Source organism: Triticum aestivum, chromosome 4A (assembly GCF_018294505.1).
Source record: "Triticum aestivum cultivar Chinese Spring chromosome 4A, IWGSC CS RefSeq v2.1, whole genome shotgun sequence".
Taxonomy (NCBI): domain Eukaryota; kingdom Viridiplantae; phylum Streptophyta; class Magnoliopsida; order Poales; family Poaceae; genus Triticum; species Triticum aestivum.
In genome coordinates, this window is record NC_057803.1 from 601,732,877 (window position 1) to 601,874,356 (window position 141,480).

Sequence of the window (141,480 nt, forward strand, 5' to 3'; positions counted from 1 at the left end):
ATATGCCATTCATACCGAGGCTTCGTATCATTATGCCGTTGGATCAATTGTTACCTTGGTTGCGATTATGATCGCATTTGTTTTCGCATTGAAATGTTTTACATAGTTTCAATGTATGGTTTAATTAATTAGATGCTCTGGAGAGCTATATGTTATTAGATGAGAACTATGTATGCACTTTGGTTTTAATGTGATGATGAACTTCTATTAATTTGGACACTTAATTATATATAATGCACGCAGATGAACCGGCAATGGATGTACGGTGACAAACACACCCGTGAGTACATTAAGGGCGTGCATGAGTTTCTCGATGCGGCTGAGGCAAACAAGCAGAATGGTTTTATGTGTTGTCCATGCACTGAATGTGGGAATACGAGGTCTTACTCTAACCGGAAAATCCTTCACTCGCACCTGCTTTACAAGGGTTTCATGCCACACTATAATGTTTGGACGAGGCACGGAGAAATAGGGGTTATGATGGAAGACGACGAAGAAGAAGAGTACGATGACAACTATGTGCCCCCTGAATACGGTGATGCTGCAATGGGGGGAGCTGGTGAAGATCAAGAGGAACCAGACGATGTGCCCAATGATCCTGCCACGGGTGAAGCTGCTGAAGATCAAGAGGAACCAGACGATGTGCCCGATGATGATGATCTCCGCCGGGTCATTGTCGATGCAAGGACGCAATGCATTAGTCAAAAGGAGAAGCTGAAGTCCGATCGCATGTTAGAGGATCACAAAAAAGGGTTATACCCCAATTGCGAAGATGGCAACACAAAGCTCGGTACCATACTGGAATTGCTGCAGTGGAAGGTAGAGAATGCTGTGGCTGACAAAGGATTTGAGAAGCTACTGAAAATATTGAAGAAGAAGCTTCCAAAGGATAACAAATTGCCCGACAGTACATACGCAGCAAAGAAGGTCGTATGCCCTCTAGGATTGGAGGTGGAGAAGATACATGCATGCCCTAATAACTGCGTCCTCTACCGCGGTGCATACAAGGATCTGAACGCATGCCCGGTATGCGGTGCGTTGCGGTATAAGATCAGACGAGATGACCCTGGTGATGTTGACGGCGAGCCCCTCATGAAGAGGGTTCCTGCGAAGGTGATGTGGTATGCTCCTATAATACCACGGTTGAAACGTCTGTTCAGAAATGAAGAGCATGCCAAGTTGATGCGATGGCACAGTGAGAACCGAAAGAAAGATGGGAAGTTGAGAGCACCCGCTGACGGGTCGCAGTGGAGAAAAATCGAGAGATGAGCACAGACAGGAGGAATTTAACCTTAAGGCGTTGCTGTTCGTGACCATCAATGATTGGCCCGCTCTCAGTAACCTTTCAGGACAGACAAACAAAGGATACCACGCATGCACGCACTGTTTAGATGACACTGAAAGTATATACCTGGACAAATGTAGGAAGAATGTGTACCTGGGCCATCGTCGATTTCTTCCGACCAACTATCAATGTCGAAAGAAAGGCCACAATTTCAAAGGCGAGGCAGATCACCGGAAGAAGCCCGCCATGCGCACCGGTGATCACGTGCTTGCTATGGTCAATGATTTACACTACGTAATCTTTGGAAAGGGTCCCGGTGGACTAGCTGTTCCGAATGACGCTGAGGGACACACACCCATGTGGAAGAAGAAATCTATATTTTGGGACCTACCCTACTGGAAAGACCTAGAGGCCCGCTCCTCAATCGACGTGATGCACGTGATGAAGAACCTTTGCGTGAACCTGCTAGGCTTCTTGGGTGTGTATGGGAAGACAAAAGATACACCTGAGGCACGGGAGGACCTGCAACGTTTGCACGAAAAAGACGGCATGCCTCCGAAGCAGTATAAAGGTACTGCCAGCTACGCTCTTACGAAAGAAGAGAAAGAAATCTTCTTTGAATGCCTGCTCAGTATGAAGGTCACGACTGGCTTCTCATCGAATATAAAGGGAATAATAAATATGCCAGATAAAAAGTTTTAGAACCTAAAGTCTCATGACTGCCACGTGATTATGACGCAACTACTTCCGGTTGCATTGAGGGGGCTTCTACCGGAAAACGTCCGATTAGCCATTGTGAAGCTATGTGCATTCCTCAATGCAATCTCTCAGAAGGTGATCGATCCAGAAATCGTACCAAGGCTAAGGAGTGATGTGGCGCAATGTCTTGTCAGTTTCGAGCTAGTGTTCCCACCATCCTTCTTCAATATCATGACGCACGTCCTAGTTCATCTAGTCGACGAGATTGTCATCCTGGGGCCCGTATTTCTACACAATATGTTCCCCTTTGAGAGGTTCATGGGAGTCCTAAAGAAATATGTCCGTAACCGCGCTAGGCCAGAAGGAAGCATCTCCATGGGCCATCAAACTGAGGATCTAATCGGGTTTTGTGTTGACTTCATTCCTGGCCTTAACAAGATAGGTCTCCCTAAATCACGGTATGAGGGGAGACTGACTGGAAAAGGCACTCTTGGAAGAGACTCAATAATATGCAGGGACGGATATTCTTGGTCTCAAGCACACTACACAGTTCTACAGAACTCTACCTTGGTGACCCCGTATGTCGATGAACACAAGAACAGTCTGCACTCCAAACACCCGGAGCAATGCAACGACTGGATTACATGTGAACACATCAGGACTTTCAGCAGTTGGTTGGAAACACGTCTCAGAGGTGACAACACTGTTTGTGATGAGTTGTACTTGTTGTCTAGGGGACCATCTTTGACTGTATTGACTTACAAAGGATACGAGATAAATGGGAATACATTTTACACGATCGCCCAAGATCAAAAGAGCACCAACCAAAACAGCGGTGTCCGCTTTGATGCAGCAACCGAGAGCAGAAAGGACACATATTATGGTTACATAGTGCACATATGGGAACTTGACTACGGACCTGATTTTAAGGTCCCTTTGTTTAAGTGCAAATGGGTCAATCTGTTAGGCGGCGGGGTACAGGTAGACCCACAGTACGGAATGACAACAGTGGATCTGAAAAATCTTGGGTACACTGACGAACCGTTCGTCCTAGCCAATGATGTGGCACAGGTTATCTATGTGAAGGACATGTCTACCAAACCGAGAAAAAGAAAAGATAAGGAAGCGAATACATCATACGATGAGCCAAAGCGCCACATAGTTCTTTCAGGAAAAAGGGACATCCTGGGAGTGGACGGCAAGACAAACATGTCTGAAGATTATGAAAAGTTTCATGAAATTCCTCCCTTCAATGTCAAGGCTGACCCAAGCATCCTGATAAACAATGAAGATTATCCATGGTTACGGCGCAATAAGAAAATGACACAAGCGAAGAAAAAGTGAAGACTTTCTCCCGCAACTATTATGATGATACCATGCCAAATTTGTAACAGACGAACATGCTACCATTGTCCGTTTTGTACATGCACATGCTATGTGGGTGAAATTATGATACCATCCCAACTTTCAACTTTTTCAGAGTTTATTTGAAATGCTTTCATGTCTTATGGTTCGAAACTTTGATACTTCGAAAGTGATTGGCCATTTTGTACACGAAGTGCATCAAGTTTTTGTCGTAACCCTCTCTACTTTTTGGAACATGCTATGTGGGTGAAATGATGATACCATGCCAACTTTCAACCTTTTCAGAGTTCATTTTGAAATGCTTTCCAATTTCAGAGTCATTTAGCTCAAAGAATGAATTAATAGCAAACAGAATGAACTACAAAACTTTTATGAAAATAAAAACAATCAATTAAAATATTATGTTATTATCAACTAAAATAAAACTATAATATTCTTCAATAGCAAAAAGAATATAATTTTTGTGACCTAAAATCAAACTATAAGTATTTAATTGTAAGTATAAATAAAAAATAAATAACAAGGAAGAAAAAAAAATCTATTTTTATAGTAAAGTTATTCATAAACTAGTGATTCACACAAATTTTTTAAAATTCAAATTTAAACTATTCAAAATTTTAAAACTAATGGCACTAACAGAAAGTTTATAATTTTTGTGACCTAATATCAAAAAGAAATCACTAAAAAACTATAAGTATTTAGTTGTAAGTATAAATAAAAAATAAATAGAAAAAATTTCTATTTTTATAGTAAAGTTATTCATAAACTAGTGATTCACACAAATTTTTAAAAATTCAAATTTAAACTATTCAAAATTTTAAAACTAATGGCACTAATAGAAAGTTTATAATTTTTGTGACCTAAAATCAAAAATAAATCACTAAAAAACTATAAGTATTTAGTTGTAAGTATAAATAAAAAATAAATAGAAAAAAAATCTATTTTTATAGTAAAGTTATTCATAAACTAGTGATTCACACAAATTTTTAAAAATTCAAATTTAAACTATTCCAAATTTAAAACTAACGGCACTAACAGAAAGTTTATAATTTTTGTGACCTAAAAGCAAAAAAAATCACTAAAAAACTGTAAGTATTTAGTTTTAAGTAGAAATGAAAAAAATAAAAAACCAAAAAAATGTAGAAATAAAAAAGAAAAAACCAAAAAAAATGCCTCCTACTGGGCCTCCACGGCCTGAATACGACTAGAAACCCTACATGGGCCAGGATTCAGGCCCGCAGAAGGCCCAATAGGCCCAGAGGCAGTAGCAAGTTTAGGCCCGAAAGCCTGCATTAGAGAGGAGCTCGAATGGGGGGGGCACACCAGCGCTTATAAACCAGTGCCGGCGCCCTTCAGCTAGCGATGTGGGACTAAACTTTTGGGCGCGGGGCAGCACAACGCCATTGGTCCCGGTTGGTGCCACCAACCGAGACTAAAGGGGGCATTGGTCACGGTTCGTGGCACCAACCGTGACCAATTCCCCCCTTTAGTCCCGGTTGGTGCCACCAACCGAGACCAAAGGCCGCCGCTTCCCGCCCTTTGGGCTGCTGAAAAGAGGCCTTTGGTCTCGGTTGGTGGCACCAACCGGGACTAATGCCCACCTTTAGTCCCGGTTGCTGCCACGAACCGGGACTAAAGGCTCTGCTATATAAGCCCAAACTTTGGAAATTTTCGCCAACTGCTCCATTCCCCATCGCCGACGCCGCCAGGCTGCTCGTCCTCCTCATCGCCGTCGCTGCGCCCTGCCCTGTCGCCGTCGCTGCGCCCTGCCCCATCGCCGTCACTGCGCCCTGTCGCTGTCGTCGTCGTCGCGCCCTCCTGCCCGTCGCCGGCCGCCCTGCCCCGAGCTCACTGCCGTCCGCCCTGCCCCGAGCCCCGCCTCCTCGTCCCCGTCGCCGGCCGCCCTGCCCCGAGCTCGCTGCCGTCCGCCCTGCCCCGAGCCCCGCCTCCTCGTCCCCGTCGCCGTGTGCCGCCCCGAGCCCGCGGCCGTCCCCGTCACCACGTGCCGCCCCGCGCACGCCGTCCCCGTCGCCGGCATCCCCGAGCCCGCCGTCCTCCTTCCCGTCGCTGGCCTTCTCTCCCCGTCGCCGCCTGCCCCCAGTGCCCCCCTTTCCCATCCCCGTCGCCGACGATTCCACCCATTGCCGCCGCTGCTCTCTGTTCATATATGCAAAAGTTACATTTTTAGAAAATCATCTATATATGTTCAGGAAAGTTCTATATGAATGTGGCTATATATATATGTTCAGAAAAGTCCTATATGTATGTGGCTATGTATGTGTATGTGGCTATGTGAATATGCAAAGAAGAGGAGATGAAGAAGATGGTATTTTCTTATTCGTGGGTGTGTCGAGAGGGTCATCGATAACTTTAGTGAATTTTAGGTTATTTTCATTTTAGGTCATTTTAGGTCGTGGGTGTGTCGAGAAGGCGGCCAAGGGGTCGAGGGTCGTCGAACATGAGAGGGGGGATGATAGATGATGATGATGGGGGGGGGGGAGGGGGGACGTCGGACATTCATGAGAGAGACGGGGAAGAAGGGAAAGAAGAGGAAGAAGAAGAGGGGGTCGAGAGGGGGTCTAGGGTCGCCGAGGGGTCGAGGGTCGTCGAACATGAGGGGAGGAAGAGGATAAAAAAAGAAGAGGAACAAGAAAAGAAAAAAGAGGAGAAGAAAGAATAGAGGAGAAGATCTCCTCTATTCTTTCTTCTCCTCTTTTTTCTTCTTCTTCTTCCTCTTTTTTTATCAGGAACGAGGGTCGCCGAGCGGTAGAGGAAGAAGAGGATAAAAAAGAAGAGGAAGAAAAAAAAGAGAGGGGTCGATGGTCGCTAGGGGTCGAGGGTTGAGAGGGGGTCTAGGGTCGCCGAGAGGGGAGAGGAAGACGAGGAGAAATAAATAAGAAGAAGAAAAAAGAAGAAAAAGAAGAGGAGAAGAAGAAAGGAATAGAGGAGAAGAGAAAAATAGAATATATATTCTATTTTCTCTTTTCTCCTCTATTCCTTTCTTCTTCTCCTATTTTTTTTCTTTTTTTTTTCTTCGACACGTGGGGGGGGGTCGAGAACGTCGGACATTCATGAGAGAGGCGAGGAAGAAGGGGAAGAAGAGGGAGAAGAAGAGGAGAGGAAGAAGAGGAAGTCTTCTCCTCTATTCTTTCTTCTCTTCTTTTTTCGTCTTCTTCTTCCTCTTTATTTTATCGGGAACGAGGGTCGTCGAGGGTCGCCGAGCGGTAGAGGAGAAACCCGTAAATAGAAAGTATCGTCGGTGTGAGAGACATGTACCGTCGGTGTCGGACACTACATCCACATCCCACAAGTGGCGCGGGCTTCGACGCCCACGTCACTTGTGGGACGTGGATGTAGTGTCCGACACCGACTGCCACATGTATCTCACACCCACGATACTTGCTATTTAGGGTTTCCTCTACCGAAAAGAAGAGGACAAATAAATAAGAAGAAGAAAAAAGAAGACAAAGAAGAGGAGAAGAAGAAAGGAATAGTGGAGAAGAAGAGAAAATAGAATATATTCTATTTTCTCTTCTTCTCCACTATTCCTTTCTTCTTCTCCTCTTTTTTTTCTTTTTTTTTCTTCGATCTTCTCCTCTAGCTATTCATTTCTTCTTCTCCTAGTGTCAAAGTATTGAAGAAATCCATGCCTTCATCATTAGCCGGAAGTAACCAGGGCATGTTGGTACGAAGTTCTGCAAAATTGTTCTGGAATGGAGTCCCGGATAGAATAATCCGCCTTTTGGTACGAATTCAGCAAAGGCCTTCCAAATAGCGATTCTGAACTTTGTACCAAAAAGCGAATTATCCTATCTGGGACTCCGTTCCAGAACAACTTTGAAGAGCTTCGTACCATCATGCACATGTTACTTTCGCCTAATGATGAAGACATGGTTTTGTTGAATCCTTTGACACTAGGCAACCTCCCGACCCCTCGGCGATCCTCTCGAACATGAGAGGAAGAAGAGGGTCGTCTAGGGGTCGAGGGTTTCAGGGTCGTCGAGGGTTCGAGGGGTCGAGGATCGCCGAGGGGTCGAGAGAGGTTTCCTAGTGTCAAAGTAATGAAGAAATCCATGACTTCATCATTAGCCGGAAGTAACCAGGGCATGTTGGTACGAAGTTCTGCAAAATTGTTCTGGAATGGAGTCCCGGATAGAATAATCCGCCTTTTGGTACGAATTCAGCAAAGGCCTTCCAAATAGCGATTCTGAACTTTGTACCAAAAAGCGAATTATCCTATCTGGGACTCCGTTCCAGAACAACTTTGAAGAGCTTCGTACCATCATGCACATGCTACTTTCGCCTAATGATGAAGACATGGTTTTGTTGAATCCTTTGACACTAGGCAACCTCCCGACCCCTCGGCGATCCTCTCGAACATGAGAGGAAGAAGAGGGTCGTCTAGGGGTCGAGGGTTTCAGGGTCGTCGAGGGTTCGAGGGGTCGAGGATCGCCGAGGGGTCGAGAGAGGTTTCCTAGTGTCAAAGTAATGAAGAAATCCATGACTTCATCATTAGCCGGAAGTAACCAGGGCATGTTGGTACGAAGTTCTGCAAAATTGTTTTGGAATGGAGTCCCGTATAGAATAATCCACCTTTTGGTACGAATTCAGCAAAGGCCTTCCAAATAGCGATATTCGGAAGGCTCTTTCCAAACTTTATACCAAAAAGCGAATTATCATATCTGGGACTCCGTTCCAGAACAACTTTGAAGAGCTTCGTACCATCATGCACATGTTACTTTCGCCTAATGATGAAGACATGGTTTTGTTGAATCCTTTGACACTAGGCAACCTCCCGACCCCTCGGCGATCCTCTCGAACATGAGAGGAAGAAGAGGGTCGTCTAGGGGTCGAGGGTTTCAGGGTCGTCGAGGGTTCGAGGGGTCGAGGATCGCCGAGGGGTCGAGAGAGGTTTCCTAGTGTCAAAGTATTGAAGAAATCCATGCCTTCATCATTAGCCGGAAGTAACCAGGGCATATTGGTACGAAGTTCCGAAAAATTGTTCTGGAATGGAGTCCCGGATAGAATAATCCGCCTTTTGGTACGAATTCAGAAAAGGCCTTCCAAATAGCAATATTCGGAAGGCTCTTTCTGAACTTTGTACCAAAAAGCGAATTATCCTATCTGGGACTCTGTTCCAGAACAACTTTGAAAAGCTTCGTACCATCATGCACATGTTACTTTCGCCTAATGATGAAGACATGGTTTTGTGGAATCCTTTGACACTAGGCAACCTCCCGACCCCTCGGCGATCCTCTCGAACATGAGAGGAAGAAGAGGGTCATCTAGGGGTCGAGGGTTTCAGGGACGTCGAGGGTTCGAGGGGTCGAGGATCGCCGAGGGGTCGAGAGAGGTTTCCTAGTGTCAAAGTAATGAAGAAATCCATGACTTCATCATTAGCCGGAAGTAACCAGGGCATGTTGGTACGAAGTTCTGCAAAATTGTTCTGGAATGGAGTCCCGGATAGAATAATCCGCCTTTTGGTATGAATTCAGCAAAGGCCTTCCAAATAGCGATATTCGGAAGGCTCTTTCTAAACTTTGTACCAAAAAGCGAATTATCCTATCTGGGACTCTGTTCTAGAACAACTTTGAAGAGCTTCGTACCATCATGCACATGTTATTTTCGCCTAATGATGAAGACATGGTTTTGTTGAATCCTTTGACACTAGGCAACCTCCCGACCCCTCGGCGATCCTCTCGAACATGAGAGGAAGAAGAGGGTCGTCTAGGGGTCGAGGGTTTCAGGGTCGTCGAGGGTTCGAGGGGTCGAGGATCGCCGAGGGGTCGAGAGAGGTTTCCTTGTGTCAAAGTATTGAAGAAATCCATGCCTTCATCATTAGCCGGAAGTAACCAGGGCATGTTGGTACGAAGTTCTGCAAAATTGTTCTGGAATGGAGTCCCGGATAGAATTATCCGCCCTTTGGTACGAATTCAGCAAAGGCCTTCCAAATAGCGATATTCGGAAGGCTCTTTCTGAACTTTGTACCAAAAAGCGAATTATCCTATCTGGGACTCCGTTCTAGAACAACTTTGAAGAGCTTCGTACCATCATGCACATGTTACTTTCGCCTAATGATGAAGACATGGTTTTGTTGAATCCTTTGACACTAGGCAACCACCCGACCCCTCGGCGATCCTCTCGAACATGAGAGGAAGAAGAGGGTCGTCTAGGGGTCGAGGGTTTCAGGGTCGTCGAGGGTTCGAGGGGTCGAGGATCGCCGAGGGGTCGAGAGAGGTTTCCTAGTGTCAAAGTAATGAAGAAATCCATGACTTCATCATTAGCCGGAAGTAACCAGGGCATGTTGGTACGAAGTTCTGCAAAATTGTTCTGGAATGGAGTCCCGGATAGAATAATCCGCCTTTTGGTACGAATTCAGCAAAGGCCTTCCAAATAGCGATATTCGGAAGGCTCTTTCTGAACTTTGTACCAAAAAGCGAATTATCCTATCTGGGACTCCGTTCCAGAACAACTTTGAAGAGCTTCGTACCATCATGCACATGTTACTTTCGCCTAATGATGAAGACATGGGTTTGTTGAATCCTTTGACACTAGGCAACCTCCCGACCCCTCGACGATCCTCTCGAACATGAGAGGAAGAAGAGGGTCGTCTAGGGGTCGAGGGTTTCAGGGTCGTCGAGGGTTCGAGGGGTCGAGGATCGCCGAGGGGTCGAGAGAGGTTTCCTAGTGTCAAAGTATTGAAGAAATCCATGCCTTCATCATTAGCCGGAAGTAACCAGGGCATGTTGGTACGAAGTTCTGCAAAATTTTTCTGGAATGGAGTCCCGGATAGAATAATCCTCCTTTTGGTACGAATTCAGCAAAGGCCTTCCAAATAGCGATATTCGGAAGGCTCTTTCTAAACTTTGTACCAAAAAGCGAATTATCCTATCTAGGACTCCGTTCCAGAACAACTTTGAAGAGCTTCGTACCATCATGCACATGTTACTTTCGCCTAATGATGAACACATGGTTTTGTTGAATCCTTTGACACTAGGCAACCTCCTGACCCCTCGGCGATCCTCTCGAACATGAGAGGAAGAAGAGGGTCGTCAAGGGGTCGAGGGTTTCAGGGTCGTCGAGGGTTCGAGGGGTCGAGGATCGCCGAGGGGTCGAGAGAGGTTTCCTAGTGTCAAAGTATTGAAGAAATCCATGCCTTCATCATTAGCCGGAAGTAACCAGGGCATGTTGGTACGAAGTTCTGCAAAGTTGTTCTGGAATGGAGTCCCGGATAGAATAATCCGCCTTTTGGTACGAATTCAGCAAAGGCCTTCCAAATAGCGATATTCGGAAGGCTCGTTCTGAACTTTGTACCAAAAAGCGAATTATCCTATCTAGGACTCCATTCTAGAACAACTTTGAAGAGCTTCGTACCATCATGCACATGTTACTTTCGCCTAATGATGAAGACATGGTTTTGTTGAATCCTTTGACACTAGGCAACCTCCCGACCCCTCGGCGATCCTCTCGAACATGAGAGGAAGAAGAGGATAAAAAAAGAAGAGGAAGAAGAAAAAAAAGAGGAGAAGAAAGAATAGAGGAGTTCTTCTCCTCTATTCTTTGTTCTCCTCTTTTTTTTTCTTCTTCTTCCTCTTTTTTTATCGGGAACGAGGGTCGTCGAGGGACATAGATGTAGTGTCGTCGTTGTCGATATATACCCCCTCCCGATAGCTTCCTATGATTAGGTAGCTAGTTCTACGTTTGGCACTAATATATCCATCTGTCATGTTTGAATAATAATTGCCATGTTGTAAATATTTGTAGAAACTATGGACACCGCCCTAGACGAAGCAACAAAAGAAGCGTTGTTGAGGGAAATAATCGCAGAAGTAAGTGATGCCATCTCGTTGTTTCTCAACGAAACTGATGGTCTGGAAGGAGAGGGTGAACAAGCTGGCTACGGTGACCTAATGCCAGTGCAAGAAGAAGAACATGAGGACGGCTCCGGTGACCCAATGCCGGTGCAAGAAGGAGACCGTGATGACGGCTCCGGTGACCGAACCGAGTCCGGCCAGGTATATATATTAGTTAAGCCTATGCTGACTAGCTGATTGATGCATTCATTGTTTTGGTATGTACACATATTAATTAAGTCTTTGTTCTTTTTTTCTAGCCCTCCGGATCGAGCACAACTTCGATAAAGAGACGAGGCCCGAAGAAAAAGTTGAGCTCGGATGAAAAGTTTGAGATCATAGCAATCGCGCCCGACGGCCAACCTATTGAACCCCTCCGGACAAAGAGCGCATTTGTTGCTCAGTGCGGGGTTCTGGTTAGGGACAAGATCCCGATAAGCATCCAGCAATGGTTTAAGCCGGCTACAGAAGACCCTGAGGTGTCTTATGTCAATGATATGCAGAAAAATGATCTTTGGACTGAGCTGAAGTCAAATTTCACCCTACCGCCTGAGGATAATCCAGAGAACCTAGTTAAAGAGAAATTAATCAAGTATTTTGCTCTGAAGAGGATGGCAGAACTATTCAGGAGGTGGAAGAAAGAGCTGAATAAGTTTGTCGAAAATAATGAGACACCAGAATTCAAGGACAGATATGAGAAGATCAGAGATCACTGGCCCACATTTGTGGCCCACAAGACATCGGAAAAGAGTCAGAAGATGTCGGCGACAAACAAGCAAAATGCTGCGAAGAAGAAGCTTCACCATCGCACGGGGTCAGGTGGCTACCTCGTAGCCCGGCCTAAGTGGTCCAAGATTGAGAATGATCTCGTTCATAAAGGGATCGAACCAGAGACAATTAACTGGCCAGACCGTTGCTGGACTTGGTTCTTCGGGGATGGCGGAACCTTGGACCCTGTAATAGGGAAGTGCATTTGGACGAACGATCAAATGGACATACCAGTTAGTAAGCTTAAGCAGTATATCGAAGCAGCGCAGGAAGGGACATTCTTTCCAGACAGAGAGAACGACGAGCTCACAATGGCCCTCGGGAATCCTGAGCACCCTGGACAGAGACGAGGCACGCCAGGCTCCGTTCCGTGGAAGGTTGGGTTTCCGGACGCAGGCGGTTACAAATCCCATGAGAGGAGGAAAAAAGTGCAGCAGACCCAAATGCAGGAGCTGCAAGCAAGGGTAGACGCGATAGAGGAACGAGAAGCAAATCGCAGCAAACGTATTGTCGAAGCCTCCCCCGAAGCTACCCCGCCATCTCAGCGTAGAAGCAGCGTGGCTTCCACCGAGCTTCTTCAGCCGGAGCATGCCTTGATGGCTCCTGCCAGCTATCCCGTGGATGCTATAACGGAGTCTCAAAATTGCCATCTTATGACGCAATGGATGAATTTGAAGGTCAAGGCGGCTGTTGGCTCTGTTTATCCTACTGAACCCGGCGCAACTTTTCACTGCCAGCCGATTCCAGAAAGATATGCTAGGGTGATGGTGGATGAGATAACGGAGGGATTTGATGACCTCCAGCTTGACCACCCTACCGGTGAAGGGGAGACTCGGCTGGGGTCTGCTTTGAAGACTCCATGCCTATGGCAGAAGGAGCTCATCAACCTTCCGAACTAGACGCCTCCGCCTCCTCCTCCTCCTCCGGCGAGTCAGGGCACTCTGCCTCCTCCACCGCCTCCTCCTCCGGCGAGTGACAATCAGGGCCCTCGGCCGGATCCTTCTCCGGCGCGTGGCGGCACTCCGTCTCCTTCTCCGCCTGCGCCGACGCGCCCGAGCAGCCAGCCTCCTCCTTCTCCGCCTTGTCAGCAAGGGCGGAAGAGACCTGCCACCGCTCCAGCTGCTTCGGCGCGTCGTAGTCCTTCTCCTCCGCCTCTTAAGCAAGTTAAGAAGACAACCGCTCCGTCTGCTCGGTCGGCGTCTAGCAGTACAACCAGAGGCGGGAGGACATACAGATTTGGTCCTTCTCTGAAGGCTCCAGAGAAGTTACCATACGAGAGGACCCAGGAGGAGAACGCCGACATCGCGCGAGAAGAAGTGAGGAAATTCTTTGAAGGGGTGAAAGCAAAGAAACATCCACCTCCGGAGGAGAAGGTAGATCGGGTGAAAGTGAAGCACACTCTGGCTGCCCTGACAAAACCACCGAAGTCTGATCCGCCGAAAAGAAACTATGACCGCATTATTGGACAGGAATTTGCCGAAGCGGAGCGGTCGGGAAGTACTGTCAGTGATCAAAGGCTGATAGAACGACGAGCTGGGAAACAAATTGCCCAGCTCGGCGAACAAGCGAAGCAATCATGCCCCCCGCTCAAGGTGCCTAGCCACAACGTTGCTAATGATCCGAGGATGGTGCCCGGTTATAGCAATCTTGCAGATTACCTGCCCGACGAAGTACATTATGAACCCATGGACATACAGATACAAAGATACGAGTACGGGAAGCCTCTCTTCAAAGATGAAAGATCTCTATCAACGATGATGCGAAGATTGGATGATTGGTACTTGAAAATCTGCAGAGACTCTGGGGGGAGGAGTACTTTGTATGTGAAAGTTAAAAAGGAGCATGACCTCGTTGGAATTGATCTGTTGCCTGTTCCATTTGAGGAGTTCTATCAGTTTTTCAATCAATTGGCCCTCGATAAAACAACGGTCGCCTGCTACTGTCTGTAAGTAGTACAACTTCTGTCATTAAGTTTCTCTATATAGCTTAGCTCTTTCATTGCATGTATTTATAATCATCCTCACTATATTATGCAGATTGAAGATCGTCGAATTGAAGAAAAGACAAGTCGGTGATATTGGGTTCATTAACACATATCTCATAGATGCAACTCAGGTTAAATTTCATGCCGCAGAAACCGAGGCCAGCATGCTACGATCGTTGATAATAAATCAAAACAAAGATATAATACTCTTTCCTTACAACTTCAAGTGAGTGTTACTGTCTTGTGCGTATTCGGTTTCCCTTATATATTAGTCAAGGTTATAGTAATGTAATTGATGAGTTATGCATGCGTGTGCAGTTTCCACTATATTCTCCTACATATTAAGCTTGAGCAGGGACTAGTAACCGTCTTAGACTCAAGACGAAAAGGTCCCAAGGACTATGCAGACATGACATAAATACTCGAGAAGTAAGTTAAATCGATCATTATCCACCATATCAGCAACTTTGTTCATTTCCTGATATATCAAGTAATTGTTTTCTTTGTCCGGCAGGGTTTGGAGAAAATTCACCAGAAAAGCTCCGGGTCTGCCGAAGGAGCTGCAATTTAGACACCCGAAAGTAAGTACTAGCTATAGTAGCATTTTAAGCGCATCTACTAGTCATTCAAGCACTAGTTTCATCAATACCATTTGGCATTCTTGCTTATCAGTTTGATTAACCTCTATTTCTTGTAAAGTGGTTGTGGCAGGAACAAGGGAATGATTTCTGTGGATACTATGTTTGCGAGTCCATCCGCCACACGACCTGTGAGCGGGGCTACACTGACGAACAATATGAAGTACGTAAATAACAACATTCACAATTTTATTTTATTACCATCATTTGTGTTGAGTTTCATTCATTCATATATATATATATGTATTGACCCCCTTATTCAAATTAGATGTTTCGGAAGCAGGATGAACTCCTAGCACCAGCTCGCATGCGAGCAATTCAAGAGGAATTGGCGGCATTCTCTCTTGACCACGTGATCTCTGAAGACGGAGAATTCTATGTTGACCCTGAGTCCGTATGATTATATTTGTAAGAGATAATTATTGTATATATGTAGCCGGTAGTGTCAGATAGATATACGAGAACTTGTTGTTCGACCAATCTCTCGGAGAAGGAGAGGTGGTCGATATCACTTCTCTCTGTATGCATATATGTTCATGACGATCTTCTGTTTCCTTCGTTTGCTTACTAGCTAGCCAGCGTGTCTAGTCCTCTCTATACGTATGTATAGTACGTAGCGTCGACCAAGCACGAACATAAGAGAGGACACTTCTCTCTATTAATTATAGCTAGCTAACACAATATATGAAACACCTAAATTAACCCCCAAAACCCCCAACCCCCCCCCCCTCAAAAAAAAAAACTAAAACCCCAGCCACAGAAATGCTGACGCGTGGATGCCTATTGGTCCCGGTTGGTGCCACCAACCGGGACCAAAGGGTCTCCTGCCTGGGGTCTGCGCACTGCCCACGTGGAGGCCCATCAGTCCCGGTTCTGGATTGAACCGGGACTAAAGGGTCGGGGCATTAGTACCGACACTTTAGTCCCGGTTCAGGAACTGGGACTAAAGGCCCTTACGAACTGGGACTATAGGCCCTTTTTCTACCAGTGCTATAAAGTGTGGAGGATAGGAAAAATTCCTCCATAGAAATAGGATTCTATTCCTACAAATGGCTTAGTAAGTTGCAAACCGCTTTCCTGGTACACACCAAATCGAGAGGCCGGGATGATGGTTCCATGGCCCTGGATTAAAGCCAGTCATCCGGTCAGGGGGCATGGGTGTTTCCGGTTGGGACCGAGAGGGGGGCACCCCTTAGAGCGCGCGTATATAAATTTGATCCCATGCTATTCGAGATTGTGATCTCCCCGTCTCAAAGTTTTTCTTGAACACTGTCTAGGGTGATTCTTGGCATGGTGAGGTGGGATGGGTGTGTACTGGTTAGATGTGTTTTCTTCCGAAATACCGTAAACGGAACTAGTCCTTCGTGACTACGGAAATCTGTTGGCTGTGGGAAATTTAGTACAAACTCTGCAGAGTCAAAAATCCTTGAATCATCTCATCCATGTCCAATTACTAAGTTCAATTTATCTTGTCAAATGTCAGTCTCAGTGACAGAACTTCGGTGAACCACATGAGTGTTAAGTCCGGTTAAATGTTTATTCCTGTGGATGGACTAACCCGTTTATTATATCTTTGTGAGTTTAACAGATATGAATAATGAAATTTAAGCCCTTTCTGCAATGTCGCTTAGACGTCCGACTGTGGCACAATTGTCCTTTGCTTTTGATATAAGCCTTTCTGTGATGTCGCTCAGACGTCCGACTGTGGCACGCTTGTTATTTACTTTCAATATAAGCCCTTTCTGTGATGTCGCTCAGACGTCCGACTGTGGCATGCTTGTTATTTACTTTCAATATAAGCCCTTTCTGTGATGTCGCTCAGACGTCCGACTGTGGCACGCTTGTTATTTACTTGCGATATAAGCCCTTTCTGCGATGTCGCTCCGAGTCCGACTGTGGCACACATGTCATTTACTTTTCAACATAATCCCTTTACGTGGTGTCGCTTAGACGCCCGACTGCGGCATGATTATTTATTTGTTCACCCTTCGAGGCGTCGCTCCAGACACCCGATCGGTTTTCAGTTATTTTTGTTGGAATTTCGGGAAGACTACCGCCCGACTCCCTTTTTACTTACCACGTTGTGCAAATAGTTATTGATTTGAATGTGCATTAATAATTGCTCATGACGCACTCATGCATGCATTTGTTATATCTTATGTCCGAACTATCTTACGAGTACTTTCAAAGTACTCACCTGGCTTGTTGATTTGGCCAGATGTTGGCGAAGGCGATCTCATGGATGAAGAGTTCAATAGCGAGTCCGACGCCTAGAGGAGTCCTAGTCAGTCTCGAGTGATCCTGGATTTGGTTACTGTATTATATCCGCTTCCACTACCCGAATAAAATTCATCGAGCCTCACCTATGATATCCACTCCACTATGATATTCCACCACCACTTTTATCTCAAGTCAGTAGTATGCCACCACACCACTGTGACATATCCGCCATTATGTATAATTATTGGCGTGCTTGTAATAATTTGTTGAGCAGCCTTAGCTCGAGCTTGTAATATATTTTATGCTACTGGCTTACTGTATCAAGAATTTTGTCTACCAGTAAGGAGGATTTTCCTCATACTGGACTCAAAAGATCGGTTTCTCAATAGACATTTTTATTGGAAAACCAGTCGTGACATATTCCTTTCAAGTTTCGGTAGTTGTATGTTTGACCATATGGATTTCGTATAACAACTTATAGCTAGTAATCATATAATTTCATCACCAATTTTGTTACCTTTTGATCCATCACTATAGATTTTCATTTTGTTCAGAACTGAAAACTTATTAATTAAGCGTCATCGACATATTTCGAAATCGTTTCCACCATGTCATGCTTCGAGGGTAGTCCATGCATCTATATGCACCTCAGATAGAAGCTTACCTATAGAAATCTGATAATTTGGTACATTTTAACCGTTTTGATCCATCATGGTAGATTTTTCTTTTTTGCGAAACTGAAAACTTGTTAAATAGCATTATCGACAAGTGATAGAAGCCTTGCTTCGTTTTTTGTTTCGAAGTTGTCTATGCCGCCATTCAAAAATCCAACAACAACTTATATATGTAGGAGTCACATAACTTTTTAGTAATTTTTCATAACGTTTTGATTTATTACTTTACAATTTATCCTCCTTTCAAACTCAGAAATCATTTAAATAAGACATTCGACACATTATAACAGCTTTTCAATCATTCCATTCTTCGAGAGTCGTCTCGACCGCCATGTGGAAGTCATGGAACAGCTTAGCCACATAAATTATCCATGTTTAGCACCTTTACATAACCTTTTGATCCATTATCGATGATTTTTTATTCGCTAAACAGAAAACTTATTTAAATAGCATCATTTAGACATTCTACCAGCATTTCTTCCTTTCAAGCTTCGGTAGTTGTATGTTTGACCATATGGATCTCGTATATCAACTTATAGCTAGTAATCATATAATTTCATCAAGAATTTTGTTACCTTTTGATCCATCACTATAGATTTTTAGATTGTTCAGAACTGAAAACTTATTATTTATGCGTCATCGACATATTCCAAAATCATTTCCACCATTTCATACTTCGAGGGTAGTCCACGCATCTATTTGCACGTCAGATAGCAACTTACCTATAGAAATCTGATAATTTGGTACATTTTTAACCGTTTTGATCCATCATGGTAGATTTTCTATTTTTGCAAAACTGAAAACTTGTTTAAATAGCATTATCGACAAGTGATAGAAGCCTTGCTTCGTTTCTTGTTTCGAAGTTGTCTATGCCGCTATTTGAAAATCCTACAACAACTTATATATGTAGGAGTCACATAAATTTTTAGTAGTTTTTCATAACATTTTCATTTATTACTTTACGATTTCTCCTCCTTTGAAACATAGAAATCATTTAAATAGGACATTCGACACATTATAACAGCTTTTCCATCATTCCATTCTTCGAGAGTCGTCTCGACCGCCATGTGGAAATCATGGAACAGCTTATCCACATAAATTATTAATGTTTAGAACCTTTACATATACTTTTGATTAGTTACCGGTGATTTTTTATTCGCTAAACAGAAAACTTACTTAAATAGCACCATTTTGACATTCCACCAGCATTTCTTCCTTTCAAGCTTCGAAAGTTGTATATTTAACCATATGGATCTCGTATAACAACTTATAGCTACTAATCATATAATTTCATCACCAATTTTGTTACCTTTTGATCAATCACTATAGATTTTCAGTTCATTCAGAACTGAAAATTTACTAATTAAGCGTCATCGACATATTCCGAAATCGTTTCCACCATTTCATGCTTCATGGGTAGTCCAAGCATCTATATGCACCTCAGATAGCACCTTACCTATAGAAATCTGATAATTTGATACATTTTTAACCGTTTTGATCCATCATGGTAGATTTTATATTTTTTCCCAACTGAAAACTTGTTTAAATAGCATTATCGTCAAGTGATAGAAGCCTTGCTTCGTTTCTTGTTTCGAAGTTGTCTATGCCGCCATTCGAAAATCCTACAACAACTTATATATGTAGGAGTCACATAACTTTTAGTAGTTTTTCATAATCTTTTGATTTATTACTTTACATTTTCTCCTCCTTTGAAAACTCATAAATCATTCAAATAGGACATTAGACACATTATAACAGCCTTTCCATCATTCCATTCTTCGAGAGTAGTCTCGACCGCCATATGAAAGTCATAGAACACCTTATCCACATAAATTATTCATGTTTAGCACATTTACATAAACTTTTGATCCGTTACCGAGGATTTTTTATTCGCTAAACAGAAAACATACTTAAATAGCTTCATTTATAAATTCCACCAGCATTTCTTCCTTTCAAGCTTTAGAAGTAGTATGTTCGACCATATGGATCTCGTATAACAACTTATAATTAGCAATCATATAATTTCATCACCAATTTTGTTCCCGTTTCATCCATCACATTAGATTTTCACCTCGTTCAGAACTGAAAACTTATTAATTAAGCGTCATCGACATATTCCGAAATCGTTTCCACCATTTCATGCTTAGAGGGTAGTCGATGCATCTATATGCACCTCAGATAGCAACTTACCAATAGAAATATGATAATTTGGTACATTTTTAACCGTTTTGATCCAACGTGGTAGATTTTCCATTTTTGCGACACTGAAAACTTGTTTAAATAGCATTATGGACAAGTGATAGAAGACTTGCTTCGTTTCTTGTTTTGAAGTTGTCTATGCCGCCATTCGAAAATCCTACAACAACTTATATATGTAGGAGTCACATAACTTTTAGTAGTTTTTCATAATCTTTTGATTTATTACTATACATTTTCTCCTCCTTTGAAACTCAGAAATCATTTAAATAGGACATTAGACACATTATAAAAGCCTTTCCATCATTCCATTCTTCCAGAGTAGTCTCTACCGCCATGTGAAAGACATAGAACAACATATCCACAAAAATTATTCATGTTTAGCACATTCACATAAACTTTTGATCCGTTACCGACGATTTTTTATTCGCTAAATAGAAAACTTACTTAAATAGTATCATTTACACATTCCACCAGCATTTCTTCCTTTCAAGCTACAGAAGTATTATGTTCGACCATATGGATCTCGTATAACAACTTATAATTAGTAATCATATAATTTCATCACCAATTTTGTTCCCGTTTTATCTATCACTATAGATTTTCACTTCGTTCAGAACTGAAAACTTATTAATTAAGCGTCATCGACATATTCCGAAATTCTTTCCACCATTTCATGCTTAGAGGGTAGCCATGCATGTATATGCACCTCAGATAGCAACTTACCTATAGAAATCTGATAATTTGATACATTTTTAACCGTTTTGATCCATCATGGTAGATTTTCCATTTTTGCAAAACTGAAAACTTGTTTAAATAGCATTATCAACAAGTGATAGAAGCCTTGCTTCGTTTCTTGTTTTGAAGTTGTCTATGCCGCCATTCGAAAATCCTACAACAACTTATATATGTAGGAGTCACATAACTTTTAATAGTTTTTCATAATCTTTTGATTTATTACTTTACATTTTCTCCTCCTTTGAAACTCAGAAATCATTTAAATAGGACATTAGACACATTATAACAGCCTTTCCATCATTCCATTCTTCCAGAGTGGTCTCTACCGCCATGTGAAAGTCATAGAACAGCTTATCCACATAAATTATTCATGTTTAGCACATTCACATAAACTTTGATCCGTTACCGATGATTTTTTATTCGCTAAATAGAAAACTTACTTAAATAGTATCATTTAGACATTCCACCAGCATTTCTTCCTTTCAAGCTACAGAAGTAGTATGTTCGACCATATGGATCTCGTATAACAACTTATAATTAGTAATCATATAATTTCATCACCAATTTTGTTCCCGTTTTATCTATCACTATAGATTTTCACTTCGTTCAGAACTGAAAACTTATTAATTAAGCGTCATCGACATATTCCGAAATCGTTTCCACCATTTCATGCTTAGAGGGTAGCCATGCATGTATATGCACCTCAGATAGCAACTTACCTATAGAAATCTGATAATTTGGTACATTTTTAACCGTTTTGATCCATCATGGTATATTTTCTATTTTTGCAAAACTGAAACTTGTTTAAATAGCATTATCGACAAGTGATAGAAGTCTTGCTTCGTTTGTTGTTTCGAAGTTGTCTATGCCGCCATTCGAAAATCCTACAACAACTTATATATGTAGGAGTCACATAACTTTTTAGTAGTTTTTCATAACGTTTTGACTTATTACTTTACAATTTCTCCTCCTTTGAAACTCAGAAATCATTTAAATAAGACATTCGACACATTATAACAGCTTTTTCATCATTCCATTCTTGGAGAGTCATCTCGACCGCCATGTGGAAGTCATGGAATAGCTTATCCATATAAATTATTCATGTTTAGCACCTTTACATAAACTTTTCATCCGTTATCGATGATTTTTTGTCTGATAAACAGAAAACTTATTTAAATAGCATCATTTAGACATTTTACCAGCTTTTCTTCCTTTCAAGCTTCGGTAGTTGTATGTTTGACCATATGGATCTCGTACATCAACTTATAGCTAGTAATCATATAATTTCATCACAAATTTTGTTACCTTTTGATCCATCACTATAGATTTTCACTTTGTTCAGAACTGAAAACTTATTGATTATGCGTCATCGACATATTCCAAAATCATTTCCACCATTTCATGGTCCGAGGGTAGTCCACGCATCTATATGCACCTCAGATAACAACTTACCTGTAGAAATCAGATAATTTGGTACATTTTTAACCGTTTTGATCCAACATGGTAGATTTTCCATTTTTGCGAAACTGAAAACTTCTTTAAATAGCATTACCGACAAGTGATAGAAGGCTTGCTTCGTTTCTTGTTTTGAAGTTGTCTATGCCGCCATTTGAAAATCCTACAACAACTTATATATGTAGGAGTCACATACTTTTTAGTAGTTTTTCATAACCTTTTGATTTATTACTTTACAATTTCTCCTCCTTTGAAACTCAGAAATAATTTAAATAGGACATTCGACATATTATAACAGCTTTTCCATCATTCCATTCTTCGAGAGTCGTCTCGACCGCCATGTGGAAGTCATAGAACAGCTTATCCACATAAATTATTAATGTTTAGCACCTTTACATATACTTTTGATCAGTTACCGACGATTTTTTATTCGCTAAACAGAAAACTTACTTAAATAGCATCATTTTGACATTCCACCAGCATTTCTTCCTTTCAAGCTTCGGAAGTTGTATGTTTAACCATATGGATCTCATATAACAACTTATAGCTACTAATCATATAATTTGATCACCAATTTTGTTACCTTTTGATCCATCACTATAGATTTTCACTTCGTTCAGAATTGAAAATTTATTAATTAAGCGTCATCGACATATTTCGAAATTGTTTCCACCATTTCATGCTTTGAGGGTAGTCCAAGCATCTATATGCACCTCAGATAGCAGCTTACCTATAGAAATCTGATAATTTGATACATTTTTAATCGTTTTGATCCATCATGGTAGATTTTATATTTTTGCCAAACTGAAAACTTGTTTAAATAGCGTTATCGTCAAGTGATAGAAGCCTTGCTTCGTTTCTTGTTTCGAAGTTGTCTATGCCGCCATTCGAAAATCCTACAACAACTTTTATATGTAGGAGTCACATAACTTTAAGTAGTTTTTCATAATCTTTTGATTTATTACTTTACATTTTCTCCTCCTTTGAAACTCAGAAATCATTCAAATAGGACATTAGACACATTATAACAGCCTTTCCATCATTCCATTCTTCGAGAGTAGTCTCGACCGCCATGTGAAAGTCATAGAACAGCTTATCCACATAAATTATTCATGTTTAGCACATTTACATAAACATTTGATCCGTTACCGACGATTTTTTATTCGCTAAACAGAAAACTTAATGAAATAGCATCATTTATACATTCCACCAGCATTTCTTCCATTCAAGCTTCAGAACTAGTATGTTTGACCATATGGATCTCGTATAACAACTTATAAGGAGTAATCATATAATTTCATCACAAATTTTGTTCCCCTTTTGTCTATCACTATAGATTTCCACTTTGTTCAAAACTGAAACTTATTAATTATGCATCATCGACATATTCCGAAATCGTTTCCACCATTTCATGCTTAGAGGGTAGTCCATGCATCTATATGCACCTCAGATAGCAACTTATCTATAGAAATCTGATAATTTGGTACATTTTTCACCGTTTTGATCCAACATGGTAGACTTTCCATTTTTGCGAAACTGGAAACTTGTTTAAATAGCATTATCGACAAGTGATAGAAGCCTTGTGTCAGGACCCCGACTCGATGTCACATCGATCTAGCCGGTAACACCTCATATCACTTTGCGGCCTCACGCACGGTATCCCCACGGGTGTCGCCTTACCTTTGCCCGGGACCGTTTGCGCCTTTTGGCTCACGTATATGATAGTGTCGCTAGCATCCATATGATAAAGAGCCCGGGCTGACATGACTAGTCGTAAACCCAAAGTGGCACAGACTTACAGGGACAGGCATCCATGACCCAGCTTCGAACGTGTCGGTCATCAGCAAGTGGGTCCGGGCTGTAGCACTGGGCTAGCAGGACTCCGGTAAACCGGGCTGTAGCGGGCTAACAGGACTCCGGTACTCAAAGCGTGACATTTCCCCGAAGGGACAGACACAGGAACGAAGAAGGACACATGCCGGCCAGCCTAAGTGTTCCGGAGCAGTAGCAAGCTACCATGGCTCGGTGGAAACACTAGGAGACATTTCCCGGTAAGAGAGGCTACTAAAGATAAACAACTAGATAGTCAGATCCCACACATACCAAGCATTTCAATATCATACACACAATATGCTCGATATGTGCAATACAACATGGCATCACAAAATGACTCTACGACTCAAGTAGTTATTCAATAGGCTCCGGGGAGCGAGATATTACAAACATGGGTCTCATGACCCAACAATCAGAGCATACAAGTCAAAGCACAAGCGGAAGCTATCATGTCTGAGTACAGGCATCTATAAATGAAAAAGGCTGAGAAGCCTGACTATCTATCAGATCCTGCCGAGGGCACAAGATCGTAGCTGAGGTATCAAGCTAAACGTCGAAGTCCACGTGAAACTACTAGCGAGACCGAAGTCTCTCTGCAAAACATAAAATAGGCAAACGTGAGTACAAATGTACCCAGCAAGACTTACATCAGATCTATCTACATATGCCTCATTATCAATAAAGGGGATGGTGGAGTTTGACTGCAGCAAGCCAGCTTTGACTCAGTGGCTAACCTGAACTACGACTGCAAATAACTTTTGAGGTGGCGCACACAAGTCCACATATTCACCATATCAATACACCACTATGGATCCGCTCCCGTCTCCCTACGAGAACGCCATCCATAGCACTCACGCTTATCTTGCGTATTTTAGAGTATCCACTTTCACTTGTCTATGAACTGATATAAGCAACCCAGAAGTCCTTTTCCGTGGACACGGCTATTCGAATAGATTAGGTTAACCCTGCAGGGGTGTACTTCTTCACACACGCTCTCACCACTTACCGCCGTTTACACGACATGTACTCGGCAACCTTCAAGCGGAAGCCCAACGTGGGTGTCGGCCACGGCCTGCCTAAACACTCAAGTCTCTAGTCCAGGTTTATCGCCTATTCGGGTTCCATCCATGAGGAGATCCGGCCGGAGTTTCGCTCACAGCCCCAAACAATGTGAGCAGGGTTCCCGAGACACCAAACGGGCGCCCGGTACACCGTGCCACGTGCCTACCGCATCACAGCCCACCCCTACGGTCAGCGCTGCGCACGGCCTCCAGCATACTACAAACACCAAAAACTACTTGCAACTCCTGGACAGAGGACAAGGGTGATTAAGAAGCCGAGAGGGTCCATTGGTTTCGGGCCCAATGCGTGGTAGTAGCTGAATCATGGATCACAAACACAGAACTCAGTTCCTGAGGACGGCTGCAATGAGACAACCCACCATGTACTCCTACATGGCCTCTCACCGCTACCTTTACCAAATCGTGTTCACACACTTAGCTCACACACAGTAGGACATGTTCACACACCTCTGATTCATCCCCGATGAATCAGACCTGACTCAACTCTAAGCAGTAGCAGGCATGACAAACAAGCATGAATGAGTAGGCACATCAAGGCTCAAACAACTCCTACTCATGCTAGTGGGTTTCATCTAATTACTGTGGAATGACAGGTCATGCAGAGGATAAAGGGGTTCAGCTACCGCAGCAAGTAACAAATATGTCGTTGTTGTCCTAATGCAGTAAAAGAGAGCAGGAGCGAGAGAGTAGGATTGTATCGGAATGGACAAGGGGGTTTTGCTTGCCTGGCACTTCTGAAGATAACATTAAGTCTTCATCAGTGTCAACGATCACGTCATCGGTATCACGTCTATCGAGAGGGGACAAATACCGGCAACACAGAAAGGAACACAATTAATGCAATGCACAATATGATGCATGATCATGACATGGCAAAATGAATGTGTTTTGAGCTAATGCAACTAGCAACAGATTAAATGAAGTTGGTTTGAATACAAGATTCAAATTCAAACTCCATATGTGATTATTTAAATGCCCTTTATATGATTTGTGCTAAACAGCACCTATAAGTTGTTCTAACATGCATGAAAATGGTACAGATGGATTCCTTGAATTTTTCTGATAATTTTTCATATATAATTTATTTAATTTGGAGTTACGGTTAATTTTCTATGATTTATTGAAGTTTTAGGCATTTTCTGGAATTTCAGAATTAAATTAAATCCAGAAAATGAGTTATGACATCAGCACTGCGTCATGCTTGCGTCAGCAAGTCAACAGGGCTGGTCAGGGTCAAACCTGACTAGTGGGGCCCACTGGTCAGTGTCTCAGGTCTGGATTGAGTGAATGACAGGTGGGACCGGTCAACGATGACTGGGCCAGAGTCAAAGCTGACACGTGGGGTCCACAGCACTAACACTAATTTTAACAGGATAATTATATTAACCTAATTAAGCGCAGGGGCCCACATGGCAGTGGCTCTGGGGGTGTTTAGCGGGGTTATTAGTACTAATTAACCGGCGCCACGTCAGCAGGTGACGCCGGCGACCACAACAGCGGCGGGAACTCGCCGGAGTTGGTCGAGGCGGCGCTACAGGCTGCGGTTGGGCACCCTGAGGGCACCAGGAGGGAGCCCGTGCTCCCGTGCGTCTAGGGGCGCACGCAGCTGGGCACAAGGAGGCCGGGGTCGACGGCGGCGACCAGAACGGCGGCGGCCGGAGCTACGGTTTCGGGCGGCTTAGCGCTATGGTGCACAAGAGGACGAGCTGGTGGCGGCGTTAGCTTGCTGGCACTTGCGCGCATCCATTGGTAGCATCGGGAGGGTGAGACGTGGCCTGAGTCGAGCGCAGCGTCGATTTCGGCGGCGGCCGGAGTTCGGGCCAGCACGGCGCGGTGGCTGCAGCGCGTTAGCCAGAGAGCAGAGGAGCGCGTCGGGACCCTGCGAACCTGGAGAGCACGCGGAGCTACTGGAGCGAGCGGAAGAGCTCCGGGACGCGAGGTTCGCCGGCAATGGCGATGGCCGGAGCTCGGTGCTCGCGGGGAACGGCGCTACAGCACGGGGGCGAGCACAAGGAGTTAGGGGATAAGGTAAGTGGCTCACGGCGAGTCAGACGGTGCAGACGGCGGGGCCGGGGAGGCTCTGGACGCGGCGAATCAAGCGACGGAGATCGCCGGCACCGAGGTTGAAGAAGACGTCCGGGGCGGCGATGCAGCGCTCCCCTAGTTGCTTGGCTCGGGGTGGACGAGGAGGACGATGATGCGGAGCTCGGGGATACGACGAGGGAGCGAGGGAGTGGCTGTGGCTGCGGCGGTGACGAACGGCGGCGACGATGGCGTTCGGCCGTTCGTGGGAGAGGGAAACAGAGGAGGGGGAGGGGGGGTCCAGAGAGAGAGAGACGATCGAGGGGGGTCGAGGCCGTCTTCGTGGCGTCGCGAGGGGGTCGGGGAGGCTGCCACGGCGAAGCAGGAGGTGGCCGGCGTCGGCGCGCGTGCGTCCAGCATGCAGCTGCTTCGTGCGCTGGCACGGGAAGAAGACAGGAGGAGGGGGCCCGGTGGGCTGGGCTGCGGGAGGAGCTGGGCCGGCTGGGCTGCACGGTAAGTGGGCTTCTCTCTCTCTTTTTTTCTTATTTACTGTTCTGTTTTTCTATTATTTAATTCTTTTGCCATTGTTTTGAATTAAAATAATAATTCAAACAATGCCAAAGCTCCTCTGAATATTTTATATTGCTAGATGGACTTTTCCAAAAGCTTATAAAATATTTCACGGGGTATTTGAAATTATATTCTAATTATATGAATATAATTCAAATTCAAATAGCTAATGATTTAAATTCAAAGTCCCAAAAATAAATCCTTAAAAATGTTCAAAATTTTGGTTGGGACCAGAACCCTTACCAAAAATTATCAAACATTTTAGAAGAGCCATTTGGAGCAATGAATAAGATTTCTAGGGTTTTTGCCCCTCTTTTATTTAGGGTTTTGAGGCTTCCAATAATTCCCTCAGTTCAAATTTTCAGAATTTAAATATGATGCACACATGAGCTACCCTAGAGCACTACCAGCAGCTAGGGATGTGACAACTCACCCCCACTAAACAAGAATCTCGTCTCGAGATTCAAGCGTAGGGTAGGATGAAGGGGAAAACGCAAACTAGTACAATCTTCATGATCCAGGTTGCACTTCAAAGGAACGTTGATTCGATCACCATCATCGTCTTGTCGTCTTGCTCTGAGAAATCCTGTCAACATGACATGGAGGGAAGAAGGAGGCTCTAGAAGGGTCGATCTTCTCGAAGATCGAACAACTCACGGAATGAGACATAACAATATCTCTCGAGCTGAGAGACGAAGCACACCTCTAGAGGGATGGAGTGGAACAGATGACGAGGGTTCATTAGGTAGACAACAATTTCACGCTTAAGAAGGTGGTAAACAATTGTCAACGTAGCGAGGAGTTGAGTTGCCATGATACCACGATGAAACATCCTGGAGGAGGGTGATCGTAGGGTATTATCTTAAGTGGCAAAAAGAATTACCTTTGATTTAAAGATCATTGAAACTCTTCATACCAGCATAAGACAATTCACAACGATCGTTTGGAGGGAGTCGGTAGAATGGCATACTCGGACTTGGATAATGTGGATTACCTTGTTGAAGATAATGTAATGGATGAATCTGCTTATCACCGGAGGTGGAAGAGACCCATGGTAGAATGGCACATTGGCGGTGCAAGCTAGGAACAAAATGCAAATGCTGGGAATGATTCTGGTAACTGGGGAAGAACCCAACAATAGAGAGTGAATTCACTGTTTGAGAAGATCATAGCATTGCCAAGGAAACTGAGAGCAATCTCGGTTAGTGCCGATGATAACACGTAGCGCTTGTGCGTGCTCTCAAGAACTTGAGCACTTCCATATTCATCAAAGTTTTACCAACATCCGTGTCAAGGATCCTGGCAACACAACTTGCTACCATGATGAATGATGATGGATGATGCAGATGCAAAGGAAGATAACACTTTCTCAGATTTCACCCTTGGCGAGGCCAAGGAAAATAAAATCTGGATGATCGACCGAGAGACATTTAGCACCCCGCTTCTAATGTTCTCCTTGACGTGCTAGTGTAACCCATTCATAGATATGGTTTGATAACTAGAACATCAAGTAAAGGTCGGACTTCGGGAGCAATAGAATCCATAAGAAACAGTTACGGAGGTAAATCCTACGAAATCCTTATGGGGAGGTGGCCAACTTCCTCAACCAGGGTACTACAATAATAGGTCTTCCGGCTGGGTGTGTTGGCCACGACATCCACTTTACCGGTTATCGAGGGACCAATATTATAGTTCTTGGGAAATATTCCAACCATCATATCTGCCTGAGACCCAGATCTGGTTGGTGTCAGGATATTCCAGACTCATCGAGTCTAGGAAGAAAAATGAAAGTTTGTAACACAAATCGACGAGATGACGTTGCGAGATTCTTGGGAAATGAACTACGATAGCAAGCTCCAAAACATGAGCTGGTTCTGCTACAAACATGTGAACACGTTGTTCCAGACAAGCATGCCCACATGGTAGTCTTACAATAAAACACTACCGAGTTCTGGTTGGGAGCCATCATCGAGGATATCGAAGTCTTTACGCAAGTCCATGGATTAGATCCCAAGCATAGACTTCTTTTCCTTGAACAAGTCAATCAGTGGCTTGGTGTGCTAGGATATACCTATGGAATGAAGATGATCAGTCTAACAGACCACAGAATTCTTCGCACGTGCATGACTGACTTGGGACGATTCCAAAGGAGGTAAAAACATGCTTTCTCGAATTCACGGCGGCAACTTACATCAAAATGCACGTGAATCAAAGGAAGTCACTCCTTTCATCAAACAAGTACTTCATGAGCTAGCATGAAGAAAATGCTTTCAAAGGTTTCCAACACTAACTTAATGTTCAACAACATCATGGAGGAGATAAGGATGTTGTCAATGGGCTCAACAACAACTCATCGGAATTTCCATATCACTGGACTTCCACCATCGTGTGAACACGGTGATAGCATTGGTCAGCCCCAAAGATATAATGGTGTATGCTCGAGGGATCAACCACGAGTAAGACAACATTACGAACATCGTTGGTTCTGACTTGATTTGACGATAGCCCACACTCAAATCAAAGGATTGATAAGACAATAGTTCCAGCAACTGATCACAAGGACCAATCGATGAAGATATCATCTTTCTTCAACACACACTACACAAGAATATCCCTTTGGAACGAACTAAGCCAGACAAGCTTTTATCTTCCAACTCTCCAAGTTGTTGTCTAACTTAACCAACTAGCTCAGGGATATCCAACACAGATTCTTGGAGAAGGATGGTTCACAAAAAACCAACTTGATCACGAGCTCAACATAGCGGTCAGGTGACAACCTGGTAATACTTCTGAGAAGATATTCAGAAAATCACGAGCCACCGGTATGTTACTAAGCTCGAGAACAATCTTGCTTTTCAGGGCAAGACGATATGATCAATGGAGCAAGAATTTGAAATAATCCCAACTCATCGATCGAGGAGTGAACCAGGAGAATGGACTAGGTAGCACGATCAATCTTAGAATGATGATTCAATAACCAACACACTAAGAATAAAATTATTGTCTTTTAACTACCCAGCAACGAGGTTGCTAGGCGTATTGATTTCACGCATCACAATTCATTTGTCGGTATTCCGGTTGCATCAACACGAAGACCGAGGAATGACTAATGACGACAAGAAGTATCACTGTACCAGGAGTTCATAGGATGGTGTGCAATTCCTATAACAATCCCGATTTAAAGATGGTAATACTCCAGGGTAGAACAGAACAAAAGCTGGATTAGCAATTTGATCTGCGGAGCACAACTTCTTTGACCCAATCCTGGATATGGAAGAGGTACTGGAGTTTGTTTCTCCTAGTCATCCCGGAATAGAATGGCTTGACAGACCACAAGAGTCATAGGCATCGATGAACGAACGCACGCATACTCTTGACTATCAATTGATAGACGAGGGTCAGAATGCAACTAAAGAGAACAGCTCAAAGGAACATATAACTTTCTGAGTTGTGGATGCATAGATTAGTATGTCAAACCAAGTTCAACATATTTCTTCCGGATAACCCATGCAGAAAGGTAGAACTGGCAGAGTCACGATTTATGAATGGAGAACTCCTCAAGAGTACTCTAATTGTGATCTTTTGATCCAATAAACATCTGCCATAAGCGGTTCATAGTATTTGGAAGAAGGAAATACCACGGACCTCGAGGACTATCGCAAAGTTACTAATATCCTGAAGGAACTAGCAAACACTATCAACATGAAGTAAGTAGAGTGAATCTCGGGTTCAAAACCCAGAAACAGAATACCTATTACTAAGTAGCATCACGGGATGCTTTCGAGAATAAAAGCCAGAATCATCACACTGGGAACACAAATCATGGCTAAATTACTAGATGATCCCCTAAGACACCTAGGGTCATAATAATATCTCCAACATAAAGGTTGAGGCAGTAGAGTACCTCAACTCAACAATTTGTGTGATTAATCTGACCAAAGGCACATCGGAAATAGGAGGAAGGGATTTGCAAATGCATCAGACTGTTTGGAAACCTGGGATGACTCGGATAGCATAACGGCTGTAAATGCTCAGAAAAGATTTGAGACATTCACAAAAATGGTGGCATAACCACTCAGAAGCACAATATCAAGGTTTCGAGATCAACAGTTAATATACGGAAGTAGTAGGAGCTGAACTGAGGCTTGAATCAACAATCTTATAAGTCTACGGATTAGTAACACGTGATCCTAATGGAAAGAAGAGATAGCCTAGTTCTTAATCCCCGTAGAAGATAAGATGATGACTCAGATCAGAAGGGCATAAGGTATAAGGAGTAAAAAGAGCCTTACGTTCCATCCCACAATCAATTCCCTTATATAACTAAGAATTTCTAGACTCAACTTCGACCAGTTTGGCTTGGTAATCCTACAGGCAGTCAAGCTCTGATACCAACGCTGTCAGGACCCCGACTCGATGTCACATCGATCTAGCCGGTAACACCTCATATCACTTTGCGGCCTCACGCACGGTATCCCCACGGGTGTCGCCTTACCTTTGCCCGGGACCGTTTGCGCCTTTTGGCTCACGTATATGATAGTGTCGCTAGCATCCATATGATAAAGAGCCCGGGCTGACATGACTAGTCGTAAACCCAAAGTGGCACAGACTTACAGGGACAGGCATCCATGACCCAGCTTCGAACGTGTCGGTCATCAGCAAGTGGGTCCGGGCTGTAGCACTGGGCTAGCAGGACTCCGGTAAACCGGGCTGTAGCGGGCTAACAGGACTCCGGTACTCAAAGCGTGACATTTCCCCGAAGGGACAGACACAGGAACGAAGAAGGACACATGCCGGCCAGCCTAAGTGTTCCGGAGCAGTAGCAAGCTACCATGGCTCGGTGGAAACACTAGGAGACATTTTTCGGTAAGAGAGGCTACTAAAGATAAACAACTAGATAGTCAGATCCCACACATACCAAGCATTTCAATACATACACACAATATGCTCGATATGTGCAATACAACATGGCATCACAAAATGACTCTACGACTCAAGTAGTTTATTCAATAGGCTCCGAGGAGCGAGATATTACAAACATGGGTCTCATGACCCAACAATCAGAGCATACAAGTCAAAGCACAAGCGGAAGCTATCATGTCTGAGTACAGACATCTATAAATGAAAAGGCTGAGAAGCCTGACTATCTATCAGATCCTGCCGAGGGCACAAGATCGTAGCTGAGGTATCAAGCTAAACGTCGAAGTCCACGTGAAACTACTAGCGAGACCGAAGTCTCTCTGCAAAACATAAAATAGGCAAACGTGAGTACAAATGTACCCAGCAAGACTTACATCAGATCTATCTACATATGCCTCATTATCAATAAAGGGGATGGTGGAGTTTGACTGCAGCAAGCCAGCTTTGACTCAGTGGCTAACCTGAACTACGACTGCAAATAACTTTTGAGGTGGCGCACACGAGTCCACATATTCACCATATCAATACACCACTATGGATCCGCTCCCGTCTCCCTACGAGAACGCCATCCATAGCACTCACGCTTATCTTGCGTATTTTAGAGTATCCACTTTCACTTGTCTATGAACTGATATAAGCAACCCAGAAGTCCTTTTCCGTGGACACGGCTATTCGAATAGATTAGGTTAACCCTGCAGGGGTGTACTTCTTCACACACGCTCTCACCACTTACCGCCGTTTACACGACATGTACTCGGCAACCTTCAAGCGGAAGCCCAACGTGGGTGTCGGCCACGGCCTGCCTAAACACTCAAGTCTCTAGTCCAGGTTTATCGCCTATTCGGGTTCCATCCATGAGGAGATCCGGCCGGAGTTTCGCTCACAACCCCAAACGATGTGAACAGGGTTCCCGAGACACCAAACGGGCGCCCGGTACACCGTGCCACGTGCCTACCGCATCACAGCCCACCCCTACGGTCAGCGCTGCGCACGGCCTCCAGCATACTACAAACACCAAAAACTACTTGCAACTCCTGGACAGAGGACAAGGGTGATTAAGAAGCCGAGAGGGTCCATTGGTTTCGGGCCCAATGCGTGGTAGTAGCTGAATCATGGATCACAAACACAGAACTCAGTTCCTGAGGACGGCTGCAATGAGACAACCCACCATGTACTCCTACATGGCCTCTCACCGCTACCTTTACCAAATCGTGTTCACACACTTAGCTCACACACAGTAGGACATGTTCACACACCTCTGATTCATCCCCGATGAATCAGACCTGACTCAACTCTAAGCAGTAGCAGGCATGACAAACAAGCATGAATGAGTAGGCACATCAAGGCTCAAACAACTCCTACTCATGCTAGTGGGTTTCATCTAATTACTGTGGCAATGACAGGTCATGCAGAGGATAAAGGTGTTCAGCTACCGCAGCAAGTAACAAATATGTCGTTGTTGTCCTAATGCAGTAAAAGAGAGTAGGAGCGAGAGAGTAGGATTGTATCGGAATGGACAAGGGGGTTTTGCTTGCCTGGCACTTCTGAAGATAACATTAAGTCTTCATCAGTGTCAACGATCACGTCATCGGTATCACGTCTATCGAGAGGGGACAAATACCGGCAACACAGAAAGGAACACAATTAATGCAATGCACAATATGATGCATGATCATGACATGGCAAAATGAATGTGTTTTGAGCTAATGCAACTAGCAACAGATTAAATGAAGTTGGTTTGAATACAAGATTCAAATTCAAACTCCATATGTGATTATTTAAATGCCCTTTATATGATTTGTGCTAAACAGCACCTATAAGTTGTTCTAACATGCATGAAAATGGTACAGATGGATTCCTTGAATTTTTCTGATAATTTTTCATATATAATTTATTTAATTTGGAGTTACGGTTAATTTTCTATGATTTATTGAAGTTTTAGGCATTTTCTGGAATTTCAGAATTAAATTAAATCCAGAAAATGAGTTATGACATCAGCACTGCGTCATGCTTGCGTCAGCAAGTCAACAGGGCTGGTCAGGGTCAAACCTGACCAGTGGGGCCCACTGGTCAGTGTCTCAGGTCTGGATTGAGTGAATGACAGGTGGGACCGGTCAACGATGACTGGGCCAGAGTCAAAGCTGACACGTGGGGTCCACGGCACTAACACTAATTTTAACAGGATAATTATATTAACCTAATTAAGCGCAGGGGCCCACATGGCAGTGGCTCTGGGGGGTGTTTAGCGGGGTTATTAGTACTAATTAACCGACGCCACGTCAGCAGGTGACGCCGGCGACCACAACAGCGGCGGGAACTCGCCGGAGTTGGTCGAGGCGGCGCTACAGGCTGCGGTTGGGCACCCTGAGGGCACCAGGAGGGAGCCCGTGCTCTCGTGCGTCTAGGGGCGCACGCAGCTGGGCACAGGGAGGCCGGGGTCGACGGCAGCGACCAGAACGGCGGCGGCCGGAGCTACGGTTTCGGGCGGCTTAGCGCTATGGTGCACAAGAGGACGAGCTGGTGGCGGCGTTAGCTTGCTGGCACTTGCGCGCATCCATTGGTAGCATCGGGAGGGTGAGACGTGGCCTGAGTCGAGCGCAGCGTCGACTTCGGCGGCGGCCGGAGTTCGGGCCAGCACGGCGCGGTGGCTGCAGCGCGTTAGCCAGAGAGCAGAGGAGCGCGTCGGGACCCTGCGAACCTGGAGAGCACGCGGAGCTACTGGAGCGAGCGGAAGAGCTCCGGGACGCGAGGTTCGCCGGCAATGGCGATGGCCGGAGCTCGGTGCTCGCGGGGAACGGTGCTACAGCACGGGGGCGAGCACAAGGAGTTAGGGGATAAGGTAAGTGGCTCACGGCGAGTCAGACGGTGCAGACGGCGGGGCCGGGGAGGCTCTGGACGCGGCGAATCAAGCGACGGAGATCGCCGGCACCGAGGTTGAAGAAGACGTCCGGGGCGGCGATGCAGCGCTCCCCTGGTTGCTTGGCTCGGGGTGGACGAGGAGGACGATGATGCGGAGCTCGGGGATACGACGAGGGAGCGAGGGAGTGGCTGTGGCTGCGGCGGTGACGAACGGCGGCGACGATGGCGTTCGGCCGTTCGTGGGAGAGGGAAACAGAGGAGGGGGAGGGGGGGTCCAGAGAGAGAGAGACGATCGAGGGGGGTCGAGGCCTCTTCGTGGCGTCGCGAGGGGGTCGGGGAGGCTGCCACGGCGAAGCAGGAGGTGGCCGGCGTCGGCGCGCGTGCGTCCAGCACGCAGCTGCTTCGTGCGCTGGCACGGGAAGAAGACAGGAGGAGGGGGCCCGGTGGGCTGGGCTGCGGGAGGAGCTGGGCCGGCTGGGCTGCACGGTAAGTGGGCTTCTCTCTCTCTTTTTTTCTTATTTACTGTTCTGTTTTTCTATTATTTAATTCTTTTGCCATTGTTTTGAATTAAAATAATAATTCAAACAATGCCAAAGCTCCTCTGAATATTTTATATTGCTAGATGGACTTTTCCAAAAGCTTATAAAATATTTCACGGGGTATTTGAAATTATATTCTAATTATATGAATATAATTCAAATTCAAATAGCTAATGATTTAAATTCAAAGTCCCAAAAATAAATCCTTAAAAATGTTCAAAATTTTGGTTGGGACCAGAACCCTTACCAAAAATTATCAAACATTTTAGAAGAGCCATTCGGAGCAATGAATAAGATTTCTAGGGTTTTTGCCCCTCTTTTATTTAGGGTTTTGAGGCTTCCAATAATTCCCTCAGTTCAAATTTTCAGAATTTAAATATGATGCACACATGAGCTAGCCTAGAGCACTACCAGCAGCTAGGGATGTGACACCTTGCTTCGTTTCTTGTTTTGAAGTTGTCTATGCCCCCATTTGAAAATCCTACAACAACTTATATATGTAGGAGTCACATACTTTTTAGTAGTTTTTCATAACCTTTTGATTTATTACTTTACAATTTCTCCTCTTTTGAAACTTAGAAATCATTTAATTAGGACATTCGACACATTATAACAGCTTTTCCATCATTCCATTCTTCGAGAGTCGTCTCAACCGCCATGTGGAAGTCATGGAACAGGTTATACACATAAATTATTAATGTTTAGCACCTTTACATATACTTTTGATCAGTTACCGACGATTTTTTATTCGCTAAACAGAAAACTTACTTAAATAGCATCATTTTGACATTCCACCAGCATTTCTTCATTTCAAGCTTCGGAAGTTGTATGTTTAACCATATGGATCTAGTATAACAACTTATAGCTACTAATTATATAAATACATCACCAATTTTGTTACCTTTTGATCCATCACTATAGATTTTCACTTTGTTCAGAACTGAAAATTTATTAATTAAGCGTCATCGACATATTCCGTAATCGTTTCCACCATTTCATGCTTCGAGGGTAGTCCAAGCATCTATATGCACCTCAGATAGCAGCTTACCTATAGAAATCTGATAATTTGATACATTTTTAACCGATTTGATCAATCATGGTAGATTTTATATTTTTGCCAAACTGAAAACTTGTTTAAATAGCATTATCGTCAAGTGATAGAAGCCTTGCTTCGTTTCTTGTTTCGAAGTTGTCTATGCCGCCATTTAAATCCTACAACAACTTTTATATGTAGGAGTCACATAACTTTTATAGTTTTTCATAATCTTTTAATTTATTACTTTACATTTTCTCCTCCTTTGAAACTCAGAAATCATTTAAATAGGACATTAGACACATTATAACAGCCTTTCCTTCATTCCATTCTTCCAGAGTAGTCTCGACCGCCATGTGAAATTCATAGAACAGCTTATCCACATAAATTATTCATGTTTGGCACATTTACATAAACTTTTGATCCATTACCGATGATTTTTTATTTGCTAAACAGAAAACTTACTTAAATAACATCATTTAGATATTCCACCAGCATTTCTTCCTTTCAAGCTTTAGAAGTAGTATGTTCGACCATATGGATCTCGTATAACAAGTTATAATTAGTAATCACATAATTTCATCACCAATTTTGTTCCCTATTTATCCATCACTATAGATTCTCACTTCGTTCAAAACTGAAAACTTATTAATTATGTGTCGGTGTACAAAAAGAGGGGTACACTTTTTATACCCCTATAACTGTGCACGGGCAGTCTGAGCCACGAGCATCACCACACCAAGCACGGCAAGGGAGGTGAGCCAAGGTAAGACCGAAGCTCAAGAGAAGCAGAACGACGCCAAGACCAAGACCACAAAGAGCAAAGGGGACGAAGCAGACTCCCCCGGCAAGATCCTTGCCGGGAGGCAGTTTTAGCAAACCCGGCAAGACCCTTGCCGTGGCAACTCGCCCCACACCTACGGAGCGAATCACCCTTGAGTTCATTGCCCCCACGGGGCAAGGATTCGGGAGACATCCCCGTGCTGGCATGCAGATCTTTGTGAAGACATTCAAGACCAGATACACACTAAGAAGATGGCGACCCTTGGCGGGATCCCAGCCAAGGAGGACCACAAGGCCCCCGGCAAGCGCCTTGCCGACGATGACAGCAGGTGCCTCGGCAAGACCCCTTGCCGGGGCCCCGGCAAGGCCCTTACCGAGGGCGTCTACAGGCCACCATCGGGCCCACGCCAACCAAACCTCCACCGCCGTTCGCATGCAGCTACCGACCCAACCAGCTGGGCAGGCACCTGTGTGGCGGCATGCAGATCTTCATGGAGACCCACCACTGCGCCACCTCAGCTGCCATCCTGCCTACATGGCATCGCAGGCACCGCTGGCCAGGGCGCGTGTCGACGCAAGAGGGAGCGGCGATGGACGAGACAGGCTTCGGCCCCGCCCCCGATAAAGTAAGGACACCTAAGCAAGACGCATTAAATGGGACTTCTCATGTAATGCGGGGGATAACCTTGCATCACTGTACCCTTTCCACCTCCTGTGTGCCACTGTGGCAACCCCTTTTCCTATAAAAGGAGGCCCGAGGCGACCAGGAGAAGGATTCGGCTTTTTGGAGCTCCTCACGCCCCATAGCTAGCTCAAGAACATAGATAAACAATCCACCAAAGCAGGAGTAGGGGTTTGCGCATCCTCGCGGCCCGAACCTGGGTAAACAAACCGTGTGCTATCTGTTTGATCCGCTCTTCTCACAATCCCGCGCCCCGCAACCGTAGTAGGGATTCTTGTGATCCCATAGGTGTCGTTCCCACCGACATCTTTGGCGCGCCAGGTAGGGGGCCGCAGTTGTGAGAATCGGCTCTAGCAGTTAGTCCAGCGCCTCTTCATCATCATGGCGCCCAAGAAGAAGACGACGGTGGCGGTTGGCCAGTCGGAGGCCGGACAGCCCGTCCCGGTGCGGGCGAGCAGCGGACCGGTCGCAGAAAGGACCCGTGGCGCTGCTCGTGAACACCAACACCGTCCCAGCAGCCGGAGTTTGGGAGGTGGCGATGTTTGTGCGCCTGGTAACGGGCCACACATCGCCAAATCCAAAGACGGAGCCAGGCCCTCCACGGGTGGAGCGGCACCTTCCAAGGTCACCAGCGCCCCGCCCGAAGGCGACGCAAGGGCCTCCAAGACTCCCACGCCAGCTCCAACAGCGCGCTCCTCCTAGGCGGCGTGCAACGAACGGCGTAATCACGCCGAAGATCCCGGGCGTCGCCGCGGGAAGAGCCCCGAGCGCCACTCCCGGGATGTACAAGACCTGCCCGCTCGCCGAAGCGCTGGTGAAAATGGCATGCGACCGCGGGACCGTGATAGAGTTCCTTCTGACATGGTCAGAAGTCGCAACGCATCGTGATCCGTGCAGGTTTTGCTGCCACCGACGCCAGTAGAGGCTCTGGCGCGCGCGCAGTTGCTCCTCGACTTTCCTCCCACTACGGGGAAACTCGACGAATGGAGAGCCACTATCCGAAGCCTTGTTGCGGTGGCCAACAAAGACGAACCGAGTCCGATGGAGCCCCCGGGTCGATGCTCCGATGGAGTCCCACGCACCGGTGGTAGGAAAGCTGGCGGCGCCGCGACCACGGTGCACTCGCCTCCTCCTCGCCCGGTACCACGGACGCCAGCCCATCGTGACGTTACGGGCGACGAATTTAGGCCCACAAGCCTGCTATATAGAGGAGTTCGAAGAGGTAGCCGCTGCTGGGTTTATAAACCAGTGCGGCTGCCCTTCGCCCTGCGAGGTGGGACTAAACTTTGGGGTGGCAGCGCGAGGCCTTTAGTACCGGTTGGTGGCTCCAACCGGTACTAAAGACCACCCTTTAGTACCGGTTGGAGCCACCAACCGGTACTAAAGGCCTGCTCTTCTCGCCTCTTGGCCTGGCCTTTAGTACCGGTTGGTGGCTCCAACCGGTACTAAAGGCTCACCCTATATATACAACATTTACGAAATTTCAGTTACATCTCCCCACTTCTTTCATCAACCTCTCGCGCGCCGCTCCCGTCGTTGCCGCCCGTCGCCCGTCGTCGTCGTCGTCGTCCCCGCCGCCGCCCCGAACGCCACGCGCCGCCGTCCGTCGTCGTCCCGCGCCGCGGTCCCGTCGTCGTCCCGCGCCGCCGTCCGTACGTATCTCGCTCTCTCCTCGCGCGTACCCGGCCGCCGCCGCCGTCCGCCCCGAACGCCGCGCGCCGCCGCCCCGAACACCGGCGCCCCCGCCCCGTACGCCGCCGCCCCCACCCCGTACGCCGGCGACCCGCTCGTACGTACGGGGCGGCGGCATACGGGCCGGGCCGCACACACACACACACACACATACCACACACGCATATACACACACATACACACATACGTACTAGATTAATGTCGAATGTTAGATTAATATCGAATGTTAGATGAATTAGCTAGCTAGATAGAAAAATTGTCGAACTAGAGATTAGAACTAGTTCAATAATTAATATAAATAGTTTATTTTTAGTAAGAAAATTTAGGTACATGAGATTAGAACTAGTTCAATAATTAATATAACTAGTTTATTTTTAGTAAGAAAATTTAGGTATCTGAGATTTGATGATCTAATTAAAATATTATTTGTTAATGAGTTTTTTGTTTATTTAATTTTTTATATATTTTGAGTTTATATAAATGTTAGATTAATGTCGAATGTTAGATGAATTAGATAGAAAAGTTAAATATATAGTAATGTCAATTGAATATATAGTTAGATATATTAATGTTAAATGTTAGATGAATATATATTTGGCTAGATATAGGTGTTTAATGTTTTACCTATATGAACATAGGAAATGTCATCTGACGACTAAAAAGATTTCATTAGTACTACTTAGAAAGTGTTTAATGGACTTAGTTAGAACTAGGGAAACTTGTTTATTTTTAGTAAGTACTACATTATTCTATTTATAGTAAGTGCTTAGTAGTTGAACTAGTTGATTTAATAAAACTGGTTCATTTTACTATAGATGTAGTTTATTTTTAGAAAGAAAATTAATAGAACTAGTTTATTTTTTTAGTTAAAGCAATTATTCCCGCATCGACATGGACGATGCCTATCCCGCATCCTTGTCGTCGAGTCGGCGGAGGACGACACCTGCTTGACCAGACGGGCCATGTCCGCGACTGGGCTCCGCCGGGGTGGTACTGGGAGGCGCTACCTTCCGGGGGGCGTAGCTTGGTGAGGAGCCAGCCCGTCGTTGACCCGATCCTTGTTTGGTGGCGGTCGCGTGGGCCAGGGAAGGTGCCGAGGCTTCCGGACACCGCGGAGGTGGTACGTCACCGTGTCAGCGAGGAGGACGAGCACGTCCGTCGCTACATGGTTGCGTTGGAGGGCAGTTTCGAGAATACCTGGCAGGTTCTTCAGGGATCTCACTGGAGCTATGATCCTGTGATGGTTCCTTCCCTTTGGGTGTCCACCGCCCGTGCCGATACCCGTCGGGCGCTACGGTTCTAGCTGTACTGGCGATATGTATGATATATAGTATTCGACGTGTATTAGTGATAATATTCGATGTACGGACACATGGAGATGATGTAGTTTTTCTTATAATTGAAGGCATCCTAATTTGAATACTACTTTATTTTGCGATTTGATTTTTCTTATTGAATGCTCAAATTGAAGAGCACTATGCAAGGCATATGCATATGATTAGTTGAATAATAATGATCTAATTTAGTCTTTGAATTATGAACGTATAGGAAATGTCATCATCGGAGGACGAAAGTCTCCCGGGGGAGTGCGACTGGTGCCACGACGATCGAGGTGAGTGCGACAGGCCTCACCTGGACGATGGTCGGCGCTTCAGCATTAAGCTCGAGGAGACCTTCAAAGTTGAAACGGTACGCAACGACGACAAGTGTTTTTTTTTCATAATTAAGCATGACTTCAACTATTTCAACATGTAATTTTCATCTTTTACAATTCGAGTATAGTTTATCCCATGCCATGCAAGACGCTATGTCTTGGAGAGGATGGATTTTGAAGACCATGAAAATTTTGAAACGAAGAAAATTCACCTAAGGACCCATCATGATGTGGATTTTGAAGTAAAGTTGTATAATGCTGTGAGCGTAACCCATTTTGGTTGCAAAATTGGGAAGCATTTTGCAAATTGTATGGTTTTGATGAGGGTATGCTTGTCACCATGGATCTTGGTGATCCTGAAATCAAGCAAGACAATATGGACATTTGGGTCCTTGTTGATACTCCTACAGTTCTACCGCTATGTGAGTTTCTCAAACATAGTTAATTATTAATAGAACTTATATTGTTCATTTCAAAATAGTTGACAACTTATTTCCATTGACAGCTTATTTTGAAGTATCAAAGAATGTGCAGAAGATGGTAGATAGAACTTACTACACCGATGGCTCTGAGTTAACTTACAAGGAGAAAACTCATCTGGTTGGATTTTGTAATGATATTGAGAATTACAATATCTACAATCGAACTCCTCAACATTATGATCAATACGTGCCACTAGTGCACGTGTTGAACTACGGTAACTACCATGGAGATACCCTGGTAAGTTTTTTTACTATTACGACATCCGTGCATCTTTTTGCATACTTCTAAAACTAGTACATCATTGCTAACTATGAAGTTATTAATATGTTTTTCAACAGCTTATCCCAGAGGATTGTGTGCCTCATTTGATGTATCAGAATGGCGGCAGCCTTCGTGTTTTGAACATATATCCAGGTCATCGTATGAATCTCAACTGTCCATACTGGATTTCTAAAACAAGTGGAGACATGACAATCAAAGGATGGAAAAAATGTATGGGCAGTCGTAAGGAGCTTCTTGGAAGCAAAAGGAAGCGAGGCGCAAGAATTGAAGACAGGATGATCTCCATTCTTCATAATGGAGAGTCAGGGTCTATATTGTTTTATGCTATTTTACCTTAAGTGTGTTTAGGTCCGATCCTACCTGATACTGATGATCATGTGCTAAGAACAATTATGTAGGGTTGGGTTCGATGACTATGAGGATGATGATCGTATGACTTATTATTAATAACGAGTAGAAGTTGTATGATGATGCTTGATTAATTAGCTAGTAGGACTTGTTATTATATATGATGATGTATGATGCAAGCATGCATGATTTATTATATATATCTGCGGGTGAAACGAAAAAGAATTAAAATGAAAAACACAAAATTAAATGAAAAAGAAATCATAAAACCAAAAAAAACCCCAAACATTTTAGTACCGGTTGGTGTTACCAACCGGTACTAAAGGGCTCCCGGCCCCCGGAGCTGGCTCGTGCCACGTGGTTGCCCTTTAGCACCAGTTCGTGCTGAACCGGTACTAAAGGGGGGGGGGGCTTTAGTGCCCACACTTTAGTGTCGGTTCCAAAACCGGCACTAAAGGGCCTTACGAACCAGTGCTATTGCCCGGTTCTGCACTAGTGTATCCACATAAATTATTCATGTTTAACACCTTTACATATACTTTTGATCAGTTACCGACGATTTTTTATTCGCTAAACAGAAAACTTACTTAAATAGCATCATTTTGACATTCCACCAGCATTTCTTCCTTTCAAGTTTCGGAAGTTGTATGTTTGACCATACGGATCACGTATAACAACTTATAGTTAGTAATCATATAATTTCATCACCAATTTTGTTACCTTTTGATCCATCACTATGGATTTTCACTTTGTTTAGAACTGAAAACTTATTAATTAAGTGTCATCGACATATTCCGAAATCATTTCCACCATTTCATGCTTCGAGGGTAGTCCATGCATCTATATGCACCTCAGATAGCAGCTTACCTATAGAAATCTAACAATTTGATACATTTTTAACCGTTTTGATCCATCATGGTAGATTTTCTATTTTTTCCAAACTGAAACTTGTTTAAATACCATTATCGACAAGTGATAGAAGCCTTGATTCGTTTCTTGTTTCGAAGTTGTCTATGCCGCCATTTGAAAATCCTACAACAACTTATATATGTAGGAGTCACATAACTTTTAGTAGTTTTTCATAATCTTTTGATTTATTACTTTACATTTTCTCCTCGTTTGAAACTCAGAAATCATTTAAATAGGACATTAGACACATTATAACAACCTTTCCATCATTCCATTCTTCGAGAGTAGTCTCGACCACCATGTGAAAGTCATAGAACAGCATATCCACATAAAGTATTCATGTTTAGCACAGTTACATAAACTTTTGATGTGTTACCGACGATTTTTTATTCGCTAAATAGAAAACTTACTTAAATAGCATCATTTAGACATTTCACCAGCATTTCTTCCTTTCAAGCTTCAGAAGTAGTATGTTCGACCATATGGATCACGGATAACAACTTACAATTAGTAATCACATAATTTCATCACCAATTTTGTTCCCTTTTTATCCATTGCTATAGATTTTCACTTCGTTCAAAACAGAAAACTTTAATTATGCGTCATCGAAATATTCCGAAATCGTTTCCACTATTTCATGCTTCGAGGGTAGTCCATGCATCTATATGCACCTCAGTTGGCAACTTACCTATAGAAATCTGCTAAATTTGGTATATTTTTAACCGTTTTGATCCATCATGGTAGATTTTCCATTTTTGCGCAACAGAAAACTTGTTTAAATAGCATTATCGACAAGTGATAGAAGCCTTGCTTCGTTTCTTGTTTCGAAGTTGTCTATGCCGCTATTTGAAAATCCTACAACAACTTATATATGTAGGAGTCACATAACTTTTTAGTAGTTTTTCATAACCTTTTGATTTATTACTTTACAATTTCTCCTCCTTTGAAAATCAGAAATCATTTAAATAGGACATTAGACACATTATAACAGCTTTTCCATCATTCCATTCTTCGAGAGTCGTCTCGACCTCCATGTGGAAGTCATGGAACATCATATCCACATAAATTATTCATGTTTAGCACCTTTACATATACTTTTGATCAGTTACCGATGATTTTTTATTCGCTAAACAGAAACTTACTTAAATAGCATCATTTTGACATTCCACCAGCATTTCTTCCTTTCAAGCTTCGGAAGTTGTATGTTTGACCATACGGATCTCGTATAACAACTTATAGTTAGTAATCATATAATTTCATCACCAATTTTGTTACCTTTTGATCCATCACTTTGGATTTTCACTTTGTTTAGAACTGAAAACTTATTAATTAAGGGTCATCGACATATTCCGAAATCATTTCCACCATTTCATGCTTCGAGGGTAGTCCATGCATCTATATGCACCTCAGATAGCAGCTTACCTATAGAAATCTGATAATTTAATATGTTTTTAACCGTTTTTATCCATTATGGTAGATTTTCTATTTTTGCCAAACTGAAAACTTGTTTAAATAAAATTATCGACAAGTGATAGAAGCCTTGCTTCGTTTCTTGTTTCGAAGTTGTCTATGCCGCCATTCGAAAATCCTACAACAACTTATATATGTAGGTGTCACATAAGTTTTAGTAGTTTTCGTAATCTTTTTATTTATTACTTTACATTTTCTCCTCCTTTGAAACTCAAAATCATTTAAATAGGACATTAGACATATTATAACAGCCTTTCCATCATTCCTTTCTCGAGAGTAGTCTCGACCGCCATGTGAAAGTCATGGAACAGCTTATCCACATAAATTATTCATGTTTAGCACATTTACATAAACTTTTGATCCGTTACCCACAATTTTTTAGTCGCTAAACAGAACACTTACTTAAATAACATCATTTAGTCATTCCGCCAGCATTTCTTCCTTTCAAGCTTCAGAAGTAGTATGTTCGACCATATGGATCTCGTATAACAACTTATAATTAGTAATCATATAATTTCATCATCAATTTTGTTCCCTTTTTATCTATCAATATATATTTTCACTTCATTCAAAATTAAAAATTTATTAATTATGCGTCATCGACATATTCCGAAATCGTTTCCACCATTTCATGCTTAGAGGGTAGTCCATGCATCTATATGCACCTCAGATAGAAACTAACCAATAGAAATATGATAATTTGGTACATTTTGACCGTTTTGATCTATCATGGTAGATTTTCCATTTTTGCAAAACTGAAAACTTGTTTAAATAGCATTATCGACAAGTGATAGAAGCCTTGCTTCGTTTCTTGTTTCGAAGTTTTCTATTCTGCCATTTGAAAATCCCATAACAACTTATATATGTAGGAGTCACATACTTTTTAGTAGTTTTTCATAACCTTTTGATTTATTAATTTACAATTTATCCAACTTTGAAACTCAGAAATCATTTAATAGGACATTCGACACATTATAAAAGCTTTTCCATCATTCCATTCTTTGAGAGTCGTCTCGACCGCCATGTGGAAGTCATGGAACAGCTTATCGACATAAATTATTCATGTTTAGCACCTTTACATATACTTTTGATCAGTTACCGATGATTTTTTATTCGCTAAACAAAAAACTTACTTAAATAGCATCATTTTGACATTCCACCAGCATTTCTTCCTTTCAAGCTTCGGAAGTTGTATGTTTCACCATATGGATCTCGTATAACAACTTATAGCTAGTAATCATATAATTTCATCACCAACTTTTTTACCTTTTGATCCATCACTATAGATTTTCACTTTGTTCAAAACTGAAAACTTATTACTTAAGCGTCATCAACATATTCCGAAATCGTTTCCACCACTTCATGCTTCGAGGGTAGTACATGCATCTGTATGCACCTCAGATAGCAGCTTACCTATAGAAATATGATAATTTCATACATTTTTAACCGTTTGGATCCATCGTGGTAGATTTTCTATTTTTGCGAAACTGAAAACTTGTTTAAATAGTATTATCAACAAGTGATAGAAGCCTTGCGTCATTTCTTGTTTCGAAGTTGTCAGTGCCGCCATTTGAAAATCCTACTACAACTTATATATGTATGAGTCACATAATTTTTAGTAGTTTTTCATAACCTTTTGATTTATTACTTTACAATTTGTCTTCCTTTGAAACTCAAAAATCATTTAAATAGGACATTCGACACATTATAACAACTTTTCCATCATTCCATTCTTCAAGAGTCATCTCGACCGCCATGTGGAAGTCATGGAACAGCTTATCCACATAAATTATTCATGTTTAGCACCTTTACATAAACTTTTGATCCGTTACTGATGATTTTTTATTCGCTAAACAAAAAACTTACTTAAATAGCATCATTTAGACAATCCAACAACATTTCTTCCTTTCAAGCATCGGGAGTTGTATGTTTGACTATATGGATCTCGTACAACAACTTATAACTAGTAATCATATATGTTTATCACCAATTTTGTTACGTTTTGATCCATCACTATAGATTTTCACTTCGTTCAAAACTGAAAACTTATTAAGTAAGCGTCATCGACATATTCCGAAATCGTTTCCACCATTTCATGCTTCGAAGGTAGTCCATGCATCTATATGCACCTCAGATAGGAACTTACCTATAGAAATCTGATAATTTGATACATTTTTAACCGTTTTGATCCATCATGGTAGATTTTATATTTTTACCAAACCGAAAACTTGTTTAAATAGCATTATCGACAAGTGATAGAAACCTTGCTTCGTTTCTTGTTTTGAAGTTGTCTATGCCGCCATTCGAAAATCCTACAACCACTTATATATATAGGAGTCACATAACTTTTAGTAGTTTTTCATAATCTTTTGATTTATTACTTTACATGTTCTCCTCCTTTGAAACTCAGAAATTATTTAAATAGGACATTAGACACATTATAACAGCCTTTCCATCATTCCATTTTTCGAGAGTAGTCTCGACCGCCATGTGAAAGTCATAGAACAGCTTATCCACATAAATTATTCATGTTTAGCACTTTTACATAAACTTTTGGTCCGTTACCGATGATTTTTTATTGGCTAAATAGAAAACTAACTTAAATAGCATCATTTAGACATTCCACCGGCATTTCTTATTTTCAAGCTTCAGAGGTAGTATGTTCGACCGTATGGATCTCGTATAACAACTAATAACTAGTAATCATATAATTTCATCACCAATTTTGTTCCCTTTTTGTCCATCACTATAGATTTTCACTTCGTTCAAAACTGAAAACTTATAAATTAAGCGTCATCGACATATTCTGAAATCGTTTTCACCATTTCATGCTTCGAGGGTAGTCCATGCATCTATATGCACCTCAGATAGCAGCTTACCCATAGAAATCTGATACTTTGATACATTTTTAACCGTTTTGATCCATCATGGTAGATTTTCTATTTTTGCGAAACTGAAAACTTGTTTAAATAGTATTATCGACCAGTGATAGAAGCCGCTTCATTTCTTGTTTCGAAGTTGTCTATGCCGCCATTTGATAATCCTACAACAACATGTATATGTATGAGTCACATAATTTTTATTTGTTTTTCATAACCTTTTGATTTATTAATTTACATTTTCTCCTCCTTTGAAACTCAGAAATCATTTAAATAGGACATTCGACATATTATAACAACTTTTCCATCATTCCATTCTTCAAGAGTAGTCTCGACCGCCTTGTGGAAGTCATCGAACAGCTTATCGACATAAATTATTCATGTTTAGCACATTTACATAAACTTTTGATCAGTTACCGATGATTACTCCCACCGCTGGTCAGGCCATCTGCCTCTACTTACCCACACCCCCTGTTCTTCTGCGGCGACGGCAGCCTCACACCGCAGCCGAACCAGTGAACCCTCGTACTGCCTGATGTCTACTACACAACCTTCTTCTTGTAGACGTTGTTGGGCCTGCAAGTGCAGAGGTTTGTAGGACAGTAGAAAATTTCCCTCAAGTGGATGACCTAAGATTTATCAATCCGCGAGAGGCGTAGGAGGAAGATGGTCTCTCTCAAACAACCCTGCAACCAAATAACAAAAAGTTTCTTGTGTCCCCAACACACCCAATACAATGGTAAATTGTATAGGTGCACTAGTTCGGTGAAGAGATGGTGATACAAGTGAAAAATAGATAGTAGATATAGGTGTTTGTAAACTGAAAATATAAAAACAGCAAGATAGCGAGTGGTAAAAGTGAGCGTAAACGGTATTGCAATGATAGGAAACAAGGCCTAGGGTTCATACTTTCACTAGTGCAAGTTCTCTCAACAATAATAACATAGATAGATCATATAACGAGCCCTCAACATGCAACAAAGAGTCACTCTAAAGCCACTAATAGCGGAGAACAAACGTAGAGATTATGGTAGGGTACGAAACCACCTCAAAGTTATTCTTTCAAATCAATCCGTTGGGCTATTCCTATAAGTGTCACAAACAACCCCGGAGTTTTTACTAGAATAACACCTTAAGATACAAATCAACCAAAACCCTAATGTCACCTAGATACTCCATTGTCACCTCAAGTATCCGTGGGCATGATTATACGATATGCATCACACAATCTCAGATTTATCCAACCAACATAAAAGTACTTCAAAGAGCGCCCCAAAGTTTCTATCGGAGAATCAAGAACGTGTGCCAACCCCTATGCATAGGTTCCCAATGTCACGGAATCCGCAAGTTGATCACCAAGACATACATCAAGTGTTCTCATAAAGACTCAATCCGATAAGATAACTTCAAAAGGGGAAACTCAATTCATCACAAAGGAGTAGAGGGGGAGAAACATCATAAGATCCAACTACAATAGCAAAGCTCGTGATACATCAAGATCGTGCCATAGAGGAACACGAGAGAGAACACGAGAGAGAGAGAGAGAGAGAGAGAGATCAAACACATAGCTGCTGGTACATACCCTCAGCCCCGAGGGAAAACTGCTCCCTCCTCGTCATGGAGAGCGCCGGGATCATGAAGAGGGCCGCCGGAGATGGATCCCCCGTCCAACAGGGTACCGTAAAGGGGTCCCGATTGGTTTTTGGTGGCTCTGGAGGCTTGCGGCGGCGGAACTCCCGATCTATCTTCTGTTCTGGAAGTTTTAGGGTACAACGGTATATATGGGTGAAAGGAGAACGTCGATGGAGCTACGGGGGCCCCACGAGGGAGGGCGGCGCGCCCAGGGGGGAGGGCGCACCCTCCACCCTCGTGACCGCCTCGTGGCTCTTCTGACGTGGGGTCCAAGTCCATCAGGTGGGTTTCCTTCCAAAAATAACTTCTCCAGTTGATTTCGTTCCGTTTTGACTCCGTCTGATATTCCTTTTCCTCGAAATACTGAAATAGGCATAAAACAGCAAATCTGGGCTGGGCCTCCGGTTAATAGGTTAGTCCCAAAAATAATATAAAAGTGGATAATAAAGCCCAATACTGCCTAAAACAGTAGATAAAGTAGCATGGAGCAATGAAAAATTATAGATACGTTGGAGACGTATCAAGCATCCCCAAGCTTAATTCCTGCTCGTCCTCGAGTAGGTAAATGATAAAAAAGATAATTTTTGATGCGGAGTGATACTTTGGTATAATTTCAATGTAATTCTACTTACTTGTGATATGAATATTCAGATCCGAAAGATTTAAGACAAAAGTTCGTATTGACACAAAAATAATAATACTTCAAGTATGCTAAATAAGCAATTATATCATCTCAAAATAGCATGGCCAAAGAAAGTTCATCCCTACAAAATCATATAGTTAGGCTATGCTTCATTTTCGTCACACAAAGATGTTCCCAACTTCTATACCCCCGATGACAAGCCAAGCAATTGTTTCATACTTTTTAACGCGCTTCAGCTTTTTCAACCCTCCAATACATGAGAGCAAGCCATGGATATAACACTATAGGTGGAATAGAATATAATGATGGAGGTTATGTGGAGAAGACAAAAAAGGAGAAAGTCTCACATCGACGCGGCTAATCAACGGGCTATGGAGATGCCCATCAATTGATGTCAATGCGAGGAGTAGGGATTGCCATGCAACGGATGCACTAGAGCTATAAGTATATGAAAGCTCTACAAAACAAAACTACTGGGTGTGCATCCAACTTGCTTGCTCATGAAGACCTAGGGCATTTGAGGAAGCCCATCGTAGGAATATACAAGCCAAGTTCTATAATGAAAAATTCCCACTAGTATATGAAAGTGAAAAAAATGAGAGACTCTCTATCATGAAGATCTTAGTGCTACTTTGAAGCACAATATATGAGACTCACTACATGAAGCACAAGGTGCTACTTTGAAGCAAAAGTGTGGTAAAAGGATAGTAGCATTGTCCCTTCTCTCTTTTTCTCTCATTTTTTTGGGCCTTTCTTTTTTTTGGCCTTTCTCTTTTTTTATTATTATTTTTCTGTCCGGAGTCTCATCCCGACTTATGGGGGAATCATAGTCTCCATCCTTTCCTCACTTGGGACAATGCTCTAATAATGATGATCATCACACTTTTATTTTTCTTACAACTCAACAATTACAACTTGAAACTTAGAACAAAATATGACTCTATATGAATGCCTCCGGCGGTGTACCGAGATGGTGCAATGAATCAAGAGTGACATGTATGGAAAATAATGCATGGTGGCTTTGCCACAAATACGATGTCAACTACATGATCATGCAATGGCAATATGACAAAAGTAATGTATGTCATAATAATGATGATGGAAGTTGCATGGCAATATATCTCGGAATGGCTATGGAAATGCCATGATAGGTAGGTGTGGTGGCTGTTTTGAGGCAGATATAAGGAGGTTTATGTGTGATAGAGCGTATCGTATCACGGGGTTTGGATGCATCGGCGAAGTTTGCACCAACTCTTAAGGTGAGAAAGGGCAATGCACGGTACCGAAGAGGCTAGCAAATGCGGAAAGGTAAAAGTGCGTATAATCCATGGACTCACATTAGTCATAAAGAACTCATATACTTATTGCAAAAGTTTATTAGCCCTCGAAGCAAAGTACTACTACGCATGCTCCTAGGGGGATAGATTGGTAGGAAAAGACCATCGCTCGTCCCCGACCGCCACTCATAAGGATGCACAAGCCAGGTACACTTCATGTTTCAAATTTGTTACACAACTTTACCCATACGTGCATGCTACGGGACTTGCAAACTTCAACACAAGTATTTCTCAAATTCACAATTATCAACTAGCACGACTTTGATATTATTACCTCCATATCTCAAAACAATTATCAATCATCAAACTTCTCTTAGTATTCAACACACTCATAAGAATTCTTACAAATCTTTTATGCTTAGCATATTAGGATTTTTAAGCACATTACCATGATATTTAAGACTCTCAAAATTATATAAGTGAAGCATGATAGTACAACTATTTCTTCAAAATAAAACTACCACCATGCTCTAAAAGATATAAGTGAAGCACTAGAGCAAACAACAAACTACTTCGAAAGATAAAAGTGAAGATCAATGAGTAGCCGAATAATTATGCAACTATGTGAAGACTCTCCCATTTAAGAATTTCAGATCTTGGTACTTTATTCAAACAGCAAGCAAAGCTAAAGAAAATAAAATGACGCTCCAAGCAAAACACATATCATGTGATGAATAAAAATATAGCTCCAAGTAAAGTTACCGATGAACGAAGACGAAAGAGGGGATGCCATCCGGGGCATCCCCAAGCTTAGGCTCTTGGTTGTCCTTGAATATTACCTTGGGGTGCCTTGGGCATCCCCAAGATTAGGCTCTTGCCACTCCTTATTCCATAGTCCATCGAAGCCTTACCCAAAACTTGAAAACTTCACAACACAAAACTTAACAGAAAACTCGTGAGCTCCGTTAGCAAAAGAAAACAAAACACCACTTCAAGATACTCTAATGAACTCATTATTTATTTATATTGGTGTTAAACCTACTTTATTCCAACTTCTCTATGGTTTATAAACTATTTTACTAGCCATAGATTCATCAAAATAAGCAAACAACACAATGAAAACAGAATCTGTCAAAAACTGAACAGTCTGTAGTAATCTGTAACTAACGCAAACTTCTGGAACTCCAAAAATTCTAAAATAAATTGGTGGATCTGAGGAATTTGTCTAGTAATCATATGCAAAAAGAATCAACTAAATAGCACTCTCCAGTAAAAAGTTATAGCTAATCTCGTGAGCGCTAAAGTTTCTGTTTTTTACAGCATGATCATAAAGACTTCACCCAAGTCTTCCCAAAGGTTCTACTTGGCACAAAAACTAATTAAAACATAAAACCACATCTAAACAGAAGCTAGATGGATTATTTATTCCTAAACAGAACCAAAAATCAAGAAACTAAAATAAAATTGGGTTGCCTCCCAACAAGCGCTATCGTTTAACGCCCCTAGCTAGGCATGATGATTTCATTGATGCTCACATAAAAGATAAGAATTGAAACATAAAGAGAGCATCATGCAGAATATGACTAGCACATTAAATTCTAACCCACTTCCTATGCATAGGGATTTTGTGAGCAAACAACTTATGGTAACAATAATCAACTTGCATAGGAAGGTAAAACAAGCATAACTTCCAAACTTTAAGCATATAGAGAGGAAACTTGATATTATTGCAATTCCTACAAGCATATATTCCTCCCTCATAATAGTTTTCAGTAGCATTATGAATGAATTCAACAATATAACCAGCACCTAAATCATTCTTTTCATGATCTACTAGCATAGAAATTTTATTACTCTCCATATAAGCAAAATTCTTCTCATTCGGAATAGTGGGAGTATCATAAGAGACATGAATACTATAAATTGCTTCCACATTAAAAGAGTAATGTTCAGGGAAAGGGTACTCATAATCATGTCAAGTTTTATAAATATGATCATCACTACTTTTTATAGCATAAGTTTTATCACAATAATCATCATAAGTAGCAACTTTGTTCTTATCATAATCACTTTGCATATCAAAACATGGAAGGCTAAAAATATCATCATTATTAAACATAGCATCCCCAAGCTTGGGACAAACATTAATTGTAGCAAATATATTCTCAAATATGTCATCCTCATCAAACTTAGCTTCCCCAAGCTTGGGCCTTTTCGCATCATAAGCATAATCACTCTCATCATTAATAGTATGGATAGCACCAATAGTATAGCAAACATTATTATCATATTCTTCCAAGCAAGTGCCAAAAAGATTTTCAAGATCATAAGTAGTATCATTATCTTCCCAATCATAATCATCACAACAAGCAATAGGCATAAGAAGATCATCATCAAGTGTATCATCTTCATTTTCATGAGGCAAAGCAATAATAGGAGCAACTTTATTTGGGAGAGATACCTTTTTACCTCTCTTCCTTTTTCTTTTCTTATTCTTTACCACATCATGTGTGGGTTTAATCCTCTTTTTGGAGCTCCTTATTAATGAGATTGGTTGAATAGAAGGCTCCTCCTCGTTACCTGATTCATCATAAGAAATAATAGGAGGATATTGGGAAGTCTCTTCCCTTTCATTAGTAGTCTCTTCATCCTCTATTTGTTTTCTTTTCTTTATGTAGTTGGCAATATAAGGATTTTCAACGCAATTCACCGCACAATACATATAAATTTCTTCTAGATCAATATCGAGGAATTTCTCAAGGTTATATTCTGGAATATGCCTAGTTTGACGTTTCAATTCTTCATAACCCAAAAGCAAACTCAGTTCATTGTAATGCGCAAGGGAAATCAAGTCATCACAATTTTTGGACACGATTCGGTCATGAAACAATTTGTATTTGATATTTAAATGACCATGTTCGTTGCAAAGTTCACAAGTACGGCTAAGATATCTTAAATTTTTAGCACTAACTTCTAGCCTTTTTTGCAACCATTTAGTTTCTAAATGCTTATGCCTCTTGCAATATCTATGTTCTCTATTTGGTGTGTCCTTGCAAACCCAATGCACTCCACAAAAATTGACATGTTTATAGGAGGCATTTTCATCATAACTAGTGCAATCATTATTAGCATCATGGATATTCAAAGAATTAGTACTAACAACATTGCAATCATGCTCGTCATTCAAATATTTAGTGCCAAACATTTTAATGCATTCTTCTTCTAATACTTTGGCACAATTTTCCTTTCCATCATACTCACAAAAGATATTAAAGAGGTGAAGCGTATGAGACAAACTCAATTCCATTTTTTGGGTAGTTTTCTTTTATAAACTAGACTAGTGCTAAAACAAGAAACAAAAAGATTCGATTGCAAGATCTAAAGATATACCTTCACTTACCTAGCCTCCCCGGCAACGGCGCCAGAAAAGAGCTTGATGTCTACTACACAACCTTCTTCTTGTAGACGTTGTTGGGCCAGCAAGTGCACAGGTTTGTAGCTCTAGTAGAAAAAGGGTCAAATGTGAAGCACATTAGTGCCAGTTTGTATTTGAGCCGGCACTAATGTATACATTAGTGCCTGTTCCAACGGCTAGCCGGGCCGCTTTCATTAGTACCGGTTCGTGGCGAACCTTTAGCACCGGTTCGTGCCATGAACCGGTACTAATGAGAGTGGTGGCAGGATGTTGTCAGAATGGGGCCCCTCCAGCCCCTTTAGTACCGGTTCTTGGCACAAACCGGTACTAAAGGTCGTCCTACATAAACCCTTCGTCCACCCGAGCTCGCTTTGTTCTTCCCCTTTCCCCTCTCCTCTCTGTTCTTCCCCTCTTCCTCTCGAGCTCATCACACATTTTGCCCAAAATTTGTCAAGATTTGAAGGCCCCCATCCATTCAAATGATCACAAAGGTTAGCAACTTTGTCCTTTCATCTCTCATTTCTAGATTAGCTCTTGCAATGCTTTATATAGTGATTAATTTGCGAGTTTAGTAATTTGGGAGGATATATATATATGTGCTAGTATTTGATTTATATGCAATTTGAGGTCAAAAATAACACTTAGTTTGCATATGTAGGTGTGGTTTACTTAGTGCCTTCTAAATCTCCATCGTAGCCACCGTCGATCGCCCGCACCGTCCCGTCGCCGGCACCACCTTGTGGTGAGCCTCTTGTTCATGAAATTTTATATAAAAATTGATGTTTGTATGATTTGGATATATAGTTACTCATATAATTATCTTACCCGTACGTTGTTTGTTATACATATAGTGCCATGGTTTATCTGTCCCCATCGTCCCTAGTCCTTGTTATGATTCGGATGTGGTATCTATATTCTCTTTTAAAACTAGTTGCATTTCGTGTTTATGACAAATTATGCCCATCAAGTTGACATAGAAATTTTTTCTAGGAGGTATGTGAACCGGAAATTCCAACCGACCCTATTGCCGAGAGGTTAAATTTAGTTGAAAGAGAAAACGAGTACTTGAAAGAAAAATTGAAAAGAATTGAGGGGGAGAAGATGGAATTGGCACTGGTAGAAAAAGGGCCTATAGTCCCGGTTCGTAAGGGCCTTTAGTCCCGGTTCCGGAACCGGGACTAAAGTGTCGGTACTAATACCTCCCCCCTTTAGTCCCGGTTCAATCCAGAACCGGGACTAAAGGCCCTCCACGTGGGCAGTGCGCAGAGCCCAGTCAGGAGACCCTTTGGTCCCGGTTGGTGGCACCAACCGGGACCAATAGGCATCCACGCGTCAGCATTTCTGTGGCTGGGGTTTTTGTTTTTTTTAAAGGGGGGGGGTTGGGGGTTTTGGGGGGTTAATTTAGGTGTTTCATATATTGTGTTAGCTAGCTATAATTAATAGAGAGAAGTGTCCTCTCTTATGCCCGTGCTTGGTCGACGCTACGTACTATACATACGTATAGAGAGGACTAGACACGCTGGCTAGCTAGTAAGCAAACGAAGGAAACAGAAGATCGTCATGAACATATATGCATACAGAGAGAAGTGATATCGACCACCTCTCCTTCTCCAAGAGATTGGTCGAACAACAAGTTCTCGTATATCTATCTGACACTACCGGCTACATATATACAATAATTATCTCTTACAAATATAATCATATGGACTCAGGGTCCACATAGAATTCTCCGTCTTCAGGGATCACGTGGTCAAGAAAGAATGCCGCCAATTCCTCTTGAATTGCTCGCATGCGAGCTGGTGCTAGGAGTTCATCCCGCTTCCGAAACATCTAATTTGAAGAAGGGGGTCAATACATATATATATATATAAGTGAATGAAACTCAACACAAATGATGGTAATAAAATAAAATTGTGAATGTTGTTATTTACGTACTTCATAATGTTCATTAGAGTACCCGCCCCACTCACAGGTCGTGTGGCAGATGGACTCGCAGATGTAGTATCCACAGAAATCATTCCCTTGTTCCTGCCACAACCACTTTACAAGAAATAAAGGTCAATCAAACTGATAAGCAAGAATGCTAAATGGTATTGATGAAACTAGCGCTTGAATCACTAGGAGATGCGCGGAACATGCTACTATAGTACTTACTTTCGGGTGTCTAAATTCCAGCTCCTTTGGCAGTCCCGGAACTGTTTTGGTGAATTTTCTCCAAACCCTGCCGGACAAAGAAAACAATTACTTGATATCAGGAAATGAACAAAGTTGCTGATATGGTGGATAATGATCGATTTAACTTACTTCTTGAGGATTTCAGTCATGTACGCATACTCCTGGGTCCAAGACGGTTACTACTCCCTGCTCAAGCCTAATATCTAGGAGAATATAGTGGAAACTGCACACACATGCATAACTCATGAATTACATTACTATAACCTTGACTAATATATAAGGGAAACCGAATATGCACAAGACAGTAACACTCACCTGAAGTTGTAAGGAAATAGTATTATATCTTTGTTTTGATTTATTACGAACGATCGTAGCAAGTTGGCCTCGGTAGCTGCGGCATGAAGTTTAACCTGAGTTGCATCTATGAGATATGTGTTAATGAACCCAATATCACCGACTTGTCTTTTCTTCAATTCGGCGATCTTCAATCTACATAATATAGTGAGGATGATTATAAATACATGCAATGAAAGAGCTAAGCTATATAGAGAAACTTAATGACAGAAGTAGTACTACTTACAGACAGTAGCAGGCGACCGTTGTTTTATCGAGGGCCAATTGATTGAAAAACTGATAGAACTCCTCAAATGGAACAGACAACAGATCAATTCCAACGAGGTCATGCTCCTTTTTAACTTTCACATACAAAGTACTCCTCCCCCCAGAGTCTCTGCAGATTTTCAAGTACCAATCATGCAATCTTCGCATCATCGTTGATAGAGATCTTTCATCTTTGACGAGAGGCTTCCCGTACTTGTATCTTTGTATCTGCACGTCCATGGGTTCATAATGTACTTCATCGGGCAGGTAATCTGCAAGATTGCTATAACCGGGCACCATCCTCGGATCATTAGCGACGTTGTGGCTAGGCACCTTGAGCGGGGGGCACGATTGCTTCGCTTGTTCACCGAGCTGGGCAATTTGTTTCCCAGCTCGTCGTTCTTTCAGCCTTTGATCACTGACAGTACTTCCCGACCGCTCCGCTTCGGCAAATTCCTTTCCAATAATGCGGTCATAGTTTCCTTTCGGCGGATCAGACTTCGGTGGTTTTGTCAGGGCAGACAGAGTGCGCTTCACTTTCACCCGATCTACCTTCTCCTCCGGAGGTGGATGTTTCTTTGCTTTCACCCCTTCAAAGAAGTTCCTCACTTCTTCTCGCTCGATCTCGGCGTTCTCCTCCAGGGTCCTCTCATATGGTAACTTCTCTGGAGTCTTTAGAGAAGGACCGAATCTTTATGTCCTCCCGCCTCTGGTTGTATTGCTAGACGCCGACCGAGCAGACGGAGCGGTTGTCTTCTTTACTTGCTTAAGAGGCGGAGGAGAAGGACTACGACGCGCCGGAGCAGCTGGAGCGGCAGCAGGTCTCTTCCGCCCTTGCTGACGAGGCGGAGAAGGAGGAGGCTGGCTGCTCGGGCGCGTCGGCGCAGGCGGAGAAGGAGGCGGAGTGCCGCCATGCGCCGGAGAAGGAGCCGACCGAGGGCCCTGATCGTCACTCGCCGGAGGAGGAGGCGGTGGAGGCGGAGTGCCCTGACTCGTCGGAGGAGGAGGAGGAGGCGGTGGCGTCCAGTTCGGAAGATTGATGAGCTCCTTCCGCCATAGGCATGGAGTCTTCAGAGCAGACCCCAGCCGAGTCTCCCCTTCACCGGTAGGGTGGTCAAGCTGGAGGTCCTCAAATCCCTCCGTTATCTCATCCACCATCACCCTAGCATATCCTTCTGGAATCGGCCGGCAGTGAAAAGTTGCGCCGGGTTCAGTAGGATAAACAGAGCCAACAGCCGCCTTGACCTTCAAATTCATCCATTGCGTCATAAGGTGGCAATTTTGAGACTCCGTTATAGCATCCACGGGATAGCTGGCAGGAGCCGTCAAGGCATGCTCCGGCTGAAGCAGCTCGGTGGAAGCCACGCTGCTTCTGCGCTGAGATGGCGGGGTAGCTTCGGGGGAGGCTTCGGCAGTACGTTTGCTGCGATTTGCTTCTCGTTCCTCTATCGCGTCTACCCTTGCTTGCAGCGCCTGCATTTGGGTCTGCTGCACTTTTTTCCTCCTCTCATGGGATTTGTAACCGCCTGCGTCCGGAAACCCAACCTTCCACGGAATGGAGCCTGGCGTGCCTCGTGTCCGTCCAGGGTGCTCAGGATTCCCGAGGGCCATTGTGAGCTCGTCGTTCTCTCTGTCTGGAAAGAACGTCCCTTCCTGCGCTGCTTCGATATACTGCTTAAGCTTACTGACTGGTATGTCCATTTGATCATTCGTCCAAATGCACTTCCCTGTTACAGGGTCCAGGGTTCCGCCAGCCCCGAAGAACCAAGTCCGGCAACGGTCTGGCCAGTTAATTGTCTCTGGTTCGATCCCTTTATGAACCAGATCATTCTCAGTCTTGGACCACTTAGGCCGGGCTACGAGGTAGCCACCTGACCCCGTGCGATGGTGAAGCTTCTTCTTTGCAGCATTTTGCTTGTTTGTCGCCGACATCTTCTGACTCTTTTCCGATGTCTTGTGGGCCACAAATGCGGGCCAGTGATCTCTGATCTTCTCATATCTGCCCTTGAATTCTGGTGTCTCATTATTTTCGACAAACTTATTCAGCTCTTTCTTCCACCTCCTGAATAGTTCTGCCATCCTCTTCAAAGCAAAAGACTTGATTAATTTCTCTTTAACTGGGTTCTCTGGATTATCCTCAGGCGGTAGAGTGAAATTTGACTTCAGCTCAGTCCAAAGATCATTTTTCTGCATATCATTGACATAAGAGACCTCATGGTCTTCTGTAGCCGGCTTAAACCATTGCTGGATGCTTATCGGGATCTTGTCCCTAACCAGAACCCCGCACTGAGCAACAAATGCGCTCTTTGTCCGGAGGGGTTCAATAGGTTGGCCATCGGGCGCGATTGCTATGATCTTAAACTTTTCATCCGAGCTCAACTTTTTCTTCGGGCCTCGTCTCTTTACCGAAGTTCTGCTCGATCCGGAGGGCTAGAAAAAAGAACAAAGACTTAATTAATATGTGTACATACCAAAACAATGAATGCATCAATCAGCTAGTCAGCATAGGCTTAACTAATATATATACCTGGCCGGACTCGGTTCGGTCACCGGAGCCGTCCTCATGTTCTTCTTCTTGCACCGGCATTAGGTCACCGTAGCCATCTTGTTCACCCTCTCCTTCCAGACCATTGGTTTCGTTGAGAAACAACGAGATGGCATCACTTCCTTCTGCGATTATGTCCCTCAACAACGCTTCTTTTGTTGCTTTGTCTAGGGCGGTGTCCATAGTTCCTACAAATATTTACAACATGGCAATTATTATTCAAACATGACAGATGGATATATTAGTGCCAAACATAGAACTAGTTACCTAATCATAGTAAGCTATCGGGAGGGGGTATATATCGACAACGATGACACTACATCTATGTCCCTCGACAACCCTCGTTCCCGATAAAAAAAGAGGAAGAAGAAGAAAAAAAGAGGAGAAGAAAGAATAGAGGAGAAGAACCCTCGAACCCTCGACCCCTAGACGACCCTCTTCTTCCTCTCATGTTGGAGAGGATCACCGAGGGGTTGGGAGGTTGCCTAGTGTCAAAGGATTCAACAAAACCATGTCTTCATCATTAGGCGAAAGTAACATGTGCATGATGGTACGAAGCTCTTCAAAGTTGTTCTAGAACGGAGTCCCAGATAGGATAATTCGCTTTTTGGTACTAAGTTCAGCAAGAGCCTTCCGAATATCACTATTTGGAAGGCCTTTGCTGAATTCGTACCAAAAGGCGGATTATTCTATCCGGGACTCCATTCCAGAACAACTTTGCAGAACTTCGTACCAACATGCCCTGGTTACTTCCGGCTAATGATGAAGGCATGGATTTCTTCAATACTTTGACACTAGGAAACCTCTCTCGACCCCTCGGCGATCCTCGACCCCTCGAACCCTAGACGACCCTGGAACCCTCGACCCCTAGACGACCCTCTTCTTCCTCTCATGTTCGAGAGGATCGCCGAGGGGTCGGGAGGTTGCCTAGTGTCAAAGGATTCAACAAAACCATGTCTTCATCATTAGGCGAAAGTAACATGTGCATGATGGTACGAAGCTCTTCAAAGTTGTTCTGCAACGGAGTCCCTGATAGGATAATTCGCTTTTTGGTACAAAGTTCAGCAAGAGCCTTCCGAATATCGCTATTTGGAAGGCCTTTGCTGAATTCGTACCAAAAGGCGGATTATTCTATCCGGGACTCCATTCCAGAACAACTTTGCAGAACTTCGTACCAACATGCCCTGGTTACTTCCGGCTAATGATGAAGGCATGGATTTCTTCAATACTTTGACACTAGGAAACCTCTCTCCACCCCTCGGCGATCCTCGACCCCTCGATCCCTAGACGACCCTTCTGGAACCCTCGACCCTCTACCCTAGTTCCCGACCCTCGACCCCTCCAAGAGGAAAAATAAATAAGAAGACGAAAAAAGAAGAAAAAGAAGAGGAGAAGGAAGAAAGGAATAGTGGAGAAGAAGAGAAAATAGAATATATTCTATTTTCTCTTCTTCTCTATATTCTATTTTCTCTTCTTCTCCACTATTCCTTTCTTCCTTCTCCTCTTCTTTTTCTTCCTTTTTCTTCTTCTTATTTATTTCACCTCTTCTTTTCCTCTCCTCTTATTCTTTCTTTCCTCTTCTTATTTTCTTCTTTCCTATCCTTCTGTTTCTAAAATTGTAATTTTTGCATATATAAAACTTTTCTAAAATTGTAACTTTCTATATAAAACTTTCCTATCGGGAGGGGGAGAAGATCGAAGAAAAAAAGAAGAAAAAAAAGAGGAGAAGAAGAAAGGAATAGAGGAGAAGAAGAAAAAATAGAAATTTTCTATTTTTTCTTCTTCTCCTCTATTCCTTTCTTCTTCTCCTCTTCCTTTTCTTCCTCTCCTCGCCTTCTCCTTCTTCTTCTCCTTCTTTCTCTACTTATTTTCCTTTTCCTTATTTTACTTTTTCCTCTCCACTAACATAAAATGCACTAACCTAAAATGCAACAAACATAAAATGCACTAAAGAGGCTCAACTAACCTAAAATCAGTGATAAAATGCACTAACCTAAAATCGATATCTACTAACAACTTAAAAAATTAATACATATATGAAAAAAAACATCATCATATCATCAACAGAAAAAAAACATCATCATATCATCAACAGAAAAAAAACATCATCATATCATCATATCATCAACATCATCAACCTAAAGGGCCGGCGCCGGCGCGGGGCGACGACGGGGCAGGGCGGCCACGGGCTCGGGGCGGCGACGGGATCGGGGCGGCGACGGGATCGGGGCGGCGACGGGGCGGGGCGACGGCGGCGGGCTCGGGGTGGCGACAGGGCGGGGCGACGGCGACGGGCGCGGGGCGACGACGGGCTCGGGGCGACGGCGCGGGGCGACGCCGTACGGGCTCGGGGCGGCGACGGGGCGGGGCGGGGCGACGGCGGGCCGGGGCGGGGCGACGACGGGGCGGGGCGACGGCGGCGGGCGCGGGGCAACGGCGCGGGGCGACGACGGGCTCGGGGCGGCGGCGACGACGACGAACGGCCTGGGGGCGTCGGGGCGAATGGGAGGCGGTTGGCCAAAATTTCATAAGTGTTGGCTTATATAGCCAGAGCAATGGTCCCGGTTCGTGCTACGACCCAGGACTAATGCTCCCTTTAGTCCCGGTTGGTGCGACGAACCAGGGCCAAAGGCCAATTTTCAGCAGCCGAAAGGGCGGGAAGCGAAGGCCATTGGTCCCGGTTGGTGGCACCAACCGGGACTAAAGGGGGGCAATGGTCACGGTTGGTGCCACGAACCGGGACCAATGCCCCCTTTAGTCCCGGTTGCTGCCACCAACCGGGACCAATGGCGTTGTGCTGCCCTGCGCCCAAAAGTTTAGTCCCACATCGCTAGCTAAAGGGCGCCGGCACTGGTTTATAAGCGCTGGTGTGCCCCCCCATTCGAGCTCCTCTCTAATGCAGGCTTTCGGGCCTAAAGTTGCTACTGCCTGTGGGCCTATTGGGCGTTCTGCGAGCCTGAATCCTGGCCCATGTAGGGTTTCTAGTCGTATTCAGGCCGTGGAGGCCCAGTAGGAGGCATTTTTTTTGGTTTTTTCTTTTTTGTTTCTACATTTTTTTCGTTTTTTATTTTTTTATTTCTACTTACAACTAAATACTTACAGTTTTTTAGTGATTTCTTTTTGCTTTTAGGTCACAAAAATTATAAACTTTCTGTTAGTGCCATTAGTTTTAAATTTTGAATAGCTTAAATTTGAATTTTTAAAAATTTGTGTGAATCACTAGTTTATGAATAACTTTACTATAAAAATAGAATTTTTTTTCTATTTATTTTTTATTTCTACTTACAACTAAATACTTACAGTTTTTTAGTGATTTCTTTTTGCTTTTAGGTCACAAAAATTATAAACTTTCTGTTAGTGCCATTAGTTTTAAATTTTGAATAGTTTAAATTTGAATTTTTAAAAATTTGTGTGAATCACTAGTTTATGAATAACTTTACTATAAAAATAGAATTTTTTTTCTATTTATTTTTTATTTCTACTTACAACTAAATACTTACAGTTTTTTAGTGATTTGTTTTTGCTTTTAGGTCACAAAAATTATAAAATTTCTGTTAGTGCCATTAGTTTTAAATTTTGAATAGTTTAAATCTGAATTTTTAAAAATTTGTGTGAATCACTAGTTTATGAATAACTTTTCTATAAAAATAGAATCCTTTTTCTTCTTTGCTATTTATTTTTTATTTATACTTACAATTAAATACTTATAGTTTGATTTTAGGTCACAAAAATTATATTCTTTTTGCTATTGAAGAATATTATAGTTTTATTTTAGTTGATCATAACATAATATTTTAATTGATTGTTTTTATTTTCATAAAAGTTTTGTAGTTCATTCTGTTTGCTATTAATTCATTATTTGAGCTAAATGACTGTGAAATTGGAAAGCATTTCAAAATGAACTCTGAAAAGGTTGAAAGTTGGCATGGTATCATCATTTCACCCACATAGCATGTTCCAAAAAGTAGAGAGGGTTACGACAAAAACTTGGTGCACTTCGTGTACAAAATGGACAATCACTTTCGAAGTATCAAAGTTTCGAACCATAAGACATGAAAGCATTTCAAATGAACTCTGAAAAAGTTGAAAGTTGGGATGGTATCATAATTTCACCCACATAGCATGTGCATGTACAAAACGGACAATAGTAGCATGTTCGTCTGTTACAAATTTGGCATGGTATCATCATAATAGTTGCGGGAGAAAGTCTTCACTTTTTCTTCGCTTGTGTCATTTGCTTATTGCGCCGTAACCATGGATAATCTTCATTGTTTATCAGGATGCTTGGGTCAGCCTTGACATTGAAGGGAGGAATTTCATGAAACTTTTCATAATCTTCAGACATGTCTGTCTTGCCGTCCACTCCCAGGATGTCCCTTTTTCCTGAAAGAACTATGTGGCGCTTTGGCTCATCGTATGATGTATTCGCTTCCTTATCTTTTCTTTTTCTCGGTTTGGTAGACATGTCCTTCACATAGATAACCTGTGCCACATCATTGGCTAGGACGAACGGTTCGTCAGTGTACCCAAGATTTTTCAGATCCACTGTTGTCATTCCGTACTGTGGGTCTACCTGTACCCCGCCGCCTAACAGATTGACCCATTTGCACTTAAACAAAGGGACCTTAAAATCAGGTCCGTAGTCAAGTTCCCATATGTCCACTATGTAACCATAATATGTGTCCTTTCCGCTCTCGGTTGCTGCATCAAAGCGGACACCGCTGTTTTGGTTGGTGCTCTTTTGATCTTGGGCGATCGTGTAAAATGTATTCCCATTTATCTCGTATCCTTTGTAAGTCAATACAGTCAAAGATGGTCCCCTTGACAACAAGTACAACTCATCACAAACAGTGTTGTCACCTCTGAGACGTGTTTCCAACCAACTGCTGAAAGTCCTGATGTGTTCACATGTAATCCAGTCGTCGCACTGCTCCGGGTGTTTGGAGCGCAGACTGTTCTTGTGTTCATCGACATACGGGGTCACCAAGGTAGAGTTCTGTAGAACTGTGTAGTGTGCTTGAGACCAAGAATATCGTCCCTGCATATTATTGAGTCTCTTCCAAGAGTGCCTTTTCCAGTCAGTCTCCCCTCATACCGCGATTTAGGGAGACCTATCTTGTTAAGGCCAGGAATGAAGTCAACACAAAACCCGATAACATCCTCTGTTTGATGGCCCATGGAGATGCTTCCTTCTGGCCTAGCGCGGTTACGGACATATTTCTTTAGGACTCCCATGAACCTCTCAAAGGGGAACATATTGTGTAGAAATACGGGCCCCAGGATGACAATCTCGTCGACTAGATGAACTAGGACGTGCGTCATGATATTGAAGAAGGATGGTGGGAACACCAGCTCGAAACTGACAAGACATTGCGCCACATCACTCCTTAGCCTTGGTATGATTTCTGGATCGATCACCTTCTGAGAGATTGCATTGAGGAATGCACATAGCTTCACAATGGCTAATCGGACGTTTTCCGGTAGAAGCCCCCTCAATGCAACCGGAAGCAGTTGCGTCATAATCACGTGGCAGTCATGAGACTTTAGGTTCTGAAACTTTTTCTCTGGCATATTTATTATTCCCTTTATATTCGACGAGAAGCCAGTCGTGACCTTCATACTGAGCAGGCATTCAAAGAAGATTTCTTTCTCTTCTTTTGTAAGAGCGTAGCTGGCAGGACCTTTATACTGCTTCGGAGGCATGCCGTCTTTTTCGTGCAAATGTTGCAGGTCCTCTCGTGCCTCAGGTGTATCTTTTATCTTCCCATACACGCCCAAGAAGCCTAGCAGGTTCACGCAAAGGTTCTTCGTCACGTGCATCACGTCGATTGAGGAGCGGACCTCTAGGTCTTTCCAGTAGGGTAGGTCCCAAAATATAGATTTCTTCTTCCACATGGGTGCGTGTCCCTCAGCGTCATTCGGAACAGCTAGTCCACCGGGACCCTTTCCAAAGATTACGTAGTGTAAATCATTGACCATAGCAAGCACGTGATCACCGGTGCGCATGGCGGGCTTCTTCCGGTGATCTGCCTCGCCTTTGAAATGCTTGCCTTTCTTTCGACATTGATGGTTGGTCGGAAGAAATCGACGATGGCCCAGGTACACATTCTTCCTGCATTTGTCCAGGTATATACTTTCAGTGTCATCTAAACAGTGCGTGCATGCGTGGTATCCTTTGTTTGTCTGTCCTGAAAGGTTACTGAGAGCGGGCCAATCGTTGATGGTCACGAACAGCAACGCCTTAAGGTTAAATTCCTCCTGTCTGTGCTCATCCCACGTACGTACACCGTTTCCATTCCACAGCTGTAAAAGTTCTTCAACTAATGGCCTTAGGTACACATCAATTTCGTTGCCGGGTTGCTTAGGGCCTTGGATGAGAACTGGCATCATAATGAACTTCCGCTTCATGCACATCCAAGGAGGAAGGTTATACATACATAGAGTCACGGGCCAGGTGCTGTGATTGCTGCTCTGCTCCCCGAAAGGATTAATGCCATCCACGCTTAAAGCAAACCATACATTCCTTGGGTCCTTTGCAAACTCATCCCAGTACTTTCTCTCGATTTTTCTCCACTGCGACCCGTCAGCGGGTGCTCTCAACTTCCCATCTTTCTTTCGGTTCTCACTGTGCCATCGCATCAACTTGGCATGCTCTTCGTTTCTGAACAGACGTTTCAACCGTGGTATTATAGGAGCATACCACATCACCTTCGCAGGAACCCTCTTCCTGAGGGGCTCACCGTCAACATCACCAGGGTCATCTCGTCTGATCTTATACCGCAACGCACCGCATACCGGGCATGCGTTCAGATCCTTGTATGCACCGCGGTAGAGGATGCAGTCATTAGGGCATGCATGTATCTTCTCCACCTCCAATCCTAGAGGGCATACGACCTTCTTTGCTGCGTATGTACTGTCGGGCAATTCGTTATCCTTTGGAAGCTTCTTCTTCAATATTTTCAGTAGCTTTTCAAATCCTTTGTCAGCCACAGCATTCTCTGCCTTCCACTGCAGCAATTCCAGTACAGTACCGAGCTTTGTGTTGCCATATTCGCAATTGGGGTATAACCCTTTTTTGTGATCCTCTAACATGCGATCGAACTTCAGCTTCTCCTTTTGACTAATGCATTGCGTCCTTGCATCGACAATGACCCGGCGGAGATCATCATCATCGGGCACATCGTCTGGTTCCTCTTGATCTTCAGCAGCTTCACCCGTGGCAGCATCATTGGGCACATCGTCTGGTTCCTCTTGATCTTCACCAGCTCCCCCTGTTGCAGCATCACCGTATTCAGGGGGCACATAGTTGTCATCGTACTCTTCTTCTTCGCCGTCTTCCATCATAACCCCTATTTCTCCGTGCCTCGTCCAAACATTATAGTGTGGCATGAAACCCTTGTAAAGCAGGTGGGAGTGAAGGATTTTCCGGTTAGAGTAAGACCTCGTATTCCCACATTCAGTGCATGGACAACACATAAAACCATTCTGCTTGTTTGCCTCAGCCGCATTGAGAAACTCATGCACGCCCTTAATGTACTCGCGGGTGTGTCTGTCATCGTACATCCATTGCCAGTTCATCTGCGTGCATTATATATAATTAAGTGTCCAAATTAATAGAAGTTCATCATCATCGAGAGGAGAAAGCTTAAGTAGTGTGGCTCGGGCATTCCATCGAACACCTCATGTGCATAGGAGGTGAGCTAGAGCACCACAAAGCCCTCTCCCCCTCGGCCAGAAAAAACAAAGCACTGTGCTCTGCTCTTGCGCGAGGGGGTATATATAGGCACCTCATTGGTCCCGGTTGATGACATGAACTGGGACTAAAGGGAAGCCTTTGGTCCCGGTTCAAGGCACCAACTAGGACCAATGGTGGTGGGCCAGGAGCGAGGCCCATTGGTCCCGGTTCGTCCCACCAACCGGGACCAAAAGGTCCAGACGAACCGGGACCAATGGCCCACGTGGCCCGGCCGGCCCCTTGGGCTCATGAACCGGGACCAATGCCCACATTGGTCCCGGTTCTAGACTGAACCGGGACTAATGGGCTGAGCCGGCCTGGACCATAACCCTGTTTTCTACTAGTGTTCCCCCCTCCCCCGCCGACGACGCCGTGAGGCTGCTCCACCTCGCCGTCTACGCCGCCGCCGCCAACGTCGTCGCCTCCCCGAGCCCGCGCCGTCCTCATCGCCGGCATCCCCGAGCCCGCCGTCCTCGTCGTCCCCATCGCTACGTGCCTCCCCGAGCCCACCCCTTCTCGTCCCTGTCGTCGGCCGCGCGCCGTCCCGATCGAGATCGCCGTCCCCGTCACCGCGTGCCGCCCCGAGCCCGCCGTCCTTGTCGCCGGACTCCTGCCATCGCCGCCCCCCTCGCCCCTTTCCCATGCATGCATGGTCCCGATCGAGTGCGGCCCTTGCTCTCTGCCCCTGCTCCATGGTTGCCGCCGGCCCCGACGCATTGAAGAGCAGAAGGAGAGGAGAAGGAGAGGAGAGGAGAAGGATCGAGTGGAGCAGCAGCAAACTTTTCTGAAATTTCTGAATTTTTTTACAGAAATGCTAAGAATTTCTGAAGTTTTTTTGTTCATACAAAGTTTTTTGTTCATAGAAAGGTTTTTGTTCATAGGCAGAAAGTTTTTATATATGACTATGGATATATGAGCAATGATGATCCATGGATGTATGCATTGATATATATGAGAAACGATGTTTCATAGAATATTTACCAAGTATATATGTATTTTTGTTCATAGCATTTTTTCCATTTATATATGTATGTGGCTATAGATGGATATATATGAGAAATGATGATCCATGGAAAAGTTTTATATATGCAAAAGTTACAATTTTTAGAAAAGTTGTATATATCTAGCTAGGAAAGGAAGAAGAAAGATAAGGAGAGGAAAAACAAAAATAAGAAGAGGAAGAAACGAGAAGAAGAGGAGAAATAAATAAGAAGAGGACAAAAGAAGAAAAAGAAGAGGAGAAGAAGAAAGGAATAGAGGAGAAGAAGAAAAAAATAGAAATTTCTATTTTTTCTTCTTCTCCTCTATTCCTTTCTTCTTCTCCTCTTTTTTTTCTTCTTTTTTTCTTCGATCTTCTCCTCTATTACTTTCTTCTTCTCCTCTCTATTCCCTCTCCCGATAACTTCAACACGAGGGGGTTCGATATACCCCTCGGATAACTTATACCGCGAGAGCACCCCCCCCCCCGACCCTCTCGCTCGACCAAAAACTCTCGAGGACACCCAAACCCTAGAAAAAAACGATGCCGGTCTCCTACCCCCTCCCGCCGCGCCCCTACTCGACAAACTCTCTCGAGGCCACCCCAAACCCTTGAAGCGTTGTCGGGGCCACCCCAAACCCTAGAGAAGCAGCGTCGAGGCCACTAATTAATATATATGATTCCTTACATGATTAGCTAGCTAGTTCTACGTTTGCCACTAATATATCCATTTGTCATGTTTGAATAATAATTGCCATGTTGTAAATATTTGTAGAAACTATGGACACCACCCGAGACGAAGCAAATGAAGCGATGTTGAGGGACATAATCGCAGAAGGAAGTGATGCCGTCTCGTTGTATCTCAACGACACCGATGGTACTCTGGAAGGAGAGGGTGAGGAAGCTGGCTCTGGTGACCTAATGCCGGTGCAAGAAGAAGAACGTGAGGACGGCTCCGGTGACCCAATGCTGGTGCAAGAAGGAGACCGTGATGACGGCTCCGGTGACCGAATTATTAGTTAAGCCTGTGCTGACTAGCTAATTGATGCATTCATTGTTTTGGTATGTACACATATTAATTAAGTCTTTGCTCTTTTTTCTAGCCCTCCGGATCGAGCACAACTGAGGTAAAGAGACGAGGCCCGAAGAAAAAGTTGAGCTCGGATGAAAGGTTTGAGATCATAGCAATCGCGCCCGACGGCCAACATAACCCATCCGAACAAAGAAGGCATTTGTTGCTTAGTGCGGGGTTCTGGTTAGGGACAAGATCCCGATCAGCATCCACCAATGGTTCAAGCCGGCTACAGAAGACCCTGAGGTGTCTTACGTCAATGATATGCAGAAAAATGATCTTTGGACTGAGCTGAAGACAAATTTCACCCTACCGCCAGAGGATGATCCAGAGAAGCCAGTTGAGCAATTAATCAAGTCTTTTGCTCTTAAAAAGATGGCAGACCTATTCAGGAGGTGGAAGAATGACCTGAATAGGTTTGTCGAGAAAAAAGAGACACCAGAATTCAAGGGCATATATGAGAAGATCAGAGATGACTGGCCTGCATTTGTGGCCTACAAGACATCGGAAAAGAGTAAGCAGATGTCGGCGACAAACAAGAAAAATGCTGCGAAGAAGAAGCTTCACCATTGCACGGGGTCAGGTGGCTACCTCGTAGCCCGGCCTAAGTGGACCAAGGCTGAGAATGATCTTCTTGCAAAAAGGATCGAACCAGAGACAATGAGCTGGCCAGACCGTTGCCGGACTTGGTTCTTCGGGGCTGGCGGAACCTTGGACCCTGTAACAGGGAAGTGCATTTGGACGGATGAGCAACTTGACATACCCTTGAAGAAGCTTCGGTACTATATCGCTGCAGCTTAGAAAGGGACGTTCCTTCCAGATAGAGAGAACGACGAGCTCACAAAGGCCCTCGGAAATCCTGAGCACCCTGGACGGACACGAGGCACGCCAGGCTCCATTCCATGGAAGGCTGGGTTTCTGGACGCAGGCGGTTACAAAAGCCAGGAGAGGAGGAAGAAACTGCAGCAGTCCGAACTGCAGGCGCTTAAAGAAAGGGTACTCGGGATAGAGGAACGAGAAGCAAATCGCAGCAAACGAACTGCCGAAGCTTCCCCTGAAGCTACCCCGCCATCTCAGCGGAGAAGCAGCGTGGCTTCCACCGAGCTGCTTCAGCCGGAGCTTGTCTTGACGGCTCCTGCCAGCTATCCCGTGGATGCTATCACGGAGGCTCAAATTTGCCACCTTATGACACAATGGATGAATATGAAGGTCAAGGCGGCTGTTGGCTCTGTTTTTCCTAATGAACCCGACGCAACTTTTCACTGCTAGCCAATTCCAGAAGGATATGCTAAGGTGATGGTGGATGAAATAACGGAGGGATTTGAGGACCTCCCGCTTGACCACCCTACCGGAGAAGGGGAGAATTGGCTGGGTTCTGCTCTGAAGACTCCATGCCTATGGCGGAAAGAGCTCACCAAGCTTCCAAACTGGACGCCTCCGCCTCCTCCTCCTCCTTCGGCGAGTCAGGGCACTCCGCCTCCTCCACCGCCTCCTCCTCCGGCGAGTGACGATCAGGGCCCTCGGCCGGCTCCTTCTCCGGCGCGTGGCGGCACTCCGCCTCCTTCTCCGCCTGCGCCCGCGCGCCCGAGCAGCCAGCCTACTCCTTCTCCGCCTCGTCAGCAAGGGCGGAAGGGACCCGCCGCCGCTCCGGCAGCTTCTCCGGCGCGTCGTAGTCCTTCTCCTCCGCCTCGTAAGCAAGTCAAGAAGACTGCCGCTCCGTCTACTCTGCCGGCGTCTAGCAGTACAGCCAGAGGCGGGAGGAAATACAGATTCGGTCCTTCTCTAAAGACTCCAGAGAAGTTACCATATGAGAGGACCCTGGAGGAGAATGCGAGGATCGTGCAAACCGAGGTGGATGACTGGTTTCAAGTGTTGAAAGCAAAGAGAAATCCACCTCCGAAGGAGAAGCTAGATCCGGTGAAAGTGAAGCGCACTCTGGCTGCCCTGGCAAAACCACCCAAGTCTCCACCGAAAGGCAACTATGAGCGCATTATTGCAAAAACATGGGCCGAAGCGTCGTGGTCGGGAAGTACAGTCAGTGATCAAAGGCTGAAAGAACGACGAGTAGCTGGGAAACAAATTGCCCAGCTCAGCGAACAAGCAAAGCAATCGTGCCCCCCCGCTCAAGGTGCCTAGCGTCGATCCGAGGATGGCGCCCGGTTATAACAATCCTAACGATTACCTGCCCGACGATGTAGATTATGATTTCCTGGACGTGCAGATACACAGATACGAGTACGGGAAGCCTCTCGTCAAAGATGAAAGATCTCGCATGTTCCATTTGAGGAGTTCTATCAGTTTTTCAATCAATTGGCCCTCGATAAAGCAACGGTCACCTGCTACTGTCTGTAAGTACTACTACTTCTGTCATTAAGTCTCTCTATATAGCTCAGCTCTTTCATTGCATGTATTTATAATTATCCTCACTATATTATGCAGATTGAAGATCGCCGAATTGAAGAAAAGACAAATCGGTGATATTGGGTTCATTAACACAAATCTCATAGATGCAGTTCAGGTTAAAGATCATGCCGCAGATACCGAGGCCAACTTGCTACGATCATTCAAAATAAATGAACACAAAGATATAATATTGTTTCCTTACAACTTCAAGTGAGTGCTGTCTTGTGCATATTCGGTTTCCCTTATATATTAGTCCAGGTTATAGTAATGTAATTGATGAGTTATGCATGCGTGCGCAGTTTCCACTATATTCTCCTGCAGATTAGGCTTGAGAAGGGAGTAGTAACTGTCTTGGACTCGAGACGAAAAGATCCCCAGGAGTATGCGGACATGACTGAAATCCTCAAGAAGTAAGTTAAATCGATCATTATCCACCATATCAGCAAATTTGTTCATTTCCTGATATCAAGTAATTGTTTTCTTTTGCTGGCAGTGTTTGGAGAAAATTCAGCACAAAATCCCCGGGACTCCCGAAGGAGCTGGAATTTAGATACCCGAAAGTAAGTACTATAGTACCATGTTCCGCGTGTCTCCTAGCTATTGATTCAAGCGCTAGTTTCATCAATACCATTTGGCATTCTTGCTTATCTGTTTGATTGACCTCTATTTCTTGTAAAGTGGTTGTGGCAGGAACAAGGGAATGATTTCTGTGGATGCTACGTCTGCGAGTCCATCCGCCACACGACCTGTGAGCGGGGCGGGTACTCTGAGAAACAATATGAAGTGCGTAAGAAATAATATTCACAATTTTTTTTATTACCATCATTTGTGTTGAGTTTCATTCATTCATATATATATATATATATATATATATATATATATATATATATATATATATATATATATATATATATATGTATGTATGTATTGACCCCCTTCTTCAAATTAGATGTTTCGGCAGCGGGATGAACTCCTAGAACCAGATCGCATGTGAGCAATTCAAGAGGAATTGGCGGCATTCTTTCTTGACCACGTGATCGCTGAAGACGGAGAATACTATGTGGACCATGCGTCCATAATTTAAGAGATTATATTTGTAAAAGATAATTATTGTATATATGTAGCTAGTAGTGTCGGACGATAGATATACGAGAACTTGTTGTTCGACCAATCTCTCAGAGAAGGAGAGGTGGTCGATATCACTTCTCTCTGTATGCATATATGTTCATGACGATCTTCTGTTTCCTTCGTTTGCTTACTAGCTAGTTAGCGTGCCTAGTCCTCTCTATACGTATGTATAGTACATAGCGTCGACCAAGCACGGACATAAGAAAGGACACTTCTCTCTATTAATTAGCTATCTAACAAAATATATAAAATACCTAAATTAACCCCCCAAAACCCCCAACCCCCCCCCCCTTTCAAAAAAAATATCAAAAACCCCAGCCACAGAAATGCTGACGCGTGGAGGTCTATTGGTCCCGGTTGGTGCCACCAACCGGGACCAAAGGCCCTCCTGCCTGGGCTCGGCGCACAGGCCACGTGGAGGCCCATCTGTCCCGGTTCTGGTTTGAACCGGGACTAAAGGGTGAGGGTATTAGTAACGACCCTTTAGTCCCGGTACGGGAACCGGGACTAAAGGCCCTTACGAACCGGGACAAAAGGCCGGTTTTCTACTAGTGCTACCTCATTGGTACTTATAGCCTTATAGGAGGCTGATTCTCAAATTGGCTAATAAGCAAGGCTTCTCTGGATGTATGAACCAGCATTACATTTGAAACTGAATCAAGTTAACAGTAGATGTAAAGGATTTTTTTCTGTCATGTTTGTCAAAATAGTGCATGACACATATCATGCTCATTGATATGCACATGGGTTACAGTTACTGTACTGATTACAAAATCACCCAGGCTCTGTCATGAGAAATATAAGACAACAAAAAACAGTTGGTTACTTCTCTCCGATTTCACATGGATAGTTGGATTCTGGGTTACATGTGTAGTTTTAGTTTTATAACTTTGATTGACTCCCTGGTTAGTTGTTCGCACACTGTTAGGATGCTTAGTTCAGTTAAAGATATAATGCCGTATGAGTATAAGAATACTAACGAGCTTTCGCTCATGCTAGAGCTGCAGTAACAACTAAGCATCCGATATATAATAACATCATGAAAGGGGCACGGAGCGGCGATCCAATATACACCGGCGATGAAGGTATATTCATATACAATATGTATATGGTACCATCATCTCGGGCTTCCTTGGACTTCCTGTTTGACCTTTGTGCCTGTTCATATAATGATGTGATTCGGCATGCTGATTGCCTTTTTATCCACTGAATTTTCTTTTCTTTCTTTTTATGATTAAATTTTTAGGAAAATACCACTGTATGATTATATAGGTTTAGCTCCAGTTCACATTTTTTTTTATTTTTCAAGTGCATGCTATGGTTCATATAATAACTCCATTTCTTTATATTTCACTTTGTCAAGTGCATGCTATGGTTCAGAGCAAAATTCAGATTTCTATTAGAATTCAGTGATGTTCTCACCTTAGATTTTATTTTGCGTAATTGTAGGAAGTGGGGATGGACATTCCTGGATTTGTCGTCCCTGATTTGCTTTGTGGAGGTATAATCTTTCATAATGTGTTGTTAACATATCTCTGGAATAAGTTCTTATGTTCAGTACATATAGTTTGGTTGATTATCTTTTAGGGGCCTTCTTTGGAAAGGCTTCGACAGACTGTTTGAATTACTGCCTTATTAGGTTAATGGAATTTGAACATGTGACTTTATCTTAGTGTCAACCATACAAAGGAATTAATGACCTGTTCTTAATGATATATAGAGTAGGCAGTAGTGCATGGTAATAATAATTAAAAAATGCATCATGTGTGTGTGCAGGACACATGCCCATGATTCATAATGATTTTTGGCAGTCTTAGAAGAAAATTTCCCATTGCTTTCATCCCCTTTTGAGTGTCAATTGCAAAGTTCATCCGTTGGTGAAAGGAAACTGTACTCTTCTTTGTTTTAGTGCTCTGTCTCCCTACTTCTATGACATAATGGTGTGGCTTTGTGTACAGTAAATGTTCTCTACTCTTGCATCCCATGTATTAGTATTGACATGGTTTGTCTACACTTATCTTTAAGGCTACAACCTGGAGTCTCATAGGTGTGTGAAGATGATCTAGGGCATTGCTTCGTTAGGGGTTCACTTATGTACAAGAATGGCATGTTCTTTCACGTGTAATATATTGTGGTTTTTTCTACTCGACACCACCTGGACCATGATCACCGTAACCTGCTCTATGGTTTGGATCTGAGCACTGGACCATGGTGCTGGACAGGGCACGACGCCCTAAAGACCGCTCTTTGGAATTCCAATATACTTAGATAGATAAAAATGAAAGTTGAGGACCAACATGTATGTTGTATCGTGGATGTCCCCCTTCATAGCATTGTTTTATGAAATGCACTAATACTCCGAGAAGTTGTTTTGAGTATATTTGTTACAACAAGTATGCTTTGGTATGAAATTTGCCAATATCGTGTGATGAACCTTGATGTTTAGTATTGAATCATTAGTAAGTGTTTACTAACCTCCTTTTTTAGATGTTACCTTTGCAGTGAAGTTGTTTTTGGTATAACTTTATCCTATGTAGCTGCCTTACTTATATATGGATGTGCTGCAAACTTTGTTTCAGATTAGGACATTGCTCTCTCATTTTCGCGCTCTTAGTACTGAACTTAATGGAAGTGGTTACCTTTCGTGGTCACATGACTCGATGTCTTTTATTAGAAGTGAATGTTTCTTCTTTCTTTTATTTTGTTGTCCTATTTGAATACGTACGCTAAACCATGATTATATTTGCTTGACCACATTGTTAGGATCGGCACCCTCGCGCCAAGGCGCACTGCCGATCTAGTTTTCAATGAAGGTGACGGCCTCACTCGTGTTGACGTTAATCAGTGGTATAGAGTATAGACGTGTACTACTCGTCTACAGCTATGTAGCAGGAGTACACCCAGTGAATTAGCTAACTCTAGCGACAAGTCAATCCATCCGGTCACAACCCAGGCCGCTGGGCGAGTAATGGTATGAGGACCAAGCGGGACGGGTCAGCCACGTGGGAGACTAGTGGGTAAAATTGTAGAACGGACCAAATCCAAACAAACAACAGCCCGCCTCATGTGCTCACGTAAATTTATAAAATTAAATCTCGAATTTGGGTTTTGAAGCGTCAAAAAGTTCAAAAACCAATCTCGCATGTAGCTACCAGAATGTCTCATGTGCATTTGCAGATATCCATAAGACATGACTTAATTTATGAATAAGTTTTGTTATAGTTTTACAGATGTTTTATAAACACAAGTATTCGCACCAAACTTGAAACTTTACATAACATATTTTCCATTTTTAAAAGATTTTCAGTTCACCTAACAAATTTTCAATGACGGCAACGGCCTCCCGCGTGTTGACGTTAGTGAGTGGTAGAGTATAGACGTGTACCACTCGTCTACTCCTATATGTAGCAGAATTGCACCCACTGAAATTAGCTAACTTTAGCGACAGGTCCATCTATCTCCGTTCCGCCGTGATGCTAACGAGCCGGTGCGTATTCATCACAGCGGTGCTGCAACTACTAATCTCGTTCCCGGCGGTCGCCGGGGAACCACAAATCGGGCTGCCCGGCTGCCAGACCAGCTGCGGCAACGTGAGCGTGTTCTACCCGTTCGGCATGGGACCGAAGAGGTGCTACTGGCCGGGTTTGAAGCTCACCTGCGACGACCGCGGAAGCAAACCCCCGCGGCTGCTCTTTGGTGATGGTGGCGCTGGTGCATTCGAGGTGGTCGAGATTTCCCTAGACAAGCTCACGATGCGCGTAGTCAGCCACAAACTACAAGCCATCAACATCAACATGAGCAGCGGCGGCTCTGGCCGGTTGAGCCTCGGTTACACCGAGGCCATCGGCGGGGCGCCGTACTTCCTGCAGCAGGGGGCCAACGAGATGATCCTCACCGGGTGCAACGTGCAGGCGACACTGCGGTGTAACGGAAATATCGTCAATCGGTGCGCCTCCTTCTGCCCCATATTTACTGACGACAATGGTAGTCCGCTCCCCGCCCAGTATTTCGCCGCAGACTACAACTCCAACAGCTGCTCCAACTTGGGCTGCTGCCAGTCGTCCATCTTGTCCAGCAGCACGTCCTATGATGTCGAGGTCAATCGGCTCGGCGATTGCCTGCGGTACGGCCCTGTGCCCGACCCGTTTCCCGACGATGTTCCAATGAATGTGCTCATCGCTGAGGAGGGTTGGTTCTACCCGGAGAATGTCATAAATGTTACCTCGTGGCCCACCGTGATTTTCCGGTGGGCGGTGCCGCATGGTGCCGCGATCCCGGTGGGGCCGTGCCCCGATGAGGCAGCCCGGAGCATCTGCAAGAGCACCCATAGCTATTGCACACAAGAGTGGTCAAATATACAGTCGGGGACTATTCTTGCCAGTGCAACTCCGGCTACACCGGCAACCCTTACCTCACCTATGGATGCCAAGGTGAGTTCACAACTTCACATGTGCAGCTATTGCACATGTTGATGTTTTGTTAACTTAATTATGGTATCTTTTATTTACTTAGTCTTAAACAAGACATGCTAAATTAAATTGTGTGCAGATATCCATGTGTGTGATCAGAAAGAAAAACATGGCTGCTTCGGCCATTGTGAGCGACTGCCCGGATATGTTAGCTGCCGGTGCCCAGAAGGAACCAATGGCAACTACTCCATACCCGGGGGCTGTGTCGCAGACACAAACACAGGTATGACACGCACCAGCCAGTCGATTACTACTACTAGTACGTGCAAACAATGGAACTATTATTTTATTGGGCCTGCTTAAGCAAATAGTTATAGTAAACATATGTGCGTGTATTGTTTAACTTTCAGGTAACTTGGCCTTAATCATTGGTTTGTCGGCTGCAAGTGGCCCATTCATTCTACTTTTGGTTCTTTGCATACTCGTATTGTCAAGTGATTTTAAGGAACAAAAGCTGAGGATGTTGAGACGGAAGTTCTTAACTCAAATCCGTGGACAACTGCTGAAGCAGTTGGTATCTCATAGGGCAGACATCGCAGAGAGGATGCTCATTTCGTTAGAAGAGCTACAGAAGGCTACCAACAATTTTGATCAAGCTCGAAGGCTTGGTGGTGGAGGGCATGGCACTGTCTACAAAGGGATCTTGTCAGACTTGCATGTTGTGGCTATAAAGAAGTCAAATATTGTTGTCAAAAGAGAAACTGTCGAGTTCATCAATGAAGTTGCGATACTCTCACAGATCAACCATAGGAATATTGTAAAGCTTCGTGGGTGTTGCCTCGAGATAGAAGTCCCTTTATTGGCATACGAGTTCATTTCCAATGGAACACTTAGTGATCATCTTCACACGGAAGAACCAAGATCGTTAACTTGGAAAGATAGGTTAAGGATCACAACCGAAACATGCAAAGCTCTTGCATACCTTCACTCTGTTGTTTCAGTGCCCGTAATACATAGAGATATCAAGCCTTCCAACATACTTCTTGATGATGCCTTGACAGCAAGAGTGTCAGACTTTGGAGCTTCAAGGTACATTGCCATGAATCAAACAGGAACAACAACTGCAGTGCAAGGAACTATAGGTTACTTGGATCCTACATATTATTATAGCAGACGCCTCACAGAAAGTAGTGATGTTTATAGCTTTGGAGTTCTTCTTATTGAATTGCTTACTAGGAGGAAGCCATCTTTGTATAGATCCAATGAAGGCGTTGGGCTTGTCATAGATCCAATGAACCGGGACTAAAGGCCCTCTAGAACTGGGACTAATGGGCCTTTTTCTACTAGTGCTAGCACTCTTTCCACTAGTGCACAGTGGAAAAAATATATGATTCTCCGCATAAAGCACATCTGTCTGAGCCTGGGCCATTACATTTACGAATCTGGTCCGTCCTAGGCAGGCGCCCCTTAAAATCTTGCCACAAGAAAATCTTAATCTTGAGAGTAATTCGAGAACGCTATATATATGTAACCTTAGAAGTAGGGGTGCCAGAAATTAACCTATCACACAAAGATTTAATGGAGAAACGGCCAGAAGAAGATGGGGCCACACAACTGAGTCCTCATTCTCCGAGAGCACGGGGATGTAGGCAACAAGTCTCTGCCAAGCATCTAGCTCTTCAGGAGATAGAGAACATCGGAAAGCCAGGTCCCAGTTATTACCGGAGAGCTCAAAGACAGATATCTCTAGGTACGGGCAACAATAAAAAAGCATAAGGGCCGTACATATCATTGTAACTTGCCTATGGCATATCATTGTAACTTGCCTATGACAGTAGTCTGTGTTTTTTATGAGTGTGCGTTATTGTTGACCGTGTGTATCTAAGTTATGCAGCGATAGAGTGCGTGCTCATTGTGTTTGTATCATCTTGATGCTTCATTTTGAGTGAATAAAATCCACCCTTCAACCCCCAAAAAAAAAAGCATTGATGTTCCTGACCTAGCAGGATAAAGAGTGGTTGGAATCACCGTCCCGGCCTTTAAGGGTAGAAGAACACGTTTATTTGACCAACGGTTCTCACTCTCAGTCATCGAAACTCTGTGTGGGTCCCGGGGAGACCGGCCAAGTCCAAGTCTTCACATATAAGACAGTGACATGTTTGTTTTCCTTTTATTTTTGCGAGAACACATTTTTGTTTTCAAGGGGCACAAAAAGCCATAGACCTGTATACTAGTCCTTTTGGAGGCTAGTCTTTGTGAGAACGACCATCCTCGATGTGGAAGTAGTTTGGTGAAGTTTGCATACTATCTTCTTTACAAGTATAAAACATACACTAAAATATCTCGACTCACTAACATTTACAACCAATCAAATAATTTTCATAGGTCTGCCTCTAATTAAGTGGAGTTGTTTGTTTTAAAACACAAAATATATTCCTAAAATATCTAGACTCCGTCTCATTTCCAGTCAATCAAATAAGATGGAAATGTGGCTCTGGATCTAACAATATGTTGATGGCTAGAAAAGCCATCTGGACCACTCAAACACACGGTTGCTGGCTAATGTTTCTTTCATCAGGCATTTGGCCAAATCCATACGAAAAATCACCCAACCACGTGCGCTCTATTTATTTTTTATTCTGTCTTTCGTCATTGGAATATCCGAATGACTTGTGCATTTGCGAAGTTGCCTAGGAAATGACAAAATTTGCGAATGAGTTTTGTTATTTTCTGTCCACATGAATGTCTCAGAAAAATAGATATTTGCACAGATTTGCAGTTCACTCAACCCATTTTCAAAGAAGGCCTCACACACCTTAGCGTTAGCGAGTGGTATAGATATGCACACCTGGATTACTCCTGCATCGTAGCGCATAACTGCATAAGTACACCACTGGAATTAGGTAACTGTAGCGACAAGTCAATCCATCCTGTCCTGCCATAGATAATGCTAAGCAGCTGCGTATCCATTGCGGCAGCGGTGTTGCTGCTGCTAATCTCGGCAACGGCGGCCGCAGCAGGTCCTCCGCGGATGAAGATAGGGATGCCCGGCTGCAACACCACCTGTGGCAACGTAAGCGTGCCTTACCCGTTCGGGATGGGCCCAAAGAGCTGCTACTGGCCGGGGTTCAAGCTCACCTGCAACAACAACGGAAGCAAGCCCCCGCGGCTGCTCCTCGGCGAGGGCAGTGGTGGCGTGTTCGAGGTCGTCGATATCTCCCTGAAGAACAGCACGATGCGCATCGTCAATCGTGGACTGCGAGCCATCAACATGAGCGACGGCTCCGGCCAGTGGATCATAGCTGACGCTGAGACCATCGGCGCCGGTGGGGTGGCCTACCTGCTGAACCCGGGGTCCAATGAGTTCATACTGACGGGCTGCAATGTGCAAGCGACGTTGCTGGCGAACCGGAGCCTCGCCAGCGGCTGCGCCTCTTTCTGCCCCGAATTTGGTGATGGCATTAGCTATACCCAAACTTATAAAAGGGGAAATTCCAAAGCATGCTCCAACATCGGCTGCTGCCAGTCCACCATCCAAACTGCCAGCGCGTCTTACGGCGTGGAGCTCAAGCAGCTCAACTACAGCGGCGTGTACAGTAATTTTGGTTCCCCCGTGAACGTGCTTATCGCCGAGGTTGGCTGGTTCGACGTAGACCACAACCTGGAAGTGGTCATGAACGTGGATTGGCGGGCAAACAAAAATCTCTCGCGGGAGGCTGATCAGCTCAGGGTTCCCGTGATTCTCGCGTGGGCGTTGGCACACGACGCAGCAGTGTATAACACTGGCCATTCGCGCTGCCCTCGCGACGCAGCCCGGGGCATCTGCAAGAGTACCAACAGCAATTGCAGCGTCGGAAACACAATTGAAGAAATCAGAGGCTATTCGTGCCACTGCAAGGAGGGCTACGAGGGCAACCCTTACCTCACAGGAGGATGCCAAGGTGAGTTTACAACTTGACATGCGACTTACGTAAACTTGATTCTATTTTTGCTTGATTTGATCAGACAATATATATGCAGATATCAAAGAGTGCAATCAGAAAGAAAAACATTTCTGCTTCGGCGTCTGCGAGGAACTGTCAGGCTCGTTCCGGTGCCGCTGCCCGAATGGAACGCATGGAAATTACACCAAGCCCGGTGGCTGCATCATCGACTCTGTGGACACAATCCGAGGTACACTAGCGTGTCGATTACTATTGCGTGCAACAGGAAACAATGGAACAGTTAATGTTAATTAGTTAATTATCTCGTTCCATCTAGGAGTGAAATGCATCACTAGTCCAACAATTCGGAAATTCATCGATTTAGGCCATAAAATTGTCTATTTGATCAAATAAGGACAAAACCGACCTGAGAGGAAAAAACTGGCCAGGTGCCCGCCATGTCAGCCTCCCTTATTCCGCTAGTGAACTAATAATTTTTTTAGGAGATCTGTGTGCAAGGTGACTGGTTTTTTTCTCACAAACCATGCTAACAACATCTGTGGAGAAAAACTATATATATAAAAAAATTAGTGTTGCCGAGAATCGAACACAAGTGCTTTAGCATTGCCAAGTAACTAATGTCACATTTGGTTGTACTGCTCACCTTGCCTTAGCCCAGCTAGCTCGGCTGAAGATCTTGCCGTCAAGAGCGAGCCAAATTGGCTCGCCTCGGCGAACGATGATTTCTTTACCCATCAAGGCTAGCTTGCCCTCTAAAGCCAAATTATTTCGGTTGAACCAAATGCTTAGACTGGCCCGGCGAGGCCCCAGGATCCAAACGTGCCCTTAACTGACCAGCACAACATCCTCATGTTTGTGAACTAAGTCGAAGCCCACTCCATATATTAACAGAATATACAAATGCTTTCCTACATTCACGCGATCCTTTCCTAAACCCACATGTTAATTTGAGGAGCGGCCTGATAGCCAACAGAAGGAAAGTGGATTTAGGAATGGATCTTTAAGAAAGGATCCACGTGATCACATGGATTTTGGAAAGGATTTGTATTCCATTAATATCAAGGTATCATCATTCTAATAAAGAACGGATTGCATCTTAGTACATATGTTGATTGATGTTGCGCTGGTTAGCGAGTTGCTCAGCAGCCCCAATGGGCTTCTGTCCGATTCTCGGCAACGCTGGTTCATTATAATATATATATGTGCTTCTTCTCAATATACATGTTGTTAGCAAGGTTTATGAGAAAAATTGGCCACTTTGCACATAGCCCCCCTGAAAAGTAAAAAATTCTTAATTCATGAAGGGAGGCTGACATGGCAGCTCCGTGCCCGGTTTTTCCCTTCTCGGATCAGTTTTGGCCTTATTTGATCAAATTAACGAGTTAATGGCCGAAATCTATCAATTCTGAGTTGTTGGCCTAAAATGTGCAATCGGTTTGAGTTAGTGGACTAATGGTGCATTTCAGTCTTCCATCTAGTATATATGGTTGAGCAAATAGTACCAGCAGTAAACGTGTGAATTGCTTTTCAGGTAACAAGAACATGGGTTTAGTCATTGGTCTCTCAGTCGCTAGTGGCCCATTTATTCTACTTTTGGTTCTTGGTGCACTTCTAATAACCCGTGGATTTAAACAACACAAGACAAAGGTGTTGCGACAGAAGTTCTTTAGTCAAAACCGTGGCCAGCTATTAAGGCAATTGGTATCTCATAGAGCCGACATCGCAGAGAGGATGCTCATCTCTTTAGAGGAGATAGAGAAGGCTACCAACAATTTTGATCAAGCCCGCAAGCTCGGTGGAGGTGGGCATGGCACTGTCTACAAAGGGATCATGTTAGACTTGCATGTTGTGGCCATCAAGAAGTCAAATATTGTTGTCAAAAGAGAAATCAACGAGTTCATAAATGAGGTTGCCATACTCTCACAGATCAACCATAGAAATATTGTGAAGCTTCGTGGATGTTGCCTCGAGACAGAAGTCCCTTTACTGGCTTACGAGTTCATTTCCAACGGAACACTCGCTGATCATCTTCACACGGAAGAACGAGGATCGCTACCTTGGAAAGATAGGTTAAGGATCACAAGTGAAACAGGGAAAGCTCTTGCTTACCTTCACTCAGCTATGTCAGTCACTGTAATACATAGAGATATCAAACCCTCCAACATACTTCTTGACGATGCCTTGACAGCAAAAGTGTCAGACTTTGGAGCTTCAAGGTACATTATTCCCATGGATCAAACAGGAACAACAACTGCGGTGCAAGGAACTATAGGGTACTTAGATCCTATGTATTATTATACTAGACGCCTCACGGAAAGTAGTGATGTTTATAGCTTTGGAGTCCTTCTTGTCGAATTGCTTACTAGGAAGAAGCCATCTGTGTATAGATCTTCCGAGGGTGATGGACTTGTCATGCAATTTGTTGCACTACTTGCAGAAGGCGATTTGGAAAAAATACTAGACCCACAAGTTATAGAAGAAGGGGGCATCAAAGTGAAAGAAGTTGCTACTCTAGCCATGGAGTGCGTGAAACTAAGAGCAGAGGAGCGACCAACCATGAGGCAAGTAGAGATGGCGCTAGAAGCTCTCCAAGCACCCAATAAGCGTGTCCAGGCTGATTTGGTAGAAGAAACAGTTGAGAAGGAATATGCAGCAACAGGCTATCCATCCACCAGCCAACAAGCAAAGAAAAACGAAGGAAGCAGGTGTTATAGCCAAGAAGATGAGTTCCTGTTATCTGCGACATACCCTCGATAGTTTTTCTTGCTTGTAAGTGAATTTTTAGCCATGGTGAATTGTTTCTGTTATTGTAAATCAGTGCGTGTTTTTATATGAATATATATGCCGAACAGAACTTGAGTGTATGCTTCATAAAAACTGAATGCACCCAACTATGTTGTTCTAATTTTGCATGCTGCCCTGCTCTCAGTCTTGATGATCATCTATATATCCATCTTCCACACCTACTCGTAAGACTGACCAAGACACTATCCATCATTTCGTTGCACTTATACGTATTTATTGATGTGTCTATCCTTGTCTCCGTTACAAATTGTGCAACTTGTGGTAGTAGAAGTAAGGTAGCCGCTCGGGTGTTGGGCATCTTATTTAACCATTGAACCCCGCAATGTCATTTGATATCTCAGTATCGTCTTGGGAACATTGAACTGCACACCCCAGAATGCAAACTATACCAACACTACGGTACAGTGCATGTAATGCAACAATTGGTTTCATCTCCACGCAAAAATTGGAATTAAAGCAAACGCTGCACATGCATGCATGCTGGTTGCTGGCCCTACACATAGAACCTCTATGATTCGAGCGTGTGATGAGCAGGGACTGGTGATGAGTCCAAATCTCATCTCCGTGTTCAAATAGGTACATGGCGTGTTTCGACTCTTGAAGCTCCCAGCAGCAAACACACATGAGTCAAGTTTCTCTCGGTGTTCTCATTGACCTGTCCCTCATCAATCCACTTGTGTACTACTACCGTGCAATATAACCCATCTGACTACAACATGTGGGCTACCATTGTTTCATTCAACGTCTTCGCAGCGATAATATTACACAAGGCAAAAAGAGACGGACTTTCACGGACTAGGCTGCATGTTCGACTCTAATTGCCCACCCCCCCCCCCCCCCCCCCCCCCCGGATTTTCACTGGTGGGCCCGCCTCATTTAACCAAATCTCAGCCAATCGATTTCTAACTACCCTGTATGTGTCTAGCATTGCTCTCTTCGCAGTCTTAGCAAATACTATTACTCCGTACGTGTGCGCCCATGCAGAGACTGGTAAAGGTTTTAAATCTCAACTGCTAACAACGTACTCTAAGTAACTCTCAACTACTAACAACCTACTCTAAGTGCCCCCCTGGCCAAGGAACCCCTGCTTCTCCTCCGGCTGTGACCCATGTGAGCAATGTCGTCCTCACCTCCGGCAAGGCCCTAGCCAGCGCCATCCTTGTCTCCAGATCGGTTGCTCTTTAACCTGAGCGGCTGTCAATCATTATAAAAAGTCTGACACATATATTCATTTATTCTGTATATTCATGGTAGATGGGGAACAATTGATTGACCACCTGCATCACATCCTTCTAAAAGGAACATTTTTCAGAGGCAAGTTCCACAGAAAATTGACAAATATTGGCCAGAAGTGCATGATAAGAATTGTTTTCAAGCCGTTGGTAAATCCTAGGCTTGATAGATATTGGGAATTAATTTGGCAGTGAGGCGCTCTTGTAGATACCCCGAGCCACGTCTCCGGGGAACAGCTGCATCACGGAATGAGTCGTTGTGGTTGTCATGCTGTGGGGAACCGCATATTGGAGGATCAAGGGAACCTGTAGCCTGATCTTTCGCTCTATGTTGGACAGATCCACAAGTAGTTACTGGCAAAATCACCCCATCTCGGCGATAAGCAGGTTCACGCCTTTCTCTATCAGGCCGCCGTCCTGTGGTTTCAGCTCCACCCCATAGAGGACACGTATCCCATGAGAATGGATGACTCATAGGACCCGACGTTGGACAAGGCATTCCCGCCGCCACACGCACCTGTGGCCATCAATCGACGTTTCAATTGTATCGTTGTGTGGACCTATCAAAGCCGGTGGCTTCTAGTTTCCATGTGTTGGTGTGTTAGCTTCAGCTAGCTAGTCTTCGGCAGGATCAATCTTAGCAGCGTCAAAAACGCTCTTATATTATGGGACAGAGGGAGTAGCTTAGTACGCACGTCTCTGGAAGATCAGTCCCTTGTCAGGTTGCTTGGAAGCCAGCATGCACAAACGCGTGTGTTTTCAGGTCTCGGCCGAAAGGATCGACCGTCTTTTTTTCACAAATATAGAAAGATTGTGTATAATGCCATTGATAGATAGAAGAGAACATTACCTAGAGAAGGGAGGACGGGCACCAAACCAAAAATGTGGGAAAATGAAAAAAAAAAGTGAAGCAACACAACCCTCAACTAGCCTAGCTCAAACTCCAACCAAGAAAGGTGAGGGGACAGGAGACAGGGCGCCAAGGCCGTGCCACGACCAACACGAGGCACCTATGCCACATGGCAATGACTAAAGAACCGACAAGGTCAATGTGACACCTACCTTAAGCGGCTAGAAGAGTTGGCAAGTGGGTTGCAGGACACGGCCAGGCCCGATGAAGGAGCCATGGAGGAAGAGCCCAGATGACCTACATGGCACCCCAGATGCCTGTTAGGTAATCTTGAATTATTTGAGTTACGTAGAAGTACTAGTCCGGTTCATATGCAAGTCTGTGCGATGCTAGTTCTGTGCGTGTAGTAGGAGTCCAAGTGTTTGATTAATATTCCCTGACCAGGCCATGATTTAGTAACACCGGGAAAAATATAAAAGCAATAAATAGGAAAAACAAAGCACGTGACAAGGACCTTTGGCTATCAGTTTTTTGTGTGCGTGTTCATCGTGTGATTTGATGTGATTGATCCATGGGCGAATCCCAACAATTTGTATCTAGTGCAAGGTTCGAGTAAAGCTGCACTTGACCCGGGGTGGTGACCCGACTAGTGCCTCGGGGCGGGCAATGAAGTCGCTCGGTGGCGCATCGACGAGGAGGATCGGGTGATTGTTGTTCGGCGGAGCGACGAGGAGGGAGACGATAGGTTGTCGTCAGCAAGGAGGCGAATGGAGATCGATGACGGGAGCGGTGGTGCCGAGGTGCGGTGCCAGAAGTGACCAAGATAGTCGTCCGCGGGAGATAAATGAGTTTAAGAGTCACGCGAGTTTGCGTGACTAGTCACCGTGGTGTCAGTGAGTCGTCGTCGTTTCCAAGTGCTCATCTCTGTGAGGAGTCATTGAAGATAAAGCATGCCCAGGTCGTCTATGTGTCTCGACGAGAGGATCAAGTTCAACTATGTGGGGAGGTAAACTAGTGAAGGTGAGTCTTTTCGATTAGGCCATGTCTCTATATGAGACTGGAGTGTGCATGGTGTAGTGCACTGGATGGTGTGATCTACAAGAAGTCGGCATGTATCTTGATAGGGTGGATGGTGAAGTCCATCGGATGGTGTATTCCACAGGTTACTAGCTAGACTGGGTAGTCCAAGGCATTTTTGAGGTGGTACATAAAATTCGCCAAGTTGAAATTGAGGAGAGATTGTTGCAATCAACGAAGTGTATCAATTTAACTTGTTGTGGTGCGGATGAGTCGACAAGAGATAGTCTATAACGAGTCAAGACCGGATTCGCACCGAAGACAAAGAGTCAAGATTAGAGAGAGAATGTTAGGTAATCTTGAGCATGGGATCAAATTTATATCGCGCGCTCTAAGGGGTGCCCCCCTCTCGGTCCCAACCGGAAACACCCATGCCCCCTGACCGGATGACGGGCTTAATCCAGGGCCATGGAACCCTCATCACGGCCCCTCTATTTGGTGTGTATAAGGAAAGAGGTTTGCAACTTACTAAACCGTATCCTTTGCTGAAAACATGTGGTAGCATGGAAGGGAACGAACGGAACAAGACTTGACCCACGTTGATACTGGTGTTACACGGTTGACATAAGACTGGCATGCTTCAACATTACCAGCTTACAACCTATCATGCCACCACATGATCAGGTTATGTCATCATCATCATAAGTCATATGCAAGTTCGTGCGATGCTAGTTCTGTACATGTAGTAGGAGTCCAAGTGTTTGATTAGTACTAGTCTGGTTTGCATTAGTAGGACTCAGATGTCGGTCACTAGTAGAAAATAGACATTTCGTCCAGAGCATTAGTCCCGGCCTGGTTTATCTAGGTTTGCGCTGGCTCCCTTTCTGTGTTTTGTATGGAAGCAACTTATTTGAGGTTCTGAAACTGGAGTACTAGCTAATCTGTCACCGTATATCATAGGAATTCAGAAAGAGGTTTCAGATGATGGTGAGGTACTGAGGAATACTAGAGCTGGTAAAATTCCCCGGCCCTGGTTGGATGGTCTAGCTGCCTGTTGCTTCTTCAGTGCAATCAAATTAAGTTTAGTCAGCTCTTGCTCCCTTTATTCTACAGGGAAATATGTCACACTTCAGGTCCTCAAACAAGTACTACTAACTATCAGTGGAACCCTAAGAAAAAACTATCAGAGGAAACAGAGCATGGGAGCAGATGACGCATCAGAGGAAGAAGCTTTTGTCGAACCAACAAAAAACCAGATGCCGTAAGGGGACGTCGGTGCAGACTTCAGATTCTGCTTCACTGCCGTGGCCACCGCCGTTTGTTGTCTGTGCGTCCCTTGGTGTTTTGTTAGGATTGTTATGCTGTGCCCACAGCTGAACCTGTGTTGTGTGTGTGTTGTGTTTTGTGCGTTTGTGTTGGACCTTCGTGCAGTGGCGTTGGGTGTGTTTGTGTTTCGGATGATACCTTGTGGACTTTATGCTCGGTGGTTGCTTTATTTATAAAGTGGGACGAAAGCCTTTTCCGGTATTGAAAGCATGACAGATGTCCCTACCCTATGGGCTGCTAGTTTGTCCTTTTAATCACTTTGTTGGAACCTTTGCTTTATCATCATGCATGCTCATAATTACTACTCCCTTCGTTTCTAAATATAAGTCTTTCTAGAGATTCTAATATAGAATCTACACTCTAAACTATGTCTATATACATCCGTATGTAGTTCATATTAAAATGTCCAGAAAGACTTATATTTAGGAACGGAGGGAGTACATTCGAGTTCTTTTTTCCTTTTTGAAATGCAGTATTTGAAGCTACAGGCGCTACATTCCCAGCAATATGTAGCTCGAAAACCTAAGTACGTATATGGCCCTGTCATAGCAATCCATGTATTTCGTGCATTTTCTGCGTGCAGAGTGTTATTCTAAAAAATCAATTAGGGATACTCGCCGCCATCTGGAAGAAACAGCGAGACCAAAGGCAAGGAAAGGTGGAACCAAATCAGGTTCACAAACTGCATGTGTTCTTCTTTAGTTCACGCCAAGACAAGTGAGTAGTATGCGGCGCGGCAGAAACTGAGCAACAGATCAGAGGAAGAGGCACCAATTGATCAAGCCAAGACAGTTTGCTCGCTGACGCCGGCGGCTTCAGCAAAGACCGCGACGCGCACTCATGGCGCAAGACGGACCAAGCAAAATTACAAACGCAGGAATTACAAAGCGCTTTGTCCAAGCAAAGGAAGGCATCATCTTTTGCCTTGATCAAGCTAAGTATCAACCTAGCTTGCTAGCTACCCCTGGCATCAATCGACCCGGCCGCTACAAAATGGGAGGACTACTGCATTGCAGCTTTACGCCTTTCAATCCACACCATACCACCTGTGACCCAACCAACCAAACGTCCCCTGAGAGCAAGGGGGAGAGATTAATCATGGCGATGGTGCTGGACGCCTTCGCGGGCGACCTGCTCAAGCAGGCGGCGGAGGAGGAGCTGGGGATGATGCTCGGCGTCTCTGGCTACATTGACAAGATGGGCGTCAAGCTCGGGGACCTCAAGAACCTCCTTGCTGACGCCGAGAGGAGGCGCATCACGGATGATAGTGTGCAGCAATGGGTGACCGAGCTCAAGCGTGCCATGTACGAGGCCACCGACATCCTCGACCTCTGCCGGCTCAAGGCGATGGAGAGGGGATCATCTCCGCCGGATTCGGGGTGCTGCAACCCCTTGCTCTTCTGCCTGCGGAATCCCCGCTTCTCCCATGAAATCGGTGGCCGCATCAAGAAGCTGAACCAGACGCTCGACTCCATCAAGGAGCGAAGCTCTGCCTTCAGCTTCCTCAATCTCACTTCCTATGAAGAGTGGACGAGAGTCCGACCCAGTGCTGCTCGCCGGAAGACAGAACCGGTGCTGGAGCGGTCTGGTGTGGTGGGAGAGAAGATTGAAGATGATACAAGAACCCTGGTGGAAAAGCTCACTAACAAAAATGATATTGATGATATCATGGTGGTCGCCGTTGTTGGTGTCGGTGGGATCGGCAAGACCACCCTTGCAAAGAAGGTCTTCAATGATGAGGCTATCCAACACGGGTTCAATACGAAGATATGGTTGAGTGTCACAAAAGAATTCAGCGAGGGTGAGCTGCTCAAGACTGCCATCATCACCGCCAAAGGAAAGCTCCCAGACGGCGGGGTTCAAGATAAATCTCTACTTGTGCCGGCTCTTGCCGTCGCCATAAGAGACAAGAAGTTCTTTCTTGTCTTGGATGACATGTGGGGAGACAATGAATGGAACAACTTGCTCAAGGACCCGCTCAGCTATGGCGCTCCTGGTAGCCGAGTCCTTGTCACCACAAGACATGGGACTGTTGCCCGAGGCCTAAAAGCCGTGCACCCGTATCACCATGTTGACAAATTGGGACCTGAAGATGCATGGTCATTACTCACGAAGCAGGTGAGAGTAACATCAGCTCTATCTCAAGTAAGTAATACAATGGTTATTTATTAACAGTTTAACACAGGCAATAACCATGGTTACTTAGCTGTTTGTATGTGAGTGCTGCTTGATGAACATTACGAGCATTTCTACTCATTGTGAATAGCAGAAAAAGCGAGTGTACACCTTAAAAAATGTATTAGCTCCACAGCTAAGTACACTATGCCCTTACTATTCATGCTGGGAAATTATTTCTACTCTATATAGAAGATCACCAGTTAACCACTGAAAAAGTTTATGCGTTCACTATTGACTCTGGGCTTAAACTGATTGCAGATACTGACAACGGAGAAAAGTGAACCAACAATTGATATGCTAAAAGATATCGGATTGCAAATTATAGAAAAATGTGATGGGTTACCTCTTGCCATAAAAGTGATGGGAGGACTCCCGTGCCAGAAGGAGGAATCACACCATGCTTGGGGAAAGCTCTTGAATGATGCTATATGGTCAGTATCTCAAATGCCAGAGGAGCTAAGTAATGCAATATATCTTAGCTATGAGGACTTATCCCCTTGTTTAAAACAATGCTTCTTGCATTTTTCACTTAAACCTAAAAAGGTACTGTTTGAAGATAGCGAATTTGTCGGTATGTGGATTCTGGAAGGATTTGTTCATGGGGACTCGGATAGATTGGAAGAACTTGGAATTGAGTACCATAAGGAGCTAGTACTAAGGAACCTTATAGAGCCAGATACATCATACCCTGGTCAAAAATTTTGCAGCATGCATGATGTTGTCCGTTCATTTGCTCAATATGTCAGTAGAAATGAATCACTAGTACTGAACAATGGAGAATCTACTAGTCATACATTTAGTATGCAAAGATATCTTAGGTTGTCTATAGAAACAAAAGGAGTAGAATCAGATACATTTGAGTTGAGAAGTCTACAAGAGCAAAAGTCACTAAGATCCATAATATTAATTGGCAATTTCAAGATTCAGCCTGGTGATTCCATGATTATTTTTTCAAGTTTACGGACTCTACATATGGAGTCTATAGACTGTGTTGCATTGCTTGAATCCCTGCATCAATTGAAGCACTTGAGGTACTTGGCAGTAAGAATGTGCAATGGTATAAATAGCTTGCCACAAGACATCCACAAGATGAAATTGTTGCAACATCTTAGTTTTGATGGTTGCCGGAATCTTGTGAGCCTTCCTAATAGCATTGTGAAGTTACAAGAACTGCGATATCTTGCCCTTGGTGGCACATGTGTAATTAGTATGCCCAGGGGGTTCCATGCTCTAAAAAATTTGAGGACAATATATGGGTTCCCAGCTCAAATGGATGGTGATTGGTGCAGCTTGGAAGAGCTTGGTCCTCTTTCTCATCTTAGGTGCATTAGACTAGTGGGTCTGCAGAATGTATCTGCTAATTCATTCGCCAGGAAGGCTAGGCTTGGTGAAAAGGTGTATCTTTCCTTCTTGGGTTTAGAATGCAGCTATAGATTTGATGATGATGTATTGAAGAAAGAAAGTATTTCCGAGAAAGATCAAAGAGTAATTAAGGAGGTATTTGATGGTCTATGTCCTCCACCTTGCATACAGGATATTACTATCCAAGGATATTATGGGTGCCAGCTCCCAAGATGGATGAGGGACACATCAACGACACTCCTCGAGTCCTTGAAGATTCTACAGCTGCGCGACCTGGCTTGCTGCACTCAACTCCCTCATGGACTTTGCCAGCTCCCTTGTTTGTAGCAGTCAAGCGTGTGGGTCCTGAATTTGTGCAGCCCAGTAGTCACCGCCATCATCCTTCATCCGGGGTTGTGGTTGCTTTTCCAAGGCTGCAGCAGATGATCTTGAATGGACTTGTGGAATGGGAGGAGTGGGAGTGGGAGGAGGAAGTGCATGCTATGCCTGTCTTGGAGGAGCTTTTTATTCAGAGTTGCAAATTGAGGTGTATCCCTCCCGGCCTTGCCACACACATGCAAGGGCTTTGAAAAAGTTAACCATATACAGCGTACAGGGCCTTCAGTCTGTTGAGGACTTTGCTTCCGTAGTCGAGCTCGACCTGGGTTATTTACCCGACCTAACTAGGATCTCCAATTTCCCCAAACTGTGAAAACTTGAGATCCATCACTGCCGGAAGCTCGAGTCGCTGCAGGGGATGGATGCACTCCAGAAGCTCGTTCTGACAGTTCAGTACAGCGAGAGCCGGCTCCCATCATACCTGCAAACTGTAAAGACAAGCCATTTGCTGCTGGACTGTGTTATCTGTAATCTTGAGTAGATGAGTTTCTATGCATGCACGTGATGTGTGGCAGTAGTACTAATCTTGAACGGTTAGGATTAGTACTTGGCTATGTACACGTGAGGTAGTAGTCCAAGTCGGTTCAATGTAATGTGTCTAGTTGAGGCAGAGTCCTAGTAGTAATCAGTTTAGGATTAAGTGTCGGCCAAGATGTTGCACTTGCCGTGTAGGTCTTGGAGTTGCGTTTAGGTCGGCTAGGTTGGCTGTTATATATACACAGCCTGGTCGTGAAGTTGTAACACCGTGGGAAAAAAAGAGAAAAGCAATAAAGAGAAAAGAGAGGCACGACACGTGCCTTTGGCAAAAGTTTTTGCGTGTGCGCGTTTATCGTGATTTGATGTGATCGATCCTGTGGGCGAAATTCCAACAGACTGTTGGCCGTTCATACTCATTTCCATGGCTTTGGGAAAGTCTAGTTCCGAGTGGGACAAGTTCAGCCATATCCAGCATGTCGAGGCTTATGCAGATGATGATGGCATTGAAAAGAGCAGCTGGCACCTATTTTACACAAGGCAGCCCTACAACATAGAGACAAACATTGATCTGCAGGTAATATTTGTATATATTTGTAATTTATTGCTCTTTTCCAATATGTGTAGTTACTATATTTTTCTTAATCTCCTCTTGTTGATTCTGCCATAGTATAGTAGTTCATCGGTAACGCTAGAGCCCTACTGGTTCGTTTTGCTTGTCAGGAGTGGTCAGATGATGTTAACTTTCTCCAATCAGAGGGTGAAGATGGACTGCCTCGTTTAGCCGCCCTGATGGAATCTTCGGATGAGGATGCAGACAACCCAGACGAAATTGAGTAGTAGAAAATCAAGGAGGCAACAACATGTATGGATCTTCCAATGATCCGTATGTATGTTCATCTCCTGCTGCTAGTTATGCACAGCCGGCCGGGGACTGGAAAATAGAAATGGACACCAGCCTAGAAGGGATGACATGGTCCTAAAGCTTATTATATATATCCACATTTGATTTGGTGTACTGTGCATGACACTATTTGCTTGGTTAGTTTGTCAAAGTATATGATTGTGTATTCACTTTGTACAGCTGCCACTTAACTTTTCTTATGCCCCGGTATCTGTGTATCACTCTGTTGCCGCTGAACATTGCAATCATTCAGTTATTCTTATGTGTTTGACAACATTGAAATCTGAAGGATCACATGCATATACGACTGTCAACTAAGAAAGAAAGAACATGCACATCGACAGTACTGGCTATTGTAAGAGAGATTGAGAATGGTTGATATCCATAGTCAAACTGAATCTGCTGCTGTTCTTGCACATGCAAATGCAGTGCCGTTAGTCCAATTAAGTTGCATGTAGGCAGCTCTTGTTCTTGAATTCTCTGGACCAAGTTGGAACAGAGATGTAGCTTGCTCTCTGTTTCGTATCTCTGGACTAAGTTGGAAAAGAAACGGAGCAAAAGCAAGGCAAGTATACAGGTAGTCCTCCTGGAAGGAAACAAACATGGAGACAAACTTCAACCCCATAGTAACATATATAGTTAATTTGTTTTCTTTAATCTGTTGTTGTTGATTGCATTCCATCTTAGTAGTTCAGTGGTGTATATGCTAGGGCCTGAGTACGCACTTGCTGCCTGTGTACTGCCCTGTCCAGTAGTCCAGACTCCAGTCCAGCTGCGTGCCATGTTCCGGCGGGCGTGTGAGTAGAACCATATATAGGAAGTTAAAAATGTTGTTGCCTCAACTTTTCAGTCCATCTCCAAGAGTCACGGCTTCAGACTCTTCTACATCCTCCACATCTTCAGACTCTGTTTCAGACCATGACCACTCCTAGAAAGCAAAACGGAACAGTGTCAAGCGCATATTCAGGCCCTAGCATATACACCAGTGAACTACTAATATGGAATGCAATCATAGTACAGAGAAATCAAGAGCAAGAGCTGACTACATGCAACTTCATTTGACTAACTGCACTGCACAAGAACAGCAGCAGATTCAGTTTGATCATGGACATCAATCATTCTCCATCTCTCTTACACAAGTTTGTACGATCGATATGCACGTTCTTTATTTTTTAATCGACAGTCATATATGCTGCTCCTATGGATTTCAATGTTCACAGACACAGTAGAACAACTGAAGATTGCAATGTTCAGTGGCAACAGAGTGAATACAGACATTGGGGCATAAGAAAAGTTGAGGAGCAGCTGTACAAATAGTTGTACGAAGTGAATACACAGTCGTATACTTTGAAAAACTAACCAAGCAAATAGCATCATCCACAGATAACGCAAATAGCAGTCGATGTGTTTAAGGGGGGTGTACCGAAGAAGAAGTGTTCATATATTTCTGCCGTGTCGACAAACTAAGAAAGCAAATAGCATACTGCACAGATCAACCATCGCATAGCTGTACTTAGTTTTCTACATTACACCAAATAAAAAGCGGAAATATATAATTAGCTTTTGGACCATGTGATCCCTTCCAGGCTGGTCTCCAGTTCCATTGTCTACTATACATAACTAGCAACATGAAATCAACATACATACAGATCATTGGAAGATCCATGTATGTTGTTGCCACCTTGATTTGCTATTCTTCCTTCCTTCCTTGGCCCATGAGTTCCTCCTCGATTTTGTCTGGGTTTTCTGCATCCTCCACTTCTTCATCCGCAGACTCCATCAGGGCAGCAAAACGAGGCAGTCCATCTTCACCCTCTGACTGGAGAAAGTTAACAACACCTGACAAGCAAAACAAATTTGCAGGCTCTAGCGTTAGCGATGAACTACATACTATGACAGAATCAACAAGAGAAGATGAAGAAAAACATAGTAACTACACCTATATATTGGAAATGAGCAACGAGTTACCAATATATACATTACCTGCAGATCCAAGTTTGTCTCCATGCTGTAGGGCTCCCTTGTGTAAAATAGGTGCATCTCTTTTCCATGCCGTCCTCATCTGCATAAGCCTTGGCGTTCTGGATATGGCTGAACTTGGCCCACTCGGAACTAGACTTTTCCAAAGCCATGGAAATGAGTATCCCCGGCCAACAGTTCAGCAGCAAATGGCTTGGCTTTACAGTTTGCAGGTACAATGGGAGCCGGCTCTCGCTGTACTGAACTGTTAGCACGAGCCTCTGGAGTGCATCCATCTCCTGCAGCGACTCGAGCTTCCGGCAGTAATCGATCTCAAGCTTTCGCAATTTCGGGAAATTGGAGATCCTAGTCAGGTCAGGTAGCTCATACAGGTCAAGCTCGCCTACAGAAGCAATGTTCTCTATAGAGTGGAGTGGCTGGACATCGTGTATGGTTAACTTTTCTAAAGCCCTTGCATGGGTGGCAAGGCCGGGAGGGATACACCTCAATTTGCAACTTCTGATTTTAAGATCCTCCAAGACAGGCATAGCTTGCACTTCCTCCTCCCACTCCCACTCCTCCCATTTTTCCATTCTTGACAAGATCATCTCATGCAGTCTTGGAAAAGTAGCCAAAGCCTGGGATGAAGGATGAGCATGATGATTGTAGGGCTGCACGAATTCAGGGCCAACAAGTTTGATCATTGGAGCTTGGTCGACCTTTAGGAGCTCCAAGCATGGGAGCTGGGATAGACCATCAGGGAGTTGAGTGCAGCAAGCAAGGAAATCCAACGTTAGCAGCCTCAAGCTACCAAGGGGTGTTATTGCTGTCCGCATTATCCATCTTGGGAGGTGACGGCCAAAATATCCATTGATGTGAATATCCTCAATGGAAGGCGGAGGACAGAGCTCACGAAACACCTCCTCAATTATGCTTTGATCCCTCTCAGAGAAATCGTCTTTGACCAATCCACCATCTATGGGTCTAAGGCTACTGCAGCATAATTCCAACATGTGGAGATACTTCTTTTCACTAAGCCTGGCCTTCATGGAAAATGACGCAGCAGATACATTCTGCAGGCCCATCAATCCAATGTTCCTAAGTTGGGAAAGAGGCCCGAGTTCTTCCAAACTACACCAATCACCAGACATGTTGGTTTGGAACCCCCAGAGTGACCTCAAATTCGTGAGAGCACATAAACCCCTGGGCATACTATTTACTTGTGTGCCATCAATGTCAAGATATCTCAGGTCTACAATGTTATCGGGAAGTTCCACAAGATTCTTACAACCCTCAAGGCTAATTTGTTGAAGGAATCTCATGGTGTGAATGTTCTCTGGCAGGGTTTCTATGTCATCACATTTTTTTACTGCGAAGTACCTCAAGTGTTTCAGTTGATCCATAGATCCAACTAATGCAGCAAAATTTGCAGATTCTATATGTAGAACATGTAGACTTGGACAAGCACTCAAGGAATCTTTAGGCTGAATCTTGACACATCCAATTAATATCAACATTCTTAGTGATTTATGCTTTTGTAACAATCTCCACTCAAATTTATTGGATTCCATTCCTTTGGTTTCTATAGACAACCTAAGAAACCTTTCCAAACCAAGTTTACTATTAAGAGCTTTTCCATCGTGAGCTACTAGTGACTCATTTCTAGCAACAAATTGAGCAAACGAACGAATAACATCATGCATGTTGCAAATATACTGACTGGTCTTTGATGTATCCGGCTCTATAAGGTTTCTTTCTATCAGCTCCTTGTGGTGCTGAATTCCTATTTTTTCCAATCTATCCACATTCCCCTGAATAAATCCTTCAGCAATCCACATACCGACAAACTCGTCGTCGTTAAAAACTACCCTTTTAGGCTTAAGAGAGAAGTGCAGAAAGCATTGTTTTAAACAAGGGGACAAGTCCTCATAGCTAAGGTATATTGCATAATTTAGCTCTTTGGGCATTTCAGATACTGACCATATAGTATCATTCAAGACATTTTCCCAATCACGCCGTTCTTTCTTCTTTTGGCATAATAGTCCTCCCATCACTTTTATAGCCAGTGGCAAACCATCAGATTTTGCTAAAATTTGCACTCCAACATCCTTTAGCATATCAATCTCGGGTTCACTCCTCTCTGTTCTGAGCACCTGCAAACAGTTTCAGCCAGTAGAGTTAATTAGAAACACATAAGGCAAATTTTAAAACTGCTCAACACATAAACACACAGAGCGGCTGGTCGCTTGTGTATAATACGTTATCAAGGAAGTGCACAGAATTGTTCATTGATTCATAATTGATTTGATGGTGCACCCATTCGATCGGGAAACTTCCTTTTTATCATTGTGAAATAAAAGACATAACTCTGCAAAATCGATGAACTGGCTACCCAGACAGCAAGTACATGTGCTAGTTAATTCCAGATTGATTAATTATGGGATCGATAGTCCAGTTAGTTGTAGAGCAAAGAGCACCAAGGTGTACGACAAATAAAAATGCATAATGTTTACTGTGGTGGATGTACTAGTCTAATCCTAACAGTTTTGTTCATCAAACATCAGTGAACATATATATGATGCACTAAACTGCAGGCGCACTTTAAGACGGTAAGGACTGTTGACTAGTATATAGATTATATATACTTGAGACATAGATAAGGCTACCAGTAATTAGATCCTCACCTGCTTCTTGAGCAATGATCAGGCATCTTCAGATCCTAACTTGTCCACATGGTGGTATGGCTCCATGGCTCTCATGCCTCGGGCAACATCATCATGTCTTGTGGAGACCAGAACGCGGCTACCTAGGGCACCATGGCTAAATGGTGCCATCAACAATTTGTTCCATTCATTGACACCCCACATGTCATCCAACACAAGAAAAAACTTCTTATCCTTGATAGCGCTGACAACAGCCGGCACAAGCAAGGTTTTCCATCTACTGCAGTGATGGCTGTCCTCAGCAGCTCAACCTCGCTGAAATCTTGCGTGATACTTAACCATATCTTTTTGGAGAACTTGGCTTGCATGGCCTCATCATTGAAGATCTTTTTGCTAAGGGTGGTCTTGCCGATTCCCCCAACACCAATGATGGCGAACACCATGATGCTATCACTCCCGTCATCTACCTCCTTCGTTAGTAGCTGTACAAGCGCTCTCGTGTCTTCTTCGATCTTCTCCCCAACCACACCTGATAGCTCTAACACTGGATGGGTCTTGCGGTCAACAGGAGGAGGGTGGTTCGTTTTCCGGTCTTGGTAGCCTTGTAGCCTGATAAAGTTGAAACTGCGTCCCCTCTTGCAAATGTCATCTAGCTGCTGGTTGAGCACCTTGATGCGGGTGCCGATGTCGTGGGCGTGGAGGGGGTTCCGCATGCAGAACAACAAGGGGTTAAGGCACCCCATGTCCTTGGATGGACCTTGTTCCATGGCCTTGAGCTGACACAGGTCAAGGATGTCGGTAGCGAGGTACATGGCGCGCTTCAGGTCCTCCACCCAGGCACACACGCTCTTGGTCACGTAGGATGCCAAGGCATTCAGAACTCCCGCCATTAGTTTCTTGAGCTGCTGCTGCTGCTGAAAACATGCATAAAAGTAAAAAAATAGTACATCAACAATCCCTTCCTTCCTGTACTACACAAATGGAAGATTTGTACTAAAAGGATCTGAGCTTAGTTTTTGTACTTCAGAGATTAAAATCAAGTGTGTGGAGATTGAAACTTTGCGTAAAATCAAAGGTTTGTAGTAAAAAAATCGACACGTCGTACTACGCATATCAAAGATTGAAAAACTCAGAGCTTCCAGCTAGGCAAATCAAAGCTTGAAAACCTCAGAGCTTCCAGCTGGGCAAATCAAAGCTCTCTATTGCACAAAAATCAAAATTAAGGCACCTAATTACTTCATCCATAAAGAAATATAAGAGCGTTTAGAACACTAAAGTAGAGATCTAAACGTTCTTATATTTATTTACAGAGGGAGTAATAAACAAATCTGAGGTTTGAAATAAACGACATCAACAATCCATTCCTTCCTACTGACGACACAAATAAGAGCTTTCCTACTAAAAAAAAGATCCGAGATTAATTTGTACTACGTCAACAATCACTTCCTTCCTACTACTTGCAACGCAAAAGAGAGTTTCGGTTTCCTAGTGGCTACTAAAATAGTCTGAGCATAATGTGTACTGCACTGTCCAAAATCAAAGTTTTGCACTCGATAAATCGGAGCCTCCTACTAGTGCACAAACCATAGCTTAAAAAAGTCGGTTCTTTATACTAAACCAATCTGATCCCAGGATCCGCTAGACAGGAAACAAATCAACATCAGCGATTTTGCACTAGTAGTACCTAAACAAGTCTGAGCTTGTATGTAAACCTAGAAAACCAGATCTGAGAATCGCCCCTCATATTCAGATCTGAGCAGAGGGCTTCCTTCTTAAGAGGAGTACGTACTTAAGAAAAGACTGAGCTTAATGTGTACTGCACTATCCAAAACCAAAGTTTAGCGCTAGACAAATCAGTGCCTCGTGGAGGGACGGGAAGGGGAAAGCGAGGTCCTTTACTAAAGCGGATCGGAGGCCTCTGTTTCGGGTGAGATTGGCGAGCACAGTGATCGAAGGCCCCTGCCTGTCGAGGAACAAAGTAGGGGAGCTACCGACAACCAAGGTGGCCGACAACCAAGGCCAGGGAGCGTACGCACCTTTCCAGGAACATGGCAGGGGAGCCACCACTGGTGGCCGACGACCAAGGCCACAGGGACGTCTCCTAGACCACAGGTGGCCGTCACCATCTTGAGGCCGAACTCGAATGTGCGACCCCAAATGATCCGCACCCGTCCGTTTTGGGTAAACAGACACAACAGGCGCCCAACGCACGTTAGCAAACGGACCGTTATCCGTTTCCGGTCCGTTTTTGACCCGTTCCCGGTCCAACTTTGGGCCGCGTTTGCACCCGAACGGATAGTGCTCTTCTCACAACTCAGGGACACCAGCTGCGATGCGGAGGATCTTCTCCGCGAGTTCGAGTATCAAGAGCTGCGACAAAAGATACACACCGCCGACAGGGGAAAGGCAGGTCAACTCTTATCATCCTCTGTTAACTTTGCAAGAAACCTATACAATGCTAGCAAAAGTAGAGTGACTGGAATCCAGGCCATGATTGACAAACTTACCACTGAGCTAGAGGGGCTACTCAACCTGTTGGGTCTAAATGTTGAGCCAGTGCAGCTTGGAAAGCCGCTCATGCCAGAGACAAGTTCAATGATCAAGGAGCCCCTAGTGTTTGGACGTGACAGTGAAAGAGATCATCAGGGATCACCCCATCATCAGTATCGTCCAACTGATGTTCAGCCATTCCATCTTCAGCAACGCCATCAGTAATTTGTAGGCTAGCAGCCCTACATGCAGCATCATAAACCCTGATAGCTGACGCCTGTGCCTTTGAGGCTCCATCCAAGAGAATGAGGTTGTTACCATCTTTTTGCAACCCTGCCAATGACGCAAAAAAGCACGGAAATAGAATATGAGCTCAACAGTGGCTGAGGGTAACTTTTTATCAAAGCAAGCTCTATTATGGGTTTTCTAGTGAGAGTGTGAGACCAACAGGAAGCTGCAATACCAACAATATGCAAAAAAAAAAAATTGAGTTGTTTGGATTGCTTACCACATGTTTCAGTTGCATTCTTCTCTACCATGATGGCACTCTACTTAGGTACTGGGCACTGCATAATGCAATACACGTGTAGGTTTCTTGTATTTGCAAAGCAAATATAGTGGCTTTAAAGTATATATCTGAATAATGTATGACTTTATGAATTGGCTTGCATAAGAAAGTGTAAATCTGTCTTTGTGTATTGGATTAATGTGTAAATTTTGGCCTTCCTGATCGTCCATGGATTACCATTTTCCTTCCAAACTCATAATAATATAGTTATCTAATCACTAATGTACCTCTTGAAAGTTGAAACGCTTGACGGTATCTACAGATGAGGCTCAATGTAAGCTAGCTGGTCTCTGTGCGCTCTCTGCGCTTGCAGAGTTGCCAACTAGCCAAAATAATTCTTAATTCTTTTTTGAACTATACGTATCTTGTTCAATCGAATTTACAATCTAGGATGTCAGTACAGTTCTAGTAATACCTATTTTAATTTCTTAATACTAGTGTTTTCTTAACTAGAAACTGTAGGAGGGCTCTGATGATAAAATTTGTTTCAGAAACAAACATGTACAATGGAATATATACAGAGGAAAGGTAGAATGTAGAGAGGGTAGAGGGGACGGAAGCTGGAGGGGTGACTGGCAGTTAAGCTGATCAAGCCATGACTTAGAGAGGTGCTGCAAGGTCCTCGTTTCATCCTACAAAAAGCAGGAAGAGATCTGTCGCAATACCACTATTGGATTTGGTCCCGGTCACACTCACCTTTTAAATTTGGATCAGAGGTAGCAATAAGTTTGTTCTGGGAAGCAATGAACAAATTGTGTAGTCTGATTAAACACACACACACACACACACACACACACACACAGTAACAACAAACCAATGTGGGTTCTGAATCACTACTGGCGCAGCAGGTCTTTTGCTGCAAAGGGATTGTTGATTAATTTGCTAATCACAGTCTAACAAGAGACAACAACAATGCATATATGTACAATTCCAGGATTCATCTTACTTTACTGATGAAACGGACAGATTCTTTTCACTGATGAAACCATAAACCAACATCAGCAGTAGCAGGTTGAGCGGTACCTGCAGTTTATTCCAGCAGCTAGCAAGAGCATATAACCTAAAATTATTAATACAGTTGTTGGGTTTACCGAAAAAGGCTCACGCCCCGCTTTATAGATAAAGCCAATGCCAAAGCCAACATCCACAAGGATCACACAGCCACAAACACACACAAGGTCCACACACACCCAAGTCGCGGCACACGAAGGCAAAAGGGTTAATGCTGAGGGCACAGCTCAACAAGCCCAACACAGACAACCAAAAAGGCACACACGCCAAGAAGCCATCCACTAATCGGGCTCCGGGGGTGGCGGCGGGAGCGGAGGCGCCAGGCGGAAGGCCAACGAACGGAGGTCGGAGAGTAGTCTGTCGATGGCGTCCCGATCCGGAGGGTGGCTAAGCGGCCGCCAGAGCTGCAAGTAACCACACATTTTAAAGATGGAGTCAGTCGCACGTCGAAGGGGCACCTTCTGAATCACAAGCCTATTGCGAGCCGTCCACAAGGTCCAGGCCAGCACCCCGACGCACAGCCATCTAATATGCCTGTAGCGAGGGGGGGAGGCCTGAATTTCGGCGAGCAAGTCAGGGAAGTTGGTATTACACCACTGTCCACCAACCGTTTCACGGAAACACGACCAAAGGAACTGGGCCGTGCAGCACGAGAAGAAGATGTGATTAGCATCCTCAACCATGGCACATGGAGGGCACATTCCATCACCCGGGCCATGGCGCCTGAGGACCTCCACGCCGGACGGGAGGCGGCCGCGGATCCACTGCCACAGAAAGATCCGGATCTTGAGTGGAAGACGAATGTCCCAAATAAGGCCAAAAGGTTCCGGAGCTGTCGAGGGGGCAATAGCCGCGTATAGGGACTTGGTGGAAAAGCGGCCAGAGGGGTCAAGGCGCCAGGAAATGGCATCCGGGCCGTCCGCCACCTCCATAGGCAACAGGGCGATGTCCTGGAGGAGGACATCCCATGCAGCCACCTCGGCCGGACCAAAAGGGCGGCTGAACGCGAGGCGCCCTAAGTCAATAAGGGCCGCCTCGACAGAGACCCGAGGGTCAACTACAATGTCGAAGAGGATGGGAAACCGGGCGGCTAGGGGGGAATTCCCAAGCCATCTATCCAGCCAGAACAAGGTCGAGGCGCCGGAGCCAACAGAGATGGAGGTGCCTATGCGTAACACCGGAAGCAGCTGCACGACGGCCTGCCAAAACTGGGAACCGCCCGAGCGTTGGCAGAACGCCAGAGGCTGTCCACGAAGGTACTTGTTCTGGATGATAGTTAGCCAGAGGCCACCCTCTTCATTGGCAATGCGCCACAGCCAGCGGGTCAAGAGGGCAATGTTCATGCGCCGAGAGGAAAGAATCCCAAGACCGCCCTAGTCTTTGGGTTTGCAGATATCTGGCCAACTGACCATGTGATATTTCTGCCTGCCCTCCTCCCCTGCCCAGAAGAATCTGGACTGGTACTTGGCGATCTCCTGGTGGAGCGTCTCATGAAGGCTGTAGAAGCTCATGAGGAACCACAGGAGGCTGGCCAGCGAGGAGTTGATCAGAATCACGCGGGCCGCTTTCGAAAGCCAGCGCCCTTTCCAGGGCTCAACGCGATGCTGCATACGGGTCACCGTGGGGCGGAGGTCCGCCACGGTGAGGCGCGAGTCACTAATGGGAATCCCCAGATAAGTCGTGGGGAAAGAGCCCAGCCGGCAGTTAAGCCGATCGGCGATGGACTGGGCCTCCTCGGCGGGGTACCCGAGCACCATCACTTCGCTCTTGTCGAAGTTGATGGTAAGGCCCGACATATGCTGGAAGCACAGAAGGAGGAACTTCAGATTGGAAATCTCAAGGGCGGATCCCTCGACCATAATAATGGTGTCATCTGCGTATTGGAGAAGGGAGACCCCCCCCCCTCCAACCAGGTGCGGGACCAAGCCTCGAATATGGCCCGCAGCCTTGGCCTTGTCTAGGATGGCAGCCAGGGCATCCACAACCATGTTGAACAAGAACGGCGAGAAGGGGTCCCCCTGCCGGACCCCACATAGGGTAGGGAAGAAGGGTCCGATGTCGCCATTGATGTTCACAGCCGTCCGGCCACAGGAGACGAGCTGCATGACGCGCGTCACCCATCGGTCGTCAAAGCCCTTGCGAAGCAGGACTTCCCTCAGGAACGGCCAGAGGACCGTGTCGTAGGCTTTGTGGAAGTCCAACTTCAGGAAGACCGCCTTATGACGCTTCAAATGGACCTCGTGGAGCACCTCGTGGAACACCAACACCCCATCAAGGATAAACCGGCCTTGAATGAAGGCGGATTGGTTCGGGTGGGTGATCGAATCCGCGAGGAGGGTCACCCTATTGGCGTACCCCTTCGCCAGGATCCTAAAAATCACATTAATCACTGTGATGGGGCGGAACTGGCGAATATCGGCGGCGCCCGGGACCTTGGGGATGAGGGTCACCACCCCATAGTTGAGGCGCCCCAAATCCATGGAACCCGAGTAGAATTCCTCAAAGAGCGCCATGACCTCGAGCTTGATGGTAGGCCAGAACGTCTTGAAGAAAGCTACTGGGAGACCGTCCGGTCCCGGGGCCGAGGCGGAGTTCATCCCCTTGATGGCAGCGAGGACCTCGTCCTCGCTGAAGGGGGCAACCAGAGCTGCATTGGCTGCAGCCGAAACTCCTAAAGCGCCCGACCAAATGTCGGGGGCGAGGCACACCCCACCACGCGGAGTGGGGGTAAAAAGATCCCTATAAAAGCCATCCACATGGAGGCGGATGGCCTCAGGCCGCACTAGCTGCGTGCCTCCATCCCACAGGCAGTGGATGGAGTTACGGCGGCGCCGGCCGTTCGCAATCGCCTGGAAGTAGGCGGTGTTGGCGTCGCCCTGAAGCACCCATCTCTGAGTTCCCCTCACGCGCCAGTAAGCCTCCTCATCTGCGTAGATGAAGGAAAGTTGATCCTCCAGGTCGTAGCGAAGCAGCCACTCGTCCGGGGAGAGCCCAGTCGAGTCCGCACGCGCATCCAGAGCTTGAATGGCGGTCAAGATGGACTTCTTGCGCTCTCTTAGGTCCCGGCCTAGGTTAGCCCCCCAACCCTTCATGAACTGGCGGGCCAACTTGGCACAAAAGTGCCAAGAGTCCACCGCAGACATGGAGCGGTGGGGTGCCGACCTAGCGGAGATCCAGCAGGCGACAACGGCCTCCCGAAAGCCTGCCTGGTTGAGCCAGAAGAGCTCGAACCGGAACCGCGGCGGGGAGGGGGGGCGCTCGTCAGCGGAGGAGAGGAGAAGGGGGACATGGTCGGAGCCAATCCGGGTAACTGCCCGGAGCGATGCCAGAGGGCATCGCAGTTCCCACTCCGGGGAAACTAGGACCCGATCCAGCACGGATTGTGTCGGGACAGCTTGCCGGTTGGTCCAGGTGAATCTGGCACCAGTCCGGTCAAGCTCACGGAGCCCCAGCTCCGCTATCCAATCGTTGAATAATTGCATCCGGGGGAAATTAATCCGGGAGTTATTCTTCTCTTCCGGAGATCGGATGAGATTGAAGTCACCCTCCACTAACACCGGGAGCGTGGAGTTGGAGATCTTCAGCTGAAGCTCGGCGAGGAAGGCCGGGGATCGGCGGTGATCCGCCGGTCCGTAGACAACAATGACCTCCCATTTGAAGTTCAGAGCCCGCTCAAAGATCTCCATACTAACGAAGAACTCCCCTCGGTCCATGCCACCCACCTCAAAAGTGGCGTCCTTTACCCCAAGGAGGATGCCACCCGAGTGGCCTGAAGTCCCACTAGAAGGGAGCTAGTGCCACGCGAAGAGGTGGGGGCTCAGATGCTCAAGCTCTTGAAGGGTGAACTCGGACCGAAGGGTTTCCTGGATGGCTACAATGTCAATATGCTCATCCCGGATGTACTCGATGAGCTGGCGGCGACGGCCGTCATGGCCGAAGCCGCGGAGGTTCCAGAAAAGGGCCCTCATCTAAACCCCCATCGGAGGGCTGCTTGACCCCAGGACACGGGAGGCGCTTTGAGCGCGGAGGGCGGCCGTGCGAGACCGGGTGCGGCCACGAATCACCCCGTCGACCACCGGAGGAGTCGGAACCTGGGGTCGGAGCAGGCGGGCGCGGGTCTCGGCCAGCCTGCCATCGAGGATCTCTCGGGCCCTAATGGCCTCAATCTGAAGTAAGGGGGGACCGACCTCCCCCCTGAAGACGATGGCCGAGTCATTGGCCACCTTGGCGAGGTGGCCAAGAGGAGCGGCCTCGAGAGCTGAAAAGGAGCAGCGAGAAGAACTGGGAAGGTCGGGGACCGCACCTGACTCGAGGTTCCGGGCCGCAGCGCGGAGCTCCGCCCGCTCGGCGACGGAAGGCGCAGGTGAGTCGTCCAGCCGCGACGCCTCCAGGCGGGCGCTGCGGCGGGAGGACGTCACCGGCGTCGAGGTGGACCGAGGCCTCCTAGCGTACGCCACCGTCGGAGGGGGGTGCGCGGAGGCCGGGGAGGCGACGTCCACCGCCACCGGGGCGGCCGGAGAGGCCGGCGAGGCGAAGACGAGGCTGGGCGGCGCCGACTCGAGGGGGGTGCGGGGGACCCCAGAGCGACCCCCACCGCAGCCCCCCCCCCCCCCCGAGGGCGGAGTGGACGGGAGGGCCGCGGAAGGGGCAGCGACCTCCCCCACGTCGCCAACCGCGGGGGACACCGAGGAGGCCAAGCCGGCGGGGGTAGGCTGAGCCCCGAGTGTCGCGGGGGGGCGACGGGCGGAGGCGGTGCCGGGAGAGCGGGGGGGTGAGGGTGGGGCGACGAGGAGGCTCACGCTGGAGACGTCATCGGACGACTGCGACGCCGAAGGGGAAGGAGCCAGAGGAGTGGCCAGGCGGAGGGCCACCGCCAGATCGGTGGCCGAGACCCGGGTACGTCCAGTCCCCGACCCGCCCCGACCTGCGGGAGGGATGGGGGAGTCCCGAGCCGGGGAGCGAGAGTGCTCCGACTCGTCCTCATCCTCGGCAGGGTCGTCGAAGCGGGAGGAGCGCGAGCGGCGGCGGTGGGAGTCGTCCTCCTCCGTCGCCCCCCCCCCCCCCCCGAGAGACTGCCAGCGATGGGGCGGGGGCGGCCGACGTGGGACGGAGGCTCGGGGCGGATCTTGAGGTCGTAACCGTCGTCGTTGAAGAAGACTCGGATCGTGCCGAGAAGCTTGGAGGAGTCCAGGCATTTCACCTTAACCCGGACCTCCTCCTCCTTGCGCAGGGAGAGCTCGTCCACCACCACCACACGGCCCAGGATCTTGGACATACTGCGGATGGTCCGCTCAGAGCGGGCAACATCCGGGAGGCCGGCAATGAGGATCCAAGCCGTGTCCAGGGTAGCGACGGCTCTGGGATCCCACTGCGCTCAGAGATGTTCACCACAATGTCGTTGAGGGCCAGGGTGATGTTGGAAACCTGGACTAGCTTGCTCCTTCCTTCATTGCACACCATAAAAGGAAATTCAGGTTCAGCCGTTGAACAGGGCAGCACCAGGTGGCACCCGCCTGGCTATGTCGCTCAACCTGGCCGTCCGATATGCCGACACCGTCAACTCCGTTTCAGAACCAAATGGTGTAAAGTTTCAGAACCCTGAACTGATCTGACCGCAGATCCAAATGTTGTAAAGTCTCAGAACCCTGAACATGGATGAATGAAAGAAATAAAGTGTCAAAGATCCCCTTTTTGCGATCGAAAGATATTATGAATTTGCAAGTGGACAAGAAACCAGGAAGGGCTACTTGTAGTGCCCTGTTTTTTGCTCTGTTTCAGTTTCAGAACCTGAATTCTTGCTAGTACTGCTTGTTTCTTTTCCATGAATTCAAAGTGCAGCCAAGAAGAAATTAAAGAAAAGAAATTAATCGACAGTGAGCGATGATAGTTTTCAATTGAGAGTTATGTGCAATTATTATGCCAACTCATGGACACTAGCTGCTGCCAGGCCTCCTTAATTTGCTATGTACTTATAAACAACCCGACAACTACCCAGTTCTGTTCTGGGCTTCGTTCAGTGTTACAACAAACAAATTGATACCAATCAGATCAATCGGGAGTCTGAATCGGCAGTGCCGAAGGTTCTTTCTTTTTTGACCGAATGATAGAAATGAAACCCATCATCAAATCATCAGCATTTAATTTCCCCAGCAGGTATCTCGGCTAGTACTACGAAGAAGAAAGGAGCGACATCTCTGTTCCAAACTCCAGTCCAGTCCGACTAATCTTGCATGGCAAGTTGCGAGCAGCATCATATGTAGCTAGCAGGAAGTAAACAATGTTGTTACTATTTTGTTTTTGTTCATTGGTTTTGAGATAGCTCACTACTCAGTAAGCGGTGTATTTTACTCTTTAGAAGACAGAGATCGGTGCATGATGCTTTCAAAGGAAGTCTGCGAGAGCATGGGAGATAACGAACAAGCCCAAGTTGCTGCCCGACAGCTACAAGCTACCAAATGAATAGTCGTGCCTGCGTATTCTTCCACAGAGAAAAGTGTGTGTGATCGTCGTTACAGATATGGTGTGAGAGGCCAACTTTGCTTGAATCTTGATGAGGCAATGCGTACCCTCCTCCCACTACATTTCTTTTTCTATCCACACAAGGCAAATTAAGGTCCAGCTGGGTCAAACTACCCGGAGCAATTCCAAACAATAGATATAGCCCTACTAAGCTATGGAAGCAACTAATCAACCAAGTTTAGTCTAACCCCATCAAAAAAGAACGAACAAAGTTTAGCCGTTACTGTACTCGGACACAATGGAAGGGACATCAATGTCTGGCTAGCAGTCCCAAATAATATTAATAAGTTTTTTCTGCGAAGCAATGTACAAATTGTGTACTCTTCTTAAAACATAGGTCGTGCTCAAGAGCAGTATATATGCACTTGCTCGATTCGTTGTTAGCAGTTCAGGAACAGAAACTGACTGTCAACACTGACAGACACATCCAGCCCCGCGTCCCCGCCCCCGCCCCCGCGCGTCGCCTCTGGCGCACGGGGGAAACCCTAACCGCACCGCCAGTCGCCCCCCCCCCCCCCTTCCTCCCCTGCTTCGCCACCGCCAGAGGGGAAACCCTAACCATATTCTATCTTTGTGTCTAATGACTCCACTATGCAGAGCAAATCCTTTAGAATTTGTTCCTATCAAACTGAGTTCAGTTAAGAGTTCCTTTGCCTTACTATCTTGCAAATAGCCTTCCACAACTGTTTCTAGCCACTGAGGTGTATAAAAGGATATGGTGTACACTGCAGGGGATCCTGCAACCCTGGATAAGGCGTCAGCTGCTGTATTATCTTGACCTTTTTTATAGACCACAGTATACTGCAATCCCATCAGTTTGAGCAAGGCTTTTTGCTGCATAGGGCTAGTGATCTTCTGATCCTGCAAATGGACCAGACTTTTATGATCAGTACTAATGACAAAAGGGGCATGATGGAGGTAGGATTTCCACTTATCCACGGCCATAAGAACTGCTAAGCACTCTTTTTCATATGTGGACATCGCTTGAGCTTTGGGCCCCAATGCTTTACTAAGGTATGCTAGGGGATGTCCAGCTTGCATTAGAACTGCTCCCACTCCACAGTTGCTAGCATCTGTTTCAATTGTGAAGGTTTGCTGAAGTTCGACAACGCCAAGACAGGAGATTGAGACAGAGCTAATTTTAATTGCTGGAATGCAGCCTCCACTGTAGGGGTCCACAAAAAGATGCTGTCCTTTTTTAACAGTTCGGTTAAACTCCTGCTGATGACCCCATAATCTTTGATGAACTTCCTATGGTATCCAGTCAGGCCCAGAAACCCTCTGACTTGCTTAATGTTTGTAAGAGTAGGCCACTTCTGCACACTTTGAATCTTGGCAGGATCGGTCTTCACTCCCTCAGCACTGATAATGTGGCCCAAATACTCCAATTCCTGTTGAGCAAAAGAGCACTTGCTCATCTTGACATAAAACTGATTTTCATGCAGGATTCGAAACACTTCCTGCAAGTGTTGGAGGTGCTCTTCTAAAGTGGCACTAAAGATCAGAATGTCATCCATAAAGACAAGCACATACTTCCTGAGTAGATGAGCAAACAATTTGTTCATAGCAGCTTGGAAGGAAGCAGGTGCATTGGTCAACCCGAAAGGAATGACTCTGAACTCATACAAGCCATGGTGTACTTTAAATGCTGTTTTATGTTCTTCACCAGGAACAATTCTAATTTGATGGTATCCAGACCGTAAGTCGAGCTTGGTAAACCATTTTGCTCCTACCAGTTCATCCAGAAGTTCCTCCACGATGGGCATAGGATATTTATGCTTGAGGGTAATAGCATTTAGATGCCTATAATCCACACAAAACCGCCAAGTTCCATCCTTTTTCTTTACTAGTAAGACAGGAGATGCAAACAAACTAGAGTTGCACTGCATAATCCCCTGCTGTAACATAGCCACAATCTGGTTTTCAATTTCAGTTTTCTGCATTGGGCTATAACGATAGGGTTTAACATTCACTGAAGTAGCCCCCGGAAGCAATGGAATCTGATGATCGAAGGACCTGTGAGGAGGAAGTTCAGTGGGTGCACTAAAGACAGCCTTATGTTTATCCAAGATGTGCTGCACTGCTTCAGGTATTGGGGCAATAGTATCTCTGCTAGGAGAAATGTGATAAAGCTGAATGACATGATCCACTGCTGAAGTATTTAACAACCCTCTTAATTTCTTTCCAGAGACAGGCTGACAAGAAGCAGTGTTATCTCTTAAACCCCTGAGAGTAACTTTTGTATTTTCATGTTGGAATTCCATGACTTTCAACTTCCAATCGACCCACATTGGGCTCATTACTTCCAACCAGTTCATACCCAATATGATATCATAATTTTCCAGTGGCAGAACCTTTAATGAACTAGTGAAAGTGTACCCTTGACAACACCACTGTAAATTCAACACTTGATGTGTGCACTGTAATGTTCCCCCTCCTGCAATAGCTACCTTAGCAGTAGGTATAGCTTCAAGAGGACACTGTAATTGCTGAACCAGTTTTTGACTAATAAACGTGTTGGAACTGCCAGAATCCACCAGAATCAGTAAATGGAGCTTGCCAACCATACCTTGCAGTTTAATGCTTTCCTTACATGACGTACCATTCACTGCTTGAACTGATATCTGCATGACTGACTCACTCTGTCCCGCCGTAGCATTTGCTTCTTCAGTCTCAGTTTCTGAATCGGAACTGTCAGACAACTGGAGAGCAGAGATAAATTCTTCCATGACGTGGAGCTGCACTGTTTTGGGACACTTGTGGCCTGGTCCATACTTCTCCCCACACTTAAAGCACTCACCACGAGCACGCCGTTGCGCTCTCAGATTATCCATTTTATCAGACCATTTGGCTTTGTCCTCCACTTTCTGATCAGTAGGACTAGACCCCAACAACCCCTGATGAATATACGATTTGTTCTTGTTTCGATGCTCAAACTTCTTAGTCATCCGAGAAATATCTTCCGCCGGTAAAGCTTCTTGTGTTTGGGCAAAAGTATAAGCCAAATCAACAGTACCGAGATGTTGCAGCTTCACTGGTGCTCGAATCTCAGGTTTCAACCCATCGATGAACCGGTTGACAAAGAATATCTCATCATAGGACTGATTGTAGACTAAGATCTTGTGCATATGCTCCTCAAACACATGGGCATAGTCATCCACTGAGCCATCTTGACGCAAGGCAAAGAAAACATCAATGAGTCTGGAGTACTTGTGCTTGTTTAACTTGGCGAAAACAGCTACACACAGTTCTGCCCAAGAATCAACATTATGCATCGCTTCATATGTCTGAAGCCACAGTGCTGCATTTCCAATGAAGTGCATCGTAGCAAAATCCACCCACAAATGTGCTTGGACTGAATACATCCTGAAATATTTCTCGCACTGTTTCTTCCACCATTTGGGATTCTCACCATCAAACTTAGGAAAATCTGAACGAGGTATATGGGGTGTGTGACGCTGATGATGTGACCTGGGAATTGAATTGGGTGACAGAAACTACTCTTCATTGTCATTAGACCCTTCCTCATACTGGTGATTTGTGGGTTTTGACTGCTCACCAGCGCCCAAGGGAAAACGAGGTGGTCGATGCAGGCGCAAATCAGCTGTAGGAGCCTGGAGATCGTTTCTGTGCGTGTCCGCCCTCGGTGCGTCAGGTCGCAGGGGAACTCGAGGTTGCGGCACAACAGGAGCCTGCTCCAGCGATTCAACCCGACAACGGATCCCCTCCAGAGAGCTTCGCATCGTCCCCACCGCCGCATCCAGGCTATTGTTGGAGACGAGAACCCGCCCCAATGTGGCCTCTGTACGGTCGAGCGACGCCTTGGTGGACTTGGCCAGCGCATCGAACGCCTGCGCCGACGACGAAGCGTAGTTGTCGAGCGCAGTGCTGAGCTCCGTAATCCCCTTCGCGATGTGGACGTTGGCCTCCGACACCGCCCGACTCTGGGTAATGCTCTCTGCCACGAGCTTCTGCAAATTGGCCAAGGTCAGCTCCGCCGCCGCCATGCGAGCCGAAAGCGTTGGTCGACCGGATCTCGCCGTGGAACCCCTTTCGATTCGATCCGCCCTGACGCAGGTACGCACCAGCGTTTTGCGTGGAATCCAGAAGGATCCACACCTTTTGTCAGGAATTTAGGGATCAAATCGAAGAGAAATTACTACCACAACCACAGAAACAAAATTTTGGACGAAATTTTCCCCGATCTGATACAAGGCTCTAGATACCAAGTGCTACCAACCAGGTACACTCCCCGGCGTCACGCTAGGGTTTGGTTCATCAGAAGCCAAAGATGAGAGGGTCAATATGTGTTTCAGGTTACATTCCTCATACCCCCGCCACCGGCTGTCAGCGACTACTACTTACCCTGTCGACTCACTCACGCTTACACGGGCCAAGCCCACAGGCCACCGGCCCAGTCTCATAGCCGCAACGGTTGTTGCAGATACAACACCGAAGAACCCACTATCTATGCCGTGAGATCAACAATACAACCCGCGGCCCTCCAGAATTGTATATCTTCCTTGACCTGATACAGGACGTTGGCCATGAAGAACATCTATACGCACTACAAGTTTCCACAGCAGGCGATCACTGTTTTCAGGCGATAAATGTGTCTCCTGCGCCATGTCCAGACTTGCAAATATTGCGCCATTAGCAGGACTGACATGCCTCCTCTGATACCTCTGATCCATCTATGAATATGCAGTGCCTCTCTGACCGACAGGCCTGAATCATTGACAAAGAAGAAGAGGGGGCGGAGCACTGGCCAGTTGTCAGTTCAGAATCATGCAGTTGCGCCGACCCCAAGAGCTACCACGCAAGCTTTGGAAAACATCAGTTCAACCACTTTCTCCAAGCTGTCTGGTAGTCTCCGCCATGGCCTCTTGTAAACGTGACGCACCCAGCCAGCGCTAGCAATTTAGTCTGGAAAGGCCGTTTGAATGTGGCCGATCGGCCGTGCGCAGATAGGTGGCTGCGCGCGTTCTCTCGGGAGAATTAGCCTTAGGTTTAGGGTGTGGCGCCTGTGCCCGCCCCCCCCCCCCCCCCTCTCTCTGTACCTCCCTGCATGTGTAAACAACTTCCCCAACCAGGGGGTGTGATGCAATAGAAAAAAGAAAAAAGATTCAGGTGGAGGGCTTCGCCCTCCCCCGGTGACCTTAAAAAAAAAAGGTCTTCCACCCCTTCATTTTGCTTGAGTACTTGTCGGTACGAGGCAAAGTATCTTGTTTCCTAAGCCTGAAGATCGACTGATGGAGCCTGAAGTATTTGAAAGGAAAATTCTGACGTTGGCATTGGAAGTGCTGAGCCACCTCGAAAGCTCACCTCTTCACGTCAAATGCACGTGATGGTGCTCTTCTGAAAGTTTATGCGCAAGCCGCATGCCTCCCAGAAAGCTCCAAGATGGCAGAAATAACCTGCATATCCACAGTCTCTGGCCTGAAATTGTTTCAGTACAATGTAAACCCTGTTCGCCCTAGGCTGCTAGGCCATCACTCTACCTTTATAAAGGATTGGTATCCTTCGGAGAAGGGATCATGGTTAGTCCGTTGATGATAATAAAGGATTGTCTACCTTTATGTTTGCAAGAGTGCACATCTTTAGTCCATTAATTTGCTATTTAAACTAAAGTAAATTTCATTTTTGTAACACATGCACTATTTGGATTTATGTAGGATGGTGGAACTTTGTTCTGCCCGCCGGCTAAAGTTTTGGTAGCTTCTCAATTAGGCCTACTCCTAATTCTTGCTTTTGTATAACAGTTAAGCTTATCAACAAAAGTTAATTGGATCAACGGTTGACAGGTAAATGATTGTCCTGTCAACCATCATCTAGCGAACGAAGGGGTACACTAGTAGAAAAATGGCCTTTAGTCCCGGTTCATAAGGGCCTTTAGTCCCGGTTCTGGAACCGGGACTAAAGGGTCGGTACTAAAGCCTCCCTCTTTAGTCCCGGTTCCTACTGGAATCGGGACTAAAGGCCCTCCACGTGGCCGCTGCCTGGAGGTCCACCTTTAGTCCCGGTTGGTAACACCAACCGGTACTAAATTTTTTTTTATGAATTTTTATTAAAAAAATTTATTAGAATTTTTTTTTGAATTTCAAATTTCTGAATTATTTTAACCTCTAATCTCTAATCACCCCTTATCACTGCTCAATTTAATCTTTAATCTCTAATCACCCTCATCATTCCAAATCATCTAACTTCCCGAACGGTCACTCATCCTCTCACTACTCCAGCCTGAGCACGCTTAACTTCCGGATTCTGTTCTCCCTCGTTTCCAAATCTGCACTTGTTGTTTTCCTGACAATAGTAAGATGTCAATCCTATTAACCCTCGGGAATTTAGCTTGAGCATGAAGTCACACATTTCACTGTTTGAGTTTGAAACTATTGTTCTAAAAATCAATAACTATTTAGTAACACTAATATTTCTTGAATATGTAGTTTGACCACAGTTTGACCCTAGTTTGACCACAGTTTGGCCATAGTTTGACCAAATTTGACCAAAATTCAAAAAACTGAAATAATTATTTAGTAACACTAATATTTCTTTAATAAGTAGTTTGACCATTGTTTGATCACAGTTGACCAAAATTCAAAAAAACTGAAATAATTATTTTGTAACACTAATATTCTTGAATAATTATTTGGTAACACTAATACTTCTTGAATAAGTAGTTTAACCATAGTTTGACCAGATTTAACAAAAAATCAAAAAAAACTGAAATTTGAGCATAGCTTTTTTTCTTTTAGAATTTGAGCATAACTTTTTTTCCTTCTAGAATTCGGAAGCGGATTTTCGTTCTGAACATTTTGATATATTATACGTTTTTTCCGACATCGTATGCAAAAGTTATAACCGTTTTACATTTCCCTACATTTTTTGCAAAACATGTGCAAATTTAAGTTTTTAAATTTTCCTAACTAGTAGATGTAGTAATATAACTACCTCTCGATGGATTTTATTTTTTGAAGTTTTTATCACTTTCTTTTGATTTTTTCGAAACAAAAAAGGCGATCCACTCGGGGGGGCGGGGGGGGGGGGGGGGGTAGAGTTTGAAAATGCGACCCTGGACTACAGGTCTAATCTTTAGTCCCGGTTTGAGACACAAACCGGGACTAAAGGGCATCGCACCCTTTAGTCCTGGTTCGTGCCACAAACCGGGACTAAAGGGCTCAGGTGAACCGGGACTAATGCCTTAGCCGCACGAACCGGGACCAATGCTCACATTAGTCCCAGTTCGTGACTGAACCGGGACTAATGGGCTGACCCAGTCTGGACCTTTGCCCCCTTTTCTACTAGTGGTAGTGTGACCGAGCGATCTCCTCGTTCCTTCAGATGCTAAGGAGAGTGCGACCCAAACGCCTTTAGCGTACGAAGGGAGAGTGTTTGTTGGTCCAGGCCCAGGTGAGTCGCATATGAGCGGTAGGAAAGGTAAGTGGCACTAAAGGTGCTGGAGAGGAGCTCCCTATAGCTGAATTGTGATCAACCCCTAAAAAAAAGCTAATCTGTGATCAACACATAAGATACTCGCCTTACAGCTATGCTCGGCTTACATGTTTGCCATGAAAACCAGCAAGACACTCGGCTTACTGTGTGGACACATGGCGCCCCTGTGTAACTCCTGGGCTCCGAGGAAAGCCGAGCGGCGGCATTCGGCTTATATGTATGTCGTTCGCCCCCCCCCCTCCATCGACTGTCGTTCGCCCCCCCCCCCCTCCATCGACTGTTGGCACATATGGAAGCCGAGCCATGACACTCGGTTAGCACAGCGCCATTAATGTGGACAGGCCGTCATGTTCCTTTTTTTTTGCCTTGGGCTAATATTTTTAGCTCGGCATACCCTTTTCCCGAGTCGATGACAAAAGACCCTTGGCTTATGTTCATACACCGATTCGATATACGGGAAGTGTGTAGTGCCGAGTGTCACACTCGGCGAAGTCGTTGCCGAGGTGAAATTAGCCTTCATTGACTGTTTTGCACACTCGGTTTAGAAGCTTTTTTCCTTTAGTGTGCAGTGTAGACCCTTTCTAGGACAGTTGATCTTTTTTTGTGTTTGTATATATTCTTCCGGTCTGCTATTGTTGGTTCAGATAGAAGCTCGTTGTAGCTCTTTAATCATTGTTCATGTCTGCACCTTGCAAGTTGAGTGTATATTTTCTTTTGCCGTTTGGTTTTTGTTCATGGTTTTGAGTGAATCTTTAATTAGGAACATGCGTGTGTTTTGTTACTCCAAATCTCAAAAGTCCGGAAAAGTTTATCAAACAAAAATTACTTCTATTGTTTGAATCTTTTATTAAGAGTATTATTGATTGAACCGTGCTCTTCACAGTCATCGTCCAAGCAATGGGCACATGAAAGCAAGCCGCTCATCGTCTGATTGATTGAACCTGTCTTACTATTCACCGTCATCGTCCAAGGAACTGGCAGATGAAAGAAAACTGCTCATGCCATCTGATTGATTAAGTTTAACTACATTGATGCCAACCAGAAGCTGACTAACTATTCATCGTCATCGTCCAAATGGATTGGCAGATGAAAGCAAGCTGCCCACGTCGTCTCATTGGTTGAACCAAGTTGATGCCAATCAAGCTCACTAACTATTCACCGTCATCGTCTAAGAAATTAGCAGATGAAAGCGAGCCGCTCTTGGCGTCTGATAGATTGAAGTCGAACCATGTTCGTGCCAACCAGAACCTGACTAACTATTCATCTTCATTGTCCATGTCATTAACAAATGAAAGCAACCATGGTGGTTGGCTCATGTCTCTACCTACTAATAAACCAGCGATTGCTTCTGGTCGTCCGTCATCGGGCTTTTTTGCAAAACAGTACCCCCGTTTTTGATAAATTGACCCGCAGTCCTACTTAAAGTGTGGATAACGTTTCGTTTTTTTGCAAAAAAAACCCTGCCACCACAGCCCGTACGAGAACACAAGGGTTACCTCCGCCGCGGCGCCCCATCCCTCCACCGCCGCGCCCCCGTCCCTCTGCTCGCCGCCGCGCGCCCCGTTCCTATGCTAGCCGCCTCGACCCATCCCTCCACCGCCGCGCCCCCGTCCATCCTCTCCTCGGTGCCCGTCCTCGCTCCACCATTGCCGAATCTGGACGAGATCGGGAGAATCCGCCGGATCTCGCGGAGCTGCTCGTTGTCCATGCGGGGAGGACGAACGAGCTGCTCGTCGGACATGCAGGGAGCACGGACGAGCTGCTCATCGGCGTCCGTCCCACAGCCCCGCTGAAGACGGCGCCCAGCCCCCTCGACAACGCACTCCTCCTACTTGCCGCCCGGTATACCTCCCCTACTCGCCGGCCCCTGGATCCCACTCCCCCTAGGCAAACATAGTGTTTGATGAAATTTGACTGTAGAATTGTTTTCTATACTGCTATCGTGCTACGTCGTCAATGCAGGGTGTGTAGAAGATGTTGTCCTGGGTCTGTAGAGGATGCGGTGCGTGGCTGCTTTTGTGTATGCATATATGTTAATTGGTGTGTGTGTGTGTGTGTGTGTGTGTGTGTGTGTGCAGGGTGCAAACAGCGACGGCGAGTAGGCGGCAAGTATACTGCACCGAGAAGCGATACAGGGGCATGAAGCAAGCGAGTAGGAATGCACGGCGACCTGCTACTGCACTAATAATAGCCTTGACGGAGTACCGGGGCCAGCTCGACAGGGCATGCCGCCCGCTGGTAGACACTTGGTTGTGTGAGATGGAGATGAACCCCGGGTCGTCGCCTCTGCCGCCTGGACAAAGCTACACCGATGCTGGGGATGAACCCTGCGTCTGTGATGGTGATGACGCTCTCCATCTACTTTCTCCAGTGGCTATAAGTGAGTAAAGATCACATCGTGGATGTGTTTTTCTTCAGAGATGTGGCCCTGTTATTGTTGGCTGTCGAATTTGCGATGTAATCCGTCCCTATGTTGGTGTATTAACCACTTCGCCCTCCCGCACAATGAGCAGAACAGAGCAGCGGCTGAAATTTACCCATTGATTTCTTGGAGTGATTCAAACCTAGGAAGCCTGCTACTTGTGCAAGCGACAGGGTAACAAGTTTCAGTTTTCTTATTGATGCACCTCAATTTGCAAGGTTAGAACAATGTCAGTTTACTTTATATTGGTTTTCTAATTTCTACATATTCCCTCAAGCAAATCTAATTATATAGGTAGTACGGAAAGCAGGAAAATTATGTAACTATTTGGGTGTACTCATGTCAGATTGAGGAGAAAGAATTATTTTATTCACCATCCTATTTTTTATCTATAATGATCACTTTTTCCATCTTGTGATCTTCTTTGTGCCAGTTGTGCGAATACTTTGTTTGCACCTTAGTGGGACTGAAATTTTCCTGATACCATGAGTCATGGTAGTAGGCTGCTACGGCAAAAAACTGGTAAGCCCCCTAAGGGAAGAAATTTGAAGAAAGTCTCATCCTGCTTACCATGTTTCATCTTAAAATTTTGGCTTGATTTTTTTTTTCTGTGTAACCTATATCTCTGCATGGTTACTTTCTCTAGACATGCTTTAGCTGCAGCATTGGTCAAGTGGCTTGAACACAACTCACATGAGTCATTGCCAAATGGCCCTTTTCTGAAATTCATTCTCTTATGCACTGAGAGAGGAGTTACACCAATACAGTATGTATACATACAGATGCAGGCAATGGAGAAACTCATGCAGATGATGACTGAAGAATTTTTCATGAATTTTCCAACCTGAATTGGCTACAGAGGTTGGGAAAAGAGGAGTCCAGGCTCTAATGAACACAGGTTCTTTCGCAGGTGACTAACAGTTGGCACCTCTATCTTTACATTACATTAGGCCAGCGCTACAAAGCCTATATATGCCTCTGCCTACCTGCTCAATGGACGATCCGATCACAAAAAAGTGAATAAAAATACTCATCACTTTGTCAAAATACATGTTAGTTATCTTAGGAACGAGTATAGCTATCACCAGAGTACATGCAGATATTTCAATTTTTCTATGAAGCAAACTTATGTTATGATTATCACATTTCGATCTTGGAGTAATGATTGACAAAACTAGATGGTTACTGCAGTCTGCACCAGTCCAGTATTTCTTATTACAAGTTTGAGCTCCATAGGGATAATCTGATTAGTGTATCACAAGCTTGCTGTTTCTAATTGTGCAAATTCTGTAGTTATTTTAGTGTTTTGCAGAATGCATAGATTTTCCATAACAGAAAGAAGTGGATGTATAACCTGATTTGGCTTTATTATTTGGTGCCAGTTGGCTTTGGAAATCCCAGTTTCTTCAGTATTGTAACTCTCTGTCAAATCGTCAAATTAAACTGATCTTTCTATTTGGACAACTTGTAATTTGTAATATTATGATTTTCCTTTTCAGAAACCAATTCAACTAGACCAGGACTATGTTTATTAGTCCTCCAGTGTTTGTTGGAATGAGATGACACATGGTATGCCAGCTAACAAGCAACTGAAGCAAGACGATTTTTGTAATTTCTTGGAAAGAATGAGCCCCTGAACCCAGGATGGCGAAGGATCCAATATGTCAGGACCAGTGAGGGAATTGCAGAGCTTCATATTCAGTTTATTTTAGGTCCTTGCCTACTTCAAATGCGTAGATTACAGGAAACATGTTTCTTCAAATGTCTACTTCAAGTAAGTTTCTTATAGAAGTAGTCAGTTTGATTCCTTCAAAATAGTTGTTGCCTGATAATTTGTGTATGACTAGATAGTAGTACCTCAAATTTGCTTCAGCTTCTTAAAACAGAGTAATTTTGTAAATCCTAACAGAACTCTATCAGTCTGAAGTCTGAACCAATTTCTTGTAAATCTGCAATACAACATAGCCTCATCTGATCCAATCATTGGTTTCAGATCAATACATCCTTGTGCATTCCTATAAGATCAATAAAATTCAGTTTGATTGTGTCAAAAACTTGTTGCTTGACAATCTATATGACTAGATAGCAATACCTTAAAATTGCTTTTGGTTTTAAACTGAACTGAACTCAGTTGGGGCTGAACTGAACTCAGTTTGGTTCTACAAAATATAGGGTTGTATTCATTCTATAAAAACTGAACTGAAGCTAAACGTTTGGTGGGCAAAATAATTTGATGGACTGTAGTTTCTTTGATTTTTTTTGTTAACTCTAAACTGGACTCAACTCAGTTTGATTCTGTAAAAAAGATTGTGACAGACTTATATATATGCAGCAGTCTTTCGCCAACACTCAAATTAGATGGGCATGATATTTAAAAGAAATCGACATACTGTAGTTTATGAGAATTTGGCAAGAAACTCGGAACCGATGGAACTTGTGAAAAAATGTAATCAATGGACGACTACAGTTTATATCAAACACAGAATCGATGGACTTTCGCAATGCAGGCTTGCCCTTACCATTTACCAGGTGGCGACTTGCCGGAGGAGCCGGTGGTGCTGCTGCGACCTTCTCCGGGCGATGGTCAATGATGCAAGCTAAAACCGGGGATGGGATAGCGGCTCCGGGCGACAATCAGAGGCGAGGCAGCGCTGCAGACCGAGGACAAAGTGCTGCACCAGGGCGACGGCGCGGGGCGAGGAAGAAGCGGCGGATGGGGCTGCGCATAGGGGAGTTGGGGCGACGGCTCGGTTCAGCGCACGGGATCGTATTGACTCTGTTTTCTCCTAGGTACCTGCGCTGGTATAGTTTCTCCGTGGGGTTACCAAACAATTCTCTCTCCTCCTTGATTAAGATGTTACATCAGTTTTCTGCTTACATGGCAGGCTTAGCATCCGTCCAGGGTGGAGCACTGGGAGCAGCCTTATAGAAGTAATGCAATATATTCTCTCTTATGCCTACTTGAAATACTGTTGTGGGTTTGTACTTTGCCTCTCATATTGCAAGGATAACACATTGTATGCCAATTCTCTTAACTGTAGTAAGAATGAAGCAGGAAAGTGTGCTGGACCTTCTAACATGAATATTGTACATGTACGAGCTACGAGCCACTATTTTTTATCATATGGATTGTAAATGTAGTGACACCGAAGTTTGTAACATATCCTTAAATTTCTTTATTGTAACATTATGTTAACTAAAAATCTGGTAGCCGTGACCTTGATATTCCCTGTAGAGCTAGCAAAAAGTAGAATAAAAAGTTTCATTACAATTGATGATTGAATGTCAAATGGCAGTGATTTTATATCAATGTGTGGGAGGTTGATGAAAGATTGCGTGCAGAGTATACCAATGAAAAACATCATTTATTTAGATGAGCTATTACCAAAGCAGATATACTATATTTCTAGCTAAGTTAACATTGCTAAAATATTTCACTGGGCGGCAACATACATATAAGCCTATTCTGAAATGTCCGAAAATATTGAAGCTTCAGCACGGTGCTCCAACACCTGTGGAGGAGCTGCACCGTTTTGGACGTGTTGGTCAACTTCTGTTGCTTGAGGGGTTGATCATGAGCATAGCATAGGCCGATGGCGGGGAGGTGGTCTGTGTCGGGGAAGAGGGCGACGCTGGGGAGGGGGCCAATGATGTGGAAGAGGGTGATGAAGGAAGGAGGATGTCGGTAGGAGAGGGAGGCAATGGCGTGGTGGCGAGCTAAATGGAGTGAGGTGGAAGGTTGGTGGTTTGGCGATGGCGAGCTTGTGAGAAGGGAACAATGGCGGCGTCATGAATAGCGCTTCGACTGGGTTCATCAGAAGGGGAATTCAGAACTAAGATATGCCACTTGGCGATGCAATTCTCGTCGTAAATATATTAAGCTATGTGATTCGACTTCACAAAGCTAAGCTTCGGCAACTTCACCAAATTATACTATGAGAGGCCTCCGATCCACGTAGTTGGTGAAGCACGGAGTTGAAGGAGATCCGAACAATCCCTGAACTAAAATTCTGCTGTTGGACATCAACATATCAAACTGAAACAAGACAGATTGATGAGCCTACCCTACCGGTGGTTGAATAATTGTAGGTCTTAGTGTCACCTCATGATACTATCCATGCTTTCTATCCTCAAGAAGCCATTCGTTTAACTGCACTGTCACCCGTAGCAACGCACGGGCCTTTGTGCTATCCATGTACAGCTAATGAATTCTGCGGCTTCCCTACAACCATGGTAATCTACTCGACGATGGCGGATGACCAGTATGCTCTTGATAATTTGCAGGTATAGCAATAAAAGATTTCGTGCAGTTTCTGCTATTGCAACTTGCAAATGTGCAAATTTTACCCCCAAAACTGCATACTTTCAATTCTAGTCATGCATAGAAAGATATGCCACATGTACAAGGTTTATAGTATCATAAAGGTTGATGCGACTGGGTTACTAAGATTCACATGGTCCATCTCGCGTCGCCACCCTCGAGGGCGATGTGAGAGGCGACAGCCCGAGGCGCCAGCGCCCCAACGCTCTCCCTCCACCCCCTCCATCGGCGCCTGGGGTTGGCGCCAGAGTAAGCCCGTGCGTTGGCCGGTGGTGGCCGGCGGTGGCGGAGGGTTGTTCCTCCTTCTCCTGGATCGTACAACGGTGAGGGCGCTAGAGCCGTGAGCGTGCGGCCTCTTCCTCGATCCATGGCGGTGCGGCAGCTCCCGTCGGCGGTGCTTGGTGCCGCGCGTCGAGTTTTGCTAGGCGTGGCGAGGAGACCGGCTGGGTGTCGTCAAAGGATTGAGGTGGGGCTCGGCGTGGCCAGTGGTGGTGGTGGTGGGGGGGGGGTGTCCGGCCTGGATCCGGTCTTGGAGGTGGCGACGGCGACATCAGGCCCGAATCTGGCCATGGTGGTGGCGGCATCCCCTTCGCCGGGGTTGATGGGCCAAGTGGTGCGTCCTTCGGCATCGGTGGCAGCAGATCTTAGGATCCCTGTCGGTGTCAAAACCGGCGGATCTCGGGTAGGGAGTCCTGAACTGTGCGTCTAAGGCGGATGGTAACAGGAGGCAGGGGACACGATGTTTTTACCCAGGTTCAGGCCCTCTTGATGGAGGTAATACCCTACTTCCTGCTTGATTGATCTTGATCATATGAGTATTACAAGAGTTGATCTACCACGAGATCGGAGAGGCTAAACCCTAGAAGCTAGCCTATGGTCTGATTGTATGTTGTCCTACGGACTAAAACCCTCCGGTTTATATAGACACCGAAAAGGTTAGGATTACACAAGGTCGGTTACAAAGGAGGAGATACACATATCCGTATTGCCTAGCTTGCCTTCCACGCCAAGTAGAGTCCCATCCGGACACGAGACAAAGTCTTCAATCTGGTATCTTCATAGTCTAACAGTCCGGCCAATGGAGATAGTCCGGCTGTCCGGAGACCCCTTAATCCAGGACTCCCTCAGTAGCCCCTGAACCAGGCTTTCAATGACGATGAGTCCGGCGCGCAGTATTGTCTTCGGCGTTGCAAGGTGGGTTCCTCCTCCGAATACACCACGAAAGAATTTGAATACAAGGATAGTGTCCGACCCTGCAAAATAAGTTCCACATACCACCATAGAGAGAATAATATTTCCACAAATCTAGTTTGCTGACTTGTTTTGGCAACATGACATTATGTCGCGGCCCGATGATTATTCGAGCCGTTTCCTTTAACTAGCCCCGCACATGACGCGAGACAGTTTTTTGACACGTCTTGTCAAAGCAGAGATCGTGTCCCCTTATCACGGGATTCTCATCAATACGGGTGTGGGTAACCCAACCGCGCAATCGATTGCGGCGCTTGGGGGACGAGCGAGTTTTACCAGGCTAGTGGGGACGCATAGTTTCGTCCGTCCATATAAAGGGATAAGGATTTACCTTTTCATCCACGCCTTCTTCCTCCTTTGCCCATCCACCTTGGTGCACTCGAGCTCCAGCGCCCAAGTTCACATTTCCCACCTCGACCTTCTCCAATCATGTCAGGAGCGGGAGGCAGGTGGATGGTCTCCTCCGTCATGGAGGGACACGTCAAGAAGCTGAGGAGAGCCGGATACTTGCCCGACGACATCGCGCACCGGCTCCCAGAGGAGGGGCAGCTCATCCCCACCCCCAGGCCCCATGAGAGGGTGGTGTTCCTCACCCTTTTCCTCCGCGGACTAGGATTTCCTATTCACCCATTTGTCCGGGGGCTCATGTTCTACTACGGCCTGAATTTCCATGATCTGGCCCCGAACTTCATCCTCAACATCTCGGCGTTTATTGTCGTGTGCAAGGCCTTCCTCCGCATCAAGCCCCACTTCGGCTTATGGCTGAAGACGTCCAATGTCAAGCCGAAGATAGTGAGCGGCCGCCAGGCGGAGTGCGGGGGCGCCATGGTGGGCAAGATGCCCAACGTCACATGGCTTGAGGGCTCCTTCGTGGAGACCATAAAGGGGTGGCAGTCAGGATGGTTCTACATCACCGAGCCGCGTGACCGTACCTGGGTTGCGGCCCCCGAGTTCTGATCTGGCTTCCCCACACGGCTCACCTCCTGGCAAGAGAAGGGACTGTCCTGGGGTAGTTCGGGAGAGCTGACCGGACTCCAAACATGTATTCAAAACATGGTCAACAAGAAGCTCAAACTCGTCAACGTAGTCCAGGTCATGCTCAGCCGCCGGATCCTCCCGTGCCAACAACGGGCCTTCAACTTGTGGGAGTTCGACCCGGCGCAGCACCGAACTCTGAACAGGCTCTTTGACACAACTCACGAAGATGCCTGGAGGGTGTTGTTCAAAAGCGCCGAGGTCCCCCCCCCACTACTGAGGATCGCCGATTCAGCGCGAAGCGCCAAGCCAGGGCAGTAAGCTGCTTTTACCTCTTACAGGATACTTGTTTTCCATAGTTTGACTCCATGCGGGATCTAAACTCTCGTGCCTTCGACAGGACTGGCAGGAGACAGCCGGACAGATCGACTGTCCGGCTCCTTTGCCCGAAGACCCAGCAGACGCTCTTCTGGCGAAGATGCTGACTCCGGCTCCTTATACGGTGCCGGAGAAGACCAAGAAGGCAAAGGGAACCCGAAAGAGTTCCCGACGCCAGGCGTCATATCATGGGACTCACCGTCCAAGGACTCTACGGCACACTCCTCCCACGAAGACGAGGAGGCGGAAGAAGATGCTCCCCCTCCAGACGGGGGAGACAAGAAAAGGAAGGCCGCCCCAACTGGGGAGGCCGAGGGATCAAAGAAGGGAAGGACTCTCCTTCCGGACAGCTCTACCACCGCAGCCGACGGCGAAGACGAGTGGCTGCCTAGGGCCAAGCCCCTGGGGAAGTCGTAAGTATTCGGATACCAGAGTAACTCATAGCATTCTTTTATCGCACTACTTCACCTTACACCGAATTTGATTATGCAGGCCGCCCCGATCCCGTATTGATATATCATTGGACGGCTCCCTGGGCTCGTCGGATATGGATAGCGATCCAGTTCCGACCGCCACCTCCCTCCATCTCGTGGACGACGCCGAGGTGCTGTCTCAAGAGGCACCGGGTCGAGGGGAGACAGTCCTGGAGTCGCCTGAAGGCGGCCTCCCGGACTCCGGGAGCAGAGGGGGCAAGGCCCCTGAGGGCTCCGAGTTTGGCCCTTAGCCGAACACCGCGCTGGAACCTCCAGTGGTTCCGGACTCGGGCAGGCGGCCTCCTTCTAAGAGGGGCAAGACGCCTGTACCGGTGACCTCTGTCCATCCAGAGGCGTCGGACAATCTGCTGGAAGCGCTTCGCAACGCTTCCATCGATGAGGAGCACCGCACTGTTATGAGTGCAGTGATCCAGAAGGTTCAGTCTGCCAAGAGCGGATTGACTGAAGCCTGTGCCAGCCTTCTAACAGGCTTTGAGGTAAGTGTTTAAAATATTGGAAAATATTACCGCATAGACAGTAGCCCCTGATGCTCTGTTCGGTGTTCACAAAGAAAAGCCGAACAGAGGATCAAACAATATCGCAGGAGTCTAATATAAGTATGTCAATATGCATATGCAGGCTTCGCTGCTGGCGTGCGCCACACTGACTGCGGAGGTCGCCGTACTGAAGCAGGACCTTAAAGGGTCCCAGGACGAGCTCGGCCTTGCCAAGAGGCAGCTCGAGGAGAACAAAGGTAAGTAGTACCTAGTCTATTGATATGTATAAAAAGAATGCGATTGCAAAATGACAGGATCATCATGAATTTGCCAGGTGCCACGACCCAAGTGGCGACCTTAAGGCAAGCGCTATCCGAGGCCGAAGATAAAGCGGCCAAGGAGCGTACCGAGCGAGAAAAACAAGAGGCTCGGGTGGGCGAGGTGCAACAAGAGCTCCAGGCTTTTGTGACGAAGCACGAGGCGTTGGAGCTTGACTTCGAAGACGCGGGAGTCTATGCTTGCCGCGGCCCTCAAGAGCGCAAGGAGCGCCAAGGTCGAAGCCCAAAAGGCCCAGCAGGAGATCGATGCAATGAAGAAGATAGCGGTGGGTAAGGCATTCTATATGCAAAGCAAGCATGTAAAAGTAAATTACCGATTACTTACCCGAATTCGGAGCTCTCCAGGAGCATTCGCAGATTTTCCCCGCAGCGTGTCGGATGCCGCGAAGTTTTACTGGGCCGAGGATGGAAAATCCACGGAGAAGTTGTTCTGGGCCCAATATACTGGGACCAAACACCCAGTATCTGTGAGCGACCAGCTAAAGCAGTTGGTCGAACTGCACAAGGCGGCCGAACAGGCCATGAAGGGCTTTATAGTCCGGCTGTGGCCTGGCGACGCCCTTCCGAACAGCTACTTCGTCCTGGTGAGGCGGATTGTGGATGCTTGCCCATGGCTGGAAGTCGTCAAGCGGTCCGTCTGCATCGTAGGTGCACGCTGAGCTTTCGCTCGCGTGAATGTGCAATGGGCCGAGCTAGACGCCGTGAAGCCGATCCAGGAAGGACCGCTGCAGGGCAAGGAGCATCACATCCCCGAACTTTATTACGACGGTGTCTTGAAGGGTGCCCGTCTTGTAGCGGACAAATGTTCCAAGGATGTAATATTTGAATAAACTTGCTCGTGTGATCCTGTATGATGAAACCTTGTTTCATATGCGCTATGCAACGCTTGTTTGAATTTAAAATATTACCTTCTGTTTGGCTGTTTATCCAACCTGAGAGATGGCTAGTCCTCGGCTTCTGCCCCCATGCCATGAGTGCTGGGGTGTTCGGGATAAACCTGAGCACTCTTGTTCCCATTTTTGGGTCCTTCGGGGGAGGCGCTCAGCACAACGAACAAGGCAACCAGACTAATAGTGCTTTATCACTCTCACTTAGCCATAGAATTCTATAATTTTAAATTTCGGCGAAGCCCCTGGTGTTTGGAAGGCCGAATTCGGGGCGCGATACACGCCTTTAAGCCAGACAGGGCCGGTCCCTCGCTCTAAGCGGCATAAGTCTTTAGGGACTCGAAACCTCGCCGAACAGCGACCAGTCTCTCGCCTTATCATGACAGTCAGTTTTAGCTTTCTCTACTGAGGTGCTCAGCCCAGCAGAACTGCGGCACAATCGCAGTAGTTCTCCTAGCGCTATCTTAGCCGATAGAGAGGAACGTAAGGTACCAAACCATAGGAGCTGGGCAAACCCAACATTTAACCAAAGACATGATTCGGAGCTGATGCATATAATGCTATAAATTCGGGGTGCCGCACTTGTGAAAGTGTTCGGACTTTTCACACCATATTGTGGGGTACGTAAGCCCCTGGTGTATTTGCCATACCAAAATGTACGGTTGCAAGGCGTCATTAATGAACACATATATATGAAACATGAATGCAATAATAGTTGTAATATTATGCATTGTTTATTCAAAAAGGTGCGTTAAAGCAGAGTGATACAGATAGTGCGATAAGCAAAGAGTAGGACTATGTCCCTTCCAAGGGCAAGTTGAGGAATAGTATTAAATCAAACATTTTGCTCGTTAATGTAATCCACCTGGGAATTCCATGGTGTGACGTAGCTTTCTGCCTCCTTGGTTGCTGCATCATGTGTTCGGCAATAGTGCTGCCAGACAGGGTTTCCAGAGATTAATGTCCTGAAAAAGAGAAAAATAACTAAGCGGGAAGCCCCTAGTGCGGTTTAAGCCGCGTCTTGGGGCGTGCCGCAGTTGTGGCCTCTCCCCGCCTGTGCCCGTGGTACTTTTAATGCGTAATTATGTACGCGAGGCACGAGTTTTGCTGCTTGGCTGGGACTGGGGTGGGGGCCGCATTGCTAGATGAGCTCAGATCGCGCCAGGCGGTTTAGTTGCCGATTGCTCCGAGCGCGCTTGAAGGTGTCCGGGTTTTGAAACGCCGAACTGGTGGATTGCCTTGAGAGGCTGCTTTGCGCTTCTGCTGCGAGGGCCGCAGTGTGCTCCTCCGTTCGGAGAGAGCGCTCTATGTTTCCATTGACTGTAATTACCCCCCGAGGTCCTGGCATCTTGAGCTTGAGGTATGCATAATGCGGTACCGCATTGAATCTCTCAAATGTGGTTCGCCCGAGCAGTGCATGATAACCACTCTGGAACGGGACTATATCGAAGATTAACTCTTCGCTTTGGAAGTTATCCGGGGATCCGAAGACCACTTCTAGTGTAGTTGAGCCTGTGCAATGGGCCTCTACGCCTGGAATAACGCCTTTAAAGGTTGTTTTTGTGGGTTTGATCCTTGAGGGGTCTATACCCATTTTGCGCACTGTGTCCTGATAAAGCAGGTTCAGATTGCTGCCGCCATCCATAAGGACTCGAGTGAGGTGAAATCCGTTAATGATTGGGTGTAGAACCAGTGCAGCAAATCCGCCATGACGGATACTAGTGGGGTGGTCCCTGCGATCGAAACTGATCGGATAGGAGGACCATGGGTTGAACTTTGGGGCGACTGGCTCCAACGCATATACGTCCCTGAGCGCACGCTTCCGCTCCCTCTTGGGGATGTGGGTTGCGTATATCATGTTCACCGTCCGCACTTGTGGGGGAAACCTCTTCTGTCCTTCGGTCTGTGGCTACCGGGGCTCCTCCTCGTCGTCTCTATGTGACCCCTTAACCTTATTTTCGGCAATTAACTTGTCGGCCTGCTTGAACACCCAACAATCTCTGTTGGTGTGATTGGCTGGCTTGTCTGGGGTGCCGTGTATTTGACATGAGCGATCGAGTATGCGGTCCAAACTAGACGGACCCGACGTACTTTGTTTAAATGGCTTTTTCCGCTGACCGGGTTTAGAGCCTTTGAATTCGGCATTGATTGCTGTATCCTCGGTGTTATTACTGTTAATGCGGCACTTATGTTTGTTGCGACGGGACCTGCTATTGCCGTCCTTGGTATCTGAGGTACCATGGTTCTTTGACATATTGTTACTGCGAGCCAGCCAGCTATCTTCTCCCGCACAAAAGCGGGTCATGAGTGTCGTGAGGGTTGCCATAGATTTCGGCTTTTCCTGACCAAGGTGCCGGGCTAGCCACTTGTCGCGGATGTTATGTTTGAAAGCCGCTAGGGCCTCTGCATCCGGACAGTTGACGATTTGATTTTTCTTTGTTAGGAACCGAGTCCAGAATTGCCTGGCCGATTCTTCTGGCTGCTGAATGATGTGGCTCAAGTCATCGGCATCTGGTGGTCGCACATAAGTGCCCTGAAAGTTGTCGAGGAATGCGGCCTCCAGATCTTCCCAACTGTTGATGGACTCTGCTGGCAAGCTGTTAAGCCAGTGCCGCGCTGATCCTTTGAGCTTTAGCGGGAGGTATTTGATGGCGTGTAAGTCATCACCGCGGGCCATGTGGATGTGGAGGAGAAAATCCTCGATCCATACCGTAGGATCTGTTGTGTCGTCGTATGATTCAATATTTATAGGTTTGAAACATTCTGGGATTTGATGATCCATTACTTCGTCTGTGAAGCATAGGGGGTGTGCGGCGCCTCTGTATTGGGCTATATCGCGACGCAACTCAAATGGGTCTTGCCCGCTGTGTTCGGCCCGGACGGATTTACTTTTACTGTATCCGGCATGACGTTTATCGTCTCGCATGGTGGCGCGCCCTCGTGATCCGTAGATTGATCTTGCAAGTTTTTCTTTGTCCTCCAATATGTCTCGCAGGTCTCACGTGTTTCCCCATGCTTTTTTATTTAAATGGCGTCGGGGTGCGGGCTGAGCTTTTGGTTGGAACGCCTCTCTATCACGGCCACGAGGTGGCCGATCAGCCGCATCATACGCTTCTTCCTCCAGTCGAGGTAGCAGCCTGCATTTTGGGTAACTCTTGGAGGGGCGTTCGAGTTTATATTCCTCGGCCGCGAGGACTTCAGTCCATCTGTCAGCTAGCAGGTCTTGATCAGCTTGAAGCTGCTGCTGCTTTTTCTTAAGGCTATTTGCCGTGCCCATAAGCCGGCGCTTGAAGCGCTCTTGTTCGACGGGATCCACTGGCACGGCGAATTCGTCATCGCCGAGGCTTGCCTCGTCTTCGGAGGGGGGCATGTAATTATCATCCTCCGCCTCTACGTCTGCCGCCTTCTCAGGAGGGCTAACCCCTCCATCCTCCTGCTCTAAATCTTGCTGGAGGGGGTTGTTGTTGTCTTCGGCACTATCCGGAGTGTTATTACCTCCTGTGCCGATATCACCACTTTTTCTTTGGCGGGACTTAGAGCGGCGCCGCTTACGTCGACGCTTGGGTTGCTTCTTGGAGGGGTCATCCTCCGTTGTCTCATTGCCATTGCCTTCTTTGGGTGTATCCACCATGTATATATCGTATGATGAGGTGGCTGTCCAGTGCCCTGTGGGCAGTGGTTCCTCTTCGTCTCCCGCATCGTCGTCCATACCGTCGATATCTTCGGAGTCGAAGTCGAGCATGTCGGTTAAGTCATTGACTGTGGCTACTAAGTGGGTGGTGGGTGGGCCGCGAATTTCTTCGTCGTCCGCATCCCAGTCCTGCCGGACGTAGTTCGGCCAGGACTCTCCTGACAAGGAGAGAGACCTTAATGAGTTAAGTATGTTGCTGATGGGCGAGTGCTGAAAGATATCCGCGGAGGTAAACTCCATGATCGGCGCCCAATCAGATTTGACAGGAACGGGCGCAGGCGGTTCGGAGTCCATGGCCGGAGAAGAATCCGACAGTTTAACAACACGGCTCTCGAGCGAGGTAAGGTCGATGTTTGGCTCGATCGCCACTGAGGGTAACGCCTGCGTGGCGGGGTCCATCCCTCCGTCCATGGTCGGCGCAACTGGCTCCGATTTGAGGGTCGGAGCGGCTGCCGGTGCGATCTCCAGAGCGCTGTCTGATGGTAGAGCTAAATCGTACTCATCGTGACCGCGTGACGCACTAGGCAGAGGTTCGAATCCGTCGAAGATCAAGTCTCCGAGGATATCGTCTGTGTAGTTTAGGCTTCCAAACCTGACCTGACGGCCAGGGGCGTAACTTTCAATCTGCTCCAGATGGCCAAGCAAATTGGCCCGCAGTGCAAAGCCGCTGAACACGAAGATCTGTCCGGGGAGAAAAGTCTCACCCTGGACTGTATCGCCATCAATGATAGTAGGAGCCATCAAGCCTAACGGCGACGACACATAGGAACTCTCAATGAAAGCACCAATGTCGGTGTCAAAACCGGCGGATCTCGGGTAGGGGGTCCCGAACTGTGCGTCTAAGGCGGATGGTAACAGGAGGCAGGGGACACGATGTTTTTACCCAGGTTCAAGCCCTCTTGATGGAGGTAATACCCTACTTCCTGCTTGATTGATCTTGATGATATGAGTATTACAAGAGTTGATCTACCACAAGATCGGAGAGGCTAAACCCTAGAAGCTAGCCTATGGTCTGATTGTATGTTGTCCTACGGGCTAAAACCCCCCGGTTTATATAGACACCAGAAAGGTTAGGGTTACACAAGTTCGGTTACAAAGGAGGAGATACACATATCCGTATTGCCTAGCTTGCCTTCCACGCCAAGTAGAGTCCCATCCGGACACGAGACGAAGTCTTCAATCTGGTATCTTCATAGTCTAACAGTCCGGCCAATGGAGATAGTCCGGCTGTCCGGAGACCCTTTAATCCAGGACTCCCTCAATCCCTTTCTCGGGGATGTCACATGATGCATGTGGTGGCCAGTGCTTCCTTCAGCGTTGATGATGCTTGATGCAGGATCATGACGGTTATTGCCATTCTATGGGCAATGACAGCGGCTGGCGCGATAGTGGGGGCTTCCTCTAGTGCCTAGAATCGGGTCGGCGACCCCTCTTCAACAATGGAGGCGGACTCCGGGGTCGTGTGGGCGACCAAGAGTTTGGATCTCGAGGTGGTGACGATCTTTCTAAGGCTGGTGGCGGTATGGGACGTCCCCTCCAGTAACAGGTCGTGTTCGATGCGGCTCAACAAGTGAAACATGTGCTTCTTTTGAAGTTGCCGGGCAGTGCCTGTCATCGGTAGGTGAAGCGACTAATGGATGCGCTACCGGCGGATGCTATGCACGATGTCTTATGCGAAGATGCCAAGTGATGCTTGTTACCGGCAGTTGATTGACGGTTCCTCTATTGGAGGTGTCATGTTTAGCCTAATGTTGTTGCACTAGTGCAGAACCGGGCAATAGCACTGGTTCGTAAGGCCCTTTAGTGTCGGTTCGGTAACCGGCACTAAAGTGTAGGCACGAAAGGCCCCCCCCTTTAGTACCGGTTCAGCACGAACCGGTGCTAAAGGGAAACCACGTGGCACGAGCCAGCTTCGGGGGCAGGGAGCCCTTTAGTACCGGTTGGTGTCACCAACTGGTATTAAAAGGTTGTGGGGGGGGGTGGGTTTATGATTTCTTTTTCATTTAATTTTGTGTTTTCCATTTAATTCTTTTTCGTTTGCTGGTATTTTACGATACTATATATTGTACACGTTATGCATATATATAAATAGAATTTCTAGTAGAACCGATCATTATATATATATATATATATATATATATATATATATATATATATATATATATATATATATATACAATTTCTCCTAATTGGTGCCTTCGGAGCCAGTGGCATTAGCCTAATTGGTGCCTTCGGAGCACGATAATAATTGGAAGTGGTTCATGGGGGCGGTAGCGGGTAATAATATTCTCCTTTGGGATCTATGACCTGGTCGAGCAAAAATCCCGTTATTTCCTCTTGAATTGCTTCTATGCGGTCCTCTGTTAGGAGCTTCTCCCGCACCTCTTTGAACTGTCAAGAAGGAGATCAATATGCATGTGTATTAGTTGTGTGACTAGATATCGATAATGGTGTAAAAAATTGTGAATAGTGTTCTGACAAACATACCCACTCCTGTCTTTGAGATCTGCTCCTTTCGAACGCCATCATGCGAATGTTCTCGCAAACGTAGTATGCACACAGATTATTCCTCGGCGCCTGCTTCAAGGCCTTTACGAGAATGGAATTTGATCAGATAATAATTAATCAAGCATGATAATTAAAGAGATGGCAGCTAGCTAGTACTACTTAATTACTTACCTGGGGTCGATACCATTTGAGATTTTGTTTCCATGGGCCTGGAGTGGCCCTGATGAACATTGCCCAAGCCCTGCCCACCGACAAAGAAAATGAATAAATGGGTTATTAAATAGTTGTTATCAGGAAATGACGAGCTAATTAAATAGGCCGAGATATAGTTAATAATGATTGAAATTACCTGTTGACTATCCCCTTCACGATGGTGTAGTCACTTGCTTTCTTAAGTAGTGAGTTTAGTACTTCAACTGTTCCTTCATCAACTTTAATGATTAACAAGATCCAGTGAAATCTGCATGCACACACGTTTGCATGTCTTAATTAAGCGGGCATATGTAAGCAAAAACATGTAGCTAGCTATTAGGCAAAAAATAGAATTTGTAGTACAAGATAGTGTGACTCACTCGAAGTTGTAAGGAAGTAGTATATCTTCATTGTATTTGAGGCGCTTGAAGAACTCTAGCATGCTTTCCTCTACACTTTTTTCGTAATATGGATCTAATTTCCATGTGTATTCATTAATGGTATTTGGGTCAACATGCAACTCCAATTCGATCTTCTCCCCCTCAATTCTTTTCAATTTTTCCTTCAAATCCTCGTTTTCTCTTTCAACTAAATTTAACCTCTCGACAATAGGGTCGGTTGGAATTTCCGGTTCAACTACCTCCTACATACAAATATCTATGTCTACTTGATGGGCATAATTTGTCATAAACATGAAATGCAATGAATAGTTTTAAAAGAGAATATACCACATCTGAATCATAACCCGGACGAGGGCCGACGGGGACGGATATCAAAACCATGGCACTATGTATAACAAACAACGTATGGGTAAGATAATTATATGACTAACTATATATCCAAATAACACGAACATCAATTTTTTATATAAAACTTCATGAACAAGAGGCTCACCACAAGGTGGTGCCGGCGACGGGACGTTGCGAGCGATCGACGGTGGTTACGACGGAGATTTAGAAAGTACTAAGTAAACCACACCTACATATGCAAACTAAGTGTTATTTTTGATGTCAAATTGCATATAAATCAAATACTAGCACATATATATAATTCCTCCCAAATTACTAAACTCAAAAATCAATCACTATATAAAGCATTGCACGAGCTAATCTAGCAATGAGAGATGAAAGGACAAAGTTGCTAACCTTTGTGATCATTTGAATGGATGGGGGCCTTCAAATCTTGACAAATTTTGGGCAAAATGTGTGATGAGCTTGAGAGGAAGAGGGAAAAGAACAGAGAGGAGAGGGGAAAGGGGAAGAACAGAGCGAGCTCGGGTGGACGAAGGGTCTATGTAGGACGACCTTTAGTACCGGTTCGTGATACGACCCGGTACTAAAGGTGCTGGAGGGGCCCCGGACTGACAACATCCTGCCACCACTCACTTTAGTACCGGTTCGTGGCACGAACCGGTGCTAAAGGTTCGCCACGAACCGGTACTAATGAGAGCGGCCGGCTAGCCGTTGGAACCGGCACTAATGCACACATTAGTGCTGGCTCAAATTCAAATCGGCACTAATGTGCTTCACATTTGACCCTTTTTCTACTAGTGTTGGATCAAAGGTGGTGCGATAGTAGCGGGAGGCAGGAGGTATGGGATGTCTTTGTCTTCCATTGTCTTATTTAGAGGTATCCGGCTATTGAGGCGTCGGTAGACGAATAAGGGTTGATGGTAGAGGCTGCTTCAACAATGAGTTTATGCACTTCGGTGGAAACACAAGATCTCTAATCGGGCTATGTCGATGCGCGTCTGCGTTGTGTCCTTACTGAAGGTGGTGGATTGAAGCTTTGCTTTGGGGATGAGAATCCAGTGTTCCAACCTGGTGATGGAGTCCCCATCATTGGCGCACATGCGGCAATTCCTTTTTGAAGATGTAGCCTGGGAGTTGTGCATTTTTCATTTTTGACGTTTCTTGTAACATAGGGTTAGTGGCTATTTGGTGGAGTTACTATCATGAGGTATGCGGCCTTAAGGTGTATTTCCTGCTTTATTTCCTGGTCAAGATTGTTCAGCTGCTGGATTTTGCATTATTAATAATATATGGCTGCATGCATCATTCTGATGATGCAGAGGCCGGGGGTTATCCTCCTTTTCCAAAGAAAACTAGGTTTAGCCTAACTTTCTTTGTTGCTTGCAATATGAGTGTTAGAGATACGTCGGGCAAATCAATCACGACGAAGAACGAAAACAAGCAGAAGACACGAGATTTTACGTGGAAAACCCTTCCGACATGAAGGGGAAAAAACCATAGGCACCAACCAGCAAAATCTTCACTATATCGGGGAGGTTACAAAAGCCGGATATTTACAACTGATCAATTTATCTCGTGCGGCGGCATACAAGAGGTATATATAACACAGGTGACCAAGGTCAACACTGATTTGTATCACTACGCTCCGCTTCGGCCCTAGTCTACCGCCGACGAGCTCAATGCAGCTCTACTGCTTTTATGCAACTTTTAGACCTCCCAAGTTGCTTACCAAAGGAGAAACTATTGTCGTTTAAAAGTTTTGGCCAAGGAAGCACCTCAGACATGCCACCGAACTTCAGATTTGACACCCCATTGGACGATGATGTCATACGAGGAAACCATACCAGTCAGCTGCCAGCCATGAACCCAACACATGGTCCGCCATCTTGTAATTGTCGTCGACATAGACAATTATCTGCATCTGCTCCAGCATTACCTCCCAAGATCCGCACCGATGTTGGAGCAAACAAAATCGCAATGGTGAAGTCAAAAGACATCAATCCACCATACGGATGCAGCCAGCACCATACCATCCCGACTTTAACAGACTAGCAACCAGACCCATCACCCACATGAGAAGAACGCCATGTCGAAGAAGGCTTGGCACCGCTGTCACCCTTCCCGATGCCATGACGTTGAACTGCCAAAAAACTACTAAGGCCCTAAATCCTATAGTTACAACATCACCAGCCACACCCGTGAGCAACAAATCCTCACTCATATATGTACCCTTTCGCTTGAGATGGCCACACATGTACACTAGAGTACGATACTAACCAATAGCATCTATAGCCGGGTGCCTCAAACAACTCTCAAATGTTCAGGCGAATGGCCAGACTGATTGGCACCCCTCATATCCAACCGAAATCGGGGCGCATATAAGGATGCCCGAGAATGACCGGGTGCATCCACCACGTCAGACCAGACAGCCCGACCCCATCAGCAAACCTCCCTCCACCTAACCTACCAGATTTCACTTGTTTGTCTCCTCTCTTCTCCCACCTCCGCGATAACCGTCCACTAGCTCTGACGTCACCCTTGCTCCGTCACCGTTCTGAGCCGTCAACGCCGCTAGCACTTGCGCAACTATCCCTCCATCCGTGGTCGCCTTCGCGGACATCGTTGCCGGCTCGTAAGCCAGCGCGGTATGTCTGGCAACTCTCATACTGCACCTTGCCCTCTATGTGTTCGACACATTGTGGGGCCAAATTTTATGATTTATTCGTAGGCAAAACGATGGATTTCGATGGTTCATCAGACAAGGAATATGGACCCACAAAGATTGATGGAATGATTCAAAGTGAGTTATTTGATTAGTCGAATTCGGACGAAGAAGTCGTCACTAGTAGAAAAAGGGTCAAACGTGAAGCACATTAGTGCCGGTTTGTATTTGGAGCCGGCACTAATGTATACATTAGTGCCGGTTCCAACGGCTAGCCGGGCCGCTTTCATTAGTACCGGTTCGTGGCGAACCTTTAGCACCGGTTCGTGCCACGAACCGGTACTAATGAGAGTGGTGGCAGGATGTTGTCAGACTGGGGCCCCTCCAGCCCCTTTAGTACCGGTTCGTGACACGAACCGGTACTAAAGGTCTTCCTACATAAACCCTTCACACCCAAGCTCGCTCTGTTCTTCCCCTTTCCCCTCTCCTCTCTGTTCTTCCCCTCTTCCTCTCGAGCTTATCACACATTTTTCCCAAAATTTGTCAAGATTTGAAGGCCCCATCCATTCAAATGATCACAAAGGTTAGCAACTTTGTCCTTTCATCTCTCATTGCTAGATTAGCTCTTGCAATGCTTTATATAGTGATTAATTTGTCAGTTTAGTAATTTGGGAGGATATATATATATATATATATATATATGTATATATATATATATGTGTGTGTCACAACCTAGCTAGTCATGCATTAGAGTGTTGCATCATGTTTACTCTTTCATCAGAAACTTGAAATGGGGATGACAGAACCCCCAGTCCCCTCTGAAACCAACTAGGGTTACTAAAAATAATTTTCAATGAACCTGAAATGCCCTTCTAAAATGCCCATCATTTTTGCCTTGGTTCAGAACCTCTGCCAAAAGTGGTGCACATTTTCCTAGGCCATCCTAGGGTTTTTGATTTAAATCATAAGTATTTGAATTTGGGCATTTAAAATAATATAAAATATTTAAATGCTCAAATATCTCCAAACTAAAATGTTTCATGTTGGAAATAATCCAACTATGGGCCAGGAATAGTTTGGTGATTTTTGGAGTTGCCTAGGTATTTTATTTAATTCAACAAAGTTGCAGATATATTAAATAAAAACAGAAACAGAAAAACTAAAAGGGAGAAGCTTACCTGGGCTCCTCCCTGTGCAGCCCAGCCAGCTGGCCGGCCCAGCCAGCAGCCGGCCCAGCCCACCTCCCTCCTCTGTCGTCTTCGTCCCGACAGAGGGAGGGGAGTGTGGCCGGCGCGCGCGCACGGCCACCGCGCCACGCCACCTCTCTCCCTGCCTGCCTGCCCTCCCCTCCTCGCCTCGGTGTCCCTGGACGACGCCACGCCTCCCCCCCTGCTCTCTCTCACTCTCCCCCGGCTCTCCCCTCGCTCTCTCCCTCGCCCGGCCGAACATCACCGTCGCCGCCGTTCGCCTTAGCCGCTGTCTCCGACCACCCCTCGCTCCCCCGACTAGCTCAGGAGCTCCGCCTCGACTCCCTCTTCCTCCCCACCGCTCCACAGCTCCCCGGAAGCCCTGCATCGCCGCCACGTCGCCGTTCCCCTCTTCGGGCTCCGACCACCGTCGCCGTCGAATTCGCCGTCTCCAGCGCGTCCCCGAGCCCGCTTCGACGCCCACTGCAACCGCGGTGAGCTACGCCACCGTTTCCCCCTCTCCTTCCCCTCGTTCCCTCACCGTAGCCTCCTCCCCACCACGGCCGAACCTCCGCCGTCGCCGAGCTCGCCGTCGACGCAGCTCCGGTGACCATTTGGTCACCCCGGCGAGTCCAACGAGTTCGCAAGACCCCGTAGAGCATTCCTAGCGCCTCGCTTTGCTCGACTTCGAGCTCCAGCACCGTTCCCGTGCACGACCGAACCCCGGCGGCCGCAGCCGAGCTCGCCGCCGTCGACTCCGGCCACCCCGACCCCAACGGGCTCCGCCAAGAGCTGCGGGTTGTCCTCAGCTCCACTCCGGTGGCCTCCGCGGTCCATTTGGTGGCCGAAACGACCAAAACCACTTCCGCCGCCGCGTCGGGCTCGCCGGCGACTAAACGCCGGCAGCCGACTTTGACTTTGACCACGGGTGGGCCCTGGTTGACTCCCCTGAGTCAATGACAGATGGGGCCCAGCCCTGTTAATTAAACAGGATTAGTTTTAATTAAGTTTTAATTAAAATAATCACCCTGACATGCGGGACCCACTGTCAGGTTTGACCCAGACCTGTTCCGTTGACCTGCTGACGTCACACTGACGTCAGGCTGACGCAGTAATTGAATTTCTGGATTTAAATTAAATCAGGAAATTCCAGAATATTATTTAAACTTCAAAAATTCATAACTTTTATTCTGTAACTCCAAATTGGACAAATTATATATGAAAGATGATCAGAAAAATCCAATCTATCCATCTGTACTATTTTCATGCATGATCAAACAAGTTAAATTGATGTTTTAAGCAGAACAAGAAAAGGCACTTTAAAAGGCCATATTTGAATTTGAAATTTGAATCCTTGATTCAAATTTGTTCAAACACTTCTGGTTTTAGTTGCATTAGCCCAACACACTCATATTGCCATGTTTCATGGATGCATCATATTGTTGCACATTGTTTGGTGATGCTTGTGTATCGATGTCCTTTGCGACAGGATCTGTTCCCGAGGAGTACCGTGATTACCCTAACGAAGAACCGTATCCGTGCATCGAACCATCAGGCAAGCAACCAACCATTTGATCATATCGATACAGTCCCATGTTCTCGCTCCTGCTCTCTTTTACTGCATTAAGACAACGCGATTCAAACTGCTGTGTGCTACGGTAGTTGAACCCATTTCCTCTGCATGACCTGTCATTGCCACAGTAACTAGATGAAACCCACTAGCATGTGTAGGAGTTGATTGAGCCATATGTATGTGTTGTTCCTACCTTGCTATGCCTGCTATGCTTAGAGTCGTGTCAGGTCTGGTTCATCGGGGTGATGGGCTGGAGTGAAATGATTATGTTGGTAATGAGAGTGGTGTGGTGAACACGATTTGGTAAAGGTAT

At 45.5% G+C, this 141,480-nt stretch overlaps 2 protein-coding genes and 2 pseudogenes across 2 annotated transcripts; 3 read left to right on the top strand and 1 right to left on the bottom strand.

The window, feature by feature from the left end:
- Positions 1-76,967: 76,967 nt before the first annotated feature.
- On the top strand, positions 76,968-94,635 carry LOC123084010 (uncharacterized; annotated as a pseudogene).
- On the top strand, positions 80,828-85,289 carry LOC123087418 (wall-associated receptor kinase 2). Its single transcript, XM_044509423.1, has 3 exons — positions 80,828-81,869; positions 81,949-82,101; positions 83,404-85,289. Exons 1-3 carry the CDS (start codon positions 80,876-80,878, stop codon positions 84,627-84,629), a joined length of 2,373 nt encoding a protein of 790 aa, XP_044365358.1. The 5' UTR covers positions 80,828-80,875; the 3' UTR covers positions 84,630-85,289.
- A 601-nt stretch (positions 94,636-95,236) lies between the features above and the next one.
- On the bottom strand, positions 95,237-104,432 carry LOC123084011 (disease resistance protein RGA2-like; annotated as a pseudogene).
- Positions 104,433-114,155: 9,723 nt separating this feature from the next.
- LOC123084012 (uncharacterized) lies at positions 114,156-119,909 on the top strand. The gene is made up of 5 exons (XM_044505829.1): positions 114,156-114,211; positions 114,317-114,496; positions 118,486-118,902; positions 119,139-119,440; positions 119,574-119,909. The coding sequence occupies exons 1-5, from the start codon at positions 114,156-114,158 to the stop codon at positions 119,588-119,590; spliced, it is 972 nt and encodes a 323-aa protein (XP_044361764.1). The 3' UTR covers positions 119,591-119,909.
- Positions 119,910-141,480: the final 21,571 nt, after the last annotated feature.

Excerpts from the sequence above, each read along its gene's own strand:
- LOC123087418 (XM_044509423.1), top strand. The coding sequence starts at position 80,876 with ATGCTAAGCAGCTGCGTATCCATTGCGGCAGCGGTGTTGCTGCTGCTA. Across the intron at positions 81,870-81,948 it reads CCTCACAGGAGGATGCCAAG|ATATCAAAGAGTGCAATCAG; the intron begins GTGAGTTTACAA and ends ATATATATGCAG. Across the intron at positions 82,102-83,403 it reads CTCTGTGGACACAATCCGAG|GTAACAAGAACATGGGTTTA; the intron begins GTACACTAGCGT and ends ATTGCTTTTCAG.
- LOC123084012 (XM_044505829.1), top strand. The coding sequence starts at position 114,156 with ATGAAGAACATCTATACGCACTACAAGTTTCCACAGCAGGCGATCACT. Across the intron at positions 114,212-114,316 it reads CAGGCGATCACTGTTTTCAG|TGCCTCTCTGACCGACAGGC; the intron begins GCGATAAATGTG and ends ATGAATATGCAG. Across the intron at positions 118,903-119,138 it reads CTCCTCCTACTTGCCGCCCG|GGTGCAAACAGCGACGGCGA; the intron begins GTATACCTCCCC and ends GTGTGTGTGCAG.